Raw genomic sequence first — 131,763 nt, 5'->3', positions numbered from 1 at the left:
CCACTTGGGGCCAGGAGTTCAAGACCAGCCTGGCCAACATTGTGAAACCCCATTTCTACTAAAAACACAAAAATGAGCTGGGCATGGTGGTGCACACTTATAATCCCAGCTACCCGGGAGGCGGAGGTTGCAGTGAGCTGAGATCACGCCGCTGCACTCCAGCCCGGGGGACAGAGCAGGACTCTGTCTCAAACACACACACAAATTAGTGGGGTGTGGTGGTGCGTGCCTATAAGTCCCAGCTACTCGAGAGGCTGAGGAAGAAGGATTGCTTGAGCCCAGGAGACCAAGGATGCAGTGAGCTATGATCGGCCAGTGCATTCCAATCTAGGGGACCGTCTTTGAGCAAGACCCTGTCTCAAAATAAGTAAATAAATAAAGCAAGGCAGAAGCAGAAAAGCTGGAAGGTAGGCTGAGCCCACACTGATGAGAGCCTGGACTTAATTGAGTCAGGAGTGGAGAGCCACTAAAGACTGGAGGAAGCCAGGCGTGGTGGCTCACACCTGTAATCCCAGCACTTTGGAAGGCTGAGGCAGGCAGATCATTTGAGCTCAGGAGTTCAAGACCAGCCTGGGCAACATGCTGAAACCCTATCTCTACTAAAAATACACAAATTAGCTGGGCACACACCTGTAATCCCAGCTACACAGGAGGCTGAGGCAAGAGAATCACTTGAATCCAGGAGGTAGAGGTTGCAGTGAGCCAAGATCATGCCACTGCACTTCAACCTGGCCAACAGAGCAAGACTCTGTCTCCAAAAAAACAAAACAAAAGACTAAAAAGACTAGAGGCAGCCGGGCGCGGTGGCTCACACCTGCAATCCCAGCACTTTGAGAGGCCAAGATGGGCGGATCACGAGGTCAGGAGATCGAGACCATGCTGGCTAACATGGTGAAACCCCATCTCTACTAAAAATACAAAAAAATAACCGGGCATGGTGGCATACACCTGTAATCCCAGCTACTCGGGAGGCTGAGGCAGGAGAATAGCTTGAACCCAGGAGGCGGAGGTTGCAGTGAGCCGAGATCACAACACTGTACTCCAGCCTGGGCAACAGAGCGAGACTCCAGCTAAAAAAAAAAAAAAAAAAAAAGACTGGAGGCAACAAGTCAAGCAATACATTACGTTAGGAAAATCCACTTAGCATTCATCTTCGAGAAGGTCTAGCATTGGGGTGGACTAAGGCAGGAAGCCCAGTTAGGAAAAGGTTTCAATAATCCAGTACGGGTTGCCATGGAATATGAGGGAAGAAGTGATTTGAAGGGAGTAATCTTAAAATTTAGCTGAGAACTTAGAGTGTCAAAGACCACTACGGTTTCACTACCTGAATTTTGGTATTTTGCCTCAAGATCTTTTGAGGAGGGGAGGCAGAGAATCAGAAAGAGAAATGAAAGCCTTTAAAACATTAATAGAGTCTGCAGACAACTTTCTGTTATCGAAAAAATAACAAGCCAGGTGCCATGGCTCACACTTGTAATCCAAGCACTTTGGGAAGCCAAGGTGGGCAGATCACCTGAGGTCAGGAGTTTGAGACCACCCTGGCCGACATGGTGAAACCCCATCTCTACTAAAAATACAAAAATTAGCCCAGCGTGGTGGCACACGTCTGTAATCCCAACTACTTGGGAGTCTGAGACAGGAGAAGCGCTTGAACCCAGGAGGTTGAGGTGGCAGTGAGCCAAGATTGCACCACTGCACTCCAGCTTGGGCAACAGATCAAGACTCCGTCTCAAAAATAAAGCAAAATAAAATAAAATAACAGGCCAGGCATGGTGGCTCACGCCTGTAATCCCAGCACTTTGGGAGGCCGAGGCGGGCAGATCACCTGAGGTTGGGAGTTCGAGACCAGTCTGACCAATATGGAAAAACCCCATCTCTACTAAAAGTCCAAAATTAGCCAGGTGTGGTGGTGCATGCCTGTAATCCTAGCTACTTGGGAGGCTGAGGCAGGAGAATCGCTTGAACCCGGGAGGCGGAGGTTGCCGTGAATCGAGATCCTGCCATTGCACTTCAGCCTGGGCAACAAGAACAAAACTCTGTCTCAAAAAAAAAAAAAAAAAAAAAAAAAAAAAAAAAACAGCAGGTGGAGACCGGGGAGGATAACTTGAACCCAGCCAGGAGTTCGAGACCTGCTTGGGCAATATATCAAGACCCCATTCTCCAAAAATAAATTAATAAAAAGTAAACAACTGAATGGGCAAGGTGGCTGACACCTGTAATCCCAACATTTTGAGAGGCCAAGGCAGGTGGATCACGAATTCAGGAATTTGAGACCAGCCTGGCCAACATGGTGAAACCCTGTCTCCACTAAAAATACAAAAATTAGCTGAGTGTGGTAGTGGGTGCCTATAATCCCAGCTACTCGGGAGGCTGAGGCAGGAGAATCACTTGAACCTGGGAGGTGGAGGCTGCAGTGAGCTGAGATCACGCCACTGCACTCCAGCCTGGGTGACAGAGACTCCGTCTCTAAATAAATAAATAAAATAAAAAAGAAATAATCAAAAATGTACAGTTATAATAAAAGTGTACAATTAAAGCATTTCCTTTTGACCAATCCAAACTTTAACTGACACTGGGCTGATCTAGAAGGTCGGCACAGGGAATGTGAATGAATAAAGTCAACCCCTCCAATAAGGGGCCCGCCATGACTTGAGCGCAGTTCCCACTTTGTGTGCCTATTTCTCCCTCCTCCCTCCCCACTTGGGTTGTAATCTCATCTCGGGATGCTGTTTTAGTCATGCTTATGGCCTCAGCACTTAACACTTCACTGTGTTCAATGGTTATTCAACGGACCTGTTCCAACTTTTGGGGAGTTTCCTAATGCCATGAAGTACGGCTGGAACACAGCATGAGGTTAGAACCAGATTGTGAGGGATATCAAACGCTAAGAGGAAGATTTCGGACTTTATCCTGCCCAGAGACCACGGATGGTTACCAAAGGAAGTGTGTTTTTTTAGTTTAGTTTTGTTTTGCTTTTTTGAGACAGGGTTTCATTCTTGTCACCCAGGCTGGAGGGCAGTGGCACGATCATGGCTCACTGCAACCTCGACCTCCTGGGCTCAAGCAATCCTCCCACCTCCGCCTCCCGAGTATCTGGGACTACAGACGTGTGCCCAGCTAATTTTTGTATTTTTAATAGAGACAGGGTTTCGCCATGTTGCCCAGGCTGGTCTTAAATGCCCGACTTCAAGTAACCTGGTTGCCTCAGCCTCCCAAAGTGCTGGGATTACAGGCATGAGCCATCATGCCCGGCCTAAAGTAAGTGTTTTAGAATAAGCACACTGCAGGGTGGAATCTGGATTAGAGAAAATGCTCAGGGAGACCAGTGGAGAAATGGAATGATTCCACTATGGCAATGGAAATGGAAGAATGTAATTCAAGAGCTATTTTATTTTTTATTTTTGAGACAGAGTCTTGCTCTGTCGCCCAGGCTGGAGCGCAGTGGCGCAATATCGGCTCACTGCAATCTCCGCCTCCCAGATTCAAGCCATTCTCCTGCCTTCAGCCTCCCAAGTAGCTGCAATTACAGGTGCCCACCATGCCCAGCTAATTTTTTGAATTTTTAGTAGAAACGGGGTTTCACCATGTTAGCCAAGCTGGTCTCAAACTTCTAACCTCAGGTGATCCGCCCATCTTGGCCTCCCAAGTACTGGGATTACAGGCGTGAGCCACCGTGCCCGGCCCTCAAGAGCTATTTAGAACCTCCTTAAAAACCAGAATGTGACAGATAAGAGATGAAAGGCAGCTGCCAAAGATGGCTTAAGTTTCACTCCCAAGGAAAATCAGGACAAGCCAGTCTGGGTTGTGAATATGCTGAGCTAGCAGCATCTCACAAATCAAAAGGGAGACGTCCAGAACGCAGGTAGACGTGAAGAGACGGCTGGGCTAAGGATGAAAAACGAAGACTGGTCAGAATGGAGACATTAGGAGACATTAGGAGCCCCTAGAAAGTGAGAACAGAGACAGAACAACGAGGAACACAAACGCTGAGAGACAAGCAGAACGCCCCCGCAAAAAGACTGCAATGGGGTCTGAGAAAAAAAAAAAAACAACAACCAAAGAAGGGGAGGCAGAGGCAGAGGTGCTTGAGGGAGAAGAGCAACAAATAAAATAGAGACAGGGCCGGGCACAGTGGCTCATGCCTGTGATCCCAGCACTTTGGGGGGATCACTTGAGGTCAGGAGTTGGAGACCAGCCTGGCCAACATGGTGAACCCCCGTCTCTACTAAAAATACAAAAATTAGCTGGGCATTTGGTGGCGTGCACCTGTAGTCCCGGCTTCGCCAGGAGAGCTAAGGCATGAGAATTGCTTGAACTCAGGAGGCGGAGGGTTGCAGTGAGCCAGGGTGCCACATCACTGCACTCCAGCCACCTGGGTGGCAGAGTGAGACTCACGTCTCAAAAAAAAGAGGGAGCCAGGTGCAGTGGCTCCAGCCTGTAATCCTAGCACTTTGGGAGGCCGAGAGGCAGGTGATCACTTGAAGTCAGGGTTCAAGACCAGCCTGGCCAACATGGAGTCGAAACCATGTTTTCTACTAAAACACAAAAAGAATCAGCCAGGCGTGGTGGGCGGGCACCCTGTAATCCAAGCCTCAGGAGGCTGAGACAGGAGAATTGCTTGAACCCGGGAGGTAGAGGTTGCAGTGAGCCGAGGGTCGCCACTACACTCCAGCCTGGGCAACAAGAGTGAAACTCCGTCTCAAAAAAAAAAAAAAAATGGTATAGGGCCAGGTGTGGTGGCTCATGCCTGCAATGATCCCAGCCTGGGAGGTGGAGGCTGGAGGATGCAGCAGGCCCAGGAGTTTGAGACCAGCCCACAAGGCAACATGGAGACCCCATTTCTACAAAAAATTAAAAAATTAGCCAGCCATGGTAGCATGCAGATGTAGTCCCAGCTACTTGGCGAGGCTGAAGTGGGAGGATGGCTTGAGCCCAGGAATTCCAGACCAGCCTGGGTAACATAGCAAGACCCCATCTCTACAAAAAATAAACAAAAATTAGCCATGCGTGGTGGTGCATGCCAGTGGTTCCAGCTACTCTGGAGGCTGAAGTGGGAGAATCACTTGAGCCTGGGAGGTGGAGGTTGCAGTGAATGAAATCCACACCATCACTCTCCAGCCTGGGCCACAGAACAAGACCCTGTCTCAAAAATAAGTAAATAAAATGAGGATAATACCAAGAAAAAGGAATATTCAGAGGTGGTCAAGAATATTAAATACCACAGAGGCTGAGGCCTGTAAAGTGGTCAGTGCCTCTGGTTGACTTTATTTATTTATTTATTTTTGAGGCGAATTCGCATCTAATAGGGGCTGGGTGCAGTGGCGGATCTCAACTCACTGCAAGCTCCGCCTCCCGAGGTTTCGCCATTCTCCTGCCTCAGCCTCAGTAGCTGGGACTACAGCGCCCGCCACCTGCAGCCAGCTAGATTTTTGTATTTTTTAGCTTAGTAGAGGCGGGGTTTCCGTGTTAGCTCAGGATGGTCTCGATCTCCTGACCTCGTGATCCGCCCGGTCTCGGCCTCCCAAAGTACTGGGATTACGAGCTTAATTTTCCAGCCTTGACTAGTTGAAGCTTTTCTTAACCAGAACTAGATTAGCAGAAGAATGAGCTGAAGTGGAAGGGAGGAGGAAAAGCTGGGCCCTCCTTGCACAGATTCTTAAGTGAGCCTCAAGGCCCCGGAGGCCCCAGAGTGACCGAAAACAGACTGGACCATCTCTAAGAAGCAGGGAGAAGAAGCAGGGAGCCCTAGTGATCAAACTGAAGCCTGGGAAGCTTGGCATTCTGAGTTCAGATACCAAATTCCCACTTTTAAGCAGGAAGGGGGAAAAAGTCACTTAACCTCCTCTGGCTTCAGTTTTCTGACCATCAAACAAGAAAAAACCAATAACATCATTTTGCTGGGCTGGTACTGGGATTAAAATTTTAAAAGTCAGGGGCCAGGCATGGGAGCTAACGCCTGTAATCCCAGTACTTTGGGAGGTGGAGGGAGGCAGATCATGAGGTCAGGAGTTCAAGACCGGCCTGGCCAACACAGTGAAATCCCATCTCTACTAAAATTACAAAAAAATACACAACGCCAGGCGCGGTGGCAGGTGCCTGGAATCCAAGCTACTTGGGAGGTTGAGGCAGGAAAATCGCCTGAACCCGGGAGGCAGAAGTTGCAGTGAGCTGAGATCACGCCATTGCACTCCAGCTCTGGCGATCGTGGGAGACTCCATCTCAAAAAAAAAAAAAAAAATGTCAGGGTCTTACTCCGTCGCCCAGGCTGGAGTGCAATGGTGCGATCACAGCTCACTGCTGCCTTGACCTCCTAGGCTCAAGGGATCCTCCCACCTTAGCCTCCTGAGTAGCTGGGACTACAAGCATATACCACCATACCCAGATAATTTAAAAAAATTTTTTTTTGTTTTTTTGAGACGGAGCCTTGCTCTGTCACCCAGACTGGAATGCAGTAACACAATCTCGGCTCACTGCAACCTCTGCCTGCCGGATGCAAGCGATTCTCATGCCTCAGTCACTTGAGTAGCTGGGACTACAGGTGCGCACGACCACACACCTAGTTTCTGAATTTTTAGTAGAGACGGTGTTTCACCATGTTGGCCAGGCTGGTCTCGAACTCCTGACCTCAAGTGATCTGCCCACCTTGGCCTCCCAAAGTGCTGGGATTACAGGCGTGAACCACTTCGACTGGCCAAAAAACTTTTCTTTTTCTTTTTTTTTTTTTTTTTTGCAGAGATGGGGGTCTTGCTATGTTCAGCCCAGGCTGGTCTCTACCTCCTGGCCTCCAGTGAACCTCCACCTTAGCCTCCCAAAGTGCTGGGATTACAAGCGTGCACCATCACGCCCAGCTAATTTTATTTGTTGTAGAGATGGGGGTCTCCCTATATTGTCCAGGCTGGTCTCGATCTCCTGAGCTCAAACAATCCTCCTGCCTCAGCCTCCCAAAGTGCTGGGATTACAGGCCTGAGCAACCACACCCAGCTGCAAGCCCGATTTTCCTAATGTATCTCTCCTCTTTTCCTTTTCTTTTTCTTTTTTATTTTTTTGAGACAGAGTCTCGTTCTGTTGCCCAGGCTGGAGTGCAGTGGCCTGATCTCGGTTCACTGAAAGCTCCACCTCCCGGGTTCACGCCATTCTCCTGCCTCAGCCTTCCGAGTAGCTGGGACTACAGGTACCCGCCACTACACCCGGCTACTTTTTTGTATTTTTAGTAGAGATGGGATTTCACCGCGTTAGCCAGGATGGTCTCGATCTCCTGACCTCGTGATCCGACCGCCTCGGCCTCCCAAAGTGCTGAGATTACAGGCGTGAGCCACCGCGCCCGGCCTTTTTCTTTTTTTGAGAGGCTTCTCGCTCTGTCGTCCATGCTGGAGTGCAGTGGGACGATCACGGCTTACTGCAGCCTCAAACTCCTAGCCTCCCAAAGCACTGGGATCACAGATGGCAGCCACAGCCCGGCCTGTTTTTTCAGTGTTGAGAGTCCTGGCCCCTAGATAGGAACAAGCATCCTCACTGTTCTAAAGCATCCTCACTGTTCTAACCCCCCCGGGCTGGCCCGGACAACTCCTAAAGCGGCCGAGGACGGACCCTGAGGAGGCCGGCGCGCGCTTCGGGGCACAGCTTGTGGCGGTGAAGCCGCTCAGGTGGCGGAGGCCTTGGGTATCTGTAAGCAGGTCGCTAGGCCGCAGACCTCGGAACTCGTCTTGGGTCACTTTTATTTATTTATTTATTTTTGAGATGGAGTCTTGCTCTGTCGCCCAGGCTTGAGTGCAAAGGCGCGATCTCGGCTCACTGCAACCTCCGCCTCCCAGATTCAAGCAATTCTCTGCCTCAGCCTCCCAAGTAGCTGGGATTACAGGCGCCCGCCACCACGCCCGGCTAATTTTTGTATTTTTAGTAGAAATGGGGTTTCACCATCTTGGCCAGGCTGGTCTTGAACTCCTGACCTCGTGATCCACGCGCCTCGGCCTCCCAAAGTTCTGGGATTTCAGCCACCGCGCCTGGCCCGGGTCACTTTTCGAGAATACAGTGTCTCCTCTCTCCTTCCTCCGTCGGCCCCCGCTGCCCCGACTCGGAGGCCGCAGACCAGGTTGAGAGCCCCACCACGGTTTCCCGCGCTCGCCTCGCGGCCTATTGCGCCTGCGCGAGTTGTGACGGCGAGACCCAGAGATATCCGCCCCAAGTACAGGATTGCGCCCTCTGCCGTCTCCTAACGGAACTCCGGGCGCGCGTGCGCACGCACCCCAAGCCCCGCCCCCCAGGCTGCCGCCGCGCGAGCCGTTGGCGACGCTCCCTGTCTTCCCTCTCCTATAGTGGGGCGGGGCCGGGCCGCCCGAGTAGGGGTTGGAAGGCGGGGGCCACATAATGCCACGCCCCCGCCTCGTCCCCATTTGAAGCCCCACGACTCTTCACTGCTGGTCAATCAGAGCCCGTCCTCTCCCTAGTGCCGGCCAATGGGAGGTGCGCTCGGGCTGCTTCCGGCTCCGCGCTCCATTCGCCTCCTCCCCAGGTCTCCCCGCGACTGGCGGGACGCAGGGGCGGGCGTCGGCCGCGGTGACGCGCAGCGGGCCTGGAGCCAATAAGGGGCGGGCTCGGCGCTGATGGACGGTGCTGGTGGCCAGTGGAGAGGCGCTGGCCGCACTTCCCGTCGGGGAGAGAGTGTAATATGGCGAAGACCTACGATTACCTGTTCAAGCTGCTGCTGATCGGGGACTCGGGGGTGGGGAAGACCTGTGTCCTGTTCCGCTTCTCCGAGGACGCCTTCAACTCCACTTTTATCTCCACCATAGGTAGCGGGACCGGGGAGTGGCTGGGGGCGCCAGAGGCCCGGGCTGGGCGCGCCCCTGAGGGGCTGGGGCTGAGGGATCTACCGGGCTGGACTGGCCGAGGGCGCTGAGAGGGTCGAGGGGGCCTAAGGGGAGAAGAGCAGTCGCCTGTACCGCCGTTCGGGGGTTCCTGGGCCGTGGTGGGGGAGACCAGGTGCCCATTTTGCAGATGGGGAGACTGAGGCTCCGACCCTCAGCCCGCTCGTTAGGGAGTGTTATGTCCTGGGCTGGGGTCTTCGCGCCCGTCCTCTCGATCTGTCCTAGCAGCAGCCCTCAAAGCGGTTCTTTTGAGGCTCCTGCCTTACAGAAGTGGAAACTGAGTCATGGGGAATTGGCCATGGGAAAAAGACGGTGACATCTCACCTTAATGAGCATTTACTATGTGCCAAGTGCTTCCCGTGCATTTTCACACTCTCCAGTTCTCGGTGTTAAGTGCTGTTTTGAGCCCGTCTCACAGATGAGGAATTTGAGGCTCAGGGTGGGCCTGGAACTTGCCCAAGAAGGCCACACAGTCTGCAGGTGGTGAGAATGGGATTTGATGGAGTTTGAACCTGGCTGTGTCTCAACCCAAAACTCGAGGCTTAGCTATCCTAGAGAGATGCCACCTCACACTCCCAGCTGATGACAAGCTCAGCTAATGCACCTTGGAGCCGGAACTGTAACCCACACCATTCCTGCTCTTTTCTCTGGGGCATTCAGAAGTTGAACCCCTCTCCCTGACCATTCTTCCCCTCATAAGTGTATTTTCCTCTAGAAGGAATGATAAGAGGAGTCAGGACCTTTTCCCTGCCCATATTTCATCCTGCTCCAGGATGACAGTAATGGCAAGTGACAGCACTGCCTGCCCTGGAACCTGTCATCTGCAAGAAGATGCAAGATAAAAGCCTCAGCGAGCAACTAAATCAGCCACTGCCACAGACAGCCTTGACTTCCCTATCAAAGGGCCCAAGACTCCGGTTGTCACTTTAGAACAGCTTTTCCCGTAGGGCCAGCCCACATTGTGGTTGAACAGAATTGGCTTGGTGCATCTCAGTTGTGCCGTCTGCAGAAGTGGAGCTGACTTCTCTCAGTGCCACAAAAGCAGTCCTGGCCCACAATGAAAAGGTTAGACCGGGGAGTAACACCAGTCTGAGTGGCCTGGGAGCTCTGTAGCCCTGCTAGGGATGGGGAAAATGGGGGAACGGTCACTAAGGAGTTTATTCCAAGTCACAAAAACGTAGGGAATGGCCTTTGCTTTACTGTGTCACTTCAACAGAATCAGGTTTTCTCCCTGAACCCCACGATAATGTGCTGATTCCATTCTTGCCCCCCTCCAGGAGCTGTGCTTTATTTTATTTTATTTTATTTTATTTTATTTTATTTTATTTTATTTTTTGAGATGGAGTCTAGCTCTTTTGCCCAGGCTGGAATCCAGTGGTGCTATCTCGGGTCACTGCAACCTCCGCCTCCCGGGTTCAAGCAATTCTCCTGCCTCAGCCTCTCTAGTAGCTGGGACTATAGGCACCCGCCACCACGTCCAGCTAATTTTTGTATTTTTAGTAAATATGAGTTTCACTATGTTGGTCAGGCTGGTCTCAAACTCATGACCTTGTGATCCACCTACCTTGGCCTCCCGAAGTGCTGGGATTACAAGCATAAGCCACTGCACCCAGGATAGCTGTACTTTATAAAACAGTTATATGCCTGATGTAAAGCAGAGAGAATTGACTGGAAATCGTTACGTCTGGTTTCCAATTGCTGTTTGCCCGTGAACATACACTGCCCCTCTCTGAGCCCTGCTGTCTTTAGAGCAGGAGTGACGCTGTCTCCTGGGCTAGTGCCCTGGTGGTTGAGGATTAGAATTAGACAATAAGGGGTTATCACCGTAACCAGAGGCCATCTCGAAGAAGCAAATGAATGAATGGCTCCTGCAGTGACAGCATCCAGCCTCTGAAGACAGATGGTTCTGAATTCTTCCCCCTCCCCAACTCCAAGGCCAAACTTTAGGGTAACTCTTGTGCCCCAACCAATCAAGAAGTGGCGTTAATTCAGCCTGGGCAACATAGCAAAACCCCATCTCTATAAAAAATAAAATAAAATTAGCCGGGCATACTGGCTTACCCGTATAGACCCAGCCACTTGGGAGGCCGAGATGGGAGGATTGATTGAGCCCAGGAGGTCAAGGTGCAGTGAGCTGTGATGGCGCCACTGCACTCCAGCCTGGGCAACAGAGCGAGACCCTATCTTAAAAGAAAGAAAGAAAGAAATTATGTTAACTGTGGGCAGACTGTGGCTTGCCTTCACTCAGATCCCAGTTTCCCGGCCTCAACACCTTCCCCACAAACCCCCCTCTTTTTTTTTTGAGATGGAGTCTCGCTCTGTCACCCAGTCTGGAGTGCAGTGGCATGATCTCGGCTCACTACAACCTCCGCCTCCCAGGTTCCAGCAATTCTCCTGTTTCAGCCTCCTGAGTAGCTGGGATTACAAGTGCCCACCACCATGCCCAGCTAATTTTTGTTGTTTTTTTTTTTTTTTTTTTTTTTGGTAGAGACAGGGTTTCACCACGTTGGCCAGGCTGGTCTCAAACTCCTGACCTCATGATCCGCCCACCTTGGCCTCCCAAAGTGCTGGCATTACAAGCATGAGCCACTGCGCCCAGCCCAGACCCCCCTCTTTAGAGTTACTTTGAGCTTTAAAGAGGCTGTCTTCCATTTGCAGATGAGGATGTGACTTGGTGAAAGTTACCTAGCAAGGTGAAGGTGGCACCTGACCCCAAGATCCCTCCCTCCCACCCCTTCATTCCCCTCCTTCCATTTGTAGCCTTCTGTCTTCTAGGAATTTCTAATTCACCATGACCTTGAAGTTCAGGCCTCACAATTCTTAGGCCTCATAAAGTTTACACTTCGTAATTAAATTTGGCATGTTAATAAAACCCAGAGGAGTGTAGGGCGGAGTGCTGCTGTGGAACTTGGCCAGCCTAGCAGTGCTCCTTGATTTTGTGTGTCCCTGTACACGCGTGACAGGAAGTGGGGAATGTTTTAGGAAGCCTAGGCACACTGGGCTGTCTAGTCCTGAAGCAGAATCACCTTGATGCTTAAAGGTGATTCCATAAATTAGCCAGACGTGGTGGCGCTTGCCTGTATTCCCAGGTACTCGGGAGACTGAGGCAGGAGAATCGCTTGAATCCAGGAGGCAGAGGTTGCAGTGAGCCAAGATCGTGCCACTGCTCTCCAGCCTGGGCAACAGAGCAAAACTCTGTCTCCAAAAAAAAAAAAAAAAAAAAGGTGATTCTATATTGGCTGAGGGCACCTCTGGGTTTTTCTTTATAGATGAAGATTGAGTGGCTGTTCATTTTCTGCCACTCAATCCTTAACATTTTGCCAAAAGTTCCATTTCATCAAAGCCTATTCTCAGAAGTCCCATCGATTATTTCTGGTGTGAACTTGGCCCTGTAGTTCCCTGGAATGGGTTCTCACCAGACTGGCTCGGCGCCACTGCCTCCTCAGGAGTCCATTCATTGCTCCAGTGAGAGGGTTGGCATTTGAGAAAGTGCTTTGTGAACCACTCAACACCACGTAGACCCTGTTGCGCTTTAATTTTTTGATCCAGCCATATTTTGCCAGTGCCTTCTGTGGACCAGGCAGCCGCTTTGGCACGAGGGCTGCAGAGAGGACACAAGTGAGTCAAGGTGCCTGCAGGACTGGGGTACCAGCTTCTAGCAAATGCATATTCAGCCTCTGTGTGTTCAGTCACTGGAGGTAATAGCAGCGGATGAGACTTGTCAGGTACCTGCCCCCAGGGAGCTTACGTTTGAGAGGGCGAAATTCCAGTGCTGAAGCTGACTGGACAGAATTAGCATTCCCACCCTGGGTTCAGAGAGGCCCAGCCAGGCCTGGGCCTCGAGTCTTCTCCGGCAGGGATTTGACCAAACCCCTGGTGGCAAAGGCTGGGTCTGGCTGTTTCTCTCATCCACATGGGCCAGTATGATCTGCAAGCATTATGCCCAGGTCCATGCAGCAGATACATAAATGTATGTTAACAAATAGGTAAAGGGAGAACGGATGAGGATGGTCAGGAAGGCTCCCCTGAGGAGGGAACTTGAATGGGAACCTGAACGAAGGGATAGCCAGGTAGCTACAGAAGGAAAGAACTTTCCAGGGCAGGAAAGAGCAAACATCAAAGCCCCCAGACAGGAGCGTGCTTGGAATGTTGAGGGAAATCGCTGTGTGGATGGTGTGGCCGGAGCGAGCAGGTCATGAGCCAGAGTGCTGAGAGGTGACCAGATTAGGCAGGACCTCGACACACACGGGTACCTGTTTCCACTTTATTCAAGGGAAGTGGGGCAGGGAAACCACTGAAAGATGCCTTAAAAAAAAAAACAAAAAAAACCAAAAAAAACCCCGCTTTATGAGGTAGAATTCGCATACTAACATACAGTTCACCCATTTGCAGTGTACAATTCAGTGGCTTTGGGTCCATTCACAGAGTTCCACAACCATCACCACAGGCAATTTGGGAACATTTTTATTACGCCAAAAAGACGCCAACCCAAGGCCAGACACGCACGGTGTCACAGTGGCTCACACCTGTAATCCCAGTATTTTGGGAGGCCAAGGTGGGCAGATCACGAGGTCAAGAGATCGAGAACAGCCTGGCCAACATGGTGAAACCCTGTCTCTACTAAAAATAGAAAAATTAGCTGGGCATGGTGGCTCATGCCTGTAGTCCCAGCTACTTGGGAGGCTGAGGCAGGAGAATCACTTGAACCCGGGAGACAGAGGTTGCAGTGAGCCAAGATCGCATCACTGCATGTCAGCCTGGTGACAGAGAAACTCCGTTTCAAAAATAAAAAATAAAAAATAAAGACACCAACCCTTCCAATTTCCCCATGCTCCCCCCAGCCCCAGACAACTGCTAATCAGCTTTCTGTTCCTATGGATGAGCCTGTTCTGGACATGTCTGTTAATGGAATCTCATACTAAGTGACCTTTAGTGTCTGGCTTCTCTCAGCATCCTATCTTCAAGGCTCATCCACATTGTGTAGCATCGAGAGTACTCCGTTCCTTTTTATGACTGAGTCGTATTCCGTTGTATGGTTGGACCACATTTTGTTCATCCATTCATCTGTTGGTGGACACACTAGAAAATTTGGAGCAGAGGGTCGGGTGCGGTGGCTGATGCCTGTAATCCCAGCACTTTGGGAGGCCGAGGCAGGCGAATCATTTGAGGTCAGGAGTTTGAGACCAGCCTGGCCAACACGGTGAAACCCCATCTCTACTAAAAATTCAAAAATTGGCCGGGCGTTGTGGTGGGCACCTATAGTCCCAGCTACTCGGGAGGCTGAGGCAGGAGAATCACTTGAACCCGGGAGACGGAGGCTGCAGTGAGCCAAGATCGTGCCACTGCACTCCGGCCTGGATGACAGAGCGAGACTCCGTCTCAAAAAAAAGAAGAAAGAAAGAAAGAAAGAAAGTTTGGAGCAGAGGTTAGCTGTGTAACGTGGTTAGGGTTGTATTTTTGAAGGCTAGGGAGGGGACTGAGGGGGAACAGTGGGAGCCTGGGGAACATCAAGGTGGCTGCAAGGTCACCATGGTGAAAGGGGATGAAAGCAGGAGGTGAGAGACAAGGAGGATGGGGTCAGGAAGGCTTGTTAGGAGGTGATCTTCAAGGAGGCCTTAAAGGAGGGGAATTTTGCCCAGGTGACAGGCGGGTGGGACACAGACCACCTGCAGAAAAGGAACAGCGTGTACAAAAGCTGGGGGCAAGAGAGAAACTGACCATGTGCATGGACGCATCGTGGGACCCAAGGCCCTGTGTGCTTGGGGGTCAGCTGCAGGGTGGTGGGGAGCAAGGGACTCAGGCCTGCAGAGGGCTCTGCTGAGACCCACTCTGTACAACTGCCTGGGGCAGGGAGGCGGGTTCAGCTGGCAGCAAGGGACAAGAGCAAGGCTTTGCCACCCGTACCCCCTGGGTTTGCTCTGCACTGCTCCCATCGGCCCTTGGAGAGGGGAAGTATCTCCAAGTGTTTCCAAATCTGGATATTCCGACATCCTGCATGCCCAGTGCCAGGCAGCGTCTCCATAAGCCACGACAACTGTCACGTGCACAGGTTGGTGGCGCCCAGCTCAGACACAGCTTGGGAAATGGGCTGACAGTGATGCGCCTTTTTTCCTTTTCTTTCAGGAATTGACTTTAAAATTAGGACCATAGAGCTCGATGGCAAGAGAATTAAACTGCAGATATGGTAAGAGTCATTGTTCTCTGTCATTCTCTCCACCTGGCAATGGCTTCAAGCCAGAAGCCCTTGGCGTTCTCCCTCTGCCCTCCCTGTGACCTTGGCCTCTGTCTCTTGGTGCCCAGTCCTGGCACATGGGGCTTTCTCCAGAAGCTCCTGGAGTTTTATACTCAGCCCAGAGAGCTGTGCTCTGCTGGCTGCGGGGCGCCAGGGCCTGTAGCATCATAGGCACAGAGCTGCCCAGCCCCGGCTAGCTCAGTGTTCTGCCGTGGGCACCATCTGGGTCTGGGCTTCAGAGTGGGCTGCTTCTGTTGAACAGGGAGAGAGCCCTCTCGGTGCCAGGTGCTGGTGACGCCTGCAGGGACTGCGAGATGCCCCAGCTGACAGTTTCCTTTTCAGCCTCCTAACCCACTCAGAAGCATAAAGGTCCAACTTCACTTCCTCTTTTCTCTCCTGCGGCAGGCCTGGCCTCCCTTCCTAGCATACAGACCGAAACCCCGAACCGAAATTAAGCCAAGTCCGGGCCCCCTGGTGAGACCTGTTTCCATTCCTGAGAACTAAGGGTGACTTCCCGTGCACATACAATTAGAGAAGTGGGGAGACTCCAAGTCGCCCTTGCTGGCCTGACTAGTCTGCTGAGACTGAGTTCAGGTGGCGGGTATGGTGGGGTCCTGCCCTGCACACATGCCACTTGCATAGAGTCACTGGCCCTGAGCAAAACAAAGAGAAGTCACATCTAAGAGCATAGTGCAATTTCCCTGTCACCCAAACCAGGCAAGTGCCTTTGAGTGGGAGCAGTGTGCCAGGAGACGGGCTGTGAAGCCGTCCTCCCTCAAGTCTCAAAGTGTGACCCGTCACCCCCACTTGCCAGTTTCAGGGAGCCCCACGGGTACCCTTGGCTCCAGGTGCTATTCATCTCTTTTTTTTTTTTTTTGAGATGGAATTTCGCTCTTGTCACCCAGGCTGGAGTACAGTGGTGTGATCTTGTCTCACTGCAACCTCCGCCTCCCAGGTTCAAGCGATTCTCCTGCCTCAGCCTCTCTAGTAGCTAGGATTACAGGCATGCGCCACCACGCCTGACTAATTTTGTATTTTTAGTAGAGATGGGGTTTCTCCATGTTGGTCAGGCTGGTCTCAAACTCCCAACCTCAGGTGATCCACCTGCCTCGTACTCTGAAAGTGCTGGGATTACAGGCGTGAGCCACCACGCCCAGCCCTACTGTTCACCTCTTAATCTGACTTCGGCAGTCTGGTGTAGGTTTAACGCACAGTCCATCCTACAGACTTTGGTAATAAGTTAAGCTCTGGCTGCCTTGTAAGTTCCAAGCCTTGGAAGTTTCTCCACTTCTGGCACATTGGTGCCACGTCACCCTTTGTTCCCAAGTCCAAAGTGACGCTGCACTGGCAGGCAGAAGTTTCACTTTCCTCCTGCCTTCCTGCTTCTGCTCTTAGCAATCGTGGTGAGGTTAGTGACTCAAAACTCTTCTAAGGACTGTGGTTAAGAAAAAAATGACTGGTTTTTTTTTTTTTTTGAGATGGAGTTTTGCTCTTGTTGCCCAGGCTGGAGTGCAGTGGCACAATTTCAGTTCACTGCAACCTCTGCCTCCCGGGTTCAAGCAATTCTTCTGCCTCAGCCTCCCAAGTAGCTGGGATTACAGGCGCCCGCCACCACACCTGGCTAATTTTGTATTTTTAGTAGAGACGGGGTTTCGCCATGTTGGCCAGGTTGACTTCGAACCCTTGACCTCAGGTGATCCACCCACCTCAGCCTCCAAAAGTGCTGGGATTACAGGCGTGAGCCACCACACCCGGCAAAAATGACTGTTCTTAACTACTCATTTCTTCTGTGGCTGGTGTCAGAAAGTCAGCTTAGCTCCAAGCAAGGTGTTTCTGCACAATCTAGACATACAGAGCCCTCTGGATCCCTGCAGGGCTGTGGGAGGAACCCTGGGCTTGGAGACAAAAGACCTGAGTCTTGCCCTGGCTCTGCTGCCAATCAGTTAGGTCACCTTTAATTTTTTTTTTTTTTTTTTTTTTTGAGACAAAGTCTCACTCTGTCACCCAGGCTGGAGTGCAGTGGCATGATCTCAGCTCACTGCAACCTCTACTTGCTTGGTTCAAGCAATTCTTGTGCCTCAGCCTCCCGAGTAGCTGGGATTACAGGCACCTGTCACCATGCCCGGCTAATTTTTGTATTTTTAGTAAGACAGGGTTTCACCGTGTTGGTCAGACAGGGTTTCACTGTGTTGGTCAGACTGATCTCAAACTCCTGACCTCAGGTGATCCGCTGGCCTCAGCCTCCCAAAGTGCGGAGATTATAGGAATGAGCCATCATGCCTGGCTTTTTTTTTTTTTCTTTCTCAGTGATGCAGAGTAAGACAGTCTTATTCTGTCATGAGTAAGGCCATGCCTGGCTTTTTTTTTTTTTCTTTCTTTCTTTCTGCAGTGGTGCAGAGTAAGACAGTCTTACTCTGTCACCTATGCTGGAGTGCAGTGGCACAATCTCAGGTCACTGCAACCTCCGCCTCCCAGGTTCAAGCGATTCTTGTGTCTCGGCCTCCTAAGTAGCTGGGACTACAGATCTGCGCCATCATGCCCGCCTAATTTTTGTATTTTTAGTAGAGATGAGGTTTGACTGTGTTGATCAGGCTGGTCTCGAACTCCTGGCCTGAAATGATCCACCCGCCTCGGCCACTTAAAGTGCTGGGATTACAGGTGTAAGTCACTGCACCAGGCCAGTTAGGTTACCATTTTTTTTTGAGACGGAGTCTTGCTCTGTCACCCGGGCTGGAGTGCAGTGGTGCAATCTCAGCTAACTGCAGCCTCCGCCTCCCGGGTTCCAGCGGTTCTCCTGCCTCAGCCTCCCAGGTAGCTGGGATTACAGGCATGTGTCACCACACCTGGCTAATTTTTGTATTTTTAGTAAGGACAGGGTTTCACCATGTTGGCCAGGCTAGTCTTGAACTCCTGACCTCAGGTGGTCCACCCGCCTTGGCTTCCCAAAGTGCTCAGATTACAGATGCGAGCCACTGCGCCCAGCCAGTTAGGTTACCTTTGAACCAAACACTAAGTACCCTTCAAGCCAGGAGCTGGACTGGGCATGGGTGCGTCTTACCCAGGCATCACCTCCTGGGCAGTAGGCCCTGTGTTCCTTGTCATGCAGATGAGGAGGGACTTTCCCCACCATTCAAACCAAGATGGCAGGCCTGAAAGCTTTTCCGGAGTCCCAGCCACCCCCAACAGCAAGAGCTATGTTCCTGAGCCACATGACTGGCTCTTCTGTGAACCAGAAACTCCAGGGAGAATTCCCTAGAAGCAAAGGTGCAGAAGAGAAGATGCATGGGTCAAGGATCCCATTATGGCTGCCACATCAAATGACCTTAACCCCTCCAGGCCACAGTGTCATTCCCTGTAATAATAGGGAGATTAGAAGGTGTTGCCTCAGCAGAAGAAGGTGTCACAGCGGATGACCCGTGAGAAAGCCAGGCATCCCAGGGAGATGCTCCTTGTCTCCTACTGGGGACAGTTATTTTCCTTTAATGTTGCTCATATCCCTTCTCTTCATGTTTAGGGACACGGCTGGTCAGGAACGGTTTCGGACGATCACAACGGCCTACTACAGGGGCGCAATGGTAGGGATTTTTTGTTTGTTTGTGTAAGTCAACATGGGAGCGTCACTGTGCATTGGTTACCGAAGCCTCGATGTTTCTGTGGAGCCTGTGCCCCAACTCCTCAGGGCTCCTTGGTCCCAAGTTAGTCTCAGGAAGAGGCTTGTGCCCCAGCCCACCCCCATGTACATACCTCGCCTTCTGGCTGCAGAGACAATGCAGGGTTTAAATAAAGTGGAAACATAATTCTATGGGAATGAAGGAAGACACAGGAAGCCGGTTCTTCCAGGTGAGCTCAGTGCGGTCGGAGCCGGCATGCCCCAACGTTTAGGAGCGGTCACATGACTCCTATCTGTCTCTATGGAATTTGCTACCAAAAGCTTGAAGATATTCCAGGAACTGACCTGCCCTGGGTTGTCAGCTGTTATATCTGTCACCCAGGCCTGAGGCGGGATGACATGACGGGAAGACTCACTCATCATCCCTCAAAACATTTCTCAAGCACTTTCTCTGGGCCAGGCCTTAACTAGATGCAGAAGGTGGCCAGGGATGGGAGGAGGTCCTGTCTCGGGGCCCTGCGTGTACACGGCAGGGCATTCAGGGGTGGAGGGAGCAGGAGGTGGAGCCCCTGGACCTAGCCTAAGACCCTGGCTTGCCCACTGAGCTCCATCTCCTGACTTGGAAAATGGAACAGAGCATAGCACTGTGTCCCAGGCTGTGCTGAGGATAAATGGCCGTCTCTCCCCATTCCCAGGTCCCTCTGCTCCCTACTCTTTCCTTGGCACACCCCATCATTTAATTGCTCAGGCAACTGCCTGTTTCCTCGATGAGGGCAGCACCACATCACGGTCCCTGCCATCTGCCTGGCCTGGGGGAACCTGCTCAGTAAAGACTTGTGGAGGGTGGAGATGAATGGAGGCATTATGTATTTAGAGCATCCCACGCGGCATCTGAAACCTCGTGGAAACCCACTCGTGTGGGTTGCAGCCTTAGTGTGCCTCAGTAAAATTAATGTATTTCTTCCCACCCCCCCCACCTCACAGTGCTCTGGTGGAGGGTGGGCAAGGGCCTGAGGGCACTGGGGTCTTGGGGAGCTTCAGCCTCTGGAGAAAGCTGTGTGACCTGGGGCCTGTCCCGATCTTCTCTGAGCCAAAATAGCCACCTTCCACCCTGCCCTGATGACCAAGCCCTCCCCTTCACCAGACAGTGGGTCCAGGTCTTAGCTCAGATTGTGTCATTGCATTTTGGCTGTGAACCCCTTTTCGCAGGCACCATTGTCATCCCTGTTTTATAACAAAGAACCTGAGGTTTGGCCCGGTGGCCTTCCCTGCTAAAGTTCACTCAGCAGGTAAATGGCTAGGCTGGGCTGGGCTGTTTGTCTCCAGCACCCACGTCCTTAACCAGCACCAAGATAACTGTGGCTTTCCATCCTCCTAGACCCAGGCTAACCTGAACAGATGCCACCACTGGCTGCATGTGGCTATTTGAATTTACCCAATTAACATTGAAAATCCAGCCAGGCACGGTGGCTGATGCCTGTAATCCCAGCACTTTGGGAGGCCGAGGCAGGTAGATCTCTTGAGGTCAGGAGTTGGAGACCAGCCTGGCCACATGATGTAATTCCATCTCTACTAAAAATACAAAAATTAGCCGGGTATGGTGGCAGGTGCCTGTAATCCCCGCTACTCAGGAGGGTGAGACAGGAGAATCTCTTAAACCCAGGAACCGGAGGTTGCGATGAGCTGAGGTTGCACCACTGCACTCCGGTCTGGGCAACAGAGCAAGAATCCGTCACTTAATTACTTAATTAATTAATTAATTTAAAAAGAAAACATTGAAAATCCAGCTCCTCGGGTCAAAGCAGCTATGTTTCTTGTGCCCTAGTGCCTTGTGTAGCCAATAGCAGTCATATGGGACAGCGCCACCATTGCCACTGTGTCCTCATCTCTGTCAGCATGCTCCTAGACCCTGGGGCCTCAAAATCCCAAGTTTGGGAAGCATTGGATGCCTAGAGACCCATTGTGAGGTTTGCCCAGACGGGGGCCTGGAACATAGTCACTTGGAGCCCTGAGGGCTGTTTCCAGGAAAACCTGGAATAGGGTGGCTGGCTCAGTGTTTTCCAGGTGCTTCTGCTTGATTCTAAGAGAGAGCTCTACCCACTGCCCCACTAATGTCCAGGTTCTCTCCCCTCAGCTCCCTGAAATAGGTACAAATCCAGGAATTTGAGTCTTGGGCACATGTCACAACTTAGTGGTGAAGGCAGGAATCCTGGGCCTTCAGAGGGTCTGGTCCCTGGATGAAAGGCCCCATGCCCCTGGTCCCTGACCATGTCACAGTCACAGGGTGTGCCCACCGTGGCTGGGACATGGCAGACGTCATGGGCCACTGCAGCCTTGAGTTTCTTTGCCATGGTTGCGGCTGACTGTGAGGCCATTATTCATGTCCCCGAATTCCCAGAGGGATTCGGGGTTGCAGTGACTTTCCTGCCCCATCTGTGTGGTTTTGTCCCACACTCTCGCACCCACACCTGTCTCACCATTACCACATGGCCTGTGTCCTTATTCTGCAAACTTGGATGGCCTCAGACAACTTGGCCAGCAGCAGAAGTCATCAGTGCCCTCGGAGGTGCCACAGATGCAGAGCTGGGCCTGGGGAGCAGGTACGAGGAGGAAGGAAGAAAGCCAGGCCTGGACGTGAGCAGGCCACATGCCTTGGAGCCCAGGATGCCCGGCAACCAAGGGGAACTTGTGATGGCACTGCAGGCTGGCCCACTGTGGGCACTTCACAAGGACATCGAGAACCACACACAGACCGTCAGAGGGTGGCTCCTGCATGTGGGTTCTGGGGCTGAAAAAGGCCCAGGGACGTTGCTGAGAGGATAGGTGTCATCAGTGCTTTTGGAGTTAGGCCCCCCAGGCTTGAATCTTTTTTTTTTTTTTTTTTTTTTTTTTTTTGAGACGGAGTCTCGCTCTGTCGCCCAGGCTGGAGTGCAGTGGCCGGATCTCAGCTCACTGCAAGCTCCGCCTCCCGGGTTCACGCCATTCTCCTGCCTCAGCCTCCCGAGTAGCTGGGACTACAGGCGCCCGCCGCCTCGCCCGGCTAGTTTTTTGTATTTTTTAGTAGAGACGGGGTTTCACCGTGTTAGCCAGGATGGTCTCGATCTCCTGACCTCGTGATCCGCCCGTCTCGGCCTCCCAAAGTGCTGGGATTACAGGCTTGAGCCACCGCGCCCGGCCAGCCAGGCTTGAATCTTAAAGGTCACTTATCTGTGCCTCAGTTTCCCCTTGCATTGCATGGGCATGTTTGCCCTTGTCCACAGCAGTGGTGAGGCTGTGGACCCAGGCTGAGGCGGGGCTGCCCCGAAGCTCTTTCAGGACCCAGGGGCTGTCTCCCAGTTGCTCACATCTAGGTTAGGGAACTGGAAGGGCCTCGGCGCTCCCAGCTCCATCTTCACACAGCTGGTTCCCTCTGTGGTGGGGTCACTGGAAGTTGCGTGGATGTCGGGTCAGGACTCCCTGGGCTCAGTTGTGCCTGAGAGGTGGCTCAGGCAGAGCGTGGGGCAAGCAAGGGGTGAAGAGGAGGCCGATTGCAGGGGAGGGTCAGTGTGAGGGGAGCACTGCTGGCAGCGGGCCTGTGGAGCAGCTCTCAGCATCAGGCTCCACCGCCCCGTGGGCCATGAGGGGAGCCAGCCGGGCTTGTCAGCGAGGGCGTGGCAGCGGCTGGCCTGTGAGGCAGAAGGGTCACTTCAGTGGCCCAGGGGGCAGGACAAGACTGGTGCCAGAACCCAGCAGAAGGGCCACAGGGATAGAGAGGAGGGGGCTGGCTTCCAGGGCTCCACAGTGGTGGGGAGGGTGGCAGCTAATGGGCCTGGCTGTGTAGTGGGTGCTGGGCTCCCCACCACTGTTCTCTGGTGCCGCCGCGGCCTCCCTTCCAGAGCCTGCAGCCCATCAGGCACCTGTGTCTCCTCTCCCCGCTCAGGGCATCATGCTGGTGTACGACATCACCAACGAGAAGTCCTTCGACAACATCCGGAACTGGATTCGCAACATTGAGGAGGTGAGGCCCGCCAGCACCTCCCACTGTCCCTGCTTCAGTCCTTGTCCCAGAGCCCTCTGGTTTACCCATGAGAAGGCCAAGGTGCAGAGACACAGACAGGCCACTTGCCAACAGCCTCCTAGTCAGGGACACGGTGGGAGCAGGGACTGAGATGCAGGCAGCCGACCCCAGGGACCACACACTGGCCTGGCCCCATCCCAGAGCCCCTTGGATCCCACCCCTCCAGCTGGGCTGTTGGATCTGGCCAGTGTCATGGTCATAAGAGAAAGGATATCCAAGCTTGTGGTCACCATGAGTGTTGGGTGCTTTCTAGAGAAGGAAGGGTCTAGCACAGGTGTGACCCTTGTAGTTGGAGGGTGTGGTGAGCAGGCGTCAGTTGTACTTTGAGCTATATCGGAGCAGGGTGTGACCTGGTGCAAACGACCTGTGTTCAGACTTTGAACCATAGAGGGGTGAGAAGGAGGCCAACCCCTCCTCCCCTCCCAAAGCCAGCATCTTCATCTTCCTGCTCCCCAAAGAGCTGACCTCACCCCCAAAGCCTTCCCGGCTGCCGGCACCTGCAGCTTTTGATAACTAACCAGGTGGGGCTTCAGGTCTGAGGCACAGCCAGAGAACTTTTCCCATCTATAAAGCCACAGCAAAAGGGCGTATCACTGTCCACCCAGGACTCATGGACCTCCCAGGCCAGGCCGAGAGGCCACCCCATCATTTATGAGTCATTGCATTGGGCTCACCTCCCCAGTGAGCCTGAGAGGGCTGCGCCCCAGCTGGGGAAGCTGTCTTCATCTGTGGAGAGGGGAGCCTGGTCTTTGTGAAAGGTCTCTGTTTCTTGCCAGCGGGCAGGAGCCACCTTCTGGTTCATGGGAAGTAAGGCAGGGAGTGGCGCAGTACGTTCCAGAGACCAAGTCTGAGCTGGTGGAGGAAGACAGCAGCTTCCAGTGTCCTTGTCCTCCAGGAAGTGTGGTCCGCTCCATGGGGACCCAGGGCGGCTTGACGAAGGAGCCACCTTTGCGTATGAGGGCAGAGTTAGGGCAACACCACACAATGTGGTGAAGTGCCTGCGGCCACCTCAGGCACGGCCTGTTTCTGGAGCCCAAAAAGAGAGAGTTGAAATGTCAGGGCCAGGCGTGGTGGCTCACGCCTGTAATGCCAGCACTTTGGGAGGCCAAGGTGGGCGGATCACCTGAGGTCAGAAGTTCGAGACCAGCCTGGCTAACATGGTAAAACTCTGTCTCTACTAAAAATAGAAAAAATTAGCCTGGAATGGTGGCAGATGCCTGTAAGCTCAGCTATTCGGGAGGTTAAGGATCACTTGAACCTGGAGGCGGAGGTTGCAGTGAGCCAAGATCATGCCACTATACTCCAGCCTGGGAGACAGAACAAGACTCCATCTCAAAACAACAACAAAAAAATGTCAGAGCAGAAGGTCCCAGGACGACAGCTGGGGCCTCTTGCAGAGGAGCTGGGGAGGGAGGGAGGAAAGCAAAGGTCGGGGGTAAATATCTCAGCCTCACTCACCTCCCATAGGCTAGACCCGCCCAGCAGCCCGGGTGCGGGGGCCTGATTGATATAGCCATAGAAGCTGCCAGAAAGCATTTGAGAAAATGTGTATTTGCTCAGAGTAGCAGCTAGAACTCTGGCCCCGGCCCTGGCATTGACTGTGACATGGGGCCAGCTGCTCGGCCTCTCTGAGCTTCAGCTTGTCCCTTACGCCAGGCTGTACCTAGCAGTCCTGACCCCACTGCTCTGATTTCTGGGGACAGGCTGTGTGTTGGCAAAGGCACCTAGCCTGTGTCATCCAGTCTGATCCCCCATCTGCCCCCTCCCTCTCAGCACGCCTCTGCAGACGTCGAAAAGATGATACTCGGAAACAAGTGTGATGTGAATGACAAGAGACAAGTTTCCAAGGAACGGGGAGAAAAGGTGGGCATGGTGGCACAAGGGGCAGAGGGCCTCGGGGTCTTGGGGTTCTTGTGCAGAGGCCTTCCCTGGTGCCTTCCCCTGTCCCTCTCTGCCCCAGGGGCTTGGGATAAGTTGGTCACCCCAGTGGGGCACGTGCCGTGGGATGGCAGAAGCACACACCCAGCCGGGGCTTCTTGGGTGCGCTCTGCGGGCAGCTCATCAAAACCTACCATGGTCCCACTCCAGGCTTTTAAGACCACAGGAGTGGGGAATGGAGCCATGGTTTGATCCCAGCAGGCCCCCCGCCCCCCTCCCGTCTCAGCTGCCATCCCCAGCACTCCATGCCCTGCGCGGCACTGTGGAGGGGCATTCACAATGGGCTCCCCACTATAGAATCAAGTCACTGCCACAGCCCCAGTCCCGTTGCTGCTCCCTCTTGGCGCCAGCCCCGCCTTCAGCCCCTGTTTTGGGCAAGCTCAGATGCGCCCGGCAGCTGGTGAGCTCACGCGTGTGCCTCCCTCTCTCACAGCTGGCCCTCGACTATGGAATCAAGTTCATGGAGACCAGCGCGAAGGCCAACATCAACGTGGAAAATGTGAGTCCTGGGCCCTGCTGGGAGACATGGGGCCTGCAGGATCGGCTCCTTCAAGCTGAAGGGGGAGCTGGCGTCCTCCGAGGTGGTCCTGCCAGAGGGACCAGCCTCGGGCTCAGGGCTGCCAGTCAGTCCTCTGAGGGACATTTCCTGGGCAATGCCATGTGCCAGGCACAGGCAGCCCATGGGAATGTGGTGCTATCAGCACGGGCAGGCCCCACACAGGGCACCTAGGATGCATCTCACGGGCTTCTGGGCAGCCCTGGAGAACAGGCACGATTTTACAGGTGAGGATGCTGAGGCTCAGAGAGACCCAGCCCTGTGTTTACACTCTCAGCTACACCACTTATTGTGGAGAGGTCCTGGTCAAAAGCCCAGACGCAGCAGGGAGCCCTGATGGGACCCGGGCCCATGCCGCCCTCCCCTCTCCACGGGGTGACCCCAGCCCTGCAGCTGACCCTGTGATGTTTCCCCATCCTAGTCATGTTTCCAAAGCAGATCTTCCATGTCACTCCTGACCTAAAGTCTCTGTGCTGACGTGAAGACAAAAGCTAGACTCCTCGCCTGGCACAGAAGGCCCTCCCTCGCCGGCTACAGCTGGTGTTTGCCACCCAGGACTCAGGCCTTGCCCACCCCCTCCTCCCTCCCAGGCTACCTGGGCTGCTCCCTTCTCCAATACTTCACTGCGTTCCCCTCCTGTGTGCCCCGTTTTCTGCCTGCCAGGTTCCCTTTTCTAGTCAGGGCCCAGCCCAGGGGGCCCCTCCCCAAGAACACCTTCAGCCTCCCCTGGGCCTTCCTCTGCACCCCAAGCCGCTCTCCTCTCCAGAACCTCCCACGTCATGGGGATGTATGTTGGGATTAGCCTCCCGCTGTCTCTGTGTGTCCCCTCCTCAAGACTGTGACAGCAGCTCAAGCCTTGGCTGTGCTGGGAGATTAACCTGCTCCCGCTCCCAGCCCTGCCAGGCAAGGACTCCGAGTGAAGCTTGTTTGGCCACAGAGCTGCTTGCCTTTTTCCCTGACCATTAGAAGGGAGGCCAGAGCTGACAGAACCTAGGAGTCAGAGACGAAGAACTGGGCACTCCTTCTAGATTCTTCTGGATCGATCGGTTAACTGCTGGGTGCCTTTGGACAAGTCACTTGTCCTCTCTGAGCCTCAGTTTCCTCTCTGGCCAACTGAGTGTCGCCCCATCTCATAGGGCTTAGGGGAGGTGGCACATGGGTAAGTCCTGTCAATGCTAAGGTGCTCTGCAGAAGTGAGAGTTGGCATCGGAGAGTTGGCATCAGAGAGTAAGGGTGGTTGGGAGGCAGAAGGAGCCGGGGAAGGACAGGAGCTGGGGCCGGACAGGCCAGCTGAACCCACTGCCAGAGGCGGGCATCAAAGGGCCAAATGGGAGGCCCACGCCTGGGAAGCTGTCCTGCCACATCTGCTGTACACAGGCGGCTAAGGACTCGGGGTCCTGCCATCCCGAGGACTCACAGTGTGCTTATTCCACAGGCATTTTTCACTCTCGCCAGAGACATCAAAGCAAAAATGGACAAAAAATTGGTGAGTGTGTGTCCTTCCCAGATCCCCGAGTAGATCTCTGGGATCCAGCCATTGTCGTTAGCAGCAGTGACATGACGCGCCCTAGATCCTGCTTTTTAGGGCCCAGCCAGACCCCATGGGACATTGCTGGGAAAGGGGGAAGTTTGCAGGTGTGGCTGGGACATCAGCACCAGGCAGTGCCGGCCTGGGGACACTACCCAAGCAGACAAGGCCATGCCCGGTGAGTCCCCAGGCTAGCAGGGGGCACACAGCCCTTTGCATTCCACTTAAGATGAGGGCCAGAAAGACAACACGGTGTGCAAGGACAGAGAGCCACGCCTCGGAGAAAAGCTTCCTAGGTCACTTGGGCAGGGCCAGGGCTAGTGTCTGATAACTAGTGGCTCACCGTCTTCATAAGCATGGCAGATCGAGAACCTGCCTCCGCCCCACCCCAGCCCCAGATGCTACAAGTTGTGACAGCTCTGTGACCTTCATTGTGTCCCAGGGTTCTCTGAGGCCTCCAGGGAAGTCTGCGTGAATCCCTCCCCATCCACCCTCTCATTCGTTTCTTGCTTTTTTATGATTACCATGCTAGTGATTTCCTAGTCCACTGCGCTCAGTATCAATGGCGCTTTCTTGACGGAATCAAATCACTTCCCCGTACTTTGGGGGCATTTAGTGCCTAAACACCGTCGCGACCCTTCTTCCCTCACCCTGATGCCAGCAACTGCCCTTTCCCGGCCATGTTACATTGGTTGTCCAATCGAGGAGCACACAGCACTCTATTTGTGGGTTAAGTCTCGTCACTCAAGAATGCACGTAAAATACAAAATGCCATTCAAGTAGTTTACATCTGATGTAAGCAAATCTGTTTTATAATTCTAAGATGTGGTGAGTTGAACAATGAGGCACGCGATTGATTTAATAGCAGCTCTTTGGCCATTAAATCAAAATGGGAAACAGCTCATGGAAACCAATGCACTGACCAACAACAGTTTGGGATTTTCTTGTAATTTTTTTCTTTAGTATAGCGGTCAAGGTTTGATTCTTTTTTCTTTTAATTTTTTATTAGTTAAAAAAGTGATTTTTTTTTTTTTTTAAGAGTCTCACTCTGCCACCTAGGCTGGAGTGCAATGGCACCATCACAGCTCACCACAGCCTTCAACTCCTGGGCTCAAGAAATCGTCCCACCTCGGTCTCCCAAGTAGCTGGGGCTATAAGCACGTGCCACCATGCCTGGCTAATGTTTTTTCTTTTTGTTTTTTTGAGATAGAGTCTCGCTGTGTTGCCTAGGCTAGAGTGCAATGGTGCAATCCCTGCTCACTGCAACGTCTGCCTCCCAAGTTCAAGCAATTCTTCTGACTCAACCTTCCGAGTACTTGGGATTACAGGCACATGCCACCATGCCCGGCTAATTTTTGTATTTTTAGTAGAGACGAGGCTTCACCATGTTGATCAGGCTGGTCTTGAACTCCTGACCTCAGTGATCTGCCTGCCTCGGCCTCCCAGAGTGTTGGGATTACAGGCATGAGCCACCCCGCCTGGCCATTTTTTTTCTTTTTTAAGAGGCAGGATCTCACTTGTTACCCAGGCTGGTCTCAAACTCCTGGGCTCAAGCAGTTCTTCTGCCTCGGCCTCCCAAAGTGCTGGGAAGGGTATGATGGGGTGGGTGGATAAGTGAGAGACTGATTGGAAGGGGTGGTAGATAGCAGATGGAAAATAGATCTGTTTTTGAAAAACAAATTATCAGTTGTAAGAGAATTGGATAGATGGGTAGATTATGGATGGATGGTTGGTTGAAAGGGGATAAATCAATGGTTGATTTGTTGGAAGGAGATGGTTGGATAGATAGATGATTGGTTTGTTGGTTAGTTGGAAGGGGATGGACGAATGGTTGGTTGGAAGGAGGTGGTTGCTTGGAAGGGGATGGATGGATGGTTGATTGGTTGGAAGGGGTGGTTAGAAGGAGATGGTTAGTTGGAAGAGGGTGGATGGGGGAAGGAGATGGATGGGTGGATGGATGGTTGGAAAGGGATGGATGGATGGTTGGTTGGTTGGTTGGATGAGGTGGTTAGAAGGGGATGGATGTGGTTGGTTGGTTGTGGTTGGTTGGTTGGTTGGTTGGAAGGGGATGGATGGTTGGAAGGAGATGGGTGGTTGGAAAGGGATGGATAAGTGGATGGTTCTTGGAAGGGATGGATGGTTGGTGGATTCGTTTGTTGGTTGGAAGCAGGTGGATAGATGGAAGGGAATGGGTGAGTGGATGGATGGATGGTTGAAAGGGTATAGATGGATGGTTGATTGGTTAGTTGGATGGTTGGAAGGGGACAGCTGGATGGACTGGAAGATGATGGATGGATGGTTTGATGGCTGGTTGGATGGTTGGAATGGGAATGGATGGATGACCTGGCAGATGATGTTTGGATGGTTGGTTGGTTGGATGGTTGGAATGGGAATGGATGGATGACCTGGCAGATGATGGATGGATGGTTGGATGGCTGGTTGGATGGTTGGATGGTTGGAATGGGAACGGATGGATGACCCTGGCAGATGATGCAGATAGATGGTTGGATGGCTGGTTGGATGGTTGGATGGTTGGAATGGGAACAGATGGATGACCTAGCCTTCAGGGATAAATTGGATGGCTGGTTGGATGGATTTGGATATGGTTGGAATAGGAAACGGATGAATGACAGCGATGATGCAGGGATGGTTGGATGGTTGGATGGTTGGAATGGGAACGGATGGATGACCTGGCAGATGATGCAGGGATGGTTGGATGGCTGGTTGGATGGTTGGTTTCGTTGGTTTGGTTGGTTGGTTGGATGGATGGTTGGATGGATGGTTAGATGGATGGATTGTGAGACATAGCGCTGCTCAGTGATAACCTCGGAAAACCTCTTGTGATTTCAGGAAGGCAACAGCCCCCAGGGGAGCAACCAGGGAGTCAAAATCACACCGGACCAGCAGAAGAGGAGCAGCTTTTTCCGATGTGTTCTTCTGTGAGGAACACCGCCTTACTCTGAGCCTCGCTCGGCTCAGCTGACTGTGCCTGTTCTGAGTGAGCCCCTCACTCAGCCAGGGCCCTCCCACCTCCAATGCCCCACCCACGCCGTGGCCACCGGGCCCCGCGGCCAGCAAAATGCAATTGAGAAATTGTTTATTTTAGTAACTGTCTGATCTTTTTCAACTTTGGAGATGGAATAAGTTAAAAATTTGCTATTTTTCCTGTAACGTCTGCTGAATGGGCCCACCCACACATTGTACATCCAGAGAGAGAGAGGGAGTCAAGGTGCGACTGTCGACCGTAGCCAGTGTCAGGCCTCTGGCTCTGGGCCTTTGCTTTGTGGCCTCACTGCAACACAAAGCTCCACCAGGAGGCTCGTTCACATCCCCCACCATGGAAGCGAGGTCTCAGGAGGTCAGCGGTGGTTCCAGGAGCAACAGGTCCCAAACCCTGAGCAAGGCAACCGATCGCCAGGCCCGGGAAGCATCACCCAGGAGATCTGGCGCCCACTTCCACCTCTTCTCTGTTTTGGACAAGTGACAACCCATTTTGCCCCCTCACTCTTCTTTGTTAACTGTTAAACCAAAGGAAAGCACAAATGAAGGAAATCCTGTGTAAAGCGTTGAGAAGGAAAGAAGCCTGGAGCAGCCTCTCCGGTCCACAACCAGGGCTTAGGTCCGCAGGCCCATCTGCGGTCCCCAGCGAGCATCAAAGGGACGCTGTGTGTGCTACAAGTGACCCCAAAAACACAACCACAGCCGTCACATGGTCCTCCTGAAGTCGGGGCACCCTCCTCTCAGCACCAAAATGGCCCCCCACTCCTTTGTGTCCTCCCACTGTCTCCACATTGGACGTTCTTTCTAGCTGAGATTTTTATTTTTGCAGATCTGTAGTGCCATGAAGGGATTCAGTCTTTGACTTCCAGTGGCAGACCTGGGTGATCGGGAACAAGCGTGTCTACCCCCGGCTGGACATGGCCAAGACACGAGGCATTCCACGGCGGCAGGCTGACCGCACAGCAGTCTGGATTGATTTTCAGCCGTCATCATTGGGTTCTGTTTTGACAGCTTTGCTGTCCCGTGGAGACTGCGGCTGGGACCAGGCCAGCCCAGCCAGAGGGGTGTCACCGGGAGCCTTTTCTTTTTTTCTTTCTTTTTTTTTTTCCTCCTTAAGCTGCTGTCGATCCAAACCATTGGCATCATCATTTCTTTTGAATTAAAACCAACATATCAGCAATAGTCTGCTCTCCCCGGGAATCTCTAACATGCTCTGTTTACATCGATAAATGCACTTAAGGAAAACAAACAAAGCTCATCTTAAAGTCCAAGGATTTTTATGTCCACATTTTCCCTGTAGGCCACACGGACATGACCAGGTGCTGGGGGTGGGTCTGGACAAGATGGTAGAGCCCATGGGTTACCCCATCGAGCGGCCACCTCAGAGGAGATGCCACCTGTCATCAAAAGACTAAATTGGGAAAAGAAGCCTCCTGGCTTGGTGCAGTGGCTCACACCTGTCATCCCAGCACTCTGGGAGGCTAAGGCGGGCAGATCACTTGAGCTCAGGAGTTCGAGACCAGCCTGGCCAACATGGTGAAACCCCATCTCTACTAAAAATACAAAATAAAATAAATTAGCCAGGCATGGTGGCACGTATACCTGTGGTCCCAGCTACTCTGGAGGCTGAGGCAGGAGGATCACTTGAGCCAGGAGGTTGAGGCGGCAGTGAGCTGAGATCGCACCACTGCTCTCTAGCCTAAGTTACAGAGTAACAACCTGTCTCAAAAAAAAAAAGAAAAGAAAAGAAACCCAGCCCTTCCCACCTGCAGCCACAGCCCTACCTGCAGCCCTCCTTTGCAGGAAAGTGGAAAGGGGTCTCTCCCTGCTGTTTTACTCCTCTGCTTGACCTGCTCAGCCAACATCAGCCCCACCAGGCCATCGAGACTGTCTTGCCTTGGTCCCCAGTGGTACCCATCTGGCCACGTTGAGTCCTTGCTTCTGCACCCCTCAGCTCCCATGAGCACCCCATCCCCCGCAAGAGCCTGCGTCACCTGGCTTCTGGCACACGGCTCGGCCACTGTGTCCCTCCTGCCTCCCTGGTAGGTCCTTCCAGGGGCCCTCTCCTGGCTGGCTTTCCAGGGTGTTCCTTCCACTCTACCCAGGGTCCTTCCCAAGACCACCCCCAGGTCCAGCCATTCCCTAGGACTTGGCAGAGAGCTGTACTCACAGCCAAGATCACAGCAAAATCAGCAAAGGGAAAAGGCAGGCAGAGTGAAGTCTAGAGGCAACCAGACAAGCTTCCAGAATCCTCTCACAGTGGGGCCACACACCCCATGCTTAACTCCCCCAACGAGTTGTAACAACATGTGTGTAATGTGTCTCTCGTGAAAGCTGGTTGCCAGTTCTGTGCCCATGTGTTTATGAGGCCAGTCACACAGGAACCCTCTACCTGGCACTTACCAGGATTCCAGACTCCTACAAAGAAAGCAGGGGTTTAGCGTAAACCACATCATTTGTACAGAAAGTGTAGGCACCCGTCATGATCCACGCATGTAGGGAAGTTTTATATCTGTAGGGAACTTTACCAGCTACAGGCCCAACCAGCAGGCCTTTCTCAGGGAGCAGCCTCAGATCTGTTCATTCTTTTCTGCACACACTATGCCTTTAGGGAGGCCAGTGACTTCCAAGCTGCAAATACAAGCCAGACTCAAGTCTGGGTTTCACCCGCCACTCTGTATTCCAATTTGAATGTCTCATCAGCACTGTAAGTGTAACACAGCCCTGACCCTGGACTCCATCCCTGCCTTCCCCACCGTGCCCACAGCTGACCCCTCCTGAGTTGTAGCCACGACCACCTGGACCTCTGCGACCACTTCCTCATGGGTTTCCGGTCCTCCCCTCTGTCTTTCAAACTATTTTCAGAGTGTCCTTACGAAACTGACATCAGTGTCACCTCCTTGTTTAAAGCTCCCCCCAGGGGTTGGGGTGTGTGGCTTATGCCTGTAATCCCAGTGCCTTGAGAGGCCGAGGCAGGGGAATAGCTTGAGGCCAGTTCAAGTTCAAGACCAGCCTGGGCAACATAGTGAGACCCCATCACTAAAAAAAAAAAGATTACAAAAATTGGCTGGGTGCAGTGGCTCACATCTCATCCCAGCACTTTGGGAGGCTGAGGCAGGTGGTTCACCTGAGGTCAGGAGTTCGAGACCAGCCTGGCCAATATGGCGAAACCCCATCTTTACTAAAAATACAAAAATTAGCCCGGCGTGGTTGCACACGCCTGTAGTTCCAACTACTCAGGAGGCTGAGGCAGAATCACTTGAACCTGGGAGGCAGAGGTTGCAGTAAGCCGAGGTCGCACCACTGCACTCCAACCTGGGAGACAGAGCAAGACATCATCTCAAAAGAAAACATGGTAAGTATGGTGGCGTGTACCTGTAGTCCCAGCTACTCAGGAGGCTGAGGAGGGAGGATCACTTGAGCCCAGGAGTTGGAGGTTGCAGTGAGCTGTGACCACACCACTACATTCCAGGCTGGGTGATAGAGCAAGACCCTTTCTCAAAAAAAAAAAAAAAAAAAAAAAAAAACCCCCCCCAGGTCTTCCTTGGGCTTAGGGATACAACTTTTACACCCCTCACCGGGGGCACAAGCCTCTACACGCTGCAGCCACGGCCCCGCCCAGCCCTTCCTCTTTCTCTGGCCGCCCTCCCTGACTCACTCCACTCCAGTCCTCTCCTTCATTACTCCTTCACTCCATACTCATCACTGAGAAGGCCCCAGGGCCTTTGCACTTGTCACACCCTAGTCTTGCAGTCTCCTGAAATGTGCAAAGCCCACTCATCCATCATGTCATGATTATCCAGGGCTATCTCTGCAGAGGCCTCTCCCAGTCATGCCCTTCTCTTTTCCTAGCTCATCTTCATTGCCAACCCTGTCCCCACTCAGCCCAGAAGCTCCATGAGGACAGGGACTTCTGTGGTGTGCTTGTGTGTGGCCTGAACCCATTGAATTAATGAAGGACACCACATGCCTCTGGGGTGAGCACAAGGGAGCTGACATCCTCTTCCCTTAAAGAAACTAGCTTCCAGAGCCGGGCGCGGTGGCTCAAGCCTGTAATCCCAGCACTTTGGGAGGCCGAGACAGGCAGATCAGGAGTCCAGGAGATCAGACCATCCTGGATAACCAGGTGAAACCCCGTCTCTACTAAAAAATACAAAAAAAACTAGCCGGGTGGGGTGGCCCGAGCGCCTGTAGTCCCAGCTACCGGGAGGTTGAGGCAGGAGAATGAAGAACCCAGGAGGTGGAGCTTGCAGTGAGCTGAGATCCGGCCACTGCACTACAGCCTGGGCGACAGGCTGAACTCAGATGCCAAAAAAAAAAAAAGAAACCAGCTTCCAGGGTTGATCCTGCAGCCTCTGCAGCCTAGGGGGCAGCTCCCCAGGCAACCCCCAAATCCCACTGAGGAGAAGGCAGGCATTGCAAACTCAATGGGTTTGGGAACCCCCAGCCGCAAACTCCCTTCCCACCTGACCAGGCTAGAGGACTGCCCTGGTTTTCCCTGGCTTAGCTGCCATCAACATCTCTGTCGTCTGTATCCTTGAACTTCCGAGCACCCACTCAGGAGGACCCTGAATCCTGAGAGTAAAACTCAAAGTCGCCCCCTGCCAGGGATGCTTGATAAACAGCCACTTTGGGAAACTTGCATTTTTTCCGCGAAACTTTGCAGTTTCTGCCCAAAACTGCAAAATTCAGAAACAGTGACAGTCAATGGCAATGAATAGCAGATCCTGCCTGGGAACCCATCCTATGCCTGGCTTTCTTCTGAGGCCTTAATGGGTCACGGATAAAAGGGAGCTGCCTGGGCCCGAATCCCAGCATCACTCAAGGCCCACGGTGATACAGGAGCTAGAAAGAAATTATTTAGGCAGATTGTGAGGGCACCTCCTGGCGGAATTTCTTTTCTAACGAAAAGCAGCCCAAGAAATTCTTTTTTCTAACAAAGAGCAGTCTGAGAAATCGAGCTGCAAACAGATAAGCGAGCTGCAAGCTTGCACGGGGGTGGTGCCAGCAGTTGCGTCAACAGAAAAGAGCTGCCTGGGAGCCAGGCAAGTCCAACATGGAGACTCCATCTTCCCTTTATTTTCTGTATTACCATGCATACAGTAAAGGGATGGGCAACATGGCCACAGCTCAAGTAGAGGACCCGCTTGCATGATAAAAGATTAGGGTAGGGGTGGCCAGAAATTCACACCCGATGCAAATGGCACTCCTAGTCCTAACCAGGTTTTCGCACCCTATGCAAATGGAACACCTAGTCCAACCAATCTTTCACACCCTATGTAAATCAAACACCGCGGCCTCACCAGGCATCTATAAAGCCCCCTGCATTTCACTGTGCATCCGTCAATGCATTTTTTCAGGACCTCTCTCTGCAGGAGGGAGCATCTTCTCTTTCTTTCCGTCTGTTAAACTTTGCTGCTAACCTCATTCTTGTGTGTCCACATCTTTGTTCTCCGTGGCCATGAGATGACAAATCTTGGGTATCTACCCCAGATGAGGTCATTTCAATGGCACAACCTTGGGCACATACCCTCACCAACTGAACCTCAGTTTCCTCTCTTGCAAAATAGGGGTGATCATAGTTTCTGCCTCATAGGATGGCTATGAAGAGCCAGGGAGATGGCATAGGTCATAATGAGCACAGAGACAGAATAGGCTGATATCAGAATTATCACTATCCTCATCACTGCCATCATCATCATTGTTATTATTTTCAAGTTTTTATTATCAAAGTTATTATCATTATTATTTTGAAACAGGGTCTTCCGGCCGGGCACAGTGGCTTATGCCTGTAATCCCAGCCCTTTGGGAGGCTGAGGTGGGCGGATCACTTGAGGTCGGGAGTTCAAGACCAGCCTGGCCAACATGGTGAAACCCCGTCTCTACTAAACATACAAAAATTAGCCAGAAATCACTTGAACCGGGGAGGCGGAGGTTGCAGTGAGCCTAGATCGTGCCACTGCATTCCAACCTGGGCAATAGAGCGAGACTCTATCTCAAAAAAAAAAAAAAAAAGAAAAGAAAAAGAAACAGGGTCTTGCTCTGTTGCCCAGGCTGGAGTGCAGTGGTGGGATCATGGCTCACTGCAGCCTCAACCTCCCAGGCTCAAGCGATCCTCCTGCCTTAGCCTCCTAAGTAGCTGGTACTATAGGTGCATACCACCACACTCAACTAATTGTTTTACTTTTTTGTAGAGATGGTGTCTCACTACCCAGGCTGGTCTTGAACTGGCCTCAAGTGATCCTCCCACCTCAGCCTCCCAAAGTATTGGGATTACAGGTGTGAGCCACCACACCCACCCTGTTATTACTATGACCAATGACCACCATTGTTCACCTTGTTCCCCAAGAAAAGTGCAGTGGTGCAATCTTGACACACTGCAACTTCTGCCTCCTGGGTTCAAGCAATTCTCATGCCTCAGCCTCCCGAGTAGCTGGGATTACAGGTCCCGCCACCACACCTGGCTAATTTTTGTACTTTTAGTAGAGACGGAGTTTCACCATGTTGGCCAGGCTAGTCTCAAACTCCTGACTTAAGGTGATTCTCCCACCTTGGCCTCCCAAAGTGCTAGAATTACAGGTGTGAGCCACCATGTCTAGCCAGTTCTGGACATTTCATATCAATGGAATCATGCACTAGGTGGCCTTTGTGTCTGGCTTCTCTCACTCAGCATCATGTTTTTGGGGCTCATCTACCTTGTAGCATGGAGCAGTGCTTCCTTCCTTTTTGTGACTGAATCATATTCCATGGTGTGGATGATGAACCATGTTTTGTTTATCCGTTCATTCATTGATGGACATTTGAGTTGTTTCCACCATTTGGACACCTTAGCTGTCATCCTCTGTGCCTCAGACGTGCCAAGTTCATTCCTACCACAGGGCCTTTGCCCTTGCTGTTTTTTGTTTGCTCATTTGTTTGAGATGGAGTCTCGCTCTGTCGCCCAGGCTGGAGTACAGTGGCAAAGTCTCAGCTCACTGCAACCTCTGCCTCCTGGGGTCACGCCATTCTCCTGCCTCAGCCTCCCGAGTAGCTGGGACTACAGGCATGCGCCACCACGCCCAGTTAATTTTTGTATTTTAGTAGAGACGGGGTTTCACCATGTTGGCCAGGCTGGTCTCGATCCCTTGACCTCATGATCTGCCAGCCTCGGCCTCCCAAAGTGCTGGGATTGCAGGTTTGAGCCACTGAACCCAGCCTAGCCTTGCTGTTTTCTTTTCTGCCTGACGGTCCTGCATGTGAACTTGTTCAACATCTGTCTCCACAGGGACTGTGGGCCCTAGAAGGGTGGGAACCATGCCGATCTTGCCTTTTTTTTTTTTTTTTTGAGACACAGTCTCACTCTGTGGCTCAGGCTGTAGTGCAGCGGCATGATCTCAGCTCACTGCAACCTCCCCCTCCCAGTTCAAGCAATTTTCCTGTCTCAGCCTCCTAAGTATCTAGGATTATAGGCATGAGCCACCACGCCCAGCTAAATTTTGTATTTTTAGTATAGACGGGGTTTCCCCATGTTGGCCAGGCTGGTCTTGAACTCCTGACCTCAGGTGATTTGCCCACCTTGGCCCCCCAAAGAGCTGGGATTACAGGCATGAGCCACTGCACCCGGCCCGATCTTGCCTTCTGCTTCATCCTCAGCATCTAGCATGGTGCCCATCCAGAGCTGGGGCTCAGTCAGTGTTTGTGAGATCAATAAATGAATAGAATGAAAGCATTGTAGGAAGCTAAAACCATAAAATTACATCAAGCCCAGGGCTGGGCACAGTGGCTCATGCCTGTAATCCCAACACTGGGAGGCCGGGGTGTGAGGATTGCTTGAGCCCAGGTATTCTAGACCATCCTGGGCAACACAGCAAGACCATGTCTCTACAAAATAAAAATTGAAAAATTAGCCGGGCATGGTGGTGTGAACCTGTGATTGCAGCTACTTGGGAGGCTGAGGCGGGAGGATCGCTTGAGCCCAGGAGTTTGAGGTTGTAGTGAGCTATGACGGCACAGTACACTTCAGCCTGGGCGACAGAGTGAGACCCTGTCTCTAAGAAGAATTGCATCAAGCCCAGTGTTGGTAGAGCCTAAGGGATTCCCACTCCCTGACACGTATGGGCCCAGCATTATCCCAGCACTGAGATGGCATTGCGGCCACCTCCCCCAAGAGCCACCCCACGTGAGTCTGCGAATGGCCCACTTACCAGCTGCGGCCTCTGCTGAGAAGCCCATATCTGTCTCCCTGGAGAACCTGATTATCAGAGAGAGGCCACCTTGGCACTCTAGCCCCGTTATCTCCCCACCAGGGCACCTTCGTTTTCCCCTCCACACCCTTCCTTCCTCCGGGGCCCGCATGTCCGTTTGCTGGCCGAGGCCTGCGGACACTGAGGGGTGTGGGGGTGATTCTGTTGCGACATCTGAAAGGAAAACGTTAGTCTGTGGGAGACCACATCACCCAAGCAGGTCAGGGGAAGCGAGGCTGGGCCGTTTGTGGTAAGGTCTTAGGGGTCTGTGCTGGAGCTAGGCCAATATACCCCCATCTTCCTGGAAACTCTAAATCCCGATGGTCAGACTTTCCCGGGAGGATCAGAGAAGTGAAGCGAAGTGAAGGCCAGGCCCGGTGGTGGCTCATGCCTGTAATGCCAGCACTTTGGGAAGTCCAGGCAGGTGGATCGCTTGAGGCCAGGAGTTTGAGGCTGCAGTGAGCCGTAATTGCACCACTGCACTCCAGCCTGGGCAACAAAGCAAGATCCTGTCTCAAAAATATATATATATATATAAAAATATAAATAAATAAATATTTCAGGCCTATAATCCCAGCACTTTGGGAGGCCAAGGTGGGCAGACCACTTGAGGTCAGGAGTTCAAGACCAACCTGGCCAACATGGCGAACCCTGCCTCTACTAAAAATATAAAAATTAGCCAGGAGTGTTGGTGCACGCTTATAATCTCAGCTACTCGGGAGACTGAGGCAGGAGAATCGCTTGAACCCGGGAGGTGGAGGTTGCAGTGAGCCGAGATCGTACCACTGCACTCCAGCCAGGGCTATAGAATAAGACATCATCTCAAAAATAAAAAGGCCAGATGCAGCGGCTGACGCCTGTAATCCCAACACTCTGGGAGGCTGAGGCGGGAGGATCACATGAACGAGACCAACCTGGCAACATGACAAAATCCCATCTCTTCAAAAATCCGAAAATTAGCCAGGTATGGTGGTGGTGCGCCTGTAGTCCCAGCTACTCAGGAGGCTGAGATGGGAGGATCGCTTGAACCCAGGAAGTAGAGGTTGTGGTGAGCTGAGACTGCACCACTGCACTCTGGCCTGGGCAACAGAGTGAGGGGACCCTATCTCAAAAAAAAAAAAAAAAGAAGAAGAAGAAGAAAAAGAGATTAACCACAGAGAGGTGAAGTGAGTTGCCCAAGGCAGCTCAGCCCATGAGGTCTGAGGCCCAAGCCAGAGTCTCCCCCAGCCAAACACAAAGGCCTTGCTTGAATTAAGTCACAACAGAGAGTCCTGATTCTCTCACTCCCAACTCATCTCCATGCGCTGTGCTGGAGGGTTGCCTCTCCTATCATCTTCACATGATTAAGGAGAGCTATTATGCCCATTGCACACATGCAGAACTGAGGCTCAGAGAGGCTGAGCAACTCACCTGAGGACACACAGCAGGTGAGTGAGAAGCAGGGCTCCATGTGTCTCCTGCTTAGACTTTGTTGACCACAGAGGGCAGACAAGGTGCCGCTGCTGCCGAGGAAGAGCAGGGGGATGGGAGAGGCACCCAGGGTAAGCCTGGGGTTATCTGGCCCCAGCTGGGCCAGGGCAATAGGCCCCTGGGGAGGCCCCAGCAGGATCTGTGCCCTTTCTGCCTGAAAGGAGAGGAGGAAGTAGTTTTGCTTGTCTGCCTGGCGTGCGAGCACACGGCCAGGGCTGGCCAATCTGTTAAGCATACAGGGCCTGCACCCAGCACCCAAGTGCTGTGTAGGACTTCCCAAAAGGCTTCAGCTTATTTCAAATCAGAAGAAAGAAAACCGAACATCCTAATAATAAATATACAATAAGGAATCCAGCCTGGACCACATCGGTCTTAATGCCCACGCAATTATAAAACAGAATTTTAAGCTGGCACGACAGCCCACACCTGTAATCCCAGCACTTAGGGAGGCTGAGGCGGGTGGATCACCTGAGGTCAGGAGTTTGAGACCAGACTGGCCAACATAGTGAAATCTTTTCTCTACTAAAAATACAAAAATTAGCCAGGCGTGTTGGTGGGCACCTGTAATCCCAGCTACTCGGGAGGCTGAGGCAGGAGAATCGCTTGAACCAAGCTGGGCGGATTGCTTGAGCCCCAGGAGTTTGAGACCAGCCTGGGCAACACAGCAAGACCCCATCTCTAAAAAAATATTTTTTTAATGAGCCAGGTGTGGTGGTGCATGCCTGTAGTCCCAGCTACTTGGGAGGCTGAGGCGGGAGGATCACTTGAGTCCAGGAGTTCAAGGCTGCAGTGAGCTGTGACCACACCACTGCACTCCAGCCTGGGTGACAGAGTGAAACCCTGTCTCTAAAATAAGTTAGTCAATTAATAAAAATATTTTTAAATATTTTGTAATGGAGGAAGTCCTGGTGTGGACCTAAGCGTGCCATGAGACCCCAGCCTGTCCAGGCTCAGTTCAGTTTCTAGGCCTTTGTGCCTGCTCTTCCCTCCCCCAGCCTGGGCAACATAGCAAGACCCCATCTCTACAAAAAATACACTCTTTCTGCACCACACACTCACCAGATCAAGGTGATTCCTACTTACCCTCAAATTCCCCTTCCTCCAGGTCAGTTAGGCCACCTCTGGGGCTCTGTGCAACTGCTCTTCCCGCTTCCTGTTTCCCCTTTGGGTTTTTTTTTGTTTGTTTGGGGTGTTTTGTTTTTTGTTTTTGTTTTTTTCGTTTGTTTTGTTTGGTTTGGTTTGGTTTGAGACGGAGTTTCACTCTTGTTGCCCAGGCTGGAGTGCAGTGGCTTGATCTCGGCTTACCGCAACCTTGCCTCCCAGGTTTAAGCAATTCTCCTGCCTCAGCCTCCCGAGTAGCTGGGATTACAGGCATGTGCCACCATGCCCAGCTAATTTTGTAGTTTTAATAGAGACGGGGTTTCTGCATGTTGGTCAGGCTGGTCGTGAACTCCTGACCTCAGGTGATCCGCCCACCTTGGCCTTCCTAAGTGCTGGGATTATAGGCATGAGCCACCGCACCTGGCTGGTTTTTGTTTGTTTGTTTGTTTGTTTTTGGGGGACAGAGTTTCCCTTTGTCACCCAGGCTAAAGTGCAGTGGCATGATCTCGGCTCACTGCAGCCTCTGCCTCCCTGGTCCAAGTGATTCTCTTACATCAGCCTCCTGAGTAGCTGGGATTACAGGCACCCGCCACCACGCCTAATTTTTGTATTTTTAGTAGAGACCAGGTTTCACCATGTTGGCCAGGCTGTTCTCAAACTCCTGGCCTCAAATGATCCACCCGCCTCGGTCTCCCAAAGTGCTGGGATTATAGGCATGAGCCACCACCCCTGGCCTCTGTTCCCTGTTTGTTGCTTTTGTTTTTGTTTTGAGAAGGAGTCTCACTCTGTTGCCCAGGCTGGAGCGCAATGGCACGATCTCAGCTCACTGCAACCTCTGCCTCCTGGGTTCAAGCGATTCTTTTGCCTCAGCCTCCTGAGTAGCTGGCATTACAGGCACGCACCACCACACCTGGCTGATTTTTGTATTTTAATAGAGACGGGGTTTTGCCATGTTAGCCAGGCTGGTCTCAAACTCCTGACCTCAAGTGATCCGCCTGCCTCAGCCTGTCAAAGTGCTGGGATTGCAGGCGTGAGCCACTGCACCCATCCTCTGTTCCCCCTTTGTAATGATGTCTCACTCCTCTTCACTGCTTGATAGATTATAGATGCCAGGAGTTGGGGGAGGGGGGCCTGCACCTGTCTCCTTGTCACCCCTGGGTCCTCCAAAGAGTCGGCACACAGTAGGTGCTCAATAACAACTTGTTGGGGGCAAGGCGGGAGCAAGCTGTGTCTGCACATGTGGCACCAGATGCTTTGTTGGACTGCAGACAGGGTGACTTGGTCTGTCCTTGTTCCGCCCCCAGGGCTCACCTGCTTGAAGAAACAGGAACTGCCTCAGGGCAGCCAGCTCCGCCCCATTGACGTGCAGACCTTGAATCGAAACCCAGGCTTCTGCAGGCACTGGTACAGCTACAGCGAGGGCCTCGGCCGCCCAAGGATTTCCCAGGTATGTGATCCAAGAGCCTCAGCCCTCCTCTCAGCCCTTGAGGAGACAGAGCATGGGAGCTGGGCTAGGCCAGAAGGAGGGACAGGGCTGGTGGGGCCCGGGGTGGCAGGAGGGATTATCTGAGGGGATGGGTGAGAGCTTCATGGAGGAGGGGGTGTTTGTGTGGTGACCACTGGAAAATGGAGCTGGAGTTGGGGAAAGGGGGGTCTTAGCAGGACAACCGCATGAGCACAGCTGTGGAGAGGCGAGAGAGAGAGCAAGGATGTCTTTAGGTCTGGAATGTGAGTAGCGAGGAAGTAGAGGAGGCCCCCAGACGAGGGTCAGGAGTTTGAATATGAGCATGAGGTCTTTCATCACTAGATATCTGTTCATCAGCAAAGACCCTTGCACCCTCCTCTGTGCCGGGCCAGCACAGAGCAAAAAGCAACAACACAGGAACCTAGCCCTAAGTCCTGATCCCTAGGAGACCCTCAGGCTGGTGGAGACAGAGCAAGATGAAGACATTCTAGCTCCATGGAGTCATGGCTGGACCAGAGAGAGGAACAGCAGGGGAACGTTGGGGACACAGAGGGGTGCCAGGGCTTTGTCTGGAGGGAGATGCAGGAAAGCTGCCTGGAGGAGGGGACATTTTTACTGGGTTTTGAAGGACAAATAGGAGTTCTTCCAAGTAAAAAAAAAAAAAAAAAAAAAGAAGAATAAGCCTATAAACATTACCCCATGCTAGGTCACAACTGGATTCATGAATATTATATATCTCTCTCTATATATATACAGTGCCAGCTAAACTTTCCTAGGTAAATATCATTATCCCCAAATTAAAGACAGAAATACAGTCACAGAGAGCGGTTAAGTGAATTATCTGAGGTCACACAGCGGCTAAGTGGGGGAGCTAGGGTTTGAACCCAGGCCATCTGAGTCAGGCCGAATTTCAGGCTTTTTTTTTTTTTTTTGAGACGGAGTCTCGCTCTGTCGCCCAGGCTGGAGTGCAGTGGCTCCATCTCGGCTCACTGCAAGCTCCGCCTCCTGGGTTCACCCCATTCTCCTGCCTCAGCCTCCCTAGTAGCTGGGACTACAGGCACCCGCCATCATGCCCCTCTAATTTTTTTTATTTTTAGTAGAGACAGGGTTTCACCGTGTTACCTAGGATGGTCTTGATCTCCTGAGCTCGTGATCCGCCCGCCTCGGCCTCCCAAAATGCTGGGATTACAGGCGTGAGCCACCGCCCCCAGCTCAGGCTCTTTTTTTGTTGGTGGTGGTGATGGGGTTTTTTGGGTTTTTATTTTTTTTGTGTGAGACGGAGTTTCGCTGTGTTGCTCAGGCTGGAGTGCAGTGGTGCGATCTCGGCTCACTTGCAACCTCTGCCTCCCGGGTTCAAGTGACTCTCCTGCCTCAGCCTCCCAAGTAGCTGAGACTGCAGGCACACGCCACCGTAATTTTTGTATTTTTATTATTTATTTATTTATTTATTTAGAGATGGAGTCTTGCTCTGTTGCCCAGGCTGGAATGCAGGCTCACTGCAACCTCCGCCTCCCAGGTTCATGCAATTCTCCTGCCTCAGTCTCCTGAGTAGCTGGGATTACAGGCGTGAGCCACCTTGCCCAGATAATGTTTATATTTTTATTAGAGATGGGGTTTCACCATGTTGGCCAGGCTGGTCTCAAACTCCTGGCCTTAGGTGATCCACCTGCCTCAGGCTCCAACAGTGCTGGCATTACAGGTGTGAGTCACTGCACCCAACCTCCAATTCCAGGCTCTTAATCGCTTTGTCACCCTGCTTTATTAAACATTTCTTAATACAGTTGCTTAATTTTGGTTGCCCCAGAATTCCTTCGGGCCATACCCCAGAGGGTATGCTTGACATCTGGTTGGAGAAAGTCAATAGTGACTGCCATTGGTCAACAGGCCCTGCCTCCTCATAGAAACAGCCCAGTAAAAAGATCTTTTGAGATGTTGAAACATTAGATGGGGCCAATGGGTGGAGGGAGTGAGCTCCAGTTTAAGGACAGAATTTAGGGTGAGCAGCCGGGCGCAGTGGCTCACGCCTGTAATCCCAGCACTTTGGGAGGCCAAGGCGGGTGGATCACTTGAGGTCGGGAGTTGGAGACCAGGCTGGCCAACATGGTGAAACTCCATCTCTGCTAAAAATACAAAAATGAGCCAGGCGTGGTGGCACATGTCTGTAATCCCAGCTATTCAAGAGGCTAAGGCAGGAGAATCACTTGAACCTGGGAGGCAGAAGTTGCAGTGAGTTGAGATGGCGCTGCTGCACCCCAGCCTGGGCAACAGAGCGAGACTCCATCTCAAAAAAAAAAAAAAAAAAAAAGAATTAAGCGTGAGCAAGAGGGGTCCCAAAGGAACTATCTAGCAAGATACAGTCCTTTGGCTCGTTTTATACTCACTTAATACTGTTTTGCAAAATGGTGCTGCTTTCTTTCTCCAGCTCTATCATTGGTACACAAAGTCCTGTGGTACTGCTTGCTTAAAATTGTCAAGAAAGTGTGTGAATTAATGATGCATCTGACATATCGTAGGTGTGCCATGAGTGGCTACAATGTGTGGTGACGTTGGTGGCAGAAGTGACTGTCTAAAGCCACATTTCTCTGGTGTTTAATGACACCAAGGCAGCCAGGCATGGTGGCTGGTGCCTGTAATCTCAGTATGTTGGGAGGCTGAGGTGTTAGGACTGCTCGAGCCCGGGAGTTCGAGGCCAGCCTGGACAACAGAGCAAGACCCCGTCTCTACAAAAAATTTTTTCAAAATTAGCCAGGCATGGTAATGCATGCCTGTAGTCCCAACTACTTGAGAGGTTGAGGTGGGAGGATTGCTTGAACCTGAGGTTGAGGCCGCAGTGAGTGTGAGCTGTGATGGCAGCATTGCATACTCTAGCCTGGGGAACAGAGGGAAACCCTATGAGACTGAGACACAGAGAGAGAGAGAGAGAGAGGGGGGCACCACCATTGGGTCAGCTGTTTCTTTCATTCACTTGCCATTTTGCCATTTCCTCATTCCTCTGGGGGCATTGATATTTACTTAATATTTAAATATTCTATTCTTTTTTTCTTTTTTTTGAGACAGTGTCTCACTCTGTCCCTCAGGCTGGAGTGCAATGGCGCGATCTCGGCTCACTGCAACCTCCGCCTCCTGGGTTCTAGCGATTCTCCTGCCTCAGCCTCCTGAGTAGCTGGGATTACAGGCACCCACCATCACGTCTGGCTAATTTTTGCATTTTTAGTAGAGACGGGGGTTTCACCATGTTGGCCAGGCTGGTCTCGAATCCCTGACCTCAGGTGATCCACCTGCCTCAGCCTCCCAAAGTGCTGGGATTACAGGCGTGAACCACCACGCCCAGCTCTAAATACTCTACTCTTAAATTTTAAAAATATTTATTTATAAAAGGAACTTTCTAGTCCTTACAAGAATAGCATAAGAGCCTAGGCACAATGGCTCATGCCTGTAATCCTAGCACTTTGGAAGACTGACACAGGCGGACTGCTTGAGTCCAGGAGTTTGAGACCAATGTGGGCAGGAAGGTGAAACCTCATCTCTACAAAAATACAAAAATTAGCCAGGCATGGTGGCACATGCCTGTGGTCCCAGCTACTTGAGAGACTGAGGTGGGAGAATCACTTGAGGGAAGAAAGTCGAGGCTGCAGTAAGCCAAGATGCAGCCACTGCATTCCAGCCTGGGTGACAAAGTGAGACCCTATCTCAAAAAAAAAAAAGAAAAAAACACAATGGCATAAGCAGAATAAAAGGAAAAGTCCTTGAAGGACTTTGAGGATGAGTCAATGAATGAATGTGTAAAATCTATCAGGCACATAGTAGGTGCCCAAAAAACACAAGCCAGCTTTTTTGTTTTTTTGAGACGGAGTCTCACTCTGTTGCCCAGGTTGGAGTGCAGTGGTGCAATCTCGGCTCCTTGCAGCCTCTGTCTCCTGGGTTCAAGTGATTCTCGTGCCTCAGCCTCCCAAGTAGTTGGGATTATAGGCACGTGCCGCTGTGCCTAGCTCATTTTTGCATTTTTGTAGTGATAGGGTTTCACCACGTGGCCCAGGCTGGTCTTGAACTCCTGACCTCAGGTGATCCACCTGCCTCGGTCTCCCAAAGTGCTAGGATTACAGGTGTGAGCCACCACGCCCGGCCACACAAGCCAGTTTTTTTGTTGTTTTTGAAACGTGGTCTTGCTCTGTTCCCCAGACTGGAGTGCAGTGGCACAACCACGGCTCACTGCAGCCACATCCTTCCGAGCTTAAGGGATCCTCCCACCTCAGCCTCCTGAGTAGCTGGGACTACAGGCATGCACCACCACACCCAGCTAATTTTTAAATTTATTTTATTTATGTATTTACTTATTTATTTTTTTGAGATGGAGTCTCACTCTGTCATCCAGGCTGGAGTACAGTGGTGCCATCTTGGCTCACTGCAACCTCTGCCCCACCAGGTTCAAGCGATTCTCCTGCCTCAGCCTTTGGAGTAGCTGGGATTACAGGTGCCCACCACCACGCCCAGCTAATTTTTGTATTTTTAGTAGAGATGGATTTCACCATGTTGGCCAGGCTGGTCTCAAACTCCTGACCTCAGGTGATCCACCCACCTTGGCTTCCCAAAGTGCTGAGATTACAGGCGTGAGCCACTGCACCTGGCCAAATTGTAAAATTTTTTGTAGAGATGGGGGTCTCACTGTTGCCCAGGCTGGTCTGGAACTCCTGGGCTCAAGCCATCCTCCCACCTTGGCCTCCCAAAGTGCTAGGATTACCCATGTGAGCCATCACACCTGGCCACAAGCCAGTTTTAAGTCCATTGCTCTGTCCACCCTGCAGAACTTCTCAAAGGAGGAGGTACCATAAGCTTCAAGAACAGAGCAAAGATAAGAGGTGCATCAGCTTGATTCTTGTCTTCCCTCCCTTCTCTACCCAGGTGACCTTCCCCCAACCCCAGGAAGCTATGACAGAGGCCAGGAAGCCGCCCCCACTGCTACCCCCACGGCTGGACTGGTTCGTGCACACCCAGGTGGGCCAGCTGGCCCAAGACGGGGTCCCCGAGTGGTTCCATGGTGCAATCTCAAGAGAGTGAGGACACACCCACACCCTCCACCCTGCCCTCCCCACTCTTTCCTTGTCTGTCCCTACCCTGGGCAGCTTTTAACTGCAGAATTCTGGACTTGGCTCAGCTCAGTGTGGCAAGAGTGTAAAATGAGCTCCAGGCTCCCAGGCTGGAATCCTCCCACCTGTGTGGGCTCACTGCGTGACCTGGGGCAAGTTACTTGCTCTCTCTCTCAGCTTTCTCTATACAAGTGGCCAACAGGCCAGCACTGCCAGGGACCTGGTGGCACCCCACACCTCGCCCAGGCCAGGCAGGATACAGCCTCAGAATCTTTCTTTCTTTCTTTCTTTCTTTTTGAGACACAGTCTCACTCCGTCACCTAGGCTGGAGTGCAGAGGCGCAATCTTGGCTCACTGCAACCTCTGCCTCCCGGGTTCAAGCGATTCTTCCACCTCAACCTCCCGAGTAGCTGGGATTACAGGCACGTGCCACCAAGCCTGGCTAATTTTTGTGTTTATAGTAGAGACAGGGTTTCACCATGTTGGCCAGGCTGGTCTCAAACTCCTGGCCTCAAGTGATCCACCCGCCTCGGCCTCCCAAAATGCTGGGGTTATAGGCGTGAGCCACCGCGCCCGGCTAGAATCTTTCTGAACACAATACCCCAAGCAGCTGCTCTCAACCCATGAGGGTACAACCAATGTGCCCTTTCTTTTTTTTTCTTTTTCTTTCTTTCTTTTTTTTTTTTCATAGAGTTCTGCTTCTGTTGCCCAGGCTGGAGCGATCTCAGCTCACTGCAGCCTCCACCTCCTGGGTTCAAGCAATCCTCCTGCCTCATGAGTAGCTGGGACTACAGGCATGCACCACCACGCCCGGCTAATATTTGTATTTTTAGTAGAGACGGGGTTTCACCATGGTGGCCAGGCTAGTCTCGAACTCCTCACCTCAAGTGATCCGCCTGCCTCGGCCTCCCAAAGTGCCGGGATTACAGGCGTGAGCCACTGTGTCTGGCCCTAATGTGCCCTTTCTACCTCAGACTGTGAGCTCTGAGGATGTGTGCCCGGCTCTAACTAAATGGAGGAACAAATATTTATTGCCACCCTCTGCATGCAGGAACTTGAGAAAATTCTGTGAAGGCCACAGAGAGGAAGTAGTGTTGGTCATGGTTTCTGAGCTCTGGGGCCTTGCTGTCTAACAAAAATATAACATGGGTTGCACACTGCAATTTAAAAAAAAATTTAGTAGCTATATTAAAAGAAGCAGCTGGGTGCAGTGACACTTATCTTTAATCCCAGCTACTTGGAATGCTGAGGCAGGAGGATCGCTGGAGCCCAGGAGTTCAAGGCTGGTCTGGACAACATAGTGAGACTCCATCTCTAAAAGGAATTTTAGGCCGGGCACGGTGGCTCATACTTGTAATTCCAGCACTTTGGGAGGCTGAGGCGGGCAGACCACCTGAGGTCAGGAGTTCAAGACCAGCCTGGACAACATGGTGAAACTTTGTGTCTACAAAAAATACAAAATTAGCCAGGCATGGTGGTGCATGTCTGTAATCCCAGCTACTCAGGAGGCTGAGGCAGGAGAATCACTTGAACCCGGGAGGCGGAGGTTGCAGTGAGCTGAGATCGCGCCATGGCACTGCAGCCTAAGCAACAAGAGCGAAACTACGTCTCAAAAAAGAAAAAAAAACAAAATTAACTGTGCATGGTGACGCGTTCCTGTAATCCCAGCTTCCCAGCTATTCAGGTGGCTGAGGCAGGAGACTTGTTGGGACCCTGGAGGCAGAGGCTGCAGTAAGCCGAGATCGTGCCACTGCACTCCAGCCTGGGTGACAGAGCGAGACTCCAACTCAAAAAAATAAAATAAAATAAAATAAAAAAAGTTAGCCAGGCGTGTGGCACATGCCTGTGGTTCTGTGTACTGAGGAGGCTGAGGTGAGAGGATCTCTTGAGCCCAGGAAATCAAGGTTTCAGTGAGCTATGATTGCACCTCTGCATTCCAGCCTGAGTGATAGAGCAAGACCCTGTCTCAAAAACAAAAAACGGTTCATCAAACAGCATATATTCCTTTTTTGTGCTGTTTTGGAAATCAGTACAAAAGGCCAGTGACCTCTGTATTGAATAGTACAGGACCAGCTTGTCCCACGGAAGGCCGCCTTCCTCTCTGTGAACTCCAGATAATAATGGTAATAATCTAGAAAATAGACCGGGTGCAGTGGCTCACTCCTGTAATCCCAGCACTTTGGGAGGCCGAGGCGGGTGAATCACCAGAGGTCAGGAATTCGAGACCAGCCTGGCCAACATGGTGAAACCCCGTCTCTACTAAAAATACAAAAAATTAGCTGGCCGTGGTTGCGGGTACTTGTAATCCCAGTTACTTGGGAGGCTGAGGCAGGAGAATAGCTTGAACCAGAGAGGCACAGGTTCCAGTGAGCCAAGATCACATCATTGCACTCCAGCCTGGGCAACAAGAGCAAAACTCCGTCTCAAAAAAAAAAAAAAAAAAGAGAAAGAGAATAATAATAATAATAACAGCAAACATTGTGGGAGCACTTACCAGGTAGCAGCTGTCATGCTTATGTTGCAAGTTCTTTCTCTTCTCACAGCAGCCTTGAAAGTGGGGTTTACTTTCCTCTTGAGGAAGCTGACAGAGAGAGACGATTGCCTGAGGTCACACAGCTGATGGACAGTAGAGCTGGGTTTTGCACTCGAATGCATCTGAGTATATGAGTCCTTCTTTGTTACTTGTGACACCTTGATCCACCCAAAGGTGCCTTAATCAGGGGATTCCAGGCATTGGGAAGGGGCTGTGGGAGATGGGAGGAGGTCTGGCCTGAGATCAAGGTCATCAGATGCCTCCTAGCTCCTCAGGGGGAACATCCCTAATCCCTGAATAACCCAAGGTGTGCAACAACTGAAAAACAAACAAACGAACAAAAAAACCCGATGGGTTTGGGGTGTTTGTTCATTTAGAAAACAGGCCGGGCGTGGTGGCTCATGCCTGTAATCCCAGCACTTTGGGAGGCTGAGGCAGGTGGGTCACTTGAGGACAGGGGTTTGAGACCAGCCTGGCCAACATGGTGAAACCCTGTCTCTACTAAAAATACAAAAAATAGGCCGGGCGCGGTGGCTCACGCCTGTAATCCCAGCACTTTGGGAGGCCGAGGCGGGCGGATCACAAGGTCAGGAGATCGAGACCACGTGAAACCCCTTCTCGCCTCTACTAAAAAATACAAAAAATTAGCCGGGCTGGGTTAAGCCCGTAGTCCCAGCTACTCGGGAGGCTTCGCTGAGGCAGGAGAATGGCGTGGAACTCCCGGAGGCGGAGCCAGCAGTGAGCCGCAGATCGCGCCACTGCACTCCAGCCTGGGCCAGAGTGAGACTCTGTCTCAAAAAAAAAAAAAAATACAAAAAATAGCCGGGCATAGTGGCGGGTGCCTGTAATCCCAGCTACTTGGGAGGCTAAGGCAAGAAGAATCACTTGAACCCAGGAGGTGCCGAGCTGCAGCAAGCTGAGATCGCATCCATTGCACTCAGCCTGGCAACAGAGCCAGACTCTGTCTCAAAAAAAAAAAAAAAAAGGAAAAAGAGGCCGGGCAGTGGCTTGTACCTATAATCCCAGCACTTTGGGAGGTCGTGTGACGGGCTGGATCACGGTGATCAGGAGACTGAGGCCACCTGGCTAACACGGTGAAACCCTACCCCTACTAAAATATACAAAAAATTAGTCGGGAGGCGGTATGGCGGTCCCATACTGGCTGAGGCAGAGAATGGCGTAACGCTGAGGTGGAGCTGCAGTGACGGTAGATCGCGCCACGGCACTCCAGCCTGGGGGACAGAGTGAGACTGTCTGAAAAAAAAAAGAAAAGAAAAAAAGGAAAATGAAAACTACCAGCCTTCTGCATGAATGATCCCATGGCCCCCGGAGTTTAACTGGTACGCGGGGTGGCTGGACTGTGTCATTTCCTTTCTGTGTGTGCCCTTCCAGGGATGCTGAGGACTTGCTGGAGTCACAGCCGCTGGGATCCTTTCTCATCAGGGTCAGTCACAGCCACGTGGGCTACACACTTTCCTACAAGTAAGGCCTGGGCCGGGGGCCAGGGCAGGGGCAGGTGGGCTCTGGGGTTTCCTTGGAGGGGGCAAGGGGTGCTTCATGTCATAGCTTCTCAGAAAGCAGCAGTAACTGAGGCCGTGGGTCTGAGAACGGGAGCTGCTGGGGACCTAAGATTGGCAGCTTCTCTCCCTCCACCCCTCACAATGTAATTAGTGATTCCCTGACTGTGTGTTAGGGAAACCCAGGGAAGCCCAACTCCTTAAGACCTGAAAGCCAAACAAATCCAGAGGATTCCAGGCCAAAGGAAGAAAAACCCAATGGCTCAATTACAGAGTCACCCACGGTGGGAAAAACTTATCCAAGGCTCAGCTCTGCCATTACATGCTCTGTGACCTTAGACAAGTTACTCAACCTCTCTGTGCCTTCAGTAAAGGAGTGTCACACTTTAATTCAGAGTGTTCATGTGAGGATTAACTGAGATACAGTCAGCACATAGAGAGCCATTAATATACATTCATTGGTTAACTAAGCATTTATTCAGCACTTGCTGTGTGCCAGGCACACAGCCTTAGGTTGGGGCTTTCTTCTTGCTTTTCTTTTTGAGACAGAGTCTCGCGCTGTCACCCAGGCTGGAGTGCAGTGGCATGATCTCGGCTCACTGCAACTTCCACCTCCTGGGTTCAAGCGATTCCCCTGCCTCAGCCTCCCCAGTAGCTGGGATTACAGGCACCTGCCACTGTTGCTGTCGGTTCCTATGGGAGCGAATGAAGGAGGCAGACGTAGAAATTAAGACAAAGACAAAAAATCTGTTTTAAAAGTAGGGGTCGGGGGCTCCTTGCTTCTAGTGAGCAAAGGCAGCTCTGAGCTTCCACAGCCCTTCGTATTTATTAGATAGAAAGAGCAGGAAGGGAGAGGTAACAGTTGGTCAGCTGCTTGACTTTTCACAGGTACACATAATTGCTTTCTTTGTACAACAGGCTTCAGACGTGCCTATAGTTAACCATAAGGAACACTGTGCTTGGGGCGTGACTGCCCTCGGCACTCCTTCTGGCAGCAAACACAGTTGTCAGTTTTCCAACATCCTGCTTTCATGAGAACAGTTTTCCGTTTACTCACATAGCCTCCAGTAGTATACTGAGTTGGTCACGACCCCCATTTTCTCGGCCTGTAACATGCCACCACACCTGGCTAATTTTTGTATTTTTAGGAGAGACAAGGTTTCACCATGTTGGCCAGGCTGGTCTGCAACTCCCGGCCTCGAGTAATCCGCCTGCCTCAGCCTCCCAAAGTGCCGGGATTACAGGCGTGAGCCACCATACCCAGCTTTCATTATCATTTCTATTGATCACTTACCCCTAGCCAGGCAATAAGTTAAGCTTTTGTCTGTAGTAGCACGTTTTATCTGAGGTCAGCCTTTGTACTCCTGTGTTATAAATGGGGGAAACTGAGGCACAGCGAGGTTAGTAACCTGCTGGGTGTTGCATGGCTAGTCAGTGAAGAAGCCTGCATGGGAACCTGGGGTAGTCCGGCTGTAGCAGTGACGCTGCCAGCCCAAGGGCTGGTGGGGGGGACTTGGGGCAGGGATGAGAGGGAGCAGGATGTCCCAGCCCCCTCAGTGTCTCTGCAGAGCCCAAAGCAGCTGCTGCCATTTCATGGTGAAGCTCTTGGATGATGGAACTTTCATAATCCCCGGGGAGAAGGTGGCCCACACCTCACTGGACGCCCTGGTCACCTTCCACCAGCAGAATCCAATTGAGCCGCGCAGGGAGCTGCTGACACAGCCCTGCAGGCAGGTGAGGGCGGGGGCCCACAAGGTTCACAGCCATCTCCTTGGGGCCAAGCCCCCCAGACCCCTTTGTTTCCCACGCCCCCATCAGTTTCTCTTGATTCTGTCACTCTCATGGTCCTTGGCCCCTCCGGCCCCGCCCCTCGTAGTCCCTCTGCCCCGCACCAGCCGTCTCCCTTGTGGTTCCTGCTTCCCCATGGCTCCGCCCTCCAGGCACATGTCAACAGGCTGATTTTTTATAAGGGTTCATGTGCCAGGTATCATCTTGGCTCACCTGAAGGAATGGCATCTTTCCTTAGAAGGCTCAGTGGGCGTGGCCTGGCTCCCAATAAACTGCTGTGGGTGGAGCATCTTTCCTTAAAAGGCTCAGTGGGTGTGGCCTGGCTCCCAATAAACTGTTGTGGGTGGAGCATCTTTCCTTAAAAGGCACAGTGAGTGGCCTGGCTCCCAATAAACTGTTGTGGTTGGAGCATCTTTCCTTAAAAGGCTCAGTGAGTGGCCTGGCTCCCAATAAACTGCTGTGGGCAGGGCATGTTTCCTTAGAGGACCCAGTGGGCGTGGCCTAGCCCCTAAGAAACTGCTGTGGCAGGGGTATCTTTTCTTAGAAGGCTCAGTGGGTGTGGCCTAGCTCCCAATAAACTGTTATGGGCAGGACATCTTTCCTTATAGGGCTCAGTGGGCCTGGCCTAGCTCCCAAGAAAGTGTTGTGGGTGGGGCATCTTCCTTAGAAGGCTCAGTGGGTGTGGCCTAGCTCCCAAGAAACTGCTATGGGCGGGGCATCTTTCTTTAGAAGGCTCAGTGGGTGTGTCCCAACCCCTAAGAAATGGCTGTGAGTGGGGCATATTTTCTTATAAAGCTTAGTGGGCGTGGCCTAGGTACTAAGAAGCTGCTATTCAAGGGATGGTCCCTGAGACCTGCTTTCCAGGGTCCGTGCCGGACCTTTCCCCCTCCCTAGTGCTGAGCTACGGGCCCCTTCCGTCCTGCAGAAGGATCCAGCGAACGTGGATTACGAGGATCTCTTCCTCTACTCCAACGCAGTGGCGGAGGCAGCTACCTGCCCGGTGTCTGCACCTGAGGAGGTATGTATATGACAGGAGGCAGGCACCTCCCACCTGGCTGAGGGGCAGGAGCAGAGGCAATCAACAGCTGCCAGAGGAGACCCCTTCTAGAATGAGAAGGAGATCCTACAGCTTGGTGCTTTAAACCTTTCCAGTGATTTTCCAACACAGAGATTAAAATTCAAACTAAAATCTCAGTTCCTCTTTCTGCCCATCACCTACCCAGTGCCAGCCCCGCTGCCATACCGTCTGTTGTTCAGACACACCAAGCAAACCTCGGGGTCTCTGCATGTGCTGGTCCCACTTCAGGTCCTTTGCACAAACTGTATGCCCTGCCCCTAGATTTCCCATGTCTTCATTCATTTCTCCTTCAAGTGCCTCCTTCCCCAGGCTCCAGACCTACAGCAACACCTGCATTCTCCTTCACATTACCCTGTTTATTCAGTGCAGCAGACTTCCCAAAAATGTTCCCCCAAATCCTATTTACTTATGGGTTTTCATGCTCCCTGGCTGCCTCCCCCATCAGACTGTGAGCTCTGAGAGACTGGAAACTCCATCTGGCTTGTTTGCCTTTGCTTCTCCCACCCCTCTGAGAGGAACTGCCATATTGAAGGTGCTTAACTAAGGAATCTGTGGAGTGGATGAATGAATGTATCACAGCATCTTGGGGTTTGGGAGACCTTTAGGCACCCCTAGGTGGAAGCCTAAGTGCTCTCCAAGCCCCCTGCCCAGCAGGGGAAGTTATGACAGCGGTACAAATGAAACAGGCTGGTGCGATGGACATCAGTGGAGGTGGGGGGTGCAAGTGAGGGAAGGCAGTCAGGGAAGGCTTCCTAGAGGAGGTGGCATATAGCTGAGATCTGCAAGATGAGGAGGAGCCAGTCATACACACAGACACAGGGAGGATATTCCAGGCAGAGGGAATGGCACTTGCAAAAGTCCTGGGGCTTGGTGTGTTTGGAAAACAGAACAACAAAAGCTAGCATGTAGATGGAGTGGGGTTAGTGAGAGACTGTCAGAAGCTGAAGCCCCAGGGTCAGCAGGAGCCAATAGTGCAGGGCCTTGGGGCCAAGGGGAGGAGCTGGGATTCTATTCCAGTTGCACCAGGGCAGAGCCGTAGGAGAGTGTACGCATGGGAGGACTTTTTTTTTTTTTTTTTTTGAGACGGAGTCCTGCTTTGTCGACCAGGCTAGAGTGCGATGGGGCACAGTCTAGACTCTGCCTCCCGGGTTCAAGCGATTCTCCCACCTCAGCCTCCCGAGTAGCTGGGACTACAGGTGGATGCTAGTTTTTGTATTTTTAGTAGAGACAGGGTTTCACCATGTTGGCCAGACTGGTCTCAAACCCCTGACCTCACGATCTGCCCACCTTGGCCTCCCAAAGTGCTGGGATTATAGGCGTGAGCCACCACACCTGGCCGGGACTGGTGGTTTTAAATGTTTCCTGTGGCTACTGGCTGCAGAAGGGGCTTTCCGGGGTACTGGTGGAGATGGAAAGGAGGAGGAAGTGAGGTGGGGATGGGGGACAGTGTCAAGGTGGGAGGTATGAAAATGAGAGCCCAGGTGTGGAAAGAAACATGGATATTTGGTCTGCACAATGGCTCACACCTGTAATCCCAGTGCTTTGGGAGGATGAGGCAAGAGGATTGCTTGAGGCCAGGACTTTGAGACCAGCGTGGGCAACATAGCAAGACCGTGTCTCCACAAAAAATTAAAAAATTAGCCAGGCATGGTGGCGCATGCCTGTAGTCAGCTACTCTGGAGGCTGAGGTGGGAGGATTGCTGGAGCCTGGGAGGTCGAGGCTGCAGTAAGCCATGATTGCACCACTGCACTCCAGCCTGAGTGACAGAGCAAGACCCTGTCAAAAACAACAAAAATTTGGAGAGACGGGGTCTCACTACACTGCCCAGGCTGGTCTCAAACTCCTGGCCTCAAGCAATCCTCCTGCCTCAGCCTCCCAAAGCACTGGGATTATAGGTGTGAGCTATCACACCTGGCCCCACATTTTTGTAGAGATAGTTATTTCATAACCTGTGAAAATCAGATAAAATTCACATTTCCATGTTTAGAAATAAAGCTATATTAGAAGCCAGGCACGCTCATTGGTTGACGTGTGATCTCTGGCATCCCCTACAACAGCAGAGCTAAGTAATTGAGACAGATGGTACAGTCTGCAAAGCTGAAATATTTGCTCTCTGACTGTTTGTAAAGGAAGTTTGCCAGGCCAGGCGTGTTGACTCACGCCTGTAATCCCAGCACTTTGGGAGGCCGAGGTGGGTGGATCACCTGAGATCAGGAGTTCAAGACCACCGGGGCCAACATAGTGAAACCATGTCTCTACTAAAAATACAAAAATCAGCCAGGCGTGGTGGTGTACTTGTAGTCCCAGCTACTCGGCAGGCAGGAGAATCGCTTGAACCCAGGAGGTGGAGGTTGCAGTGAGCTGAGATTGCACCACTGCACTCCAGACTGGGCGACACAGTGAAACTCCATCTCAAAAAAAAAAAAAAAAAAAAAGAAGAAGAAGAACAAGTTTGCCAGCCCCTGGGGGAGATAGTGAAGCCATTTACTGAGACAAGAAAGACAGGGCATGGGATCAAGTTTGGGGGTTCACACGGGGACGTTTCTCAGCCCCAGGGTGTCTGGGTGGAACCCAGGCTCCAATTTCTGGGACAGATGCAGTACTTTGGTGGGCGAGCTGCCCCAGGCCTCACCCAGTCTTGTTTTCAGGCCTCCCCAAAGCCAGTCCTGCGTCACCAATCAAAGGAAAGGAAGCCGTCATCAGAGATGAACAGAGTAACCACCGAGGAAGCCACTTCCTCCTGCCCCCCAAAAACCCCTCTTGGAGAGACCCGCCAGAAACTCTGGAGGAGCCTCAAAATGCTCCCCCAGAGAGGCCAGAGGGTCCGGCAGCAGCTGAAAAGCCACCTCGTCGCTGTGAGCCTGCCGTCACTCTTGGATGTCCGGAGATCCACGGTGATCTCAGGCCCTGGGACCGGAAAAGGCAGGGAAGATCACTCAGGGGATCCCACTTCGGGGGACAGAGTCCACACGGATCCCTGTGTGGTCACATCTCTCAAAAGCCCCTCACAGCCCCAGGCACCAAAAGACAGAAAGATCCCCACCAGGAAGGCCGAGAGGTCGGCCAGCTACAGTGAGGTGACCCCGGGGGACAGGAGTTGGCACCAAATGGTAATGAGAGCTCTGTCCTCCCAGGAGTCCACACCAGAACACCAGGGCTTGGCAGAGCCGGAGAACGACCAGCTCCCGGAGGAGTACCAACAACCGCCACCGTTTGCCCCTGGGTACTGCTAGAGAACAGGTCCACCCTGGCTCTGTCCTCTTGCTACCGGGGGGCTGCCACTCCTGAATGTCCTAACATTTCTTCCATGGCCCCACACCATGGCATCCGGGAGTCTTCGGGAACCCGGGAAACGGAACGAAGATGTTTTTGGAGTCTGTTCCTGCAGTCACCCGTGGGGCGAGCTGGTTATTTTAGCAATAATCATCAGAGTGACGCTGATGGTTCGGGGTGCCTCCTGTGCGTCAGCGCCCGTGCCAGACCCTCTATTCATTATTTTACGCCTGAGAGCAAGCCCCTCAGGTAGCGTCACCCTCCATGTTTTGAAGAAGAGACAGGTTCAGAGAGGATAAGAGGCGTGACCAAGGCCACAGAGCTATGGCGGTCAGCACCAGGATTTGAAGCCAGGTGAATCCGAGCCCTTTTCCCACAGCATCTGTTTGTTCCGTTGTCTAAAAGCACACTTCTGGCCGGGCGCAGTGGCTCATGCCTGTAGTCCCAGCACTTTGAGGGGCCAAGGCAGGCAGATTGCTTGAGGCCAGGAGTTCAAGACCAGCCTGGCCAACATGGTGAAACCCCGTCTATATTAAAAAATTCAAAAATTACCTGGACGTGATGGCACATGCCTATAATCCCAGCTACTTGGGAGCCTGAGGCAGGAGAATCGCTTGAATCCAGGAGGCAGAGGTTGCAGTGAGCCAAGATCGCATCACTGCAGTGCAGCCTGGATGACAGGGTGAGACTCCATCTCAAAAAATAAATAAGTAAATAAAAATGAAATACAAAAAATAAAAGCACGCTGCGGGGTCTCTCACCAACCGGAGCTGCGTCCAGGCTCAACTCTGAGTGTGTCCCCAGTGGCACCCGTGGTGGTTCATGCTTTCCTCCTGGGGTTTTCATACAGATGAAGGAGACGAGATGTGTTGAGGGCTTGGTGTGCAGTAGGTGCTTGGACATCATCAGTGTTGGTTTCAGGAGAAGCACATGAGCCTCTTACCTTTAAAAAGGGAAGAGGCAACCAGGTGTGGTGGCTCAAGCCTGTAATCCCAGCACTTTGGGAGGCCGAGGCGGGCAGATCACAAGGTCAGGAGATCGAGACCATCCTGGCTAACACGGTGAAACCCCGTCTCTACTAAAAATACAAAAAATTAGCCAGGCGTGGTGGCGGGCGCCTGTAGTCCCAGCTACTCAGGAGGCTAAGGCAGGAGAATAGCATGAACTCGGGAGGCGGAGCTTGCAGTGAGCCAAGATCGCACCACTGCACTCCAGCCTGGGTGACAGAACGAAGACTCCGTCTCAAAAAAAAAAAAAAGGGAAGAGGCAGCCATGTGTGGTGGCTCATGCCTGTAATCCCATTACTTCAAGAGGCTGAGGTGGGAGTATCGCTCAAGCCCAGGATTTCAAGACCAGGCTGGGCAACATGGCAAGGCCTCATATCTACAAAAGTTCAAAAAATTAGCCAGGTGTAGTGGCACACGCCTGTAGTCCCAGCTATTTGGGAGGCTGAGACGGGAGGATCATCTGAGCCCAGGAGTTCAAGGCTGCAGTCAGTCATGATCACCCCACTTCAACCTGAGCAACAGAGAGAGACCTTGTCTCAAAAAAGAAAAGAAAAAAAAATTGGCCGGGTGCAGTGGCTCATGCCTGTAATCCCAGCACTTTGGGAGGCCAAGGCAGGTGGATCACCTGAGGTCAGGAGTTCAAGACCAGCCTGGCCAACATGGTGAAACCCCATCTCTACTAAAAACTACAGAAGTTAGCCAGACGTGGTGGCTCACACCTGTAATCCCAGCTACTAAGGAGGCTGAGGCAGGAGAATCGCTTGAACCTGGGAAGCAGAGGTTGCAGTGAGCCAAGACCAAGCCACTGCACTCCAGCCTGGGTGACAGAGCGAGACTCTATCTCAAACAGAAAAAAAAAAAAAAAGGCTGGGGATGGAGGAGGCGTCACAGGGCCATGATGGTGGAGGGAATCCTAGGTTGTGGGGCTGTGTGACCTTTGGCAAGTCTAGACATCTCTGGGCCTACTTTCTTACTTGGAAAATGAGAAGAGCAGTCCCTCTTCAGGATGAACCAGCAGAATGCATGTAAAACCTGGGGCTTTGGTGCACAGTAGGTGTTTTTCTTTTCTTTTTTTTTTTCTTTTTTGAGACGGAGTCTTGCTGTGTCTCCCAGGCTGGAGTGCAGTGGCGCGGTCTCGGCTCACTGCAAGCTCCGCCTCCCGGGTTCACGCCATTCTCCCGCCTCAGCCTCCCAAGTAGCTGGGACTACAGGCGCCCGCCACCACGCCCGGCTAGTTTTTTGTATTTTTAGTAGAGACGGGGTTTCACCATGTTAGCCAGGATAGTCTCGATCTCCTGACCTCGTGATCCATCCGCCTCGGCCTCCCAAAGTGCTGGGATTACAGGTTTGAGCCACCGCGCCCGGCCTTTCTTTTTTCTTTTTCTTTTTTCTTTCTTTTTTTTTTTTTGAGACAGAGTCTTAGTCTGTCGCCCAGGCTGAAGTGCAGTGGTTCGATCTCGGTTCACTGAAACCTCTGCCTCCTGGTTCAATCGATTCTCCTGCCTCAGCCTCCTGAGTAGTTGGGACTACAGGCATGCACTACCACATCCAGTTAATTTTTGTATTTTTGGTAGAGACAGGGTTTCACCATGCTGCCCAGGCTGGTCTCAAATCCCGGGCTCAGGGGCTCTGCCCATCTCAGCCTCCCAAAGTGCTGGGATTACAGGCATGAGCCACTGTGCCTGGCTCCATTTTTTTTTTTTTTTTTTTTTTTGCAGAGTCTCGCTCTGTTGCCCAGGCTGGAGTGCAGTAGCACGATCTCCAATCACTACGATTTCCCTCTCCTGGGCTCAAGCGATCCTCCCACCTCAGCCTCCCAAATAGCTGGGACTACAGGCGTGCACCACCACACCCAGCTAATGTTTGTATTTTTGCTAGAGACGGGACTTCACCATGTTGCCAAGGCTGGTCTCGAATTCCTGGGCTCAGACAATCTGCCCGCCTCGGCCTCCCCAAATGCTGGGGTTACAGGCTTGAGCCACCGTGCCCGGCCCAGTAGCTGCTTAATGTATTAGGGGTTTAGGATGGGAGTGAGCTCTCTAGACATGACATACCGTACAATGGAGGTGTCTGGGAAGGTCCCTAGGGGCTGCTCTTGGCTGCAGGAGTAACTACTCCTTGGACTGACTGGGGCATAGATGGAGGCCCTGGGGCAACCTGAGGTGGAGGGGGTGTGGGGTTCCCCAAATGTACAAGGTTCAGACATCTGGGATCCGGTATGAGGTGTACCTGGGTTCAAGCCCACCCCTGCAAATGACTTGTGGGGTGGCCTTAAGCAAGTCACTCTGCTGCCTCCAAATGAGGGCGGGATCCTCAGCCAACCCTGCAGGGATGTCATGGCAGGGGTCAAAATCACGTTAGGGGGCAGATGCATCATAAACTGTAAAGTGCAGTAGCCACCTCAGTGAATGACATTCCCATCCCTCCCAATCAGAGGTCTTCTCTTGGCAGCTCTAATGAATCAGCCCGGGAGTAAAAGTTTCAGTCCCTTCGATGACTCAGGGCAGTCAAGGGTGAGGTTTGGCCTTTGGGGTGGGAACCCTGGGGTAGACATGGACAGCATGGGCCCGATCTCCCCACCTCATCCCCACCACGGACACCCATAACAAGGCATGTCCAGCCTTCACAGTGAGGACGATCTAGGAGTCACCCCTTCCTTGCACAAACAGGGAGATCGTGGCTCAGAGAGGGTGTGGCCACACTCAGGGTCACACAGCAAAGTCAAAGATAAGATTCTAGACTGCCTCCCTCCTGTCTTCCAGTTTTAAGGTGGAAAAATGTGTCCTCCCAGCAGGTGTGACTCAGCGACTTGTGTTTATTCTTAGAAACCAGAGTCCACAGTGGGTGAGGGGTCACCCCGCTCTCCTATAGCCCGGCTTCTCTGTGGTGCCATCAGATTCGGATGTGGAAGGTGCTGTGTGTAGAGAGAAAAAGAATCAATGCCTTCAAGGAGTGGACAACCGCTTTTCCTCCTCCCCCTCAACACGCTCACGGCAATTCCCTGGGCCAGGTAGGAAGGATGCCGTGTGGACCTCTCAAACAACCCTAGGCCGGGGGACCCCCACAGGGGTTGAGAGCACGTGCCTTTACTTTTTAAATTTTTTGTTGTTGTTTTTGAGACGGGATCTCGCTCTGTTGCCCAGGCTGGAGTGCAGTGGTGTGATCTCAGCTCACTGCAACCTCTGCCTCCTGGATTCAAGTGGTTCTCATGCCTCAGCCTCCCGGGTAGCTGGGATTACAGGTGCATGCCACCATGCCCAGTTAATTTTTCTATTTTTTTTTTTTTTTTTAATTCTTTTTTTTGAGACGGAGTCTCGCTCTGTCACCCAGGCTGGAGTGCAGTGGCCGGATCTCGGCTCACAGCAAGCTCCGCCTCCCGGGTTCACGCCATTCTCCTGCCTTAGCCTCCCGAGTAGCTGGGACTACAGGCGCCCGCCACCTTGCCCGGCTAGTTTTTTGTATTTTTTAGTAGAGACGGGGTTTCACGTGTTAGCCAGGATGGTCTCGATCTCCTGACCTCGTGATCCACCCGTCTCGGCCTCCCAAAGTGCTGGGATTACAGGCTTGAGCCACCGCGCCCGGCCAATTTTTCTATTTTCAGTAGAGACGGGGTTTCACCATATTGGCCAGGCTGGTCTTGAACTCCTGATCTCAAGTGATCTGCCCACCTCGGCCTCCCAAAGTGTTGGGATTACAGGTGTGAGCCACTGTGCCCAGCCTTTTTTCTTTTTCTTTTTTTTCTTTTCCTTTTTTTTCCTTTTTAAAAAAATTTTCTTTTGGGGGGGTGGGGGGAAGATAGTCTCACTGTGTCGCCCAGGCTGGAGTACAGTGGTGTGATCTCGGCTCACTGCCACCTCCAATGCCCAGGGTTCAAGCGATTCTTCTGCCTCAGTCTCCCAAGTAGCTGGGATTATAGGCGCCCGCCACCACGCCTGGCTAATTTTTGTATTTTTAGTAGAGACGGGGTTTCACCACGTTCGCCAGGCTGGCCTCAAACTCCTGACGTCATGTGATCCGCCCGTTTTGGCCTCCCAAAGTGCTGGAATTACATGAGTCATCATGCCTGGCCTTTTAAAAATTTTTTGAGACAGGATCTCACTCTGTCTCCCAGGCTGGAGTGCAGCGCCTCAATCACTGCTCACTGCAGCCTCCACCTCCTTGGGCTCAGGCGATTCTCCCACTTCAGCCTCCCGAGTAGTTGGGACCACAGGCGTGCACCACCATTGACAGCTAATTTTTGTTGTTGTTGTTTGTTTGTAGAGATGGGGTTTCACCATGTTGTCCAGGCTGGTCTTGAACTCCTATGCTCAAGCGATCCACCCACCTTAGCCTCCCAAAGTGCTAGGATTACAGGCATGAACCACCACACCCTGCCATATGATATAAAGTTTCAAATAGCTAGAAGGAGGATACTGAATGTTCTCAACACAAAGAAATAATACACATTTGAGACGATGGATATGCTAATGACCCTGATCTGTTCATCATACATTGTATGTATTGAAACCATTATGTGGCCTGGCGCAGTGACTCACCCCTGTAATCTCAGGACTTTGGGAGGCCAAGGCAGGAGGATCAGTTGAGGCCAGGAGTTTGCGAACAGCCTGGGCAACCAAGCAAGACCTTGTCTCCACAAAAAAAAAAAAAAAAAAAAAGGTTTTTAATTAGCTAGGCATGGTGGTGTGTGCCTGTAGTCCCAGCTACTCCAGAGGCTGAGTTGGGAGGATTGCTCTTGAGCCCAAGAGGTAGAGGCTGCAGTGAGCTGTGATTGTGCCACTGCACTCCAGCCTGGGCAACAGAGTGAGACCCTATCTCAACATTTTCAGCACCGTCTCAGGTTATAGATAAAAACAAAAACAGGCCGATCATGATGGCTCACACCTGTAATCTCAGCACTTTGGGAGGCCGAGGTGGGCAGATCACCTGAGGTCAGGAGTTCAAGATCAGCCTGGCCAACATGGCGAAACCCCATCTCTACTAAAAAACACAAGAATTAACCGGGCTGGTGGTGGGCGCCTGTCATCCCAGATACTCAGGAGGCTGAGGCAGGGAGAATTGCTTGAACCTGGGAGGTAGAGGTTGCTGTGAGCCAAGATAGCGCCACTGTACTCCATCCTGGGTGACAGAGCGAGACTCTGTCTCAAAAAAAAAAAAAATTAATTAATTAATTAATAAAATAAACAAAATTAGCCAGGCACAGTGGCACGTACCTGTAGTACCAGCTACTTTTTTTTTTTTTTTTTTTTTTTTTTTTTTTGAGACAGAGTCTTGCTCAAGCTGGAGTACAGTGGCGCAATCTTGGCTCACTGCAACCTCCACCTCCCAGGTTTGGGTTGAAGTGATTCTCCTGCCTCAGCCACCCAAGTAGCTGGGACTAGAGGTGTGCCCCAGCATGCCCAGGCTAATTTTTGTATTTTTAGTAGAGACTACTGCCTCAGCCTCCTAAAATGCTGGGATTACAGGTGTGAGCCACTGGGCTCAGCCCTATAGTCCCAGCTACTTGGGAAGCTGAGGTGGGAGGATCTCTTGAGCCTAGGAGTTGGAATCTGCAGTGAGCCGACTGCACCATGCACTGCAGTCTGGGTCACAGAGTGAGACCCTGTCTCAAAACAAACAGGCCGGGCAAGGTGGCTCATGTTTGTACTCCCAGCAGTCCGGGAGGCCAGAGTGGGTGGATCACTTGAGGTCAGGAGTTCAAGACCAGCCTGGCCAATATGACAAAACCCTGTCTCTACTAAAAATACAAAAATTAGCTGGGTGTGGTGTCACATGCCTGTAATCCCAGCTACTCGGGAGGCAGAGGCAGGAGAATCACTTGAACCCCGGAGGCGGAGGTTGCAGTGAGCTGAGATCGCACCACTGCACTCCAGCCTGGGCAACAGAGCAAGACTCCATCTCAAAACAAAACAAACAAAAAGGAACATCACTGTGTACCCCATGAATATGTACAATCATTATTTGTCAATTCAAAAAATAAAAAATAAAGTGAAATTTTAAAATTATAAAATAATAGTAGCAGCAACAGCAATTTATTAAACACCTATTGTGTGCCAGGAGCTGTGCTGAATTTTCTCCATATATTAATTTGGGGTTCAGCAAACCTTTTTCTGTAAATGGCCAAATAGTTGATGTTTTCAACTTTACACCATGACGCAACTCTGTTGTTGAAGCACACAAGCAGCCATAGACAAAATGTACACAAACGGGTGTGGCTGTGTGCCAATAAAACTTTATTGATGGGCCAGGCGAGGTGGTTCACGCCTGTAATCCCAGCACTTTGGGAGGCGGAGGCAGGCAGATCACGAGGTCAGGAGATTGAGGCCATGTTGGCTAACACGGTGAAACCCCATCTCTACTAAAAATACAAAAATAAATTAGCCGGGCGTGGTGGCAGGCGCCTGTAGTCCCAGTTACTCGGGAGGCTGAGGCAGCAGAATGGCGTGAACCCAGGAGGCGGAGCTTGCAGTGAGCCGAGATTGCACCACTGCGCTCCAGCCTGGGCTACAAAATGAGACTCCGTCTCAAAAGAAAAAAAAAACTTTATTGATGGACACAGAAATTTGAATTTCGTATCACTGTCATGTGTCATGGAATAATCTTTTTTAAATTTTTTTAAAAAAATTTAAATGTATTTATTTTTGAGACAGAATCTCACTCTGTGACCCAGGCTGGAGTGCATGGCACAATCAGAGCTCACTGCAGCCTTCACCTCCTCGGCTCAAGCAATCCTCCCACCTCAGCCTCCCAAGTAGCTGGGACTACAGGCATGCACCACCACACCTGGCTATTTATTTATTTATTTGTAGATATGGACTCTCCTTATGTTCCCCAGGTTGGTCTCAAGCTCCGGGGCTCAAGAGGTCCTCCCCACTTAGCCTCCCAAAGTGCTGGGATTAAAGGCATGAACCACCCCACCTGGTTGGAATATTATTATTCTTTTATTGTTTTTCAATCTTTTGAAAATATAAAAGCCATCCTTAGCTCACAGGAGGTACAAAAACAGGCTTTGGGTCAGATTGGCCTATTGGCCATACTTTGCCCTGCAGTGGGGGCTGATTTTCCCCAAAGGCTGCCAAGTACAGTTGCACAGTCTGTTCACTGCAAACTGTTGAGGCAATAAAGGCTGAAGTCCAGCCATATTCTGCTTGCTGAAAGAGGTGCATCCACCCGCAGGAGGTGCCCAGGGGGGTCCCTAATTATCCCCATTTTACAGATGCAAGGACTGAGATCAGGGAAATTGAGAAAGTCCCCCAAGGTCACAAAAGAATGCATAGAGGAATTTTCGGAAACAGAGTCTGTGAACCGTCTCCATAAGAGCCCCTTCAGATGTGCAAATGGACTGTGGGTGGTGGTGGAGAGCATCACCTGAGGAAGTCTGGTGCCCGGAGGATCATGTTCCGGAAGTCTTCCAGGGACAGCCGACCATCATGGTCTCCATCAGCCTCATCCAGCACCTTCTCACACACCAGGCTCACCTCCTCGGCGCTCAGCTCCCCCCGAGTCAGTTTGGTCACCGTCTGCTCCAGGTCCCACGCACAAATGTAGTCGTCGTTGTTAAAATCTGCAGAGCAGGATGGATGGGGAGTGACAGCAGGTGGCAGGCGGGCTGGGCCGGCTGTGGGCACATACTGTGCCTGTGTTACAAGGTCGGGCACGGTGGCTCACACCTGTAATCTCAGCACTTTGAGAGGCTGAGGCGAGAACACCTGAGGTCAGGAGTTCGAGACCAGCCTGGCCAATATGGTGAAACCCCGTCTCTACTAAAAATACAAAAATTACCCAGGTGTGGTGACATGCACCTGTAATCCCAGCTACTTGGGAGGCTGAGGCAGAAGAATCACTTGAGCCCGGGAGGTGGAGGTTGCAGTGAGCCGATATCTCACCACTGTATTCCAGCCTGGACAGCAAGAGTGAAACTCCGTCTCAAAAAAAAAAAAAAAAGAGGAACTGAGGCCCTGGGAGGGCACCCAAGACCTTGTTGTAAAATCTGGAACTTTCCTTAAAATTGGGCAGGGACTTGCTGGGAGTTCATTCATTCATTCAACAAGTACTTATGTGACAACTTTTTCATTCGTTCTTTTTTTTTTTTCTTTGAGATGGAGTCTCGCTCTGTTGCCCAGGCTGGAGTGCAGTGGCGCAATCTCGGCTCAGCAACCTCCACCTCCCGGGTTCAAGCAATTCTCCTGCCTCAGCCTCCCAAGTAACTGGGATTACAGGTGCCTGCCACCACACCCGGCTAAATTTTGTATTTTTAATAGAGAGGGGATTCCCCATGTTGGCCAGGCTGGTCTCAAATTCCTGACCTCAGGTGATCCACCCACCTTAGCCTCCCAAAGTGCTGGGGTTACAGGTGGGAGCCACTGCACCCTGCCTGATTCATTCATTTTTACAAGTATTGAGTGCCTGCTGGGTGCTAGGCACTATAATAACTTTTTTTTTTTTTTTTTTTTTTTTTTTTGAGACGGAGTCTTGCTCTGTCCCCCTGGCTGGAGTGCCGTGGCACGATCTCGGCTCACTGCAAGCTCCGCCTCCCGGGTTCCTGCCATTCTCCTGCCTCAGCCTCCCAAGTAGCTGGGACTACAGGCACCTGCCACCGCGCCCGGCTAATTTTTTCTATTTTTAGTAGAGACGGGGTTTCACCATGGTCTCGATCTCCTGACCTTGTGATCCGCCCGCCTCGGCCTCCCAAAGTGCTGGGATTACAGGCGTGAGCCACCGCGCCCGGCTATAATAACTTTTTTATTCACTCATACAAGTATTTATTGAGCATCCGCTATGTGTCAGGCATCACAGTAACTGACTTTCATTCATTCACTCACTCAACAAGTATTTATTGAGTGCAATTTTCATTCATTCACTCACTTAACAAGTATTTATTGAGTACCTACTGTGTCCTGGCACTGTGATAATAATGTTTCATTTGCTCATTCGAAAAATAGTTATCGGCCCGGCGCAGTTGCTCATGCCTGTAATCCCAGCACTTTGGGAGGTTGAGATGGGTGGATCACCTGAGGTCAGGAGTTCCAGGCCAGCCTGGCCAACACGGTGAAACCCCATCTCTACTAAAAGTACAAAAATTAGCAGGGCATGGTGTGGGTGCCTGTAATCCCAGCTACTAGGTAGGCTGAGGCAGGAGAATCGCTTGAACCTGGGAGGCGGAGGTTGCAGTGATCTGAGATCATGCCATTGCACTCCAGCCTGGGCGACAAGAGCGAGACTCTGTCTCAGTAAAAAATAAATAAATAAATAAAAAATAGTTATTGAGTGCCTACTATGTGCCAGACACTGTAAGAGCTCTTTCATTCATTTATTCAAGTATTTATTGAACACCTACTATGTATCGAGCACCATGATAGCTGTTTTTCATTCATTCACTCACTCAACAAGTATTTATTGAGTGTCTATTGTGTGCCCGGCACTCTGATAACTTTTTCATTCATTCATTCATTCATGCAACAAGTATTTATTGAGCACCTACTATGTGTTGGGCAACATGATAACTATTTTTCATGTACTCACTCAAAAAGTATTATGGTGGCAGGGCACGGTGGCTCATGCCTGTAAGCCTGCCACTTTGGGAAGCTGGGGTGGGTGGATCACTTGAGGTCAGGAGTTCAAGACCAGCCTGGCCAACATGGTAAACCCCATCTCTACTAAAAATATAAAAAATTTGGCTGGGTGCAGTGGCTCATGCCTGTAATCTCAGTACTTTGGGAGGCCGAGGTGGGTGGATCACCTGAGGTCAGGAGTTCGAGACCAGTCTGGCCAACATGGTGAAACCCCATCTCTACTAAAAATACAAAAAATTAGTCAGGCATGGTGGCAGGTGCCTGTAATCAATCTCAGCTACTCAGGAGGCTGAGGCAGGAGAATTGCTTGAACCCAGAAGACGGAGGTTGCAGTGAGCTGAGATCGCGTTACTGCACTCCAGTCTGGGGGACAGAGCAAGACTTTGTCTCAAAAAAACAAAAGCAAAAAACAAAACAAAACGAAACAAAAAACCAAGTATTTATTGAGTGCACACAAGGTGCCAGGCACTAAGATAACTGTTTTTCTTTCATTCAGTCATTCAACAAATATTTACTGAGCCAGGCTCAGAAGACAGATGGTGAGCAAAATAGATACTGTCAGTACCTTTGAATCTTCTCAGGGACAAAGTCAATAAGAAGTGAACAGGTCAAGGAACAAGAAATTAAGCAGCATTGCCTGGTGCTAGAAGAGAAATAGGATGGTGGGATAGGGGGATGAATGGGGAGAGGCCTACTTTCAACCTAGACTTCAAGGATAAGAAGGAGCCAGGGGATCTGGACGCGGTGGCTCATGCCTGTAATCCCAGCACTTTAGGAGGCCGAGGCGGGCGGATCACCTGAGGTCAAGAGTTCGAGACCAGCCTGGCCAACACGGCGAAACCCCATCTCTGCTAAAAATACAAAAATTAGCCGGGTGTGATGGCATGTGCCTGTAATCCCAGCTACTCAGAAGGCTGAGGCATGAGAATCACTCGAACCTCAGAGGCGGAGGTTGCAGTGAGTCAAGATTGAGTCACTGCACTCTAGCCTGGGCAAAAAGAGCGAAATTCCATCTCAAAAAAATAAAAAATAAAAAAAAATAAGTAAATAAGGAGCCAGGCGAAAGGTGTTCTAGGCAGAGGGTTCAGCAGAGGCAAAGGCCCAGAGGCCGAAGACTGTGTTTCAGGAACAACAAGGCCCGTGTGGGCTCGAATAGAGTTAGCAAATAAATGAGCTGGGGAGGCACTGGAGTCGGGTAGAGGACAGGGTCACGCAGGGCCTCAAAACCTCTGGGGAGACATTTGTGATGTGGGTGCCACCCACCCAGTTTCCACTCCCCATCCCATCCCCATGCTCCCCAACCCCCGGGGCCATGCACACACCATAAATTTTAAAAGCATAGTAAGCCTTGAGGTCGCGGGGAGCCATTTCACTCATCACAGAAAACATGTCCAAAAAGTTATCCAGGGTCATGTGGCCATCCCCATCCTCAGAGAAGACCTGGGCAATCCTCTGGCGGAACGGGTTGTCCTGGGGAGAGAAAGGAAGCTGGGAGGCCACCCTCCGACCCCCAGGATATCTGGGGGTCCATGTGGTCTCACTCTGAGCACCCACTTTCTGGGAGTCTCCAAGTATTCTCCATCAAGACCCACTCCCTTCCATGGTCCCTGGACAGGACTTTGGACAACTCCACCCTCTGCCCCTGTGGTCTGAGCAACGTTGACCCCACTTCCAGCTCTTGGAGCAGCCATGTGACCCAGGCAAGGCCAATCAGAGAGTTCCATTCACCTCGCAACAGTGATTGACTCTGGGATGGGCATGTGACTCAAGCTAGCCAATCAGAGACTGCCCTGGGACATTTTTCTAAAAAATTGGGAGGGAGAGGACCTCATTACTGCTGCTTGCAAAGCTCACAGAAGCTAAAGCTGAGTGGCTGAGAGGTCCTTTCACAACCTCAAGAGGAGAGGCTGCCTTAGACTGAAACCTCTTCCCAGAAGGAGCCGAGAGATGGGGGGAGATTCCTGAGCACATCATCAGAGGCCCTGGTTCCAGCCATACCTGACACTGTCCCTGCCTCTGGATTTTTTTGTTGTTGTTCAGGGGCAATCCATTCTGATTCAATCCATTCTGTCCCTCTCAAATAAGGTTTTTGTCACTTGCAATAAAATCAACCCTAGTCACAGTCAGTTACTCAACCCGCAAGTTCCCTTGGATGCACAAACCATGTGTCAAACATCCTGCTGAAAAAAATCTGCATTTAGCAGCTCCTGTTGCAAGAAGAACTAACGTTCTCTGAGTACTTGACACAAAACACACCCTGTACTGAGTTTGTTACCTGTATTATCTCATTTCATTCTCCCAGTTCTGAGTTTTTTGAGACTCAGTCTCACTCTGTCGCCCAGGCTGCAGTACTATGGCTAGATCTCTGCTCACTACAACCTCCACCTCCCGAGTTCAAGCAATTCTCCTGCCTCAGTCTCTCTAGTAGCTGAGATTACAGGCGTGTGCTACCACGTCCAGCTAATTTTTGTATTTTTAGTAGAGACAGGGTTTCACCATGTTGGCCAGACTGGTCTCAAACTCCTGACCTCAGGTGATCCACTTGCCTCAGCCTCCCAAAGTGCTGGGATTACAGGCTTGAGCCACCACGCCAGTCAACTCTGGGTTTTAACCCTGTCTCTGTGACATTGTAGCTGTGTGACCATGAACAAGTGTCTTAACCTCTCTGAGCCTCAGTTTTCTTATCTGTAAAATGGGGATAACTGCAGCACTGACCTCGGAGGAATGCAACGAGAGACATCTCTACTATTTTTTCCCCTGTCTGTCCCATGGCCTGGGTGTACCTTCAGCTCGGGCATGCTGCCAATGAGCTCGTAGGGCACCTTCACGTCGGGGCAGGTGGTATAGTCGAGGGGCACGAGCTGCGGGGCCAGGTCCTGGTAGCGATAGAAGAGCCTGATGTGGGGAGGAAAAAGCTGGGAAAGGCTGGGAGCAGGGAGCAGGCAAGAGGCTTGTCCCTTCTTTGTTTTTTGAGACGGAGTCTCGGTCTGTCGCCCAGGCTGGAGTGCAGTGGCACAATCTCAGCTCACTGTAACGTCTGCCTCCCAGGTTCAAGCAATTCTCCTGCCTCAGCCTCCTGAGTAGCTGGGATTGCAGGCACACCCTGCCACGCCCAGCTAATTTTTTTGTATTTTTAGTAGAAACAGTGTTTCACCATGTTAGTCAGGCTGGTCTCAAACTCCTGACCTCAGATGATCCACCTGCCTCGGCCTCCCAAAGTGCTGGGGTTACAGGCGTGAGCTACCGCACCCAGCCAAGTCCCTTCTCTTTCACATTCACAGCTGCTCACTGCACACCGAGGGATACTGTGTCCCCAAGAACCTTCAGCCCTGGGCCTGGACCTCAAGCATACAGAGCCCGACACAGGCACCCCTACCTCCCTGGGGGCAGGGCCAAGGTGCAGAGAGGGCCACAGGACAAAGGGAGACTGGACTGGGGAAAGGAAGCTAGGGAAAAGGGGGTTCCTGGAAAAGGGGACATTGGTGCTGGGCTTTGAAGCATGAGTAGGAGTTTATAAGGCAGATGGAGTTGGGAGAAGGGAGGGTGCTTATGGCCAGATCACAGCAAGCATTCAGAGAATCCTCTATAATCCATACATCTCTGGATATCGTCATGTTATCAGCAAGACCCTGCCTCCAAAGATACCTTCACTTTCATACCTTCCGTTCCTCTCCTCATAATGGGAGGAAGGGGCTGGGTGCCGTGGTTCACACCTATAATCCCAGCACTTTGGGAGGCTGAAGTGGGCGGATCATCAGAGGTCAGGAATTCGAGACCAGCCTGGCCAACATGGTGAAGCCCCATCTCTACTAAAAATACAAAAAAGTAGCTGGGCATGGCGGCAGGCACCTGTAATCCCAGTTACTTGGGAGGCTGAGGCAGGAGAATCACTTGAACCCGGGAGGAGGAGGTTGCAGTGAGCCGAGATCATGCCACTGTACTCCAGCCTGGGCAACAAGAATGAGACTCCATCTCAAAAAAAAAAAAGGCGAGGATGGTTTCCTCAAATGGGTCAGAGCAGAGACAAACAGCTAATATTCACATTTTTCTAAAGGGCAGACAAAAGGCATTTTGCAAATAACTGAATACCGCACACACTGTCTAGATTGTAAGGCCAGTCAGTTCTCCACTCAGATGCCCTCACCTGGTGACACCATACCTTCATTAGGGCATGCTGAACAGCAGCCTTGCAGAGACCATCCTCGGTGGGTCTGAGGTTCCCAAGCTGCTAGGGACTCTCTCTGAGAGAGACACGAGTCCCTGGGTCATATGATGACTAGGAACTCAATGAAGGTAGGGTGGGGAGACCTAGAACTTCCCTTCTGACCACTCAGTTCCCTGTCGGGGTCCCCTCAGGGAATACCCTGGGTTTAGGTTTCTGTATGGCTCTCAGCAAGTTCCTCTCCCGCTCTGTGCCTTGGTTATTCTATCTGATAAGCAAGAAGCTTGGGACAGACGAAATGTCAGCCTTCAACCGCCTTGGGGCTCTGTGCATCTACCCTTCAGCCTGGGGTCAGCCCCGCCCTGCCTGAGCCTCAGTTTCCCCATCAGTAATTTGATCATGATGGCCAAGGTGACCCTGCAAGCTGTCCTCACCCAGACAATGGGGCTCACGAGTAAAAGGTGTGGCCATCAATAATGGATGTCCTGTTACTACACAATTGGGGCCTTGGCCCCGATCACACTGCAGCCGAACCCTGGCCAGCTTGGGTTTCACAGCTCCAAGTTCATGGGCCGGGGCCTCTGGACAATGGCCCCACAGGCCAAGTGATGATACGGGATTCTCATCTGTGCCCATCGTGCTCGGTCACACCAGGGACCTGCAGCAGCCTTGGGCCACCTCCCCATACCCTCACCTTAATGCCAAGCCCGCAACCCAGAGTGGGCTCTGGACTTTGCACCTGGGCTCCCAGCCTCAAGTCCCAGTCTCAGGAGAATCTTTATCTTTCATTTTGTTTTTCTGAGACGCAGTCTCGTTCTGTCACCCAGGCTGGAGTGCAGTGGCGTGATCTCGGCTCACTGCAACCTCCGCCTCCCAGGTTCAAGCAATTCTCCTGCCTCGGCCTCCCGAGTAGCGGGGATTACAGGCGCCCACCACCACGCCCAGCTGATTTTTGTATTATTAGTAGAGACGGGGTTTCACCGTGTTGGCCAGGCTGATCTTAAACTCCTGACCTCAGGTGATCCACCTGCCTTGTCCTCCCAAAGTACTGGGATTACAGGCATGAGCCACCGTGCCCAGCCTCAGGAGACTCTTTCTAACAAGCTGATGCTCTCTGCCCTGCTCATGCATGCTCCATGGCTCCCTGCCACCCTTGGGAGAAAGCCCAAGCTCATCAGCCTACAGACTGGGACAATATGACAAGATGTGACTTCTCAGCTTTTCCATCTCTGCCTCCATGCACTGACCACACCTGCCCCCCTTCCCCATTTGAGTCCCATCAAATTGGAAATACCAGTTGGGCATGGTGGCTCACACCTGTAATCCCAGCACTTTGGAAGGCTGAGGCAGGTGGATTACTTGAGCCCAGGGGTTTAAGACCAGCCTGGGCAACATAGTGAGACTCCCATCTCTACGAAAAAATACAAAAATGAGGTGCACATGGCGGCTTGCACCAGTGGTCCCAGCTACTTGAGAGGCTGAGGTGGGAGGATCACCTGATCTTCGGAGATCGAGGCTGCAATGAGCCGCGATTGCACTACTGCACTCCAGCCTAGGCAATAGAGACCTATCTCAAACAAAAAAGAAAAGAAGGAGGGGAGGGACGGAGGGAGGGGAATGAAAGATGAAAGAAAGAGAGAAAGAGAGAAAGGGAGAAAGGGAGGAAGGGAGGAAGGGAGGAGGGGGGAAGGGAGGAAGGGAAGAAGGGAAGAAGGGAAGAAGGACCACACACACACACACACACACACACACACACACACACACACACACACCCCAAATTGCAAATATCCTCCAGCAATGAATAGAAAGTTGTTTTTCCAGATCTTTTCTCTCCACCTCCCTGGACTGACCTCATGATCTCCTTCCTTGTGAAAAACGTGCAGTCCTGTGGAGAGAGGTGTTGTCTTAACCCAAACCCTGCCTCTGGGGCCTCCTCCCACAGCCTCCTCCCTCCACCCCACACTCACACAGATGGCCCAATGCTGCCACACACACAGCCGAATGAACCAGGAACCCAGGCAGACGGTACACCCGGATGAAGGGATTCTGTTCCCACTTCCCAGACCACGGAACCAAAGCTGTCAAACCCACTGAGGACCCCTCCTGACCCCTCTACCTGATACGCTTCCAGCTGCTCGTGTGTGAAGACTGTCTGCTTGTTGCCCATGGTGTGAACCACAGCTCAGACTCGGGGACGCACGCCGAAGGCTCCCAGCTTCCTTGGGGCCACACGGGTTGCCAGGCTGTTGTGTACCAGTGTCTGGGCAAATCTCCCTGCCCTGGCTGTCACCCGCCCACCCACGCCGTCACCCCCTGCTTGGTGAGACTCAGATTACAGCCAGGCTCTCTGGACAACAGCCTGCATGTGTCCATGGGTGAGGATAAGGGCTGTGGGACATCACAGAGAAGCCCTCAGTGGGGAGGCCACATCTGCCACCATCAGGTGAGGCTGGGGTTACGGGGCACACTCAAGAGACAGGCAGGGTACACGGAAGGGCTATGGGCACACTCCAGCTCAAATTCCAGCTCTCTGCCCACTAGCTGTGTGGCCCTGGGCAAGTCACCTGACTTCTCTGAACCTCATTCATGAGATGAAAATTACATTATACCTACCTCATATGGTCATTCTCAGGATCTGAGATATAAAAAAAAAAAAAAAGATTTTGGCTGGGTGAATTGGCTCATACCTGTAATCCTGGCACTTTGGGAGGCCGAAGCAGGTGGATCACCTGAGGTCAGAAGTTCAAGACCAGCCTGGCCAACACGGCGAAACCCCATCTCTACTAAAACTACAAAAATTAACCTGCTATTGTGGTGCATGCCTGTAATCCCAGCTACTCCAGAGGCTTAGGCAGGAGAATTGCTTGAACCCAGGAGGCGGAGGTTGCAGTGAGCCGAGATCACACCATTGCGCTCCAGCCTGGGCGACAGAGCGAGACTCCATCTCCAAAAAAAAACGGTTTTGGTTGGGTGAGGTGGCTCATACCTGCAATCCCAGCACTTTTGGAGTCAAAGCATGAGGTTCGCTTGACGCCAGGAGTTCAAGATCAGCTTGAGCAGCATGGCAAGGCCCTGTCTCTACTAAAAATACAAAAATTAGCTGGACGTGTTGGTTCATGCCTGTGGTCCCAGCTACTTGGGAGGCTGAGGCAGGAGGATTGCTTGAGCCCAGGAGTTTGAGGCTGTAGTGAGCCATGATTGCATCACTGCACTGGGAACATGAACAAGCTAGATGAAGTTCTGGGGTGTGCATTGACGTTATTATCATTATTTTATGATGTTTTATTTTTTTGAGACAGAATCTCACTCTGTTGCCCAGGTTGGAGTGCAGTGGCATGATCTTGACTCCCTGCAATCTCTGCTTCCTGGGCTCAAGCGATTCTCCTGCCTCAGCATCCCAGGTACCTGGGACCACAGGTGTGCACCACCATGCCAAGCTAATTTTTTGTTTGTTTGTTTGTTTTGTTTTTGTGGTTTTTTTTTTTTTGAGACTGAGTTTCGCTCTGTCGCCCAGGCTGGAGTGCAGTGGCGCAATCTTGGCTTACTGCAAGCTCCACCTCCCGGGTTCACGCCATTCTCCTGCCTCAGCCTCCCAAGTAGCTGGGACTACAGGCACCTGCCACCAAGCCCGGCTAATTTTTTTGTATTTTTAGTAGAGATGGGGTTGCACCGTGTTAGCCAGGATGGTCTTGATCTCCTGACCTCGTGATCCTCCCGCCTCGGCCTCCCAAAGTGCTGGGATTACAGGCATGAGCCACCACGCCCGGCCTGTTTTTTGTATTTTTTTGTAGACATGGGGTTTCACCATGTTTCCCAGGCTGGTCTTGAACTCCTGAGCTGAAGCAAATCTTGTGCCTCAGCCTCGCAAAGTGCTGGGATGACAATTGTTAGCCACCGTGCCCACCCTATTATTATTATCATGTTATGCTATGACTTGAAAAAAGTGATCCAAGGTTTAAGGTTGATAAACAGTGAATTAAATAACACCAGATAGAGTTCTTTGTTGCAGGAATTGTCAGAGCCTTTAATATTCTGCCAGGCACAGTGGTGCACACGTGTAATCCCAGCTACTCCAGAGGCTGCAGCAGGAGGATCCAGGAGTTCTGGGCGATGGTGCACTATGCTGATTGGATGTCCACACTCAGTTTGACATCAGTATGGTGGCCTCCCGGGAGCTGGGGACCACTGGGTTACCTAGGACAGGTGAACTGGCTCAGGTAAAAAATGGAGCAGGTCAAAACTCCTGTGCTGATCAGTAGTGGGATTGTGCCTATGAATAGCTACTGCACTCCAGCCTGGGCAACAGAGTGAGATTCCATCTCAAAAAAAAAAAAAAAAAAAAAAAAAAACCACACACACACAATTGACTGGGTGCGGTGGCTCACGCCTGTAATCCCAGCACTTTGGGAGGCCATGGCGGAAGGATTATTTGAGGTCAGGAGTTAGAGACCAGCCTGGTCAATGTGGCGAAAACTGTCTCTACTAAAATACAAAAATTAGCCAGGCATGGTGGCAGGCGCCTGTAATCCCAGCTACTTGGAAGGCTGAGGCAAAGAGAATTGTTTGAACCTGGAAGGCAGAGATTGCAGTGAGCTGAGATCACACCACTGCACTCCAGCCTCGGTGACAGAGTGAGACTCAGTCTCAAAAGAAAAAAAGATCGAGATCCTAGACTTTTTTTTTTTTTTTTTTTTTTTGAGATTGAGTCTCACTCTGTCACCCAGGCTGGAGTGCAGTGGCTCACTGCAGCCTCCACCTCCCAGGTTCAAATGATTCTCCTTGCCTCAGCCTCTGGAGTAGCTGGGATTATTACAGGTGCCTACTACCACACCTGGCTAAATTTTGTATTTTTAGTAGAGAAAGAGTTTCACTATGTTGGCCAGGCTGGTCTCAAACTCCTGACCTTAGGTGATCCGCCTGCCTCAGCCTCCCAAAGTGCTGGGATTACAAGCATGAACCACCATGCCCAGCCATTCAAGAATGACTTTTAAAAAATAAACGATATCAAGCGTTGGTGAGGGTATGGAGCAACTGGAACGCTCATACATTGCTGATGGTGATGCAAAATGGTATAGACACTCTGGAAAATAGGTTGGTTGGGCTTTTTAAATAGAATTAAACTTAACCTTACCACAAGACTCAGGGCCTGGTATGGTGGCTCATGCCTATAATCCCAGCACTTTGGGAGGACAAGGCAAGAGGATCGCTTTAGCCCAGGAGTTGGAGATGAGCCTAGGCAACATTGTGAAGCCCCATCTCTACAAAATATACAAAAATTAGCCAGGCATGGTGGCATCCAGCGACTTGGGAGGATTACTTGAGCTAGGGAGGTCGAGGATGCAGGGGCCTATGATCAATCCACTGCACTCCTCTCCAGCCTGGGAAACAGAGTGAGATCCTGTCTCAAAAAAAAGACTCTTGGTTGTTTACCCAAAGGAAATAAAAACCTATGTTCAACTGAGAGTGACCCCTAATGTAAACTATCCACTATCCACTGTGGGTGATAATGATGTATCAGTGTCAGTTCATCAATTGTAACAGACTAGCTACTGTCATGCACTTGCGCCTGGGGGATGTTGATTGTAGGGGAAGCTATACAAGTATGAAAGCAGCAGGTGTACGGGAAATCTCTGTACCTTCTGATCAATTTTGCTGTGAACCTAAGACTGCTCTAAAAAATAAAGTATAGGCTGGGTGCAGTGGCTCGCAACTGCAATCCTAGCACTTTGGGAGGCTAAGGCGGGTGGATCACTTGAGGTCAGGAGTTCGAGACCAGTCTGGCCAACGTGGTGAAACCCCGTCTCTACTGAAAATACAAAAAAAATTAGCTGGGCATGGTGGCTCATGCCTGTAATCCCAGCTACTCAGGAACCTGAGGCAGGAAAATGGCTTGAACCTGGGAGGCGGAGTTTGCAGTGAGCTGTGATCGTGTTGTTGCACTCCAGCCTCCAGCCTGGGCAACAGAGCAAAACTCTGTCTCAAAAAATAATAATAAATTAATTAATAAAGTATAATGTAAAAAAAAAAAATTTAACTGGTTCACACAAAAACCTGTCATGCCCACAGAATGGGATAAATGCTCAGATTCTCAAGTCATTTATATAAAATGGCATAATATTTGCATATGGCCTATGCACATCCTCCATGCACTTCATTTATTTATTTATTTATATTTTATTTTATTTTATTTTTTTGAGACGGGGTCTCGCTCTGTCACCCAGGCTGGAGTGCAGTGGCGCAATCTTGGCTCACTGCAACCTCCGCCTCCTGGGTTCAAGCAATTCTCCTGCCTCAGCCTCCGTAGTAGCTGGGATTACAGGTGCACACCACCCCGTCCGCTAATTTTTGTAGTTTTAGTAGAGACAGGGTTTTGCCTTGTTGGCCGGACTGGTCACGAACTCCTGACCTCAAGTAATCTGCCTACCTTGGCCTCTCAAAGTGCTGGGATTACATGAGCCACCATGCCCGGCCCTCCATATACTTTAAATTATCTCTAAATTACTTATAATATCTAATGAAATGTAAATGCTATATAAATAGTTGTTATACATTTTTATTTGTATTCTTTTATTGTTGAATCATTTTTATTTGATTCGTTCCAGGTATTTTCACTCAGTGGTTTATTGAATCCATGGGTAAGGAAACTGGATATGAAGGGCTAACTGTATTTGCAAATCATATATCTCATAAGGAACTACTATTCAGAATATATAAAGAACTCTTGGGGCCAGGCACGGTGGCTCACGCCTGTAATCCCAGCACTTTGGGAGAACGAGGTGGGTGGATCACCTGACATCAGGAGTTCGAGACCAGCCTGGCCAACCTAGTGAAACCCTGTCTCTACTAAAAATACAAAAAAATTAGCTGGATGTGGTGGTGAGCGCCTGTAGTCCCAGCTACTCGGGAGGCTGAGACAGGAGAATCACTTGAACCTGGGACAGGGAGGTTGCAGTAAGCTGAGATCATGCCATTGCACTCCAGCCTGGGCAATAAGAGCAAGACTATCTTGAAAAAGAAAAAAACAAAAAACAAAACCCACAATAAAAACTGAGAACTCTTACATCTCAAAAATAGAAAGAAAAATAACCCAAATAAAAACATTATGCTGATCAAGGTAACTTTTGTAAAAAAGAGAAAAGAAGAAAACAAAACCGTTACGTTGAGTGAAAGAAGCTAGATATCAACGGTCCCATATAGTGTGATTCTATTTACATGAAACGTGCATACCACCACACCTGGCTAATTTTTTAATTTTTTGTAGAGACGGGGTCTCACCATGTTGTTCAGACTCATCTCAAACTACTGGGCTCAACAGATCCTCCCACCTCACCCTCTCGAGTAGCTGGGACCACAGGTATGTGCCACCACACCGGCTAATTTTTGGTATTTTTTGTAGAGATGAGTTCTCAATATATTGCTCAAGCTGTTCTCAAACTTTTGGGCTCAAGTGATCCTCTTGCCTCAGCCTCCCAAAGTGCTCGGATTGCACACCAGGCCAGGTGTGAGTCAGCACACCCAGCCTGGCATAGAAAAATTAATTTTGGCCAGGTGAGGTGGCTCATGCCTGTAATCCCAGCATTTTGGGAGGCCAAGGTGGGTGGATCACCTGAGGTCAGGAGTTCAAGACCAGCCTGTCTAACATGGAGAACTCCTGTCTCTACTAAAAATATATAAATGAGCCGGGCGTGGTGGCGGGCGCCTGTAGTCCCAGCTACTTGGGAGGCTGAGGCAGGAGAATCGCTTGAACCCGTGAGGCAGAGGTTGCAGTGAGCTGAGATAGTGCCACTGAACTCCAGCCTGGGCCACAAAGCAAAAATCTGTCTCAAAAAATAAAAATTAATTTTATCTTTGTATGGATCAATTCCACCTTCATTACAATAAACCATCGGCAACAATACCCCTTGCAATATAGGATATAGAACATAGGATTGTAATAATAAGAATACTGCATGTCACTAACCATCAGGGAAATGCAAATCAAGCCCACAATGAGATATCACCTCACAACTGTCAAGATGGTGATTAAAAACATCAACAGGCCAGGTGCAGTGGCTCACGCCTGTAATCCCAGCACTCTGGGAGGCCAAGGCAGGAGGATCACGAGGTCAGGAGTTCAAGACCATCCTGGCTAACACCGTGAAACCCCATCTCTACTAAAAATACAAAAAATTAGCGGGGCCTGGTGGCACATGCCTCGAGTTCCAGCTACTCAGGAGGCTGAGGCAGGAGAATGGCGGAGGTTGCGGTGAGCCAAATCGTGCCTGAAGGGGGCTAGCCCCTCCACAACCTGTGGGTGTTTCTCGTCAGGTGGGACGAGAGACTGAGAAAAGAAATAAGAGACAGAAACAAAGTATAGAGAAAGAACAGTGGGCCCAGGGGACTGGCGCTCAGTATACAGAGGACCCGCGCCAGCACTGGTCTCTGAGTTCCCTCAGTATTTATTGATCACTATCTCTACCATCTCGGAGAGGGGGATGTGGCAGGACTATAGGGTAATGGTGGGGAGAGGGTCAGCAGGAAAACATGTGAGCAAAGATCTCTGTGTCATAAATAGGTTTAAGGAAAGGTGCTGTGCCTTGATGTGCACATAGGCCACATTTATGTTTGACTTTACACAAACATCTCGGTGCATTAAAAAGCAGTATTGCCACCAGCATGTCTCACCTCCAGCCATGAGGCGGTTTTCTCCTATCTCAGTAAATAGAACATACAATCGGGGCCTGGCGCGGTGGCTCAAGCCTGTAATCCCAGCACTTTGGGAGGCCGAGACAGGCGGATCACGAGGTCAGGAGATCGAGACCATCCTGGCTAACACGGTGAAACCCCGTTTCTACTAAAAAATACAAAAAAACTAGCCAGGCGCGGTGGCGGGCGCCTGTAGTCCCAGCTACTCGGGAGGCTGAGGCAGGAGAATGGCGTAAACCCAGGAGGCGGAGCTTGCAGTGAGCTGAGATCCGGCCACTGCACTCCAGCCTGGGCGGCAGAGCCAGACTCCATCTCAAAAAAAAAAAAAAAAAAGAACCTACAATCGGGTTTTACGCGGAGACATTCTATTCCCAGGGACGAGCAGGAGACAGATGCCTTCCTCTTATCTCAACTGCAGAGAGGCCTTCCTCTTTCACTAATCCTCCTCAGCACAGACCCTTTACGGGTGTCGGGCTGGGGGACGGTCAAGTCTTTCCCTTCTCATGAGGCTCTGTCTCAGACTATCACATGGGGAGAAACCTTGGACAATACCTGGCTTTCCTGGGCAGAGGTCCCTGCGGCCCTCCACAGTGCATTGTGTCCCTGGGTACTCGAGATTAGAGAATGGCGATGACTTTTACCAAGCATACTGCCTTTAAGCACTTTTTTAACAAAGCACATCCTGCATAGCCCTAAATCCATTAAACCTTGAGTCAACACAGCACATGTCTCTGCAAGCACAGGGTTGGGGCTAAGGTTACAGATTAACAGCATCTCAAGGCAGAAGAATTTATTTTAGTACAGAACAAAATGGAGTCTCTTATGTCTACTTCTTTCTACGTAGACACAGAAACAGTCTGATCTCTCTTTCTTTTCCCCACAGCGCCACTGCACCCCAGCCTGGGCGACGAAGTGAGACTCTGTCTCAAAAAAAACCCAAAACAATAACAACAACAAAAAGACAACAAGTGTTGTCAGAGGTGTGGAGAAATTGGAACCCTTGCATACCGTTGGTGGGAATGCAAAGCAGTGTAGCTGCTATGGAAAACGGTATGAAGGTTCAAAAAAAAATTAAAATGATCGGCCGGGCACAGTAGCTCACGCCTGTATTCCTAGCACTTTGGGAAGCCAAGGCAGGTAGATCGCTTGACCTCGGGAGTTCAAGACCAGGCTGGGCAACATGGTGAAACTTCGTCTCTACAAAAAATACAAAAGCTAGCCGGATGTGGCGGCATGCTCTGTGGTACCAGCTATCGGGAGGCTGAGGTGGGAGGATTGCTTGAGCCCAGGAGGTTGAGGCTGCAGTGGGTCGTGATTGTGCCACTGTACTTCAACCTGGGCAACAGACCCTGTCTCTAAAAAAAAAGAAGAGGAAGAAGAAGGCAAATCACATGTTGTGTTCTTACCACAATATCTTTGGGTTTTTTGTTTGTTTGAGATGGAGTTTCACTCTTGTCACCCAGGCTAGAGTGCAATACCGCAATCTCAGCTCACTGCAAACGTCCCCCTCCCAGGTTCAAGGGATTTTCCTGCCTCAGCCTCCTGAGTAGCTGAGATTACAGGTGCCTGCCACCACACTCGGCTAATTTTTATATTTTTAGTAGAGACGGGGTTTCACCATGTTGATCAGGCTGGTCTTGAACTCCTGACCTCAGGTGATCCACCCCCCCTTGGCTTCCCAAAGTGCTGGGATTACAGGCATGAGCCACCTGGCCCAACCTTTACCATTATTTTTTTGTTCAGCTTCCCAAAGTGTTGGGATTACAGGCATGAGCCTCCACACCCAGCCTTTACTACAATTTTTGTGTTACTGTAGTTTAAATATGCAGCTACCATATCATCTAGTAATTACACTTTTGGGCAATTCCAAAGGAATGGAAACTTATGTTCACATAAAAATCTGTAACAGATGTTTTATCATAATAACCCAAAACTGGAAACAGCCACATGTGAATGGTTAAGCGAATGGATACGTCCATACCATAGAAAACTACTGGGGAATAGAAAAGATAAATATTCACGACTTGGATGAACCTCTAGGGAATTATGTTGAGTGGAAAACAAACCAATCCTAGCAGGTTACATATTGTATGATTCCATTTATATCACAGTCTTTTTTCTTTTTTCTTTTTTTTTTTTTTTTTGAGATGGAATCTTGCTCTGTCGCCCAGGCTGGAGTGTAGTGGTGCTATCTCCGCTCATGGCAAGCTCTGCCTCCCGGGCTCACGCCATTCTCCTGCCTCAGCCTCCCGAGTAGCTGGGACTACAGGCGCCCGCCACCACGCCCGGCTGGTTTTTTTGTTGTTGTTGTTTGTTTGTTTGTTTGTTTTGTAATTTTCTTAGTAGAGACAGGGTTTCAGTGTGTTATCCAGGATGGTCTCGATTTCCTGACCTCGTGATCTGCCCACCTCGGCCTCCCAAAGTGCTGGGATTACAGGCGTGAGCCACCGCGCCCGGCTATATCACATTCTTAAAATGAATGACAACATCAGAGAAATAGAGACCAGATCCCTGGTTGTCAGCTGTGCAGGAATGGGGGTGAGGGGACAAGTGTGTATGGCTACAAAAGAGGAACAAGAGGAATTTTTGTTTTTTTTAGAAACCCAGTCTCACTCTGTTGCCCAGGCTGGAGTGCAGTGGTGCGATCATAGCTCACTACAACTCCAAACTCCCTGGCTGAAGCAATCCTCCCGCCTCAGCCTCTTGAGTAGCTAGGACTACAAGCACCTGCCACCCCACACCTGGCTAATTTTTATATTTTGTATTTTGGGAGGAGACAGGGTTTCAACATGTTGCCCAGGCTGGTGTTGAACTCCTTGGCTCAAGTGATCTGCCTGCTTCCGTCTCCCAAAGTGCTGGGATTACAGGCGTGAGCCACCATGCCTGGCCTCTGTTTACTTATTTTTTCTTTTTTCTTTCTTTTTTTTCTTTTTTTTTTTTGAGATGGAGTCTTGCTCTGTAGCCCAGGCTGGAGTGCAGTGGTGCGATCTCGGCTCACTGCAAGCTCCGCCTCCCGGGTTCACGCCATTCTCCTGCCTCAGCCTCCCGAGTAGTTGGGACTACAGGCGCCCGCCACCACGCCCGGCTAATTGTTTCTGTTTTTAGTAGAGACAGGGTTTCACCATGTTAGCCAGGATGGTCTCCATCTTCTGACCTTGTGATCCGCCTGCCTCGGCCTCCCAAAGTGCTGGGATTACAGGCATGAGCCACCATGCCTGGCCTCTGTTTATTTCTTAAAACTGCATGTGAGCCTTCAGTTATTTCAAATTAAAAGTGTAATTTAAAAAAAAATTACTTCCTCTCCATTTAAACATACACATTTTGTTCCACATTTTAATACCCTCAAAATCAAGATGCATCTCGAAAGCGCTGTTGGAGCATTATCATTGCCTATACATGCACAGTCATTAAAAGCATCCGCTTCAAAACTCACAGAATGGAGGCGGTGGCTAGGAAGAAAATCCCCTAGGATGTGAGGAATCGGGGTGTGGAATCCCATGCGCTTAGCTACATTCCTGAAGTGGGAGCTCACTCAGTGAGCCTGACATTATTGCAAAGCTGGCTAGAAAGTCAAGCCCCACCCTCACTTAATTCCTTTACGGATTCTTTCTTTTCCCTTTTTTTTTTTTTTTTTTTTTGGAGATGGAGTCTTGCTCTGTCGCCCAGGCGAGAGTACAGTCGTGCGACCTCGGCTCACTGCAATCTCCGCCTACCGGGTTCCAGTGATTCTCCTGCCTCAGCCTCCCAAGTAGCTGGGAATACAGGCACCCACCACCATGCCTGGCTAATTTTTGTATATTCAATAGACAAGGAGTTTTGCCTTGTTGGCCAGGCTGTTCTCGAACTCCTGACCTCAGGGGAACCACCTGCCTCAGCCTCCCAAGGTGCTGGGATTACAAGCATGAGCCACCACGCCCAGCCTCTTCCTTTTCCTAATAAACTTTCAGTTTTGAAATAATTTTAAATTTACATTAAAATTGCAAAGATGGGCCAGGCGCAGTGGCTCACGCCTGTAATCCAGGCACTTTGGGAGGCGAAGGTGGGCAGATCGCTTGAGGTCAGGAGTTCGAGACCAGCCTGGTCAACATGGAGAAACTCTGTTTCTACTAAAAATACAAACAATTAGCCAGGCGTGGTGGCATCTGCCTGTAGTCCCAGCTACTCGGGAGGCTGAGGCAGGAGAATCGCTTGAACCTGGGAAGCAGAGGTTGTAGTGAGTCGAGATCAGGCCACTGCACTCCAGCCTGGATGACAGAGCAAGACTCCATCTCAAAAAAAAAAAAATTAGTCGGGTGTGGTGGCACACACCTGTAATCCCAGCTACTGGAGAGGCTGAGGCAGGAGAATTGCTTGAACCTGGAAGGTGGAGGTTGCAGTGAGCCAAGATTGCGCCACTGCACTCCAGCCTGGGTGACAGAGTGAGTCTCTGTCTCAACAAATTAAATTAAATTAAATTAAATTGCAAGGATGATACAGACAGCTCCCATAATCCCATAACCCTCCCATACAGACTTGCTTTCCAATGGTTTTTTTGTTGTTGTTTGGTTTGTTTGTTTGTTTGTCTTTGGAGATGGAGTCTCACTCTGTCACCCACGCTGGAGTGAAATGGCAAATGGCAAAATCTCAGCTCACTGTAACCTCTGCCTCCTGGGTTCAAGCGATTCTCCTGCCTCAGCCTCCCCAGTAGCTGGGGCTACAGGTGTGCACCACCACACCCAGCTAATTTCTGCATTTTCAGTAGAGACGCAGTTTTACCATGTTGGCCAGGCTAGTCTCGAACTCCTGACTTCAGATGATCCACCTGCCTCGGCCTCCCAAAGTGCTGGGATTACAGGTGTGAGCCACTGAGCCTGGCTCTAATGTTAACATCTTACATAACCACAGCACATTTAGCACTGCTAGGAATTTAACATTGGCACATTACTATTTCTTTTTCTTTTTTTTGTAGTTGTTTTTTTAATTTGTATTCAAGACTCAACATAATCATTTTATTTTCCTTTTTTTTTTTTTTTTTTTTTGAGATAGGGTCTTGCTCTAATTGCCCAAGCTAGAGTGCATCAATCAGGATCCTAGATCACTGCAGCCTCGAACACCCACACCCAGGCTCAAGTGATCCTCCTGCCTTAGCCTCCCGAGGAGCTGAGACCACAAGTGTGCCCCACCACATCCGGCTAATTTCTTTTCTTTTTCTTTTTCTTTCTTTCTTTTTCTTTTCTTTTTTCTTTGTTTTGAGACGGAATCTTACTCTGTCACCAGGCCGGAGTGCAGAGGCACAATCTCCACTCACTGCAACCTCCGCCTCCCGGGTTCAAGTGATTCTCCGCCTCAGCCTCCTGAGTAGCTGGGACTACAGGCTCGCCCCACCACGCCCAGCTAATTTTTTAATTTTTAGTTGAGACAGAGTTTCACCGTGTTGGCCAGGATGGTCTCGATCTTCTGACCTCGTGATCCGCCCGCCCCGGCCTCCCAAAGTGCTGGGATAGGAGGTGTGAGCCACCGCGCCCGGCCAAAAGATCGCCTTTCTTTTGACACAAAAGTGCTGGCAGCCCCCATCCGCTGGTACCAGAAGCCCCTCTGCACAGTCGTTTCCAGTTGTGGACGGAGACTTAGGCAGTGGATTGCTGCCCCCTGCAGGTAGGACTGAGAAAGGCAGCCCCTGTGCCCTCCTTTTTCTTGTGTTCGGTAGATTTGGGGACGTTTGCTTCTTTCTTCTCCACCTCCTTCGCCTCTTCCCCCTCCCCGCCCCCAGTTAAAACAAAACAAACAAACAAAAACAAAACAAAACAAAACAAAAACACCACCCTGGCACAATTTGGACAAAATCTATGAGAAATAAAACGTGCAAATGTCCATAACCTTGGACCTAGCAATTCCATTGGTTGCAAAAGTCAGCCAAGATTTGTGGGCACGGATTGTGTTCATTTATCTAGGGCAGTATTAGGGCTGTTTCTAATTTGTTGGCTATTACAAATAAATCTTCAGTGAACGTTCATGTACACAAGTGTATATATGTCTATACTTTCATTTCATTTGGGTTAAAACCTAGGAATCTAATTCTTTTGTCATAGTATAAGTGAATACTTAATCTTTTAAAGAACTGTCAGACTGATTTCTAAACTGTTTATGCCTTTTAACATTCACAACAGCAGCACGTTTGAGTTTCAGTTTCAACACATCTTCACAGACACTTGGTAGGCACAGTCTTTTTAAATTTTTCTCATAACAGTTTTTTTTTTTTTTAACTAGGTTTTTGATACAGAGGGAAATAGAGAAGAAACCAAAAATTCCCATAGTCCTCTGCTGACATTAAAAAGATATATGCAAGGGTCGGGAGCGGTGGCTCACGCCTGTAATCCCAGCACTTTAGGAGGCTGAGGCAGGGGGATCACCTGAGGTCAGCAGTTCGAAACCAGCCTGGATAACATGGCAAAACCCCGTCTCTACTAAAAATACAAAAATTAGCGGGGCATGGTGGTGGGCGCCTGTAATCCCAACTACTCAGGAGGCTGAAGCAGGAGAATCTCTTGAACCTGGGAGGTGGAAGTTGCAGTGAGCCAAAATCGTGCCACTGCATTCCAGCCTGGGCAACAGAGCGAGACTCTGTCTCAAAAAACAAACAAACAAACAAAAAGATATAGGCATGTACACAAAAAGATATAGGCATGTACACATCCTATGTAAGAAAACTGCACAATGCTGAAAGGATGAAAAGAAAGAAAGAAAGGGCCAGGGGTGGTGGCTCACACCTGTAATTCTGGTGCTTCAGGAGGACTGCTTGAGGACAGGAGTTTGAGACCAACCTGGACAACACAGCAATACCCTATTCTCTATTGATTTGTTGTTTTGTGGGTTTTTTCGTTTGTTTGTTTTTTGTTTTCTGAAATGGCGTCTTTGTCTGTTGACCAGGCTGGAGTGCAGTGGTGAGATTCTGGCTCACTGCAACCTCTGCCTCCTGGGTTCAAGTGATTCTCCTGCCTCAGCCTACCAAGTAGCTGGAACTACAGGCCCATGTTACCATGCCTAGCTAATTTTGGGTTTTTGTTTGTTTTTGTTTTTTTAGTAGAGACAGGATTTCGCCATGTTGGCCAAGCTGGTCTCAAACTCCTGACCTCATGTGAACAGCCTACCTTGGTCTCCCAAAGTGCTGATTTAAATATATATACATTTGTGTTTGTTTTGTTGTTGTTTTGTTTTGTTTTGTTTTTGAGATGGAGTCTATTGGCCAGGCTGGAGTGCAGTGGTGTGATTTCAGCTCACTGCAACCTCCACCTCCCGGGTTCAAGCGATTCTCCTGCCTCAGCCTCCCAAGTAGCTGGGACTACAGGCGCATGCCACCACACCCAGCCAATTTTTTGTATTTTTAATAGAGACGGGGTTTCACGCTGTTAGCCAGAATGGTCTCGATCTCCTGACCTCGTGATCCGCCCACCTCGGCCTCACAAAGTGCTGAGACTACAAATGTGAGCCACTGCGCCTGGCATAAAACAGATTTTTAATTGTTTTAACACACCACCAACCTTGTCACATAATATTGTCATTTACCTAAAGCTGAAAAATTAATGGATACTGATTAGGTTTACAAAATTAGGCCCAGCTATCCATTGAACGCTCAGAATATGGCAATAAAAGAGAACGGGGCGGCGCTCGTGGCTCAGGCCTGTGACCCTGTGCTTTGGAAGGCTGAAGCCGGAGGATCGCTTGAACCCAGAAGTTCGAGCCCAGCCTGGACAACATAGCGAGATCCCATCTCGACAAAAAAAAAAAATTAAATGAAAATACTAGCCGCGCTCAGTGGCGCCCGTCTGTAGTCCCAGCTACTGAGGAGGCTGAGGTGGGAGATCTCTTGAGCCCAGGAGTTCAAGGCTGCAGTAAGCTACGATCGCGCCACTCCACTCCAGCCCAGGCAACAGACCAAGACCATGTCTCTAAAAAAGAAAAAAAAAAAAAATCAAGGAGAGAGAATAGGTCACCCAAACGTGTGCAAAACCCTCAAAAAGGGGTTGGGTTTCCATCACCCTGTCTGAAGAACTGAAGACCGGAAGTGGGCGCCAATTACGGAAGGATGCGAAGGGCACTCCCTCCCTTGGCTCTCTGTCCCGCCCACTATCCGGAAGTGTGGCCCAGCTCCACAACTAAGAGCGCATGCTCACCTTGTAGCTCAGCCAATCAAAGAGAAGTGAGGCGGGCATTCAGGAGGAAATACTGTTTGCAAGCAGGAAGTGTGGCAGTACATCTGCCGAACCACCGGAGAGTGTTATGGAGGCCTACGAGCAGGTCCAAAAGGGACCCCTGAAGCTGAAAGGCGTCGCAGAGCTGGGAGTGACCAAGCGGTGAGGCCCGAGGGCCCGCGGGATTCCGTCTTCACTCCCCTTAGACCTTTTATCTGGACCCCTGGTCCTGACCCTCTGACCCGCCCCCTCCTCGTGTCTTTTTCCAGGAAGAAGAAAAAGAAGGACAAAGACAAAGCGAAACTCTTGGAAGCAATGGGAACGAGCAAAAAGAACGAGGAGGAGAAGCGGCGCGGCCTGGACAAGCGGACCCCGGCCCAGGCGGCCTTCGAGAAAATGCAGGAGAAGCGGGTGAGCAAAAGCAGAAGGCGGCGAGGAGGGCGGGGACACCCGGCGCCGGGAGACTCGAAATTGGGGTCAGGGCTGGGGCGCTCGGAGAGCAGGGGAGCGGTCAGAGGAGACCTTAATTACGGGGAGATGATGCTGTGCGTGAGTGAGAGAAGAGTCGCCCTCTGCCGGGGGAGCGCCAAGGATGAGGAGACCCCGCTGGCCCTAGTGGGCAGCAGAGGGGAGAGCTGGAACTGGCGTTGAAAGGAGGCCAGAGCTGGAGACCCGGGTTTGGATTCCAGTGCTGTGGCTCATTTGCCCTGCGACACTAGGCCAGTGACTTTCTTATTTCCGTGCCTCAGTTTACTTCTCTGTAGGAGTCAGGGTAGTAATTTATTCTAAGAGGGTTGGGAATTCGGGAGGAAGTCATGAAAGTAAAAGGCAGTGCGTAAATGCTCAGTGGATGCCAGCTCTTGATATTAAATGGCCATGCTCACCGCTCGAAGTCACCACAAAGTTTGTTTCCAAGACAACTTGGGCAGATTCAAACATGTTGTTTATATTTTTTTATTTATTTATTTTTGGTGGAGTCAGAGCACTGCGGCCTCTGCCTCCCGGGTTCAAGCAATTCTCCTGCCTCAGCCTCCCGAGTAGCTGGGATTGCAGGCGCCCACCACCACACCTGGCTAATTTTGGTATTTTTAGTAGAGTCGCGGTTTCACCATGTTGGCCAGGCTGATCTCGAACTTATGATCTCAAGTGATCCGCCCGCCTCAGCCTCCCAAAGTGCTGGGATTACAGGCGTGAGCCACCGCACCCAGTCTCAGCTGTTGATGTTGAATGGCCATGCCCATGACGACTTTGTTTGTATTGTATTTAAGGCTCCAATAAATTATTGCTTCTTGATATTAAACACAATGTGTGCAGTGGAGAACAGAAGAGTTCATAGTAAAATAGATAAACTGGGTCCATTATGCTAGGGAGACAGAATAATCAGTGCAGGTCAGTGATTCTCAACTGGGAGTAGTCTCCACCCCACAAACCCCCACCGCTAAGCACATGTGGCAATGTCTGGAGACATTTTTGGTTCTCAACTGAGTTGGGGTGGGGACTACTGGCAACAGTGGCTAGAGGCCAGGGATGATCCTTCACACCCTGTAATACACAGGACAACCCGCTGAAGCAAAGAATGATCCGGCTCCAAATATCAGTAGCACTGAGGCTGAGAAACCCTAACCCTGGTCTAGGTGATTCTGTATGGTGACACTGGGGAAAATGGACATTGGGGACACTGGGACAATTAACTCCTTAATCCCAGGTCTAATTCAGGCATACAGAAAACACATGGGTGCACTACCTCTGGCCAGACAGACCTGAGTTTGACTCTGCCTCTACCACGAATTAGTGGTGTAACTGGGCAAGCCAGTTACCGTTTAGTTAAAGTAGCAGTAAGGTCTACCTCACAGAGTTGTGGTAAAGATTTAACAAGTCAGGTGGGCGAATCACGAAGTCAGGAGTTCAAGACCAGCCTGGCCAACATGGTGAAACCCTGTCTCTACTGAAAATACAAAAATTAGCCGGATGTGGTGGCACACGCCTGTAATCCCAGCTACTTGGGAGGAGGCTGAGGCAGAAGAATTGCTTGAACCAGTACCTGGGAGGCAGAGGTTGCAGTGAGCTGAGATCACGTCACTGCACTCCAGGCTGGCAACAGAGTGAGACTCCATCTTAGCGAGACTGAGTCTGGCTCTGTCACCCAGGCTGGAATGCAGTGGCTCAATCTCGGCTCACTGCAACCTCTGCCTCCTGGGTTCAAGCTCTCCTGCCTCAGCTGGGATTACAGGCGCCTGCCACCACGCCCGGCTAATTTTTTTGTGTTTTTAGTAGAGACAGGGTTTCACCATGTTAGCCAGGCTGTTTTTGAACCCCTGACCTCAGGTGATCCGCCTGCCTCGGCCTCCCAAAGTGCTGGGATTACAGGCGTGAGCCACCATGCCCGGCCTTTTTTAAATTTTTTGAAACAAAGCCTTGCTCTGTTGCCCAGGCTGGAGTACAGAGGTGTGATCTCGGCTCACTGCAGTCTCTGCCTCCTGAGTTCAAGCGATTCTCCTGCCTTAGCCTCCTAAGTAGCTGGGACTACAGGTGCCCGCCACCATGCCCAGCTAATTTTTGTATTTTTAGTAGAGATGGGGCTTTACCATGTTGGCCAGGCTGGTCTCGCTCTCCTGACCTCAAGTGATTCGCTGGCCTCGGCCTCCCAAAGTGCTGGGATTGCAGGCATGAGCCACCATGCCTGACCAAGTGAATGCATTTCTGTCCCTTCTAACCCTGAGGCTGTAGTCAGAGGCAGGGCTGAGATTTTATTGCTGGGGCCAGAATGAAAGACTTATGCAGCTATCAAGAGACTAATAATGGGAGTTCAGAGTAGAGCAGTCGTGATGGAGTCAGTGGAAGGTAACAGGTTTGGAATAGGTTTTCAAGGATGAATTCAGGGTTAGCTGTTGGATTGGATGTAAGCTGGGAAAGAAAGAAGAGTCAAGGATGACCAAGACTTTGGGCTGGGCACTTTGATGAATGAAGGTGCTGTTTACTGGGGTGGGAAGGATTGCAGATAAAGCAAGTTTTCTGGAGTGGGAGTCGAGGGAGGGGAAACCAAAGCTATAGTTTTAAAGAAGGTAAATGCAGTGCCCCAGTAGCAATCCAAGTGGAGTCAGCCAGGCATGGTGGCTCATGCCTGTAATCCCAACATTTTGGGAGGCCGATGTGGGAAGGTCACTTGAGCCCAGGAGTTCGAGACTAGCCTGGGCAACATAGCGATACCCTGTATCTGCAAAAACTAAAATACTAGCTGGGTGTCACGCCTGTGGGCAGAGTCCAGCCAGGTGCCTGGCATTGTGTGGCAGCTGGACCAGTCAGTGTGGCTTCTCACGAGGAGACACAGGCTTCGGCTGGGCTCGCAGCAGCAGGAAGAGGGACAGAGATGGGCAGGGTGCTCGCCTTAGAGGGAGAATCAGCCAGGTGAGGGCTGACTGGACACAGAAGGAGGTGAGGAGGGAATGAAGGAGAAGAGAGGGGACAGAGAGGAACAGCCAGGTGGCCCCTACCAATAATATCTCATGATGCTCTGGGTTGACTGGGCTCAGCAGGGTCTGACCTCGCCTAGAGTCTGGTGCAGTCAGATGGCAGCTGGGCCTGGAGTCTCTGAAGGTGCATCTGGGCTGGAGCATCTAAGATGGCTTTGCCGCCATATAGCTGGTGCCTCCGTGGTTTTTTTTTTTTTTTTTTTTTTTGGAGAAAGAGTCTTGTTCTGTCGCCCAGGCTCCAGGCTGGAGTGCGATGGCACTATCTCAGCTCACTGCAACCTCCACATCCCAGGTTCAAGCTATTCTCCTGACTCAGCCTCCCAAGTAGCCAGGACTACAGGGACGTGCCACCAAACCCAGCTAATGTTTGCATTTTAGTAGAGATGAGGTTTTACCATGTTGGCCAGGCTGGTCTAGAACTCCTGACCTCAGGTGATCCTCCCGCCTCGGCCTCCCAAAGTGCTGGCATTACAGACGTGAGCCGCCGTGCCCCACCGGTCAGTGCTTCTTTCGTGGCCTCTTCCTTCATATCATCTGATCCTCCAGGTCTTTTCTTTCCAGCAGGGCCATCAGACTTCCTGCACAGCAACTGGCTTCCAAGGGCACAAAGCTAACACTGCCAGGTCTTATGCATGGACCCAGAACTGGTACTGCGTTCCTTTGAGTTAACTGAGTCCACGGCCAGGTCAGAGTCAGCGTGGCACAAGGACTGCACGAGGGATGAATCATAGGCAGCACGGTTCATAGGGACCACCAGAGAGTGGGTCACAGGCACCCAGCCAGAAGCGTAGAGCCAGGTGTGGCCTCAGATCTGTCTGGCTTTATATCCCACACTCCCAAGTCTTCTTTTTTTTTGGACAGGGTTTCTCTCACTCTGTCGCCCAGGCTGGAGTGCATTGGTGTGATCATAGCTCACTGCAGCCTCAACCTCCTGGGTCAAGCAGTCCTCTCACCCCAGCCTTTCGAGTAGCTGGGGCCATAGGCGCGTACCACCACAATCAGCTGATTTTTTGTAGAGTTGGGGTCTCATGTTGCCCAGGCTAGTCTTCAACTCCTAAGCTCAAGCGGTCCTCCTTCCTTAGCCTCCCAAAGTGCTGGGATTACAGGCATGAGCCACTGCGCCCAGCCCACACTCCCAGCTGCTACCAAATACTGACCTTTGCAGCTGTCGTTGAGTGTTTGAAGTGAGGATCAGAGCAGGTCATGGTGCAGGAGGCATATTTCAGAATAACCCTAGGGACGGTGATCCTAGTCTTGTAGCCCTAACATCAGGATGGGAAGTGTCACTTGAGTACCTGCTCTGTGTCGGGCCCTTTACCTCTCTCTTTCTCATCATTCCTCAAACCCGCTCTAGGACTTTGTTCTCCTCCAAACTGGCAGTGCTAACAGCCACCTCGGGATGCAGGAAGCATGCCAACAGCTCCCAGCAGAGGCTGCTCATGGGTACATGCTCAGGCATTGCTGGTTCATTTCCTGCCACTCACGAAGCTGGCAACTGACCTGGGTTCCCTGTTGGACCAGCCTGGTTGGAGTTGAGGGAGGGGGACAAGACATACAGCCTGAAACCTCCAGCTGTTCTAAACGTGGGCGCCAGGCTGGCTGGGGCTCCATCTTCCATCCCATGTCGGCCTGGGCTGTGTTGAGCCTGTAAACTCACCTCCGTGTCTTTTCTGTCTCCAGCAAATGGAAAGGATCCTAAAGAAAGCATCCAAAACCCACAAGCAGAGAGTGGAGGTGAGTTGCCGTGTCCAGTCGGGGAGACTGAGCCATTCAGGGTCCCAGCTGGGCCCAGAGGCTAACAGCCTGGCAGAGGGAGCCATTGGCATGTTGACGAGAAGGGAAGTTTACCTAACAGAAGTGACACTTCCCCAGGGTTCTTCAAAGGGGAGCCCAGGGTTCAGGAGTCTGTAAAACCTGGCAGGGTGAGTTTGAGACGATGGGGCTCAGGAGAGATAGGATGTGGGAGAGGTGGGGCTTGGCAGTGCCATTTCCCCCAGCACCCAACTTGGGTCTGCTCTGACACCAGCCTTCTACTCCACTTTCCCAGGACTTCAACAGACACCTGGACACACTCACGGAGCATTATGATATTCCCAAAGTCAGCTGGACGAAGTAGCCACCTGCCCCGGTATGGAGCAGCATCGAGGATTCGCAAAAGGCCACCCTGGGGTTGGGTGTGTTTCCTTTGGTATATTCTAGAAACATGGCTTTACACACACCCTTGCATCTTCTGCTACAGACTGCTTTTCGAAGCTGTGTGCCCTCATTCTGGAACTTGATTAAAGTAAGATTGTCCTTGTACTCAGTTGAGGCTTCTTGGCAACGTACAGAAGATACACCCTTTTCGTTTGGATGGAAAGTTTCTAAGTTTATCCAGAGGTAAAGCCCATTGTGTGTCCGTGCCATGTAAAAATGTTTTCACCCCTGAGTTGCATCTAACGCTGTGAGGCCAGCCAGCTGTCTTCTCCTGGATGAGACAGACTCCAGAGGATAAGGAGCTAGCGCCATGGTGGCCTGCAGTGTGCAGAGCCCTGCAGGACCCAGCGTGGGCGCCCTTCCAAGCTTCCTCTAGCTTCGGGCCTGTGCTGTCCCCCGCAGGCCCCAGGGAAGTCACTTGCGACTCTGTGGCCTTCAGACTTCCTCCTCAGCCACCTGGCCACTGAGACAGTGCAGCCCGGGCAGCAGAACAGCCACCTAAGGCAAGAATGGAACGGACACACCTTGTTCCTTTCTGAGTCCATTTCCCAAAACCCTCCTTCCAGGTACTTCTAATGGGTGTTTCCATAGCAGACATTGCTAATGCATCACAGCGTTCTCTGAAATGAAACCCAGACACAGCCTGCCTCTCAATCCTCAGCTGGGGGCTGCTAGCAGCCTCTTGTAGTTACTCAGAGTAAATCACACGGATCCTGTTTGGCATTCCTGCCCTACGGATGCCTCAGGGGTGACAGGACCAGGGCAGAGCCCCAGTACAAACAGGCAAGGCTGCAGTCAAATGGGAGGGCCCAGGTGTTCGTGTTGGAGGGCTGGGATCTTGTAGGGCCTGTGCGTCCTGGTTGAGGATCAAACCACATATGCTATTGGGAGAAACGATCTCTGTCAACATAGATACTGAAAGAATAATGAAAGCAGAAGAGAAAAACCAAGTGTGGAGTTTGGGGTTGTCCTGTGTAAACTACACAATAAAGCAAAAGCCAGTTATAAGTCTGAGTGTCATCTTCTTTTTTTTTTTTCAGACGGAGTCTCACTCTTGCCCAGGCTGGAGTGCAGTGGCGTAATCTCGGGTCACTGCAACCTCCACTTACCAGGTTCAAGTGATTCTCCTGCCTCAGGCTCCCAAGTAGCTGGGACTACAGGCGACCGCGACCATGCCTGGCTAATTATTGTATTTTTAGTAGAAACAGGGTTTCTTCATATTGGCCAGGTTGGTCTCGAACTCCTGACCTCAAGTGATCTGCCCGCCTCAGCTTCCCAAAGTGCTGAATGTCCTCTTATAGGCTGTTTAATTGTTACCAAAATGTCTTTGGATTTGTGGCACAGAAAAATATGCGTACTGGAAAACGGCAACTCAGTTGGAAAAATTTCAATGGCACATCTGTTCCTGCCTGTGGTTCACACCTAAGAGAGATGATACACTCTCATTAGCAGTGGCTTTTGCCAGTGGTCCTTGCATGGCCTGGTGGAAAGACAGTTTCAGACCTTTTCCATCCACAAGCCAGCAGCAGGAGTCTGCATTATGTACTACTGTGGTGGAAACCCTTTATTAGTATAGTGGAAAGGTAGTTATTTCAGTTCTTTCCCTGCAGAACAAATGGCTCCAAAAGGCAGTGACTTAAAACAACAAAAATTTATTATTTTATTATTTTTTTATTTTTTTGAGATGGAGTCTGGCTCTGTTGCCCAGGCTGCAGTACAATCATGCAATCTCGGCTCACTGCAACCTCCACCTCCTGGGTTCAAGCGATTCTCCTGCCTCAGCCTCCCAAGCAGCTATTATAGGTGCACGCCACCTAATTTTTGTATTTTTAATAGCAATGAGGGCCGGGCGCGGTGGCTCAAGCCTGTAATCCCAGCACTTTGGGAGGCCGAGACGGGCGGATCACGAGGTCAGGAGATCGAGACCATCCTGGCGAACACGGTGAAACCCCGTCTCTACTAAAAAATACAAAAAACTAGCCGGGCGCGGTGGCGGGCGCTTGTAGTCCCAGCTACTCGGGAAGGCTGAGGCAGGAGAATGGCGTAAACCCGGGAGGCGGAGCTTGCAGTGAGCTGAGAACCGGCCACTGCACTCCAGCCTGGGCTACAGAGCGAGACTCCATCTCAAAAAAAAAAAAAAAAAAAAAAAAGTACAAAAATTAGCTGGGCGTGGTAGGCGCTTGTAGTCCCAGCTACTTGGGAGGCTGAGGCAGGAGAATCACTTGAACCTGGGAGGCAGAGGTTGCAGTAAGCGGAGATCGTGTCACTGCACGCCAGCCTGGTGACAGAGTGAGACTCTGTCTCAAAATTAAAAAGTAAAAAGAAAGAAAAGAAAAATCTCAATAACCAAACCCCGGCCCAGACCAATTAAAACAGAATCTATACATGGATTTCAGGCCTCAGTGGTTCTTATTGTGTCTGCTGTGTTGGGGATGCTTTTGAGACCCCCACTCCTAACCTGTTCCCAGACCAAATTGAGGGTTGGACTTCTATTTCTCACAGCCCAATAATGAGACACAGATGAACTAGGAAGAGTTTTTATTTCTGTAACTGGTTACAGGGAAAAGGCCTGGAGAAAATATTACCAGACCAACTCAAAATTCCAAAGTCTTCCAGAGCTCATATACCTTCTAAGCTATAGGTCTACGTGTAAGTGTGCATTCATTTAAAGACAGAAGTAAGTTATTATAGTCTTTTAACCTATAACTAAGATCTGAGTCCTGAAGACCTTCCTCGAACCTCAGTAAATTTACTTAATCTAAGTGGAGTCCAGGTGCTGGGGTGATTACCCTTATCTTGTCTCCTGCTAAATCATGGAGGTTTGGGGGAGTTCCTTCAAACCCCAGTAAACTTGTTTGTGGAGCCCTGAGGAGCTTCTTCAGACCTCCAATAAAGTTTGTTTAATCCTAAAAGCGTCCTGCTAAGAATTCCTTCGTTATCTTGTCATGCTCCAAGGCCCAGGAAAAGCCTAGGCACAATTCTGGGTGGGCTTTTGTTACATCCCAGCCTTTGTACAAGGGCACTGGCTCTCTCGTTTTTTAATGTTTAACTTAACCCTTGTAATCCCAGCACTTTGGGAGGCCGAGGTGGGTGGATCACCTGAGGTCAGGAGTTTGAGACCAGCCTGGCCAACATAGTGAAACCCCGTCTCTACTAAAAATACAAAAATTAGCCGGGCGTGGTGGCATGTGCCTGTAATCACAACCACTTGGGAGGCTGAGAGGCAGGAGAATTGCTTGAACCCGCGAGGCAGAGGTTGCAGTGAGCCGAGATCGTGCCATTGCACTCCAGCCTAAGTGACAGAGTGAGACTCCATCTCAAAAAAAAAAAAAAAAAAAAAGCAAAAAGCCTCTCTTGGCTGCTTGCTCTGTGCCTTGTGCAAGAATCCTTCCAGCCCAGGATCACTTAGTAGTCCTCAAACATTCTAGTTTGCTTTTCTAGAGGTTCGGTCACATTTCTATCCTAAGCAAAGACTATATAATTACCGAGTTGCAAAAATCATCTTTCCAAACGCCAAAACGGAGATAGGAGGGAAAATAAAAGATGTGAAAGGCAGGCATCCTGGGTAAACCACTCTGATATTGCAGGGTTGGGATCCCCAGGGTACTGTGATGGCTAACTGGAACAGAATGCAGGTATTTCTCCAAAGCCCAAGATTTCATAAAAGCAAATTAGATATGATTCAATGGATTAATCAAGGGCCACCAGTTGCATTACCGACCACTAACTTTGCAGAAATGAAACACGGTACGCTGGGTCAAGGTTCAGTGAGACTGGTTTTCGTAACATTCCAGGCAATAAACAGGCATGCTCATTCACTGATAAAAGTTGACAATGACAGGTGGTGACTGTTGATAAGGTCTGATTGCCATTCAGAAAGTTTGACCTCTTTCCAAGTAACCACGGCCTTACCTCTCCCTTTTGAGCTTATCACAATTGGTGACTGTACACTTGTTTCATAGACTTCCCCACTAGACTGTGAGCTCCATAGGGCTGGGTCCCAGGTCGGTTTCACCACCAGGCTCTCTCGCCTAACTCGGCCGACGGGAGGCGGTTTTCAGCTGCTCTGGCTCCATAGCTCAGCCTGGCAGCGGCCAGTGGGTGCCCTGATTTGGTCGGCCCCGCCTCCCAGGGCCTTACTTCCGGGATGCTTCAGGCGGGAGCAAGAAACAGGGTCACATACCACGTAATGCGCCTGCGCAGAGTCCGTCCTGCGCCTGCGCATTCCTGACAGCTCCTCCCGGACCGGACATAACGGTCCCCGCGCGGCTCCCCGAACCGGAAGTGGAGGTGAGCTGTCGCGGGCGGCGTCCGGCCTTGCTCAACGCCTGGCAGTCCCCACCGTCGCTGCCGCTGCCGAGGCCTCCTGCAGCCACCATGTCCGCTAGCGCCGTCTACGTGCTGGACCTGAAGGGCAAGGTAATGAAGGCTCCCCACCCTCCCTGTTGCCAGGCAACCGGCGGGGGCCTCCGCCCTCGGGGACCCACCCTGTTGCTAGGTAACCGGCTTATGAGCCCCACCCTGGTGTGAGGCAAAGAGGCAGGTAGACCTCACCTGAGAGCCCCACCCTATTTCTGGGTAACCGGGCGGGGGTCTTAAGTGGGTAATCCACGCCCTGTTGCTAGGTAACGCGGTGGGCTGCAGCCACCGCGTTGCCAGGTAACTGACTGCACCGCCCTCTGCTCCCAGGCACCCGGGCCAGAGGCTCTGGGCTCGGTGGAGGACCCAGAAGCGGGGCCGCAGCCGGCCTCGGAGCCAGGCAGGGTGTCCAGGGGCTGCGCGACCCTTGGCCGGGGGTGGCGAGGCGTGGCGGGGACTGGGTGCTCTCGAGCCAGTCCCGCCCTCTCAGGGCGTTGCAGCTTCGACTTTCTCTCAGTAGGAATTTCTCCACGTTCATTGCGATAGTGAGTTACAAGGGTTAGGTGAGTGGATGGTGATCACGAGTACCGTTTTATAGAGGGAGAAACTGAGGCATGGAGAGGTGAAGTAACCTGACCAAGGTCACAATGGTCACAGAGAAGTAGGAAGTCTAGGAGTCCGATCCAGAAGCATTTGTTTATTTAGCTGATATCTGGGGAGCACCTACTAATGCCAGGCAGGATAGTAAGCCTGGGGTCGATTTGTGTTTAGTAAAAAACAATCCTGCTTTTTTTTTTTCTTTTTGAGATAGTGTCATGCTCAGTTGTCCAGTCTGGAGTGCAGTGGTGTGATCTCCACTCACTGCAACCTCTGCCTCCTGGGTTCAAGCAATTCTCCTGCCTCAGCCTCCCAAGTAGCTGGCATTACAGGCACCTGCCACCACGCCCAGCTAAATTTTGTATTTTTAGTAGAGACGGAGTTTCACCATGTTGACCAGGCTGGTCTCGAACTCTTGACCTCAAGTGATCCAGCTGTCTCAGGCTCCCAAAGTGCTAGGATTACAGGCGTGAGTCACTGTGCCAGGGCTCAACAATCTGTGTTCTTATGACGTTCACAGGCTGATTGGGGAGATGGATACCGATCTCCAGAAACACAAATAAATGTCAGTTGCAGTGGGGGTGCGGGGCGGATGTGTTATACAGACAGTCAGCCTCAGCCGGAGGATGAGAGAGGGTTTTCCTAAGGAGGGGTGACAAATGGACCTGAGATACCAGGGAGCTGGACAGAGACTAGAACCCGGGCATCTTCCCCAGAGGATCTGAGAAAACTGAAAGAAGGGATTGTCCCCGCCTTTTAGAAATGGTCCTCTGCCTTCTCCCAAGTCCATCCCAGGTGCAAGGCAAGTGGCTGCCTGGCCTGTTGCATGTGGAAGCAACAAGCACCGGTCCAACAATGTTAAACCCAACATTGATCAGTGAGAGAAACAAACGTGGGTGTCAGGTCCTAGGTGAGGCGGGCAGGGGTGAGCCCTAAAGCAGCTGGGAGTGAAGACGTGAAGTGGCTGCCCCTTCCTGCCCCACCCCACCCCCACACTTTCCTGAAGTCCCTTGAGTGGGTGCCTGCCCTGGAAGCCAACCAAAGCCAATAACTGGTGAGATCCAGTGCTGGGTTTCCTTCCCCCACCTTCTTGGAAGCAGGGAAGACACGCGTCTTAGAGCACGCCAGGGGCTGGGTGTGTGCAGTGTATCCTGAGTCCTGGTGGCATGAGTCTTGCTTCCGCCCTGGCCACTGCCTCCCCAGAGGTGCCAGCGGGCTGCCTGTCTTGGCTGGCTTATTCCTTCAGCAAACATTTCATAAGCACCTAGGATGCACCCTGTCCTGTGCCAGGCATAGGGTGTCCATTGGCACCGTGGCTGTGGTGGTAGGGCTGAGCTCAAAACCCATCTCTGCTGCTCAGCTGTGTGACCTGGGACAGGCACCTTCTCTCTGAGCCTCGCTTTCCTCACTGGTCAAAAGAGGCTTTCATGGAGTTATTGTGCAGATTTGCCGAGCAGATGTGTGAGACAGGCTCAGCACCACCCATGATCCATGTTAGCTTTCCCAGGCCTCTCAGTCTAGCAGGGGAGTCCCGTAGAAGCAGAGACATTACCACACAGTTGGATCCAGGCAGCCACAGGGGCAGGAACAAGGTCCCAAGTCCTGCAGTTGCTCAACCTCGTCTTTAGCCAGTGGGAGGTGGAGGTGGTTATGAAAGGCTCCCTGGAAGAGGGCAATGCCGGAAGTGGGTTTGGAAGGTGATCAGGCACGATCTGGTGGAAAAGAGGTATTGCAAGGGGCAGCCTGCTGGGGCCGCCGAGCCAGAAGTCCTGGCTAATGCCGAGATGGGAGAGAGGGACCAAGGGGACCACTTCATTTCCAACAAGGAGCCACCGTGAGGAGACCATAGCCCAGAGAGGCATGATCAGACCTGCCTTTCAGAAAGCTCCCCAAGGCAGCCATGGGCTTCCCTCCCTCCCTCTGCAACCATGATGCCCTTTCTTATTCCACAACCCACGGACCTCCTGTTTCCAAAGTCGGCCTCGTGAGCCGACTGCATTTAATCAAAAATAAAGCACACTGAGAAATTCATGGCCACGTGTCTGGTCACTGAGGACACCGGCGTGGCCACACTGGGCTGGAAGGAAGCTCTCCTAGTAGGAAGCTTCTCCGCTTTATCTAGCTGGCTTCTTACACCACTAACCACCACTGACCACCTCCTCTTCAGTGCTCCCTTCCGCTTCCGGGAGGCTGCGCTCAGGGGTTTCCTCTTGTTTCTCGCACTGCCTGCTCTCCTCCTTTTCTGCCCTCCTCGGGGCTGTGGAGCGGCTCAGGCCTACGCGTGCCTCCCCATGCTGTCACTCTTCCCAGGTGGGCTTTGACTCATGTCCATGGGCCGGTGACTCTCGACTTTGTCCACAGCACTTCTCTGGAGATCCACTGGCCTCTGGGACACTAGGGAGGTCCCGCCGCCACCACAAATTCAGCATTTCTCTCAATGCATTCCCTGTACCTGCTCTCTCTCCATCTCAGTGATGCCATCACCCATTCAGCCACCTGCACTGGAGACCTGGACATTATCCACGCTTCCTTTTTCTCCTCACCCCCATATTCACTCCACAAATGTTTACTGAGCACCTACTATGGGCCAGGCCCCGTTCTGGGTGCTGGAACACAGCTGTGAATGAGACAGGAGTCATCGCTGTTCTCAGGGGATGTCAGACAATAGACGAGGATACAAATAAATGTATAACGCAGCAGGTGATAGGGATAAAGCAGGGGTCAGGGTGCAGAGGGATGGGACATGATCTCAGTCAGAGCAAGCAGGAAGGAATTTTTTTTTTTGAGACAGAGTTATGTTCTATCACCCAGGCTGGAGTGCAATGGCACAACCTCGGCTCACTGCAACCTCTGCCTCCTGGGTTCAAGTGATTCTCCTGCCTTAGCCTCCCAAGTAGCCGGGGTTACAGTCATGCACCGCCATGCCTGCCTGGCTAATTTTGTTTTTTTTTTTTTTGAGAGGGAGTCTCGCTCTGTTGCCCAGGCTGGGGTACTGTGGCCGGATCTCAGCTCACTGCAAGCTCCGCCTCCCGGGTTTACGCCATTCTCCTGCCTCAGCCTCCCGAGTAGCTGGGACTACAGGCGCCCGCCACCTCGCCCAGCTAGTTTTTTTTTGTATTTTTTAGTAGAGATGGGGTTTCACTGGATTAGCCAGGATGGTCTCGATCTCCTGGCCTCGTGATCCGCCCGTCTCGGCCTCCCAAAGCGCTGGGATTACAGGCTTGAGCCACCGCGCCCGGCCTAATTTTGTATTTTTAATAGAGATGGGGTTTCACCATATTGGTCAGGCTGGTCTCAAACTCCTGACCTCGTGATCCGCCCACCTCGGCCTCCCAAAGTGCTGGGATTACAGGCGTGGGCCACTGCGCCCAGCTGGGAGGACTCTTAGAGGAGGTATCATTTGAGCTGAGGCTTGAGAAATGAGAAGAGCCAGGTCAGGGCAAAGGCCCAAGGTGGGAACAGATGTGGATCACTCAGAGACCAGCTAAGGGCCAGGCTGGAGGGGAATGGACCAGGGCAGCGCAGGCAGAGGGGCATCAGAGAGGCTATGAGGAGCCAGACCACGCCGGTCCTTGGGAGCCACAGGGACAGACTTGGGCTTTGTTCTCAGTGCCGGGGAGGCTGGGGTAGGTGGCAGTTCAACAGTGGGAGAGAGACCCCATCTGGCTTCTGTGTAGGAAAAGCCCTGTCACCCTTTGTGAGGAAGGACCTTGGGGGGTCAAGAGTGACAGCAGGGGAAGGGGCTGGTCCCTCAACACGTCATCACCTGCCTCCCTCCAATCAGTCCCACAGGCCACAAAGGAGACACTAGGAAAGGAAGGTGCCACCCTCCACCACCCCCAGTCTCTCCTTAAGAGAATAAAGGCAGCGTGTGATGAAATGCCAAGTTCTGAGGCAGTTGGTTCCCAGGATGGTCAGCGCCGCAATGGCCTTCTCAGCGCGTTGCTGAGTCCTGCAGCTGGCTGTCCTGCAGGCCCCAAGAGCTGCAGCTGCTCCAGGCAGCATCTCCAACCGCAGCCGTGCCCGGGCTAGCAAAACTTCCGACCTCCTTTTTTTCTTTAATGAGATGTATGTAATTTGCACTAATAACCTGCATTTATCTAAAGTGTGCAATTTGATGAGCTCAGTCATGTGGGAAGCCATAACCACACATTCCATCGCCCCCGAAAGCTTCCTCACGCCCTTTTGCTGTCCAGCCCCATCCCTACGCGGCCACCGATGTGTTTTTCATCACCATTTTCTGGGCTTTTATACACGTGCGGTCATACAGGATGAGTGCTCGTCTGTCTGGTTTCTCTCAGCCAGCACAGTGATTCTGATGAGCCCGCGTATCGGGAGTCCGGGCCCTTTCGTTGCCGAGGTGTGCTTCTCATGGTGTGCATGGACAGTTTGTTTCTAGTTCACCTGCTGAAGGACATTGGCATTGTTTTTAGTCTGGGTCTGTTTCAGTTAAGGCTGCTGTTAACATTCTTGTGCTAGTCTTTGTGCAGACATGTGGTTTCATTTCTCTTGGGTAAATACCAGAGAGAGGAATGACTGGATCGGAGAGTAACACTGGGTTTCACTTTTTGAGAAACTACCAGACTACACCAAAGTAGCTGTCCCATTTTCCTTTCCTATCAGCAGTGGACAGGGTTTCTGGATGCTGTATATCCTGACCCACAGGCTATGAAAGAGAGAGACCAGGAAGAGGGCTTCTCCTCTTCAGGCCACCGGTGGACTTCAGTCAATACGAATCTTCAGCGGGAGTGGGCGCCCTGACACAGGCGGGAGAGCAGGGTGCGTTGGCCCGGCAAAGGCTCTGAGAAGGTCTGCGTTGAGAGCTTGTGAGGCATTACTTAACCTGATATCTCTGAATGATTCGGTCCTGGACCTTTGCCGCAGAGTTCCCCTCTACCCTCACCCTGCAAAGAACTGCAGTGGCCCCTGGGGACGTTCACACTGGGAGATGCTCTTCTCCAGGAATTCCCTGGGGGATGGAGATCAGCACGGCCTCGAGTCCTGCTCTTTTGTGGATAGGGGCCATGACCGGAGTCCCCAGAGGGAAGCAGGCTGGTGCATCTCACCCCCTGCCCCAAGCCCCTGGATTGTAGAATTGAAAATGCAAGCATCGTTCCTCTTCCTTCCCCACCCCAGGTGCTCATCTGCCGGAACTACCGTGGCGACGTGGACATGTCGGAGGTGGAGCACTTCATGCCCATCCTGATGGAGAAGGAGGAGGAGGGGATGCTGTCGCCCATCCTGGCCCACGGAGGGGTCCGTTTCATGTGGATCAAACACAACAACCTGTATCGTATCCCTTTACTGGGGCAGCTCCCAGGAGACTCCTGTGTGGGTGTTGGTGTGTGTGCACATCCACGCGCCTTCAACCGGGACTGGTTTGTGCACAGCGGGAGCATTGGACGCAGCCAAGCCCTCCCGGAGCTCCCTGCTGCCTGCAGAGACAGGCGGAGAATGCACGATGACACGCGTGATGGGTGTGGGGAGAGGAGCAGGTGTGACTTGAACTCCTTTGGCCCAGGGGCCCAGGAAGGGAAGTGACATCCTGGAGGAAGCCTGCAGGGAGGCCTGGCTTCTGCCAGCTGGAGGGGCAGGCAGGCACTAGGCGTGGGTGAAGGCTCTGCAGGGGAAAGGCTCACTCCAGCAGCTGCAATCGGGGTGGCTGGAGCCCTCGAGAGGGGGCGTGTGGCAGCAGTGAGGCTGGAGTGGTCAACGGGGTCTGGGGTCTCAAAGAACACCATCTGAAATGTGACAGGAAGTCTTTGGAGGCTTTTAGATGTGCATCTTGTGGAGGTTTCTGGCTGCTGAGTGGGGCAAGACTGTGGGGACAGGAGAGGACATGGGTAGGTGAGGAGTAGGCTGGGGCCATTGTGCAGGTGGGAGGGGAAGTGGCCTGGACCACGGAGGGGTGGTAGGGTACAGAGAAGGGGAGACACTCCTCACAGTCCCGCCCAGATCTCAGAGTCCCCCACCCTTCCTGTCCTTGGGCCCATGGGGAGACTTGGCCAAGCCAGTTTCTATCCAGGAGGTCTAACTGGCCACCCCACGGCTTTGGGCAGACCTGCAGGCCCATCTCAGTACCCACACTACTGCAGAAGGGCCTGCTTTGCAGCCACAGCCTGGTTTGAGCCCCAGCTCCAGCAGCCATGGGGCTGGAGGCGAATCCCTCACCTTCCCACAGTTCGGTGGGAACAACGACCCCTCGCTGCGGGACCATTCGGGTCAGTTGAGCTGACTTGTGCACATTGCTCCCAGCAGACATGGGCTCTCTGCCCTTTCCTGTGTTCTTGGAGACACTTGGAGCCTTGCCAGTACAGTGTGGCCAATGGGCCAGAACATCCCCTGGGAGCCCTTTGGAAATGCAGAATCCCGGGCTCCACCCAGCCCTGCCCTGTCAGAATCTGCATTGTAGGAAGATCTGTTCCTGGTGACTCGTGTGCACATTCCCATGTGGGCCGTGCTGGTCCAGGGCTCCCTGTGGTGCACCTCTGTGTGTATTTCACCTGGCTCTGGAAGGCCCTGAGAATAGCTCTGAAGATGATCTTAGGTGGCTTTTAACCCAGGGAGCTGACAGTCCTCTGAAGCCGCCCAGGTATTGAGAGGAGGGTGAGGTGGCTGTGGTCCGAGCTCAGCAGGAGCCATCAGATCAGTTTCTGGTTGGGCCCCCACGTTTCACACCTGGGCATCTAGGGAAGAGGCAGGGAGGGCTCACCCCTCTGGCTGAGTGGACATCCTTTCACCCCCAGCCGGGACAGTTCTCAGCAAAGCCGTGGCTGAGAGGCACCCATGAAGCTGAGAGGCACCCACTGCCCCTGCTTATAAAGCATCTGGGGAGGGCACATTGCCAGGCAGCAGGAGGGAGGCCAGCGCTCGTTTGACTGGGCCAGCGTCCCTTTCCTGGGGCCCTGTGCTGTGCTGGGGTGGGGCGGGAAGAGAGAGGATGCAGCCCCCGCCCTCCCTCCTAGAGCTCACCGCTGGGCAGACAAGCCAGGCGGCACAGACATGCTGTGAACAGGGATGTCCAGGGTGCAGTGCGTGGGCCTGCAGAGGAAGAACCAACCTTCTCTGGGGGCCCATTAGGGAAAAAGGAACAGGAAGCGCCCAGCACACACTGACCCTGGGCGGCAGGGGCTGGCTCCCATGGCAGAAGGGAGCATCTGTGCCAGACATCTCACGTACATTGCCTTGGTGAGTTCATTCACAGGCCCCCATTACACAGGAGAGAAATATTGAGGTTTCTCTAGAAAGGTTTATTTCATGGGCCAAGGCTTATGTTTCCAAAGACAGGAAGGGCTGAAGCCAGAATTGGCCCTGGCTACTTGCCGCAGAGTCTGGCCAGGGGACCCTGGACCTCATCAGGGTCATGACGAGGTGTCGGCTTTGGAGGAGCAGGGCCAGTGTGTCCTGCTTTCTGCTCCTGGAATGAGCCTCACTCCCTCCCTGCTCAGGACAGCTCCTCACCCAGCCACTGGGACAGGTGCCCTGTGCCACCTGCCATCCCTGTGATTCTCCATCTTGGTGAGTGCTCCCTGGGGCCTGGGAGCATGTCTTTCTGGTGACTTCTGTGTCCCAGGTGTAGCTTGGACCAGGAGCTTGGTAGCCTACCATGGGCCAAGTAAACGGCTGGGAGTAGGGGTAGGGAAGGCTCTGAGGGTTGTGAGGGTTAGAGGGTCCCTCCATGAACCAGGATCTTCCAGGCAGCAGCCCCAGCCTCTGAATGCTCCTTAACTGTGACTACCATGCAGTGGTTGCCACATCCAAGAAGAATGCGTGCGTGTCGCTGGTCTTCTCCTTCCTCTATAAGGTGGTGCAGGTGAGTCTCGCTCAGCGGGGCTGTGGGCTTGGGTGGCAGCTGTCTTGGCTCTGCTTGTGGACCTCCCCATACCCGGCCACCTTAGAGACAGCCGTGGCCTCCCTAGAGAGTGCTGGGGCTGGAACTCCAGGAAGTGGCAAAGGGGAGCCCCAAACCCCGCCGCCATGCCTGTGGAATTCTGTAGCTCGTGTTGCTCTCTGACCCTGGGGAAGAAAGGAAAGTGAACAGGAAAAGGTGGGGCTGAGCAGTGGTGCCCTGACCCTGGAAGGGACAAGCAAGTCCCCCAGCCAGCTTTGGAAGGATATGGGGTGACCAGCTGATGGGGCTGGAATAACCAGCAGAGCTGCAGAGCTGAGCCAGCTTAGAATGTCCCAGGGGGCTCTCAAGGCACAGATGCCGGAGGCCCACCTTGGAGAGAGCTGACACGCCAGGCCCAGGCTGCCAGTGAGATGCAGACAGCAGCCAGGGCAAAGGTCCTGGGACAGGTGTGTGTGTGGTGTGGCCAGGGAGGCCGGCATGCCTTTGGCAGAGTATAAAGCTGAGGTCAGCTGGGAAGAGGGCAGGTTATACAGGAGTGTGGATTTCGTTCCACTTCTGATGAAAGGTGGTGGAGGGCTTTAAGCAGGAGACTGACGAGACATGGTTTGATCTAAAGCAGCCTCTCTGGCTGCTGAGCAGAAGGAGGACTTGAAGGCAGCCTGGAAGCCAGTGAGGAGGCTGCTGCTGGCTTCCTGGAGAGGATGAGCCTGGCTGGGGCGGGCTCTGGGGCTCAAGAAAGTGGGGAATAGGACCCAGGAGGCCTGTGCTGGGCCTGGGAAAGCTTTCATCCCTCACTGATGCCGCCTGTGCAGAATGTTGGGGAACAGGGGCAAGCCTGGGCGGTGAGGGCGTGGGGAAGGAGCTGAGGGTCACCTGGGAAGGCCCCGCGTGCAGGCCAAGGGCTGCCTTCACTGGACCCGTGGTGCTGTCACAGGCAGGGCTGGGCCTGGCTGTGACACCTGTGATTTCCAAGCAGAGGCCGGGCGATCACAGTCCTAAAGCGCACGGGGTCAGCAGATCAGAGGATGGGGGATGAGGGAAGGGGAAGGTCCTCACCCAAGGGTTGGGCAGTTCCTTTCTGCTTTAGTGACGCCCCTTCCTTCAGCATTCGTGCCTGCAAAAGTGCTTCTAACAGCCCCTCTTCTTTGGCGTCCCTTCCTTAACCTTCTGAGCTTTCCATTGAAATGGGGAAGATGGTAGCTCATCAGGTCCTCGTCTGAGTCGCTCCAGACTCAGGAAGGGATGACAGTTACAGTTGCTCAGGAGGGGCTCCCTGCCTGGGGGTGTCTGGGCAGGGAAGAGAACGGGGACATCTGTAGCAGCTCCAGACTGGTCCCACCCCACAGCCAACCACTGCTGTCCTCCTGCCCCATTACCTGGGTCCAGGGCCTGTAGCACGCCACCGAGCCTGGGAAGTGGGCTGTTGGTAGGACTTAGTGGGCAAATGAATGTGTGCAAGCGTTCATTCATTCCTCATCTGTCTGCTCAACGATCTGCCTCTCGTCCCTCCCTCCCTCCCTCCCTCACCGCCACAGGTGTTTTCCGAGTACTTCAAGGAGCTGGAGGAGGAGAGCATCCGGGACAACTTTGTCATCATCTACGAGCTGCTGGATGAGCTCATGGACTTCGGCTACCCCCAGACCACCGACAGCAAGATCCTGCAGGAGTGAGTGGGCAGGGGTGGGGCCTGGGGCCAGGCCTGGGCAGTGTCATGACATCGATGTCATCAGGTGTGGAAACAGAAGGGGCAAATTTGTGTTCGTATTGTCCCCCACCCGCCTTCCACCTCCAGCCGTATTCGGGTTTTTACTAAGTTGCTTAGTGGTTTTAATTCGTTTCCTCCTCTACACCCCTACATAACAGTGCTTTTCCTGCTCCTCATCTTTACTCTCCATCCGCGCAGATGCCCTCAGTCCCTTGCTACTAAGGTAGCTCCTTTGTTTTTACTGTCATAAAATGAGACTGTGATCGAAATCTCCCCTCTTTGGAATCCTGCCCTTCAGATAGTAAGCAACGTGAATTAAGTGCTTCCTGGGGGCCAGGCCCTAGCACTTCACATTCACTCGATTCATAGCCTCCCTGTTTACCGTCTCCTCGTTTTACAGGGGGTCAAGCAAACAGACTCCCCGAGAAGCCTGTGTTCCTAACCACTGCACCTGCTGCTCCCTCAGCGGGATGGGGTCACCAGGTTACACTCCGAGGCGGCAGTTCCATCCGCATGCTCAGCGGGGATGGGAAGCAGCTCACACCCACTTCTTGTTTTCCTCCCCAACATGGTCTTCTTGGCCCCCCCAAATGAGCACTTTAGACTCTATAACTTGAGTGTATTGGGTTTTGGAAATTGTGAAGATTTTCCTGAATGAAGCAGCCCCAGGTGAAACCACAGGCTGCCTTTTCTGGAGCTGCTGAAATCCAGGGGCTGTTTTCAAGGTGGCTAGAACCAGCCCTGCACCCGCCCTGACCCTGCCGAAATATCAGGGCCAGAAGCTGTGGCGTTGGTGCAGGTGCCACCTGCTTCACTCTGAGCATGTGGCCCCACAGGTACATCACTCAGGAAGGCCACAAGCTGGAAACAGGGGCCCCACGGCCCCCAGCCACCGTCACCAACGCGGTGTCCTGGCGGTCCGAAGGCATCAAGTATCGGAAGAATGAGGTGTTCCTGGACGTCATCGAGTCTGTCAACCTCTTGGTAGGCCTCCTTTCTTTCCTTCTTCTGTAGGGTTTTATCTCCTCCACGATAGAAATAAACACAGCGTTTTTAAACTGGCAAAGCCCCAAGAGCCATTCTGTGTGGTAACAGATAGCAGGATTCCGTTTGGGCCACTCATTGAAATGTGAGTTTGTCTTATCTTTTTTTTGAGACCGAGTCTCATTCTGTTGCCCAGGCTGGAGTGCAGTGGCGCAGTCTCGGCTCACTGCAACCTCTGCCTCCCAGGTTCAGGCGATTCTCCTGCCTCAGCCTCCTGAGTAGCCGGGATTACAGGCGCCCACCACCATGCTCGGCTAAAGCTTGTTTTATCTTTATTAGCATTTATGCTGACTGAGAATCCATACAGGCACATTATTTTTAAAAATTAGAAGCAGGATATGAGGTTAGAAAGTGAAGGACTCTTATCAGTCACCATGTACAGAAAAAAGAAAAAAAAAAAAGAAACCAAAGGGCTCCTATAATCAGAAAGATTAGGATTTATTCACCGCCAGCCTCTCGGGCCTCATTCTGTAGATAGACAGAAACAAGTATGTTGGTTTTTCTATAAACCTGAGATCATAAGATGTGGTTCTCCTGTAACTTATTTTTTTGTTGTCGTTTGGGTTTTGATTTTGCGTTCAGTGTTACTGTTTTGTATATATTTGTTGTTTTTTTTTTTTTTTTTTAGTTTTTTTAATTATGAGGAAAGTTGACATTTTGAAAATGAATTTTGGCGCTTGTGCAGATTTGTGTACCCATCACCACACCCAAGACACAGAACCTCAAAACCTCCTCATGTTGCCACTTCGTAGCTCCACGCTCCCCTCTTGCCCATTTCCTGGCCGCCATCGATCTATTTTCCGTCACTGGAGTCTTCATCGTGTTGTGATTGTCACATGAACAGCATCATATGTCACTGTAGCTGTCTTTCTGAGATTGTCATATGAATGGCGTCATACAGTCATGAGCTCTCGAGTCTGGCTTCTTTAACTCCTTCTAATTCTTGGCGATTCATCCAAATCCAATTGTTTTGTGTATCAAAAGTCTGTTCCCTTTTATATTTATTTGTATTTATTTTCTGTTCTGAACCACAGAAGGACATTTGGGTGGTTTTCCAATCTTTGGCAATTGTCAATAGAGTTGCTAGAAACATGTCGTGTCCAGGTTTATGTGTGGACATAAGTTTTCATCTCTCTAGGGTAAATACCCAGGAGTGGGATGGCTGGGTCACACGGTAAGTGTATGTTTACCTTTATAAGAAACTGCCAAACCATTGCCGTTTTGCATTCTCACCAGCAGTGGATGAGGGTTGTGATGACCCCACATCCTTGGTCAGTAGTTTTATTTTTGTCATCCTAATAGGTATGTAGTAGTATCTCAGCATAGTTGGGTGTTTTTTTTTTTTTTTTTTTTTGAGATGCAGTCTCGCTGTTGTCGCCCAGGCTGCAGTGCAATGCCGCTATCTCCACTCACTGCAACCTCTGCCTCCCAGGCTCAAGCGATTCTCCTGCCTCAGCCTCCCGAGTAGCTGGGATTACAGGCGCCCACCACCAGGCCCGGCTAATTTTTGTATTTTTACTAAAGACAGGGTTTCACCATGTTGGCCAGGCTGGTCTCGAACTCCTGACCTCAGATGATCCACCTGCCTCTGCCTCCCAAAGTGCTGGGATTACAGGTGTGAGCTACTGCGCCTGGCCTGTTGCATTTTCTTAATGGCTAATAATGTTGAGCATTGCTTTACATGTTTCTTTGTCATCTGTACATCCTCTTTGGAGAAGTGTCTCTGTGCATCTTTTTAGCATTTTAAAATTGGGTTATTTTTGTATAGTTGAGCCTTGACAATTCTATGTATGTCCAGATAGAAGTCCTCTGTCAGATAGGTGATTTGCAAGTATTTTCTCCCAGTCTGTAGCTTATCTTTTTATTCTCTTAGTAGTGTTTTTTGTTTGTTTGTTTGTTTGTTTGTTTTAGCCAGAGTCTCACTTTGTAGCCCAGGCTGTAGTACAAGTTGCATGATCTTGGCTCAGTGCAACCTCCGCCTCCCGGGTTCAAGTGATTCTCCAACCTCAGCCTCCCAGGTAGCTGGGATTACAGGCCCATGCCACTGTGCCCGGCTAATTTTTGTATTTTTAGTAGAAACAGGGTTTTACCATGTTGGCCAGGGTGGTATCGAACTCCTGACCTCAGGTGATCTGCCTGCCTCAGCCTCCCAAAGTGTTGAGATTACAGGAGTCAGCCACCATGCCTGGCCCCCAATACTATATTGAATAGGAGTGGTGAGAGAGGGCATCTTTGTCTTATGCTGATTTTCAGGGGGAATGCGTCCAGCTTTTGCCCATTCAGTATGATGTTGGCTGTGGATTTGTCGTAGATGGCTCTTATTATTTTAGGTATGTTCCTTCAAAACCTAGTTTGTTGGCTGGGCATGGTAGCTCACGCTATACTAAAAATAGGAAAATTAGCCAGGTGTGGTGATGTGTGCCTGTGATCCCAGCTACTCGGGTGGCTGAGGTGGGAGAGGATCACTTGAGCCCCAGAGGTGGAGGTTGCAGTGAGTCCAGATTGTGCCACTGCACTCCAGCCTGGGCGACAGAGCAAGACCCTGTCTCCAAAAAAAAAACAAAAACAAAAACCCAAAAAACCGTAGTTTGTTGAGAGTTTTTAACATGAAGAGATGTTGAATTTTATCAAAAGCCTTTTCTGCATCTATTGAGATGATCATGTAGTTTCTGCCTTTAGTTCAGTTTATGTGATGAATCATGTTTATTGATTTGCATATATTGAACCAACCTTGAATCCCAGGGATAAAAGCCTTCTTGTTTGTGGTGGATTAGCTTTTTGATGTACTGCTAGATTCAGTTTGCTAGTATTTTGTTGAGGATTTTTGCATCAATGTGCATAAAGGATATTGGCCTGAAGTTTTTTTGTTGTTGCATCTCTGCCAGGTTTTGATATCAGGATGATGCTGGCCTCACAGAATGAGTTGGGAAGGAGTCCCTCCTCCTCAATTTTTTTGGAATCATTTCAGTAGGAATGGTACCAGCTCTTCTTTGTACATCTGATAGAATTCAGCTGTGAATCCATCTGGTCCAGGGCTTTTTTTGGTGGGTAGGCTATTTATTACTGATTCAATTTTGGAGCTCATTATTGGTCTGTTCAGAGATTCAGTTTCTCCCTGGTTCCATCTTGAAAGGGTATATGTGTCCAGGAAATTATCCATTTCTTCTAGATTTTCTAGTTAGTGTGCATAGAAGTGTTAATAATAGTCTCTGAGGGTTATTTGTATTTCTGCAGGATCAATGGTAATATCCCCTTTTTCGTTTCTAATTGTATTTATTTGGATTTTTTTTTGTTATTAGTCTAACTAACAGCCTGTGTATCTTATTCATTCTTTTAAAACACCAGCTCCTGGCTTAGTTGATGTTTTGAATGGTGTTTTTGTGTCTCAGTCTTCTTCAGTTCAGCTGTGATTTTGGTTATTTCTTGTCTTCTGCTAGCTTTAGAGGTGGAGGCTTTTGCTTCATGAGTTCTTTTAGTTGTGATGTTAGGTTGTTAATTTGAGATCTTTCCAACTTTTTGATGTGGGCATGTAGTGCTGTAAATTTCTCTTAACACTGCCTTAGCTGTGTCCCAGAGATTCTGGTCTGTTGTATCTTTGTTCTCATTCGTTTCAAATAATTTCTTGACATCTGCCTTAATTTCATTATTTACCCAAAAGTCATTCGGGAGCAGGTTGTTTAATTTCCATGTAATTGTATGGCTTTGAGCGATTTTCTTAGTTTTGAATTCTATTTTTATTGATTTGTGGTCTGAGAGAGTGGCTGGTATGCTTTTGGTTCTTTTGCATTTGCTGAGGATTGTTTTATGTCCAATTGTGTGGTTGTTTTTAGAGTATATGCCATGTACAGATCAGATATATTCTCTTGTTTTTGGGTGGAGAGTTATGTAGACATCTGTCAGGTTCAGTTGATCCAGTGCTGAGTTAAGGTCCTGGATATCTTTGTTAATTTTCTGCCTCACTGATCTGTCTAATACTGTCAGTGGGGTGTTGAAGTCTCCCATTGTTATTGTGTGGGAGTCTGAGTCTCCTTGTAGGTCTCTAAGAACTTGCTTTATGAATCTGGGTGCTCCTGTTGGCTGCATATTTATTTAGGATAGTTAGATCTTGTTGAATTGAATCCCTTATTATGCAATGCCCTTCTCTGTCTTTTTTCTATCTTTGTTGGCTTAAAGTCTGTTTTGTCTGAAATTAAGATTGCTACTCTGCTTTTGTCTGTTTTCTATTTGCTTGGTAGACTTTTCTCCATTTTGAGTCTATGAGGGTTATTGCATCTGAGATGGGCCTTTTTTTTTTTTTTTTCCTCTCGAGACAGAGTCTTGCTGTGTTGCCCAGGCTGGAGTGCAGTGGTGCAGTCTCGGCTCACTGCAACCTCTGCCCCCCAGATTCAAGCAATTCTCCTGCCTCAGCCTCCTGAGTAGTTGGGATTACAGGCATGCGCCACCACACCTGGCTAAGTTTTGTAGTTTTAGTAGAGATGGGGTTTCACCATGTTGGCCATGCTGGTCTTGAACTCCTGACCTCAAGTGATCCACCTGCCTCGGCCTCCCAAAGTGCTGGGATATTACAGGCATGAGCCACTGCACCCAGCCAAGATGGGTGTCTTAAAGGCAGCATATCATTTGGTCTTACTTCTTTATCCAGCTCTTGCCACTCTGTGCCTTTCAATTGGGGCGTTTAGCCCATTTACATTCAAGGTTGGTATTGATGTGTGTGTATTTGATCCTGTCATTGTGTTGTTAGCTGTTCATTATGCTGACTTGTTTGTGTGGTTGCTCTATAGTGTCACTTGTCTGTATACTTAAGTGTGTTTTTGTAGTGGCTGGTAATGGCCTTTTCTTTCTTTCTTTTTTTTTTTTCTTTTTTTTGAGATAGAGTCTTGCTGCATAGCCCAGGCTGGAGCGCAATGGCATGATCTCAGCTCACTGCAACCTCTGCCTCCCAGGTTCAAGTGATTCTCCTGCCTCAGTCTCCCTAGTAGCTGGGACTACAGGCACGTGCCACCATGCCTGGCTAATTTTGTTTTTGTATTTTTAGTAGAGACAGGGTTTCACTGTGTTAGCCAGGATGGTCTCCATCTCTTGACCTCGTGATCCACCTGCCTTGGCTCCTAAAGTGCTGGGATTACAGGCGTGAGCCAGTGCACCCGGCCTTTTTTATTTTGTTTTGTTTTGTTTTGTTTTTGAGATGGAGTCTTGCCCTGTCACCCAGGCTGGAGTGCAATGGCATGATCTCTGTTCACTGCAACCTCTGCCTTCCCGGCTCAAACTATTCTCCTGCCTTAGCCTTTTGAGTAGCTGGGATTACAGGTACCCACCACCATGCCCAGCTAATTTTTATATTTTTAGTAGATATGGGGTTACACCATGTTGGCCAGGCTGGTGTCGAACTCCTTACCTCAGGTGATTCTACACTCATAAGAGATACTGGTTTGTAATTTTCTCTTTTTTGTAATGTTTTTATCTGGTTTTGGTATCAAGGTAATGGAGGAAGTGTTTTTTCCTCTTCTTTTTTCTGGAAGACATTTTATAGAATCCATGTTAATTATTTAAACATTTGTTAGAATTCACCACTGAAACTATCCAAGCCTGGAGATTTATTTTACAAAATGCTTTTAACCATGAATTTCAAAAAAAAAGTGGTTTTTTTTCTTTGAGATGGGGTTTTGCTCTGTTGCCCAGACTGGAGGGCAGTAGCGAGTTCACAGCTCACTACACTTTGACTCAAGTGATCATCCTGCTCAAGTGATCATCCCGCCTCAGCCTCCCGAGTAGCTGGAACTATAGCCATGTGCCTCCATGCCCAGCTAGTTTTTGTTTTTGTTTTTGAGACAGTCTCTCTCTGTCACCCAGGCTGGAGCGCAGTGGCGCAATTTCAGCTCACCACGACCTCTGCCTCCCAGGTTCAAGCGATTCTCCAGCCTCAGCCTCCCATGTAGATAAGATTACAGGCATGCACCACCATGCCCGGGTTGTTTTTGTATTTTTAGTAGAGACAGGATTTCACCTTGTTGGCTGGGCTGGTCACAAACTCCTGACCTCAAGTGATCTGCTCACCCCAGCCTCCCAAAGTGCTGGGATTACAGGCGTGAGCCACCGTACCCAGCCCTAAAAAGGTTTTTTTAAAAAGCCATTCTTGTAGAAGAGGTCTACTGGCTACAGATTCCCTTGGTTTTCCTTTAAGAATGTCTTTATATTTTACCTTTATCCCTGAAGGCTATTTTCACTGGATATGGACTTATGAATTGACGGTTTTTGTTTAGCACTTCAATATGTGATGTCACTTCCTTCTGGCATCCATCATTTCTGGTGAGAAATCCACAGTCCCCCAAATCTTTATTCCCGTATAAGTGATGTGTTATTGTCCTCTGGCTGCTTTCCAGATTTTTCTTTGCCTTTAGTTTCAGCAGTTAGATGAGGTGTGCATATCTTTGTGTTTCTACTGTCTGGGATTTGTTCAGCTTCTTGGATCTGTAAGTTTATGTCTTTCATCAAATTGGGAATTTTTCCATCATTGTTTCCTCAAATATGGTTTTTTGTTTTTTTGTTTTGTTTTGTTTTTTTGAGACAGAGTTTCATTCCTGTTGCCCAGCCTGGAGTGCAGTGGCACAATCTCATCTCACTGCAACCTCTACCTCCTAGGTTTAAGCTGTTAGAAGTAAAATGTTTATTCAGAAACAGAATGCTTGTTCCTCAGTACTGCAAGGAAAGATCAGCATTCAGACAAAAAGTTTTCTCAGCAAGGCAAATTTACCTTCTGCAGAAAGGGTGCTCCTTGCAGATGGAACAATGGTGAGAGCACACCTGAACAAAGGAAGGAAGCCATTTTTATCCCTTATGCAGCTTGTCCCTGCTGCTGTGTCCTATCTCCATTGGCTGGAGCCAGACCTCACAATCTAAGCTAAACCTGACTGCCTAATAACTTAAAACTTTCCTAAATAGGTAAAGGCAAGGGAGAACAAAGGAAAAAGAGGAAGTTGACTCATTCCCTTATATCTAACATCCCGTACATCTAAAATAAATATCTTGGTTAAAGTGCAAGGACATAGAATGTACTCATTCCCTTACATCTAACATTCTTATGTCTGAAACAAATATTTTGGTTAAAGTACAAGGACATAGAATGTGCTTATTCCCTTGTATCTAACATCTCTTACATCAAAAACAATTATCTTGGTTAAAGTACAAAGACATAGAATGTGCTCATTCCCTTGTATCTAACATCTCTTACGTCAAAAACAAATATCTTGCTTACAGTACAAGGATATAGAATGTACTCATTCTCTTGTATCTAACATCTCTCACATCAAAAACAAATATCTTGGTTAAAGTACAGGGACATAGAATGTACTCATTCCCTTATATCTAACACCTCTTATGTCTAAAACAAATATTTTGGTTAAAGTACAAGGACATAGAATGTACATTATTTCTAACACTTACGATTTATTCTTTAATAAGAAGGGCAACTTTGAAAAGGAACTTTTTTGCTTTCTACAAAGCGATTCTCCTGCCTCAGCCTCCTGAGTAGCTGGGATTACAGGCATGTGCCACCACACCTGGCTAATTTTGTATTTTTAGTAGAGATGGGGTTTCTCTATGTTGATCAGGCTGGTCTCGAGCTCCCAACCTCAGGAGATCCACCTGCTTTGGCCTCCCAAAGTGCTGGGATTACAGGCATGAGCCACCGCACCTGGCCCCCAGATATGTTTTTGTCATTTGACTCTTCCTTCAGGACGCCAGTGACATGAAAGACCTTTGGTTATTGTCTCATGTGTCCCCGAGGCTGCTTATTTTATTCTATCTTTTCTTCTCTCTGTTAGATTGGACAATTTACATTGATCTGTCTTTAAGTTCATAGGTCCATTGTCCCTTTCCTATTTGTCTCCATTCTGCTTTTTTTTTTTTTTTCCAAGATAGGGTCTCACTCTGTCATTCAGGCTGGAGAGCCATGGAGCAAGCATGGTTCACTGTAGCCCCAACCTCCAGGCTCAAGTGATCCTTCTGCTTCAGCCTCCTGAGTAGCTGGGACTACAGGTGTGTGCCACCAAGCCTGGCTAATTAAAAAAAAAAAAATTTGTAGAGTTGAGGGTCTTGCTGTGTTGCCCTGGCTGATCTCAAACTCCTGGGGCAAATTATCTTCCCACCTCATCTCCCAAAGTGCTGGGGTTACAGGCATGAGCCACTGTACCTGGCCTCCATTCTGCTATTAAGTCCATCGAGCAAGTTGTTTATTTCAGTTATTATATTTTTTAGTTCTAAAATTTCTCCATTTGATTCTTCTCTCTCTCTCTCTCTCTCTCTCTTTTTTTTTTTTTTTTTTTGAGATAGGGTCTTACTCTGTTGCCCGGGCTGGAGTATAGTGGTGCAGTTATAGCTCACTACAGCCTCAACCTCCTGTGCTCAAGTGATCTTCCCATCTGAGTGTGCTGAGTAGCTGAGACCACAGGCATGCACCACCATGCCTGGCTAATTCTTTTTATTTTTTATTTTGTAGAGACCAGGACTTGCCATGTTGCCCAGGCTGGTCTCAAACTCCTGGTTGATTCTTCTTTATGATCTGTTTCTTTGCTGAGACTTTCTATTTTAACATTTGTTGCAAGCATTTGCAGTTTTAAAAATAGCCATTTAAAGTCATCAGATAATCCCAACATCTGTGAAGTGTTGACAGTGGTTGATTGGGTTTTCTAGACAAGTTGGCATTTTCGTGGTTGTTTGTGTGCTGAGTAATTTTGGATTGCATCCTGGACTTTTTGAGCATTATGTGGTGATATTCTAGGCCTTACTTAAGCTATATGGGAAATATTGATATTTTTGTTTTAGCCGACAGCCAATCTTACTTTTAGGCCACACGTTCCAACCCCCAACCTGTAGACCATGAACATCATGTCAGTTCTTAAAGCCCCTGTCAAATTTCCAGGTCAAATCTCCTGGGTGTGCACTGCCCAGTGGCCAGTCTGGAACCAGGGTAGTTAGTTCAGTTCTCAAAGTCTTTGGTAAGTCAGAGTGTGGTATACGCACAGGATTCACACATGCTCAATTCTAGAGAGTTCTGGAGACATAAAGCACTTCATGGGGTGACTTTCCTGAGCTTCTGGCTCTGTGCTGTCTACCCGGTACTTTTCTGATACCTTGCGGTTTACTCTGTTGCACACATCTGCCATTGGGCCCACTTCCCAACTCACATGGAGAGAGGACAGAGTGAGAAAAGGACAGCGGTTGCCCCACCCCCTCGGAACAGTAGCTGGCGCCACGGGGCCTGGGACACGAGGAACCAGGGAGACGGGGGACTTCTGTGTTTTCCAGGAGAGTCGGGATTCCTCTTCTGGCCCCAGAGCCAGGCCTGGAGGCTCCACTGAGCTCTCGTGTGCTCTGTGGTGCACACTTCTGCTTCCAGACTGCTGCTGCACTTTCTCATGGGGGCGGTGGGGACACTGCGTTCGGGGCTCTTCCCTGGTCCACCTGCCGCTGTCCTCCGTGTTCCAGCAACTGCCAAGCCTCCTGCCCAGGTTTCAGAGCTGTAGTCAGTGGCAGGGGAAGGGGCACCAGCCGACCCACCTTGCCAGCCGCTTGCTTTTATGTTCACTCTGGCCTCATCCCTGCAGTGTGGGTGGACTGTGATGGGCTCAGCCGATCCAGTCATGCGGGTCACTCGGGCGCCCGTTTCTGACGGCCACAGGCAGTGCAGCATTGGGCACACTTGCTCAGCCCCAGACGTGTGCACTTGGGTGTCTCCGCGACCTGGGCCGGGATTTCTGGAGGGCTGAGGCGGAATTGCCAAGGAGAGTGCTGCCCGGAAAGACTCTTCCAGCGCGCTCCATGCAGACCTCTTCGCTTTCTTACTTTCTAAGCCATGGGACGGGACAGTGGCCTTGCTAACCATGTTCCCCTCTCCCCTGGGGACCCTTGACTGATGGTTTATTGAGCCCAAATCTGGGTGCCCTGGGGTGCAAAGGCAAGTCCCAGGGGACAGCTTAGAGAGAGCCGAGCAGGGAAGCGCTGGGGCTGCGGGGGTCCCTGCCACAGTGCACTGCTGCACGTGGCTCCACCCCACACGGGGCAGCACAAAGGCAGCTGTCAGAATGCCGCCTTCCTAAGTGGCTTGCAGAGCTGGCGGCTGGGTCAACATTTGCCTCCAGTTGCGATCATGTGAGTGGAGCCTCGTACTTACACAGCCGGGCCCTCAGCAAGCATCCCTTCAGCACCCACTCTGGGAAGTGCACCGGTTCTGGGTGGCTTGTCACACCTCAGCTGAGAAGGTCCCGATTGCTGCCCACAGGGCTGAGATCAGCCTCATGGACTGAGCGGCTTTTCAGCTCCACTCCCTGGGCCTGCCTTCACGGCATTCGTGACCTCATGTGTTCAGTTACAGCTGGCTGCGGGGACAATCCCGACTCCCTCAGGGGGAGGCAGCACCCAAAGGGAATTAGGGGCTGTGACAGTTGAGAAGAGGGCCCTCCAAGAAGGAGGCAGGCGAAATCCCAATGCTCGGGCTCCTGGAACCCCGGCCGGTGAGGGTCCCGAGCTCCTGAGCCTCCATGTGTCCACTGAGCACCTGCTGCCACACACGCTGTTTCCAGTGCTGGACATGGCGGCGCACAGCCGCACGTGGCTTCCCGCAGCAGGGAGGCAGAGACAGATAAGCAGGCAGTCGCAGGGAAGCTGTTGTGCACCATGGGATCAGGGAGCTGCTTGTGAGATGAGGACAGGACAGCACCAGGAGGTGAGGCTGGGGAGGTGACAGAACCAGAGCCCTTGGGGCCATGTCCAGTTCCCTGCCCCTCCCCAGGCTGTCATTTGCTTGGCCCCTCAGTTTTCCCGATTCTCTCAGAGGCGGCAAGCTGGTGAGGGTCTGTTTGTCTACCCAGTGCTTTTTGGACATCATGCAGAAGACTACACAGACTCTCCTGCCACTCTGCAGACAGGAAACACAGGCCCTGCACCATGTTAGCCTGGCTGGAGCCAGCATCTGGCCCCAGGTGTCCAAGTCGGTGGCCTTTGGCCCACTTGCTGGTGTGGGCATGGCCTCATGCAGCGTGGCAGTATGCAGTGGTGGCCAGGGCTGCAGCCCCTGCGATTTTTCTGCCTGTCACTCTGTGCCCTCAGCACGGGGCCTGTGATCTGTGCCTGTTTCCTGACTTCTAAAATGGATGCAAGAAGAGATGCTCCAGCATCTTGGCTCCCTCAGGACAGGCTAGGAGATGCAGGACCATCGCCCTGGTGTGGATTTTTAATTGCACTTTCAGATGCATCTCGGCATGCGCAGTGGGTTACACCCCCTCAGGTCATCTCCGCACGGTCCCTTCCCCAGAGGTTGTCGAGGCGTGTGTGGAGCGATGCCTGGCGTGGTGGAAATGCTGTCAGTGTCAGCCACTGTGACTGGATTTAAGTTGATTATTTTGGATCAAGTGTTATCACACTTCAGGGTGGCCCTGGGAAGCAGGAAGGAGTCAGGACCCAGGAAGTGCCATCTCTCATAAGCCCTGGGGTGGAGGGGCCGGTGGCCTCCCCAGGAGGCCAAGAGGAGAAACAGCATTCAAGAAAAGCAAGTCTGGCCTGGTCCAAGAGACCCCAGCCCAGCCCACTGGGTGAGCAGGGACCATAAGGTCCTGGCTTGGGGCCAGCCGAGCTCATGGCCTCTCGAGGCTGATTCAGCACAGGGACCAGCTGCCAGGTCGGCCCGGGGCATTCAGGGGGCTCTCAGGAGGGAGGGACTGGTGCCTGAGAGAGAACTCTCAGAGGGGGCTCCAGGCACGCATCACCAAGCCCCATTGTGGCCTGAGGCCTAGAGGGCAGGACCCACAGTGTCCACCTCATGTCCACAGGGTCCCGGCATTAAGGCTGGAATAGGGGGTGGGTGAACCTGGGGACCCTCAGCCAGGCATGGGTTGGTTTGGGTTGGGGGTAGGCCTGAGCCACAGTTGGGACTCCCCCAGCTCAGGGGATGCCCAGGAGAGAGATGGGCTTGGAGGTGAGAAGGGCGTTGAGAGTGGGGTGGCCAGAGGGTCACATGACGTGGTAGGAGGCAGTGGCTGGTGAGTTGCAGACCTCCCCTCACGCCCACACCACCCCCCCAGGTCAGCGCCAATGGCAACGTCCTGCGCAGTGAGATCGTGGGCTCCATCAAGATGCGGGTCTTCCTCTCGGGCATGCCCGAGCTGCGCTTGGGCCTCAACGACAAGGTCCTCTTCGACAACACGGGCCGTGAGTACCTGTGCCAAGGGCCCTGCCCATGAGGACGGCTTCACCGGGCACGCACATTACAGCCCAGGGCAGGGTTGGGCCAGGCGGAGGAACAAGCTAGTTTCAAGCACTTGGTTTAGCAGCATTTCACACTGCTTGAGACAGCTGTGTAGAGTATTCATCCATCCCAGGACATAGAAGGCGCAGGGGAGTGAAATCCTCCAGTCCAGCTGGGAGGCCCCCATCACCCGGCCTCACATGCCAGGTCTTGCACCCTGCCCTGCACTGCCCAGGCCGCTGGAGCTCAGGCTGAGGCCTTGCTCGCTCCCTCCCAGGCCAGGTTCTCCCTTCACCTTGGGCCCTAGGTGTGGGCTGTGTGAAGGCCACGCACGGTGATTCTCGCTCCTGCCGCTGGTCTGTAACACTTCCCACGGCAGGGCGGGGTCAGAGGGGCTCAGGGCCTGGGTTTGCAAACTGTGCCTCCCGCCTCTCAGCTGTCACAGGCCACTGGAAGAGGGTGCAGTGGCTAGGCATGCCCCCGTTCCTGGCCCAGTGAGGGCTTCTTGGGCATCAGCCCATGAGGGCAGCTCCCCGCCTGGGGGTGGGCAAGGCCCCACCCACATAGCCCTCAGTGAGGTGGGAAACCGAGGAAGACCCAGGACCCCGTGGATGCCGGGGCCTGAGCCCTTGGGGAGCCCCGAGCCATCCCCCAGCCGAGTCCATCGATCAATCATTCAGTGAACGTGTTCTGAGCTGGTCCCCTGGCTGGGCCCTGGGGTGGCCGCTGGAGACTCAGCATGAACCAGACCCACCAGCCCTGCCCCCCGGGACCCCAGGAGTATGAGGAGTGACAGGGCAGTTGTCTTGGGACCCAGCCCCCTTGGTGTTTGTGGCCCAGGCTGCTGTTACTGCGTGGACTGGGGGCCCTGCTCTGCTGGGGTGGGTCCCAGGGGGTAGGAGTACTGCTGAGAGAGTGACCTGGAGGGCCCAGGTCTGTTCTACCCTCACCCCTGACCCCAGGCGGCAAAAGCAAATCCGTGGAGCTGGAGGATGTGAAGTTCCACCAGTGTGTGCGGCTATCACGCTTCGAGAACGACCGCACCATCTCCTTCATCCCGCCCGACGGCGAGTTCGAGCTCATGTCCTACCGCCTCAACACCCACGTGAGTGCGCCGCCCCGGGGCTGGGCTGTTGGTGGCCGCCTCCTCCCCTTCACCTCCAGGAGGTGAAGCCCAGGCAGGCGCCGGGGCTGGCCCCACCCCATGCTCCATGAGCTGCCTGGCTCCGCAGAGATGGAGTCTGAGGACCTGGGACTCCGAGCTTTCTGAGGGGCACAGACCCCTTTGGCCACCACACCTCTTTCCCAGGCAGCCCCCTAGAGCAGGCCCTGCGCACGTTTTCTGCATTTGCACCGAGGCCTCCCTAGTAGCTCCCTGCTGCCTCGGCCTGTCTGCCCTGACCCTCCCTGACGCTGGCCGTGCACTCCCCACAGGGCCCTGGGCCAACAGCTGGGCAGATGGCCCCTTGCCCTGGGCCTTGGTTTCCCCTCTGAAATGGGCCTTTGTCAAACATGGCCAGGTGTGAGCACCCTCTCTGCCCTCCTCGGCAGGTCAAGCCTTTGATATGGATCGAGTCGGTGATTGAGAAGCACTCCCACAGCCGCATCGAGTACATGATCAAGGTGCGGGGGCCCGAGGCCACCCACTGAGGGCCTTCTGGTGTCTCTGGCCCGTCCTGGGGGCCTAACCGAGGGCTGGGGGTGCCGTAGGGCTGCCATCCATGCACCCTCGCTGTGGCCTCAGATGCAGGCGTGGCCTGACACTGAGGAGACACCACCTGGGGCCTGCTCCTAGATGGTGCCACTTGTGGGGAGGGGCCTGTAACTAGGCGTCCAGGACACTCCCAGAGGTATTGCCCCCAGTGGAGCACCTCTGCCCCTCAGTGACCCTGTCCAGCGCAGCCTGGCCCTGGGACACAGACATTGTCCTAGGAGGGCAGGGCAGAGGGAGGGATGGGGAGCCTTGGAAGCTGAGCAGACAGGAGGACGAAGATGAAACGCCTGAAATTAGGCCTTGGGAGAGTCTCAAGGGTAGGAGTGGGGGTGGGTAGTGCCTGGAGAAGTGGGGCTAGGGAGGATTCCCCAGGCCAGGCTGAGGGACCTGTGGCCTGGAGGGGCTGGGCTAGCTCACTTTGGCCTCCATAACCCCGGGCCGCATCGGCCTGGCCTGCAGGCCAAAAGCCAGTTCAAGCGGCGGTCAACAGCCAACAACGTGGAGATCCACATTCCCGTGCCCAATGATGCCGACTCACCCAAGTTCAAGACGACGGTGGGGAGCGTCAAGTGGGTCCCCGAGAACAGCGAGATCGTGTGGTCCATCAAGTCCTTCCCGGTGAGCACTCCATCCAGACATCCACATGCCCCCTGCAAGGCAGCCTGGGTGCCGCAGGACCCCCGCACCTCGAGATGGGGTGACCGTGGCCACCGTGTCCCCCACACCTGGGACTTCTGAAAGGGTGGACGGAGAGCCAAGGACTGGAGGGAAAGCGGGAGGAGTCAGAGGCTGACTCAGCCCCTGGGCCCCTTTCTGCTTTCCTCTTGTTTGTGAACCAGCCTCTGTCTTCAACCTCAGGGCAGTGCCCTCTCCCTCCCTCTCTGTACTGCCCCCGAGTACTGATGTGAGATGGGGCTCCTGTCCATGCAGGCTCTGGAGGAGCCCCGTCCACTCTGGCAGGTGCAGGGCCCTTTCCGTGCAGGCTCAGCCTTGCCTGCCATCAAGGGGCATGGCTGCCTGTAGGCCAGAGCAGCACAGCCTCCCGAGCCCTGCACCAGCCGCCCATGTCCTGGGCCAGCTCTGCACCGGCATGACTTCCCCAGCACCGTGTTGAGGATTCTGAGGGCTTGAGTCTGGGCTTGCCGGGTGTACGCAGTGCACAGAGAGGCTAGGCCCGGGCATGGCTCTGGAGCCAAGCCGGGTGGCACTGACCTGCTCCGCCAGGCGGGCTCAGGGCAGGCGCTACTTTCCATGTTCTCCCGTCTCTCCGGCTGCAGCCCCAGCTGAGTTAAGCTGGAAATGCTGCAATTCAAGCGCCTTGAATTTCATGATGGCACTTTCCCTCCCAGCCTCAATCTAATCACATGACATAAAATGCAGACAGTAGAGGAAGGAGAGAGAAAAGCCCATTACCCCACCACCTAATACTCCCGTCAGCCTTTCTGCGCGTCTCCTTCTCACCTTTCTTTCTGCGTATGTTGGTCTTCCTCATTATACGCAAGTAGAGCCAGCTTGGCGCCTGCCCTTCCACGCGGCGCTGCGGCAGAGCGTTTTCCCTCTGGTGTTCACTGTCTTCTTGGCGGTCGGCTTTGGGAGCTGTGGAATATTCCATGGAGGGGTGGTGACCATCCCTGATTGTTGGATTATCTCCTCTTTTCCTGCAATTCCACTGTTGAAAATAGTGTTTATCATTTAAAACACAATGGGAGAATACCTCATCAAATAAACAGCACGGTGAGCTGTAGACGGAGGAGGAAGGGACAGGGCTAAAGGCCGAGACACAGGCCGGCGTGGACCATGCTTGTGTAGATTTGACTTCGAAGCCGTGCACAGGCACACCTCATTTTATTGTGTTTCCCAGATACTGCATTTTTATTTTTGTTTCAGTTTTTAAACAAATGGAAGGTGTGTGGCAACCCTGTGTTGAGCAAGTCTGTTGGCGCCATTATCCCAACAGCACGAGCTCACTTCGCGTCTCTGTGTTGTCACTCTTCAGCAATAAAGTATGTTTTAACTAAGGTATGTACATTCTCTTAGACATAATACTGTTGCACATTATTCAGACTACATTATACAGTAAGCTTTTTTTTTTTTTGAAGATAGTCTTGCTCTGTCACCCAGGCTGGAGTGCAGTGGCACAATCTCGGCTCACTGCAGCCTCCACTTCCCAGGTTCAAGCGATTCTCCTGCCTCAGCCTCCTGAGCAGCTGGGATTACAGGCATGCACCACCATGCCTGGCTAATTTTTTTTTTTTTTTTGAGACAGAGTCTCTCTGTCACCCAGGCTGGAGTGCAGTGGCGTGATCTCCACTCACTGCAAGCTCTGCCTCCCGGGTTCACGCCATTCTCCTGCCTCAGCCTCCCGAGTAGCTGGGACTACAGGCGCCTGCCACCACGCCCGGCTAATTTTTGTATTTTTAGTAGAGGCAGGGTTTTACCATGTTAACCAGGATGGTCTTGATCTCCTGACCTCGTGATCCGCCTGTCTCAGCCTCCCAAAGTGCTGGGATTACAGGCGTGAGCCACTGCGCCCGGCCGCCTGGCTAATTTTTGTATTTTTAGTAGACATGGGGTTTCACCATATTGGCCAGGCTGATCACGAGCTCCTGACCTTGTGATCCACCTGCCTCGACCTCCCAAAGTGCTGGGATTGCAGGCGTGAGCCCCTGAGCCCGGCCAGTAAACGTAACTTTTATATGCACTGGGAAACCAAAAAATGTGTGTGACTTGCCTAACTGTGCTATGTGCTTTATGGCAGTGTCCAAACTGCAATATCTCAAGGTGTACCTGTCAGCGCTTTCCAAGCATAGAAAACAAAATGAAATCAAAATGGAAAAAAAGGGAATTCCTAAAAATGAAAAGCAAAATTAATTCATCAGCGTATCAAGTTGATGACAGCTACAGATACACATTACTTCAAGTAACACACCCTAAAGACAAAAGGAAGTGCAGGAAATAAATTTTAAGAAATACAGAGAGGTAGATGATTGATAGATTAGATAAATAAATACCCTTCCCTCTTTCTTAGATTGCTGCATACTAAAAGGTTTTTTTTGTTTGTTTTTTCTTTTTCTGAGAAGTCTCGCTCTGTTGCCCAGGCTGGAGTGCAGAGGCATGATCTCGGCTTACTGCAACCTCCACCTCCCAGATTCAAGCAATTCTCCTGCCTCAGCCTCCCAAGTATACAGGCACACGCCACCGCGCCCGGCTAATGTGTGTATTTTTAGTAGAAGCAGGGTTTCGCTGTGTTGCTCAGGCTGGTCTCAAACTCCCGACCTCAGGTAATCTGCCTGCTTCGGCCTCCCAAAGTGCAGGGATGACAGGCGTGAGCCACCATGCCTGGCCTATTGTGAATAATGCTGCTGTGAACGTGGGTGCATACACATCTCTTCAAGACACGTTTTCATTTGTTTTGGGTATATCCCCAGAAGTGGAATTGCTGGATCATGAGGTAATTCTATTTTCAATTTTTTGATTTTTTGTGGAAGTGCCACAGTGTAGGCTGTTTGCTTTTAAACGCAGTGTTTCTCAGTCCTGTCCCTACTGCTGTTACCAGGGTAGAGAATTTGACGTGTGCCCATGGGTGGCCATGGCACCATGACACTGTCCACCTGGACGGAGAGCTGGGCTGGGCCTTGCGTCCGGGCCTTCTCCTGACTCTCTCTGCATCTCCCATAGCACCCGCTTTATAGAAGTTGCTGCCACGTTACTTGGTGCGTGGGTACCTGTGACTATTGGGACGGCAGCCTCTAGGATTGTGGCCTGTCCTCCTGTTCGCCTGTCATTCTCCCTTGTGATGATGGCAGCCCTGTCCTCTTTTGTCTGCCTTTGGCAGCACGCCTGTCAATGCCTGTTCTTCCTACCTGGGGAGCCCTTCTCACTGTGCCTTTGTGGCGTCGAGTCGGTTTTGATGTGTGAGCTGGCGCCAGCCTACAGCTCTCATGGAGAGCGGAATTAAACCCATTCGGCTCAACACGACAACACGGGCTGGGCATGCAGGCCTCCATGGCCCCTGGGGAGGGTCTGCTTCCCTGCCTTTTCTTTGGCTTGTGTTTTTGCTTTGGTCTTTGCTAAGGTTCAGATTTGGGTTCAGGCTGAGTGTTTGGGACACAGGCTAGTCACCGAGCAGGTTTGTTCCCTCGCTGCCTGCTTCACCAGTTGCTGATGTTGCATCATCCCCCCGTCATCCTCCCGGAGTCTGTACTCAGCACATGTCACCAAGTCAGGCAGAGTTCTCACTGTCACACTGCCCTTGTGGCAGTAGGCAGAGATGGACCACTCGGCCCTGCGCCAGGTGCATGGGGCGGCCCCTGCTCTGAGGTGGAAACAGCTCTGGTTGGCAGCAGCTCCCCCTCAACCTCGGCCTGAGCCCTGGGGAGCACAGACTGTGGGGTTCCCGGCGTGGCTAGAGCTGGGACCGTGCCCCTGACCGCTCAGGGTGAGACCAGGCACTGGGGGCGACCAGGCTGCGACCTGTTGTTCCTCAAGGCAGGGAGAGGGTAAAGGCCACAGCCAGGACTCCGGTTCCAGTCGGAGCCAGAGCCGCCCCTGCTCACCCTCAGGAGCAGGACCCAGGGCTGACCCGTCACTCAGTGCACGCTCCTTGGTTTCTTCCTTTTGTCGCCTCTCCCTGGTCATGGTTCTCACCTGGACACTCTATTTTCTTTCACATGCTGTCCTGAGACTGGGCGTGTGGCCTCTGTCCCCAGCAGCCCTCACCTGCCACGGTCATTACACACTCTTCTTCCCATGGCCGGTCTGTGTGGTTCGCCAGCCTTGGAGGAAAGTGCATTCGGGGAGCTGGAGCGGGGGGTGCTGGGCCACTGCAGGCCACACTGGCAGGGGCTTGGTGACTGGGGCTGGCGGCTTGGTGAGCTCAGCTCTAGGTGCCTAGGTGTCCTCATGGGGCAGCTGGACACCCCAGAGCAGAGGCTGTCCTTACCAGCCTGGGGCAGCACAGGGCCAAGCTTTGGTTCCCCAACACAGGGGCTCATGCTCTGCTCCCTGGACTGGGGTGAGTGGTCAGTCTCTGCCCATCGCCACTAGGGCCAGAGCTATTGGCTAAGCTGGGGCAGGACCTGGGCCTGAGCGCCTCCCCCGTCTGCTCCCCAGGGCGGCAAGGAGTACCTGATGCGGGCCCACTTCGGCCTGCCCAGCGTGGAGGCTGAGGACAAGGAGGGCAAGCCCCCGATCAGCGTCAAGTTCGAGATCCCGTACTTCACTACCTCCGGCATCCAGGTACGCAAGGCCCAGGCGGCTGGGCCCAGAGCAGGGACACAGGCCGCAGGGGACACATCAGCGCAGCCAGCTTGGGAAGGGGTGTCGGTCAGCTGGAATCAGGACCCTGCAGTGCTACAGGCCTCTGCCTCTGCCTCCCCACAGATGGGGAGAGGCCAGGCTGCCTCTGCTCAGCCCTGACCCCTGAGCTCAAAGCTCAGAGATCATTCTGCCCCAAAACTAGCGTTTGAGGCTCTGCCATCCACACTCGTGCCCCGTGGGACCTCTTTTCCCTGGCACCCCCTCAGGAGCCCACAGAGGGAAGAGAGGCTCCCAGAGAGCCAGGGGCCTTCTGGCCTGGCGCCCCCAGCAGGCCACCAAGGCCGTGTCTGCAAGCCACATCCTGGCTCCTCAGCGCTTCCAGAGGCGGCTCTGCCCTCCCACACCTTTGCATGGTCCAGACAGTCCCTTTCACCCCCCGAGGCCTGTACTCATCCGCTTGTCATGGCCTCCCCTGCCAACCCCAGGCTGCCCCAGCAGGAATGATTAAGGGGGGACCAATAGGGCGGGAGCCTGCGGTGCTCAGGGCCCTGCTACCTGTGCCCCAGGTGCGCTACCTGAAGATCATTGAGAAGAGTGGATACCAGGCCCTGCCGTGGGTGCGTTATATCACGCAGAACGGAGGTGAGTGAGGCCCCACCCGTGGGGTGGGGTTGTGCTGAGGGGTCCTCTGTGGCTACCCCCAGGGTGGAGCCATTGGGTCGGGTCCCGAAAGCTGGAAGGGTGCAGAGCCCAGCATGATGCCTCCCTCCTGTCTCCTAGATTACCAGCTCCGGACCCAGTGAGGGGCTGTCGCGGCCAATGCCCCGGCCTCGGGGCTCCTGGGACACACCTGCCAAGCCCGCCAGATGGAGGGGCCCTCCCTGGTCTCTGGCCACCCTCCCAGCCTCCGCCCAGGGACCCCTGCCTTCCCCAGGCCACCTGCTCTGCCGTTGACAGTCGTCTCAGATGCCCCTTTCCCAGAAGAGGCTGGTCTTCGAGAAGGCTCGTCTCTTTTCCCCCTGAAGTCAGTTTCAGGGGAAGGATGTGAAAATTTTCCCTTTTGAGGTTACAGCCTTTTATGCTGTTGAGCTCCCAGGTACCAAAAAGCTTGGCCAATGCTTGCCAGCCAGCCAGCTGCAGTTGGCATCTGCCACGAAGGAAGCACCAGCCTCGCCAGGCCAGCAGGGGCGTCATTTTGTTGCCATTTTGTTGAATGTTATGGGTTTATGGGTGTTCCTGGAACTTGTCTTTGTGCGTTCGTTGCTGTTTGTGTTACCCTCACTGTCCCCATGTCCCACCCACGTCCTCCGGCACTCAGGCAGCACTTAGTGAGGACGAGCCCTCACCCCTCTTGTCTTCCTCCCCGGCAGCGCCCGCAGCGGGCCGTTTACACGTTGGGGCCGGCACCTGGTGCTCTCGGGGGCCACTGCAGCGTCTGCCTGCTGCCTGGACTCGCAGGCCTCGCCTATGGCGCCTTCCCAGGGCCAGCCTGGGTCACAAGATGCTGTCACTCAGCCGGATCAGTATTGACCCACCAGGGGAGGTGGGGATCGGTGAGAGACGCCGGCCTCAGACTTTTTCCCACTGAGGGTCCAGAGAGCGGGGCCACGTGTCACCCACATCTGCGCTTGGTCACCCGCCCTCCCTACCCTGTGTGTGTTCATGTCATAGTTACATTAAATTCCATTCATTGAATACTCCACAGCCTTCCTCTGATGCGGCGTGGTCCCGACCCCTCCTGCGTGACCACAGGCAGCTGCAGGGCTTGCCTGGTTTCATCGCCTACCTTCCCTGTGGCCCCACGAGGTGTCACCAGCTCCCTCTGCTTCCCCAGCTGAAACACAGGAAAAGCAGCTGCGGGAAGAGGCAGCTACAGCGCTGGACCGTGGGCCACCACTTCCGGGCCACACAGATGAGGCCACGGAGGTAGCGTCTTCTCCTCTCATCCAATCTGCTCCACCCTCAGATGGCCAACAGCCTGTCCCCACCTCTCCCCAAACTAATGGCCGACTCAGAGCGTGGTCCTTGTGTCCACAGCAGCAGCCCCTGTGTCCTAGCTAGAAATGCAGGTTCATGGGCCAGCCCTGACCCGCCAAAGTGGAGGCTCTGGGGCCAGGGTCCCAGAAAACATTAACAAGGCCCCCAGGTGCTTCTGTGAACTGCTACCTGGTCCATGGGGGAAACAGCACATAGACAGGAAGTGCCACCTGTCCTTGGCTCCCTCCCGGACCGGTGCTAATGGTCCTGCCTGGCCAGCAGCCTCTTGCCTTCCTTCTCCCCGTCCCTCTGCTGTCTTGCTGAGCTCATCCTCAGGTGTCTAGTGGGCATCCGACCTAACGGCCCGAGTAGAGCCTTCTGCCCACGTAGGTCTTCCCCATCTCAGTCAGTGATGCTGCCCCAGCCCAGGCCTCAGACCAAAGC

General features: G+C 51.7%; 5 protein-coding genes across 9 annotated transcripts; 4 read left to right on the top strand and 1 right to left on the bottom strand.

Moving 5' to 3' along the window:
* The first annotated feature begins 8,216 nt into the window (after positions 1–8,216).
* On the top strand, positions 8,217–31,056 carry RAB8A (RAB8A, member RAS oncogene family). Its single transcript, XM_003915096.5, has 8 exons — positions 8,217–8,789; positions 14,988–15,048; positions 18,611–18,671; positions 22,626–22,703; positions 24,537–24,626; positions 25,135–25,200; positions 26,693–26,743; positions 29,636–31,056. The coding sequence occupies exons 1-8, from the start codon at positions 8,666–8,668 to the stop codon at positions 29,726–29,728; spliced, it is 624 nt and encodes a 207-aa protein (XP_003915145.1). The 5' UTR covers positions 8,217–8,665; the 3' UTR covers positions 29,729–31,056.
* A 10,554-nt stretch (positions 31,057–41,610) lies between these two features.
* On the top strand, positions 41,611–58,044 carry HSH2D (hematopoietic SH2 domain containing). Of its 4 annotated transcripts, none has more exons than XM_009193777.2 (6): positions 41,888–42,025; positions 46,943–47,094; positions 51,053–51,142; positions 52,746–52,911; positions 53,891–53,983; positions 56,693–58,044. In XM_009193777.2, the coding sequence occupies exons 2-6, from the start codon at positions 46,970–46,972 to the stop codon at positions 57,275–57,277; spliced, it is 1,059 nt and encodes a 352-aa protein (XP_009192041.2). In that variant the 5' UTR covers positions 41,888–42,025; positions 46,943–46,969; the 3' UTR covers positions 57,278–58,044. The 4 variants fall into 4 exon arrangements, with proteins under 4 accessions (XP_031515653.1, XP_009192041.2, XP_021786522.2 ...); XM_021930830.2 differs by having other exon boundaries at positions 41,896–42,025; positions 52,746–52,907; XM_009193778.4 differs by having other exon boundaries at positions 41,898–42,025; positions 46,943–47,019.
* A 3,075-nt stretch (positions 58,045–61,119) lies between these two features.
* On the bottom strand, positions 61,120–74,789 carry CIB3 (calcium and integrin binding family member 3). The gene is made up of 6 exons (XM_003915100.3): positions 74,172–74,789; positions 73,906–73,940; positions 70,677–70,788; positions 69,216–69,363; positions 65,690–65,885; positions 61,120–61,238 (listed from the first exon to the last, which is right to left on the bottom strand). Exons 1-6 carry the CDS (start codon positions 74,220–74,222, stop codon positions 61,217–61,219), a joined length of 564 nt encoding a protein of 187 aa, XP_003915149.1. The 5' UTR covers positions 74,223–74,789; the 3' UTR covers positions 61,120–61,216.
* A 14,179-nt stretch (positions 74,790–88,968) lies between these two features.
* Positions 88,969–95,582, top strand: FAM32A (family with sequence similarity 32 member A). The gene is made up of 4 exons (XM_003915105.4): positions 88,969–89,070; positions 89,178–89,319; positions 94,059–94,112; positions 94,426–95,582. Exons 1-4 carry the CDS (start codon positions 88,997–88,999, stop codon positions 94,492–94,494), a joined length of 339 nt encoding a protein of 112 aa, XP_003915154.1. The 5' UTR covers positions 88,969–88,996; the 3' UTR covers positions 94,495–95,582.
* Positions 95,583–98,526: 2,944 nt separating this feature from the next.
* AP1M1 (adaptor related protein complex 1 subunit mu 1) lies at positions 98,527–131,042 on the top strand. 2 transcript variants are annotated; one of them, XM_021930831.2, is made up of 13 exons: positions 98,527–98,993; positions 104,667–104,823; positions 107,276–107,343; positions 108,918–109,048; positions 109,924–110,071; positions 111,270–111,305; positions 122,206–122,332; positions 123,332–123,474; positions 123,921–123,992; positions 124,543–124,701; positions 129,196–129,321; positions 129,909–129,984; positions 130,123–131,042. In XM_021930831.2, the coding sequence occupies exons 1-13, from the start codon at positions 98,952–98,954 to the stop codon at positions 130,143–130,145; spliced, it is 1,308 nt and encodes a 435-aa protein (XP_021786523.1). In that variant the 5' UTR covers positions 98,527–98,951; the 3' UTR covers positions 130,146–131,042. The 2 variants fall into 2 exon arrangements, with proteins under 2 accessions (XP_021786523.1, XP_003915150.1); XM_003915101.5 differs by lacking the exon at positions 111,270–111,305.
* The last annotated feature ends 721 nt before the right edge of the window (positions 131,043–131,763 follow it).

The sequence above is a fragment of the Papio anubis genome, chromosome 20 (assembly GCF_008728515.1).
Source record: "Papio anubis isolate 15944 chromosome 20, Panubis1.0, whole genome shotgun sequence".
Lineage (NCBI taxonomy): Eukaryota > Metazoa > Chordata > Mammalia > Primates > Cercopithecidae > Papio > Papio anubis.
Note: the sequence above shows the minus strand (reverse complement) of the source record. Positions and strands in the feature narration are given on the sequence as shown.

Bases quoted from the DNA above. Each gene is read 5' to 3' on its own strand.
- RAB8A (XM_003915096.5), top strand. From the start codon at position 8,666: ATGGCGAAGACCTACGATTACCTGTTCAAGCTGCTGCTGATCGGGGAC. The intron at 8,790-14,987 runs GTAGCGGGACCG...CTTTTCTTTCAG, and splicing joins CACTTTTATCTCCACCATAG to GAATTGACTTTAAAATTAGG. The intron at 22,704-24,536 runs GTGAGGCCCGCC...CCTCCCTCTCAG, and splicing joins GGATTCGCAACATTGAGGAG to CACGCCTCTGCAGACGTCGA.
- AP1M1 (XM_021930831.2), top strand. From the start codon at position 98,952: ATGTCCGCTAGCGCCGTCTACGTGCTGGACCTGAAGGGCAAG. The intron at 107,344-108,917 runs GTGAGTCTCGCT...TCACCGCCACAG, and splicing joins TCCTCTATAAGGTGGTGCAG to GTGTTTTCCGAGTACTTCAA. The intron at 123,475-123,920 runs GTGAGTGCGCCG...CCTCCTCGGCAG, and splicing joins CCTACCGCCTCAACACCCAC to GTCAAGCCTTTGATATGGAT.
- HSH2D (XM_009193777.2), top strand. From the start codon at position 46,970: ATGACAGAGGCCAGGAAGCCGCCCCCACTGCTACCCCCACGGCTGGAC. The intron at 47,095-51,052 runs GTGAGGACACAC...GTGCCCTTCCAG, and splicing joins CATGGTGCAATCTCAAGAGA to GGATGCTGAGGACTTGCTGG. The intron at 51,143-52,745 runs GTAAGGCCTGGG...GTGTCTCTGCAG, and splicing joins GGCTACACACTTTCCTACAA to AGCCCAAAGCAGCTGCTGCC.
- FAM32A (XM_003915105.4), top strand. From the start codon at position 88,997: ATGGAGGCCTACGAGCAGGTCCAAAAGGGACCCCTGAAGCTGAAAGGC. The intron at 89,071-89,177 runs GTGAGGCCCGAG...GTCTTTTTCCAG, and splicing joins GAGCTGGGAGTGACCAAGCG to GAAGAAGAAAAAGAAGGACA. The intron at 94,113-94,425 runs GTGAGTTGCCGT...CCACTTTCCCAG, and splicing joins CCCACAAGCAGAGAGTGGAG to GACTTCAACAGACACCTGGA.
- CIB3 (XM_003915100.3), bottom strand. From the start codon at position 74,222: ATGGGCAACAAGCAGACAGTCTTCACACACGAGCAGCTGGAAGCGTAT. The intron at 70,789-73,905 runs GTCAGTCCAGGG...TCCCCACATCAG, and splicing joins ACAAGGAAGGAGATCATGAG to GCTCTTCTATCGCTACCAGG. The intron at 69,364-70,676 runs GTACACCCAGGC...TTCTCTCCCCAG, and splicing joins GCAGCATGCCCGAGCTGAAG to GACAACCCGTTCCGCCAGAG.